Genomic DNA, 109898 nt, shown 5'->3' on the forward strand with positions numbered 1-109898 from the left:
ATGCTGCTTCAGGCCATTTTCTCTAAAAGAGAGTTGTAAGTACAGAGGTCATTGAAGTTTCATGAACTTCTTTATCCTTTTTGATCAAGTAGCAGATTACCTCTAACTAGTCCACAGCTTCCACATGGAAGATGGACAAACATATAGAAATGGGGAAGAAAGAAGAACCAACACACTTGTCAGCAAATTCAACCTAAGTCAGCCTCTTTTCAATGGGCTCATGGGAAATGAAGCATTTCCTGGGACACAGAGGAGGGAGAGAAAAATCTCCCATTATTGGGGATTGAACCATAAGAAAATGTTGTTTCGTGGCCCCAAAGGGCCAAATACCAACATATTATGTGATCCAACTAAATCACAATGGTATAATCAAACAAGTTATTCTGATTATTACCAATAGAGACACTAAAATTTTGGCTGTGTATTAAACCCTCTTGCTTTTCACATCTTCTCAATGTATTTATTTTATAGCACGTCTGGAACAATCCTTTTATTTATTAATGAAGATCGTCTCAATTGCCAAAGTCTATATTTTTCTTCCACTTAATGAAAAATATCCAAAGTTGCTGGTTATGGCCCCATCAGAGATTATTTTCTCTTAATCATATTTCATTTAAAAAAAAACTAGTCAGTTCATTTTTCTAAAAAAAAAAAATGCATGTTCAGAAAAAAATACAATCACTGAAAGCCCAAATTTCCAGTACAATTTAATAACAAAAAAGGAGGGAGTGGAGTAGGATAGTCACATGGTTCCTGTTATCCACCCCCAAGCTTAAGAAACAGGGAGGTCTAAAATGTAGTGTGGAAGAGTAAAAACAGCATGACCTGCTTTCAGTTCCAAGTTCTTCCTTCTACTGATTGTGCAGTCTTGGGCATGCTGATGAATCAAATCAACCTCTCTGGCTGCACATGGAAATTGAGGAATGAAAATACTTCTGAGGTAGGGTTGATGTGCGCATTGGTTGAGACAATGCCTTCATTTGTTGAGCTTCTGTTATGTGCCAGCACTTTACTACAACAGAGATGCAATAGTGAAGGAAAAGAGAAACACAAGCCCTTTAAGACTTCTTGGCATTTCTGATCTAACAGGTGGACACAGACAATAATCAAAGGATTATATGAATAAATCCCAATTATGGTAAATTCTCTGAAAGAGAATAGTGTCCTGAGAATGAGGGGTGGGAGGGAGAGGGGCAAGTAAACAGAACAGATTGTATGGCCAGAAAGCATATGATTGGACCAAGGAGAACACAAAAGACCTGTGTAGCTAAATGAGAAGCCAGATGTGAAATGGGGCGTAGAAATTAGGGTCCAGAAATTAAAACTTTATCGTAGATTTTCTGGGACAATAATTTTTGAACTTTACTCAATAAAATGACAAACAATTCAATATTTTTAAAGAGTAATGATACGATGAGGCTTGAAATTCAAAATGCCAGCCTTGCTACAGTGCAGATAAGAAATTAGAAAAGGGTCAAAAGGATGCAGGAAGCTAATCTATTGATCCAGATGAGGGACATGGCAACCTTGAATCATGTACTGGAAAAATGATGTCTTACTCTCTAGATTCCTCCTCTCTGAGCAGGGCGTCTCCGAAAGAAAGGCAGCAGCCCCAGTCAGTGGCTTACTGATAAAACTTCCATCTCCTTGGGACAGAGCACCTGGGGGAAGAGGCAGCTATGGGGGCAGCCTCAGCAGACTTAAATGTTTCTGCCTGCCAGCTCCAAAGAGAGCAGCGGATCTCCCAGCACAGCACTCAAGCTCTGCTAAGGGACAGACTGCCTCCTCAAGTGGGTCCCTGACCCTCGTGCCTCCTGACTGGGAGACACCTCCCAGCAGGGGTCAACAGACATGTCATACAGCAGAGCTCTGGCTGGCATCCGGTGGGTGCCCTTCTGGGAGGAAGCTTCCAGAGGAAGGAACAGGCAGCAATCTAGGCTGTTCTGCAGCCTCTGCAGGAGATACCCAGGCAAACAGGGTCTGGAATAGACCTCCAGCAAACTCCAGCAGACCTGCAGTAGAGGGGCCTGACTGTTAAAAGGAAAACTAACAAACAGAAAGGAAGAGCATCAACATCAACAAAAAAGATGTCCAAATGAAACCCCATCCGAAGGTCACCAACATCAAAGAACAAAGGTAGATGAATCCATGAAGATGAGGAAAAACCAGGCCAAAAAGGCTGAAAATTCCAAAAACCAGAACACCTGTTTTCCTCCAAACGATCACAACTCTTCGCCAGCAAGAGAACAAAACTGGACGGAGAATGAGTTTGATGAATTGACAGAAGTAGGCTTCAGAAGGTAGGTAATAACAAACTCTACTGAGCTAAAGGAGCATGTTCTAACCCAATGCAAGGAAGCTAAGAACCTTGAAAAATGGTTACAGGAATTGCTAACTAGAATAACCAGTTTAGAGAAGAACATAAATGACCTGATGGAGCTGCAAAACACAGCACGAGAACTTCGTGAAGCATACACAAGTATCAATACCTGAATCAATCAAGCAGAAGAAAGGATATCAAAGATTGAAGATCAACTTAATGAAATAAAGCGTGAAGACAAGATTAGAGAAAAAAGAATGAAAAGGAAACAACAAAGCCTCCAAGAAATATGGAACTATGTGAAAAGACCAAACCTGTGTTTGATTGGTGTACCTGAAAGTGACTAGGAGAATGGAACCGAGTTGGAAAACACTCTTCAGTATATGATCCAGGAGAACTTCCCCAACCTTGCGAGACAGGCTGACATTCAAATTCAGGAAATACAGAGAACACCACAAAGATAAGTCTTGAAAGAGCAACCCCAAGACAAATAATCATCAGATTCACCAAGGTTGAAATGAAGGAAAAAATGTTAAGGGCAGCCAGAGAGAAAGGTCGGGTTACACACAAAAAGAAGCCCATCAGACTAACAGCGAATCTCTTGGCAGAAACCCTACAAGCCAGAAGAGAGTGGGGACCAATAGTCACCATTCTTAAAGAAAAGAATTTTCAACCCAGAATAGCAGATCCAGCCAAACTAAGCTTCATAAGTGAAGGAGAAATAAAATTCTTTACACACAAGCAAATGCTGAGAGATTTTGTCACCACCAGGCCTGCCTTACAATAGCTCCTGAAAAAAGCACTAAATATGGAAAAGAAAAACCACTACCAGCCCCTGTAAAAACATACCAAATTGTAAAAACCATCGACACTATAAAGAAACTGCATCAACTAATGGGCAAAATAACCAGCTAGCATCATAATGATAGGATCAAATTCACACATAAAAATATTAACCTTAAATGCAAATGGGCAGAATGCTCCAATTAAAAGACACAGTCTGGCAAATCTGATACGGAGTCAAGCCCATCAGTGTGCTGTATTCAGGAGACCCATCTCATGTGCAAAGACATACATAGGCTCAAAATAAAGGGAGGGAGGAATATTTACCAAGCAAATGGAAAGCAAAAAACAAAACAAAACAAAACAAACAGGGTTTGCAATCCTAGTCTCTAATAAAATAGACTTTAAACCAACAAAGATCAAAAAAGACAAAGAAGGGCATTACATAATAGTAAAGAGATGAATGCAACAAGAAGAGCTATCTATCCTAAATATATAGACGCCCAATACAGGAGCACCCAGATTCATAAAGCAAGTTCTTAGAGACCTATAAAGAGACCTAGACTCCCACACAATAATAGTGGAAGACTTTAACACTCCACTGTCAATATTAGACAGATCAATGAGACAGAAAATTAACAAGGATATCCAAGACTTGAACTCGGCTCTGGACCAAGTGGACCTAATAGACGTCTATAGAACTCTCCACCCCAAAGCAACAAAATATACATTCTTCTCAGCACTACATCGCACTTATTCTAAAAGTGACCACATAATTGGAAGTAAAACACTCTTCAGCTAATGCAAAAGAACAGAAATCATAACAAACAGTCTCTCAGACCACAGTGCAATCAAATTAGAACTCAGGATAAAGAAACTCACTCAAAACCTCACAACTACATGGAAACTAAACAATCTGCTCCTGAATGACTACTGGGTACATAACAAAATTAAGGCAGAAATAAATAAGTTCTTTGAAACCAATGAGAACAAAGATACAATGTACCAGAATCTCTGGAACACAGCTAAAGCAGTGTTTACAGGGAAATTTATAGCACTAAATGCCCACAGGAGAAAGTGGGAAAGATCTAAAATTGACACCCTAACATCACAATTAAAAGAACTAGAGAAACAAGAGCAAACCAATTTAAAAGCTAGCAGAAGACAAGAAATAACTGAGATCAGAGCAGAACTGAAGGAGATAGAGACACGAAAAACCCTTCAAAAAATCAATGAATCCAGGAGCCAGTTTTTTGAAAACATTAACAAAATAGATAGACCTCTAGCCAGATTAATAAAGAAAAGAGGAACAATCAAATAGACACAACAAAAAATGATAAAGGGAAGATCACCACTGATCCCAGAGAAATACAAACTAACATCAGAGAATACCATAAACACCTCTATGCAAATAAATTAGAAAATCTAGAAGAAATGGATAAATTCCTGGACATATACACCCTCCCAAGATGAAACCAGGAAGAAGTCAAATCCCTAATAGACCAATAACAAGTTCTGAAATTGAGGCAGTGATTAATAGCCTAACAACCAGAAAAAGGCCCAGGACCAGATGGATTCACAGCCAAATTCTACCAGAGGTACAAAGAGGAGCTGGTACCATTCCTTCTAAAACTATTCCAAACAACAGAAAAACAGAGAATCCTCCCTAACTCATTTTATGAGGCCAGCATCATCCTGATTCAAAAAACCTGGCAGAGACACAACAAAAAAAGGAAAATTTCAGGCCAATATACCTAATGAACATCGATGCAAAAATCCTCAATAAAATACTACCAAACTGAATCCAGCAGCACACCAAAAAGCTTATCCACCATGATCAAGTGGGCTTCATCCCTGGGATGCAAGTCTGGTTCAACATCTGCAAATCAATAAACATAATCCATTACATAAACAGAACCAATGACAAAAACCACATGATAATCTCAACAGATGCAGAAAAGGCCTTCAATAAAATTCAATACCTCTTCATGATAAAACTCTCAGTAAACTAGGTATTGATGAAACATATCTCAAAATAATAAGAGTTATTTATGACAAACCCACAGACAATGTCATCCCGAATGGGCAAAAGCTGAAAGCGTTCCCTTTGAAAACCAGCACAAGACAAGGATGCCCTCTCACCACTCTTATTCAACGCAGTATTGGAAGTTCTGGCCAGGGCAATCAGGCAAGAGAATGAAATAAAGGGTATTCAAATAGGAAAAGAGGAAGTCAGATTGTCTCTGTTTGCAGATGACATGATTGTATGTTTAGAAAACCCTATCATCTCAGCCCCAAATCTCCTTAAGCTAACAAACAAGCAACTTCAGCAAAGTCTCAGAATACAAAATCAACGTGCAAAAATCACAAGCATTCCTATACACCAATAATAGAGAGCCAAATCATGAGTGAACTCCTATTCACAATTGCTACAAAGAATAAAATACCTAGGAATACAACTTAAAAGGGATGTGAAGGACCTCTTCAAGGAGAACTACAAACCACTGCTCAAGGAAATAAGAGAGTACACAAACAAATGGAAGAACATTCCATGCTCATGGATAGGAAGAATCAATATTGTAAAAATGGCCATACTGCCCAAAGTAATTTATAGATTCAATGCTATCCCCATCAAACTACCATTGACTTTGCTCATAGAATTAGAAAAAAAAACTTTAAATATCATATGGAACCAAGAAAGAGCTGGTATAGCCAAGACAATCCTAAGCAAAATGAACAAAGCTGGAGGGATCATGCTACCTGACTTCAAATTATACTACGAGGCTACAGTAACCAAAACAACATGGTACTGTACCAAAACAGATATTTAGACCAACAAAACAGAACAGAGGCCTCAGAAATGACACCACACGTCTACAACCATCTGATCTTTGAAAAACCTGACAAAAAGAAGCAATGGGGAAATGATTCCCTATTTAATAAATGCTGTTGGGAAAACTGGCTAGCCATATGCAGAAAAGTGAAACTGAACCCCTTACTTACAACTTATACAAAAATTAACTCAAGGTGGATTAAGGACTTAAACGTAAGGCCTAAAACCATAAAAACCCTAGAAGAAAATCTAGGCAATACCATTCAGGACAAAGGCATGGGCAAAGTCTTCATGACTAAAACACCAAAAGCAATGGCAACAAAAGCCAAAATTGACAAACGGTATCTAATTAAACTAAAGAGCTTCTGCACAGCAAAAGAAACTATCATCAGAGTGAACAGACAACTTGCAGAATGAGAGAGAATTTTTGCAATCTATCCATCTGACAAAAGGCTAATATCCAGAATCTACAAGGAACTTAGGCAAATTTGCGAGAGAAAAAAAAAACAACCCCATCAAAAAGTGGGCAAAGGATATGAACAGACACTTCTCAAAAGAAGACATTTATGTGGCCAACAAACATAAGAAAAAAACTCATCATCACTGGTCATTAGAGAAAGGCAAATCAAAACCACAATGAGATACTATCTCATGCCACTTAGAATGGCGATAATTAAAAAGTCAGGAAACAACAGATGCTGGAAAGGATGTGGAGAAATAGGAGCGCTTTCACACTGTTGGTGGGAATGTAAATTAGTTCAACCATTGTGGAAGACAGTGTGGCGATTCCTCAAGGATCTAGAACTAGAAATACCATTTCACCCAGCAATCCCATTACTAGGTATATATCCAAAGGATTATAAATCATTCTACTATAAAAACACATGCACATGTATGTTTATTGCAGCACTGTTCACAATAGCAAAGTCTTGGAACCAACCCAAATGCCCATCAATGATAGACTGGATAAAGAAAATGTGGCACATATACACCATGGAATACTAAGCAGCCATAAAAAAGGATCAGTTCATATCCTTTGCAGGGACATGGATGAAGCTGGAAACCACCATTCTCAGGAAACTAACACAAGAACAGAAAACCAAACACTCATGTTCTCACTCATAAGTGGGAGTTGAACAATTAGAACACATGGACATAGGGAGGGGAACATTACACACTGGGGCCTGTCGGGGGTTGGGGGCCTAGGTGAGGGATAGCATTAGGAGAAATACCTAATGTCGATGATGGGTTGATAGGTGCAGCAAACCACCATGGCATGTGTATACCTAGGTAACAAACCTGCACATTCTGCACATGTATCCCAGAACTTAAAGTATAAAAAAAAGGCCCGGCGTAGTGGCTCACACCTGTAATCCCAGCACTTTGGGAGGCTGAGGCGGGTGGATCATGTGGTCAGGAGATTGAGACCATCCTGGCCAACATGGTGAAACCTTGTCTGTACTAAAAAAAAGAAAAAAGAAAAAAGAAAAATTAGCCAGGCTTGGTGGCATGCACCTGTAGTCCCAGCTACTCAGGAGGCTGAGGCAGGAGAATCGCTTGAACCCAGGAGGCAGAGGTTGCAGTGAGCTGAGATCATGCCACTGTACTCCAACCTGGGCAACAGAGTGAGACTCTGTCTCAAAAAAAAAAAAAATCCTCAATATATTACTCATCTTTTAACATCTTTTACTCTTCCTTTTTTAAAAAAAAATCTCTATCTCTCTATGTATGCTATAGAGAAAACATTTTTGTATTTCCTTCAAATTCCCTAATTCTCTTTTTAATTATGCCCAGTCAAGTTATTATCCTGTTGAATTTATTAGATCAACTATAAGAAAAAAAAACTAATGTATTGATGTGTTGGGTTGAATGTGGAGAATAAAGGGAAGGGATAAGAGCTAACTCAAAGGTTTCAGGCTTTGGAACTAGATACAAGTTTGAAACACTGAAAAAGAACAAGATGTGTGATAGGAGGCCTTGGAGATTGTGATATTTTGGGGGACATGTTGAAAATGGGATGTTTCTGAGACATACAAGTGGAAGAATCAACCAGGCACCTAATTATTCATGTCTGGAGCTCAGTAGGAAAGCCAGTACTACAAAGACAAATTGTGAATTCTATGAAGTCTTTGTATTAACTCAGGCTTTACATGAAAGTGTAAAGAGATTTCCTAGCAGCGAGAGCATAGAGTGTGAAGAGGAGAGACAAAGATTGAGCTCGACCCAGGAAAGGACGGAATGTGCAAAGGAGTCAGAGACAGAGCATCTCGGGCAGTAAGAGCAAACCAAAAAACAATCATGATAAAAATTCATTATTTTAAAAAGGAGACTGTGGCTACAACCACCACTAACATTTCTTCCTCTGCTGTCTCCACATTGTAAAAGGAACATAAACTCAGATTGCCCCAGAGCCGTGGTGGGCAGTTCAGGAGTGCCAAGCTGGGCTCTACAGCCAGCACTCAAGTGGGAGAGGAGCCTACACTCAGAGTATTGAGAGGGGCATGGCTGCAACTGTGAGAAAATATAAGGAAGCCACATGACTGAGCAAGAGCCCACCAACTGATCAATACACCTAAGTACCACCTACTCGATCACACCTCAAGGCTTCAATACCAAAAATACCTCGTTAACAGACTCCTTTGAGAAACCAAAGACAAAAAGTCAGCTACAAATAAAGACCCTGCACAAAGGCTCAGCTCCATGAAAACACACAGAAAAGAAGTCTATTGACTGTATCAATCTACACTACAGTTAAAGGAACACCCACATGCAGAGATGAGAAAGAACCAATGCAAGAATACTGGTAACCGGTAACTCAAATGGTCAGAGTGTCGTATGTCCTCCAGATGATTGCACCTGTTCTCCAGCAAGGGTTCTTAACCCTGTTGAGCTGGCTGGAATGACAGTATTCAGAACATAAATAGAAATGAAGATCATCGAGATTCAGGAGAGTGGCAAAGCCCAATCCGAGGAAACTAAAAACCACAATAAAATGATACAGAAGATGAAAGATGAAATAGCCAGTATGTATAAGAACCTGAGAGAGCTGACAGAGCTGAGAAACACACTAAAAGAATTTCACAACACAATTACAAGTATTAATAGCAGAACAGACCAAGCTGAAGAAAGAAAATTAGAACTTGAAGCTGGTTCTCTGAAATAAGACAGTCAGACAAAAATAAAGAAAAAACAATGAAAAGGAATGCACGAAACCTCCAAGAAATATGGAATCATGTAAAGAGGCCAAATATATGAATCACTGGCATCCCTAAAAGGGACGAGGGGAAAGCAAACAACTTAAAAAACATATTTTAGGATATCGTCTATGCAAACTACCTCACCTTGCTAGAGAGGCCAACGGTCAAACTCAGGAAATACAGAGAACGCCTGCCAGATTCTCCCCAACACACATAATCATCAGAATTTTCCAAGGTTGAAATGAAAGGCAGAATGATAAAGACAGCTAGAGAGAAAGGGCAGGTCACCTGCAAAAAGAGAACACCATCAGGATAACAGCAAATCTCTCAGCTGTAACCCTACAAGCAAGAAGAGATTGGGAGCCTATATTCAACATTTTTAAGGAAAAAATCTTCAACCAAGAATTTCACATCAAGCCAAACTAAGCTCCCTAAGCATAGGAGAAGTAAGATCCTTTTCAGATAAGCAAATGATGAGAGAGTTTATTACCACCAGACCTGCCTTACAAGAGATCTTGAAAGCACTAAATATAGAAAGAAAAGACCGCTACCGGCCAATACAAAAACACTTAAATACACAGACCAGTAACACTATAAAGCACAATACAAACAAACCAGCATAGTAACCAGCTAACAACACAATGAAAAGATCAAAACCACACATGTCAATACTAACCCTGAATATAAACAGGCTAAATGGCTCCATTTAAACGGTACAGAATGGCAAGCTGGATAAAAAGGCAAAACTCAATGGTATGCTGCAAGAGACCAATCTCACACATAATGACACCCATAGGCTCAAAATAAAAACAAAGAAATGGAGGCAAATCTACCAAGCAAGTGGAAATCAGAAAAAATCAGGGGTTGAAATCCTAATCTTAGACAAAACAGACTTTAAATCAATAAGGCTTTAAAAAAAAAGACAAAGAAGGGCATTACATAATGTAAAGAGTTCAATTCAACAAGAGTTCAATTCAACAATTTAACTGTCCTAAATACATGTGCACCCAACATAGGGGCATCCAGATTAATAAAGCAAGTTCTTAGAGTCATACAAAGAGACTTAGACTCCCACACAATAATAGAGACTTCAACATTCCACTGAAAGTATTAGACAAATCATTGAGGCAGAAAATTAACAAAGATATTCATGACCTGAACTCAACATTGGACCAAATGGATCTGCTAGACCTGTACAGAACTTTCCACCCAAAAACAACAGAATATACATTCTTCTCATCGCCACATGGCACATACTCTAAAATTGACCACATAATTGGACATAAAACAATCCTCAGCAAATGCAAAAAAAATTATACCAAACACACTCTTGGACCACAGTGCAATAAATATAGAAGTCAAGACTAAAAAAAAAATTGCCCCAAACCATGTAATTACATGGAAATTAAACAACATGTTCCTGAATGACTTTTGGGTACATAATGAAATTAAGTCAGATGTCAAGAAATTATTTGAAACTAATGAGAACAAAGTTACAACATACCGGAATATCTGGGATACAGCTAAGGCAGTGTAAAGAGGGAAGTTTATAGCACTAAACACCCATGTAAAAAAGTTAGAAAGATTTCAAATTAACAAGCTAACATCACAGATGAAAGAATTAGAGAAGCAAGAGCAAATCAATCCCAAAGTTAGCAGAAGACAAGAAATAACAAAAATCAGACCTAAACTAAAGGAAATCGAAACCAAAAAAACCTTAAAAGATCAATGAATCCAGGAACTGGAATTTTGAAAAAATTACTAACATAGAGCACTAGCTAGACTAATAAAGAAAAAAAGAGAATAAATCCAAATAAACACAATTAGAAATGATGGAAAGGATACACCACTGGCCCCACAGAAATAAAGATAACCATCAGAAACTACTGCAAACACCTCTACACACACACACTAGAAAACCTAGAAGATATGGATAAATCCCTGGAAACATGCTTTCCCAAGGCTGAGCCAGAAAGAAATCGATTCCCTGCACAAACCAATAATGAGCTCTGAAACTGAATGAATAATAAATAGCCTACCAAGAAAAATAAAAAGGACAAGATGGATTCACAGTAGAATTCTACCAGATGTACAGAGAGAGCTGGTACCATTCCTACTGAAACTATCACCAAAAATTGAGGAAAGGGGACTCCTCCCCAACTCATTCCATGAGGCTAGCATTATCCTGATACCAAAACCTGGCAGAGACACAACGAAAAAAGAAAACTTCAGGCCAATATCCTTGATGAACATTGATGCAAAACCAACATCCTTGATGAACACTGATGCAAAAATCCTCAACAAAATGCTTGTAAACAAAACGCAGCAGCACATCAAAAAGCTAGTCTACCACAGTCAAGTAAACTTCATCCTTGGGATGCAAAGTTGGTTCAATGTACACAAACCAATAAATCTAATTCATCACATAAACAGAACTAAAGGAAACAAACATGATTATCTCCATAGATGCAGTAAAAATTTTTGATAAAATTCAACATCTCTTCGTGTTAAAAACTCTCAATTCACTAAATATTGAAGGAATATATCTCAAAATAATAAGAGCCACCTACAACAAACCCACAAACAACAGCATATTGAACAGGGAAAAGCTGAAAGCATTCCCCTGGAAAACTGGCACAACACAAGAATGCCCTCCCTCACCACTCCTGTTCAACATAGTATTGGAAGGTCTGGCCAGAACAATCAGGCAAGAGAAAGAAATAAAGCATATTTAAATAGGAAGAGAAGAATTAAAAGTATCCGTTTTTGCAAATGACATGTTTTTATATCTAGAAAACCCCATAGTCTCAGCCTAAAATCTCCTTCAAATGATAAACAACTTCAGCAATGTTGCAGGATACAAAATCAATGTACAAAAATCACTAGCATTTCTATACACCAACAACAGCCTAGCTGAGAGCCAAATCAGGAATTGAATCCCATTCACAATTACCACAAAAAGAATAAAATATCTAGGAATACAGCAAACCACGGAGGTGAAAGATCTCTACAATGGGAATTCCAAAGTGCTGCTCAAAGAAATCAGTGATGACACACACAAAAAATATGAAAACATCCCATGGTCATGGACAGGAAGAATCAATATCATTAAAATGGCCATACTGCCCAAAGCAATTTACAGATTCAACGCCATTCCTGTCAAACTACCAGTGACATTCTTCACAGAACTAAGAAAAAGAAACTATTTTAAAATTTATATGGAACCAAAAGAGGGCCCAAATGGCCAAGGCAATCCTAAGTGAAAAGAACAAAACTGGAGGCATCATGTTACCCAACTCCAAACTATACTATGGGGCTACAATAACCAAAACAGTATGGTACTGGTACAAAAACAGACACATAGACCAATGGAACAGAATAGAGAGCCCAGAAACAAGCCCACACACCTATGACTGTCTTTGACAAAGCTGACAAAAACAAGCAATGGGGAAAGGACTCCCTATTAAATAAATGGTGCTGGGATAACAGGCTAGTCATAAGCAGAAGATTGAAACTGGACTCCTTTTTTACATCATATACAAAAATCAACTCAAGATAAATTAAAGATTTAAATGTAGAACCCAAAAACTATAAAAACCCTAGACAACTTAGGCAATACCATCCTGGACACAGGAATGGGCAAAGATTTTATGACAAAGACAGTAAAAGCAATCATAACAAAAGCAAAAATTAACAAATGGGATCTAATTAAACTTAAGAGCTTCTGTACAGCAAAAGAAACTATCAACAGAGTAAACAGACAACCTACAGAATGGGAGAAAATATTTGCAAACTATGCATCTGGCAAAGGTCTAATATCCAACATCTGTAAGGAACTTAAACAAATTTACAGAAAAAAGCAAACAATCCCATTGAAAAGGGGACAAAAGACATAAACAGGTATTTTTCTAGAAAAGACATACATGCAGCCAAAAAGCATATTTTAAAAAGCTCAGTATTGCTGATCATTAGAGAAATGCAAATTAAAACCACAATGAGATATTGTCTCACACCAGTCAGAATGGTTATTATAAAAAAGTCAAAAACTTACAGATGCTGGCAAGGATGTGAAGAAAAAGGAACACTTATACACTATTGGTGGTAACGTAAATTAGCGCAACCATTGTGGAAAGCAATACGGTGGTTTCTCAAAGAGCTAAAAGCAGAACCACTGTTGGACACAGCAATTCCATTACTGGGTATATACCCAGAGGAATATAAATCATTCTACCATAAAGACACACGCATGTAAATGTTCATTGCAGCACTATTCACAATAGCAAAGATATGGAATCAACCTAAATGCCCAACAGTGACAGATTGGATCAAGAAGATGTAGTACGCATACACCATGGAATACTATGCAGCTATAAAAGAGAATGAGATAATGTCTCTTGCAGAACATAGATGGAGCTGGAGGATATTATCCTAGGCAAACTAATGCAGGAACAGAAAACCAAATACCACATGCTCTCACTTATAAGTGGGAGCTAAATGAGGAGAACTCATGAACATAAAGAAGGGAACAACAGACATTAGGGCCTACTTCAGGGTAGAGGGTGGGAAGAAGGAGAGGAGGAGAAAAAAATAGCTATTGGGTACTAGGCCTAGTACCTAGGTGATAAAATTATCTGTACAATAAACCCCCATGACACGAGAGCTTACCTATAAAACAAACCTGCACATGTACCCTCGAATCTAAATTAAAAGTTTAAATAGTAGAAAAATCACAAAATTTAAAAAAAGAAAATAGCCATACTTACCATGCTTATGGATTTGCTGGTGTTCATACTTCTTAAGGGTAGAATATTTTAAACAATTGGGAGAGGAATGGGACAAGGTAGGAGTTTCCCTTTGGCATAGCTTCCATTCCATAGAAAAAGAAGAATCAAACAAGAAGGACAAAACACCTAATGAAGCGATCCATTGATGTGCTTCGTGTAAACGCAATTGAAAGCTTAGAATCCAAATATTTTATGAGCACAAAGTGTAAGATAATCACCAAACATGGACTAAGCCTTTGAACTTTGGATAAATATTTTTTAATCTTTGATAGATTTCCATCTACTGGCAGAAATAAAAACAAAAATCAATTTGGTATTGATCAATTGCTAAGTTTTCACTGGAAATTTCAACTAAAGGTAACTCACTTTTATAAAAATATGAACAAATTAAAACCAAAATTAGTAGAAAGAGTGAAGTAATAAAGCTCAGAACAGAAATAAATGAAATAAAGATTTTTAAATAATTTATAAGATCAACAAAACAGAGTTATTTTTTGAAAAGATGAACAAAATTGACTAACATTTATCTAGAATAACTAAGATAAAATTGAAAAGACTCAAATAAATAAAATCAGAGGTGAAAAAGAAGACATTTTGACCAACACTAAAGAAATACAAAGGATCATAAGAAGGTATCATGAGTGGCTATATGTAAACAAAACTGAAAACATAGAAGAAATGAATAAATTTTGTTACACATACAACCTACTAAGGTTAAATTATCCTTTCTGATCCAAAAAAATAGAATATTAAGAGCAAAAATTTTGTAGAATGTCTGGGACATTTTTCATTTGGATTAATTCACTTTGAATTAAAATAACAGCAACTAAAAGTCATCTGAGGATTCAGTGATAATTCAAATTGCATTTTAGTTCTAAAGCAATTAACTTTCAAAACTGTCAGTTTTAGAAGGAAACACTATCAAATGGACATGCTGCCTAGGATGGTGCCTTTAGAAGAAGGGGCTGAGTAAACATTCGATGAATTAATACATGCATTTTGAAATTGATAGTTGCACAGACTATGTTTTGTAAACTGGAGTGTTATAATATGGGAGCTCAATGTATTCAGTTGAAATTCCTAACTTAGCTACGTACTGTTTGTATAAACTTGAACATTTACTTAATTTTGTTAAGCTGCAGGTCCTACTGTAAAAATATGGGTAAACATTTAAGTACCTCTCAGGATTTTTTGAGAAGTAAGTAGGTGGCCCACAATAAATAATTTGCATTGTTTTTGGTCAGCAGTAGGCTTTAAAAATCAAGTACTATTATTAAATAGTAAAATTATGTAAATCTGTATGCTAAATATTAATTTCATGCTTCAGTTCATTTTATTTTGTAATATTTGGATTTTAATGTCTCAACTAGTCCCCAAAGGAGTGGAATGCAAAATTTGAAGTCTTCTTTGAGTAAATGAACTGTATAAATCTCAATGTCAAGTTTGTTTAAAAAATTGAATTGCTGTGTGACAGACAAATGTCTTGCAAATATCTTTTAGTCTTTCATTTTCCCATTTTCAGTGTTTTCACTCCTTCCTCTCTCCTCTCTGGCTCCATTTACACACATTTTAAGAAATAAAAGCAATATATTAAAAAATGAGGCTGTGTCCTGCAGGGATGGGTGCTGCTGAGATCAGGTAAAATGAGTAAAAGGGATGCCAAGCACTTTGCCAGACACATGTTGGTCATTCACCAACTGATGCAAAACTCAATGCCAAGTGGTTGAACGCTTAGCCACAGAACATACTGAGACTCTACTGCTGATCTTCCTGTGGTAAGACAGAAAGGGAAGCCCAAAGAAGAGAGTTACATGTTCCCTCCCTGTGAAATTCATCCCTTTTCAATAATCCCTCGGGGAACTGCCCAGCCCCTCATCTGTCCAGTTTTTGGTCAGGCATGACCTTCTTTAACATTTATAGAGACTTACTGTCTCAGATACTATTCTAAATGCTTAAGTGTATGAAATCATTTAACCTTTACCACAATCCCATGCAGAAGATCTAATTACTACCCCATTTTACAGATGAAGAAAATGAGGCACAGAGAGGTTAAGTTTCTTGCCCTGCATCACAGTGAAGTGGCAGAGCAGAGATTCAAACCTAGGCATTCTGATGCAAGGATTTGTGCTTTCATCATCTTACCATCTCTGCAAAGCCTTCACCAATTGCCTCAAGCATATTTTACTGTAATTCCTCCATACTCACTTGGAATACATTTGTTTTCATAAATGTCTAGAGCATCACTGTCCAATAGAAATAAAATGTGAGTGATGTGAGCCACATACATAATTTTGAATGTTCTAGTAGCCACATTTTAAAAAATTAAATGGAACAGGTGAAAATAATTTTAAAGCTATACTTTATTGAACCCAATTGTGATGTTTAGTTTTATGTGCCAACCTGGCTACCCTATTGTGTCCAGTTGCTTGGTTGAACAAAAGCCTAGATGGCACAATAAAATATTTTTCAGATGTGATTAACAATTAAATCTGTATAGTAGATTACACTCCATATTGTGCGTGGGCCACATCCAATCAGTTGAAGGCCTTAAGAGCTAAGACTGTAACATAGAGGCTGGTGTGGTGGCTCATGCCTGTAATCCCAACACTTTGAGAAGATGAAGCAGGAGGATCACTTATGCCCAGAAGTTCAAGACCAGTCTGGGCAACACAGTGAGACCCTCCCATCTCTAAAAAAAAATGTTTTAAATTAGCCAGGCATGGTGTCATGTGCCGGTTGTCCCAGCTATTCAGGAGGCTGAGGTGGCAGGATCACTTGAGCCTGGTAGGTTGAGGCTGTAGTGAGACATGATTGTGCCACTGCACTCAGCCTGGGCAAAAGAGTGAGATCCCATTTCAAAAAAAAAAAGACTGTAACATAAAAAATTTACCTGTATTATCTTTGCTAGGACTTTGTATTAGTCCATTTTCACACTGCTATAAACAACTGCCTAAGACTGGGTTATTTATAAAGGAAAGAAGTTTAATTGACTCACAGTTCCACCTGGCTGGGGAGGCCTCAGGAAACTTACAATCATAGCAGAAGGTGAAGGGGAAGCAAGCACCTTCTTCACAAGGTAGCAGGGAACAGGTGTAGGGGACTGCCAAACACTTTTAAACCATCAGATCTAGTGAGAATTCATTCACTATCATGAAAATAGCATGGGGAAACTGCTCTTTGATTCAATCACCTCCCTCAACACAGAGGAATTACAATTTAAGATGAGATTTGGGTGGGGACACAGAGGAAATCCATATTATTCCACCACTGGCCCCTCCAAAATCTCATGTCCTTTTCAATTTCAAAACCAATCATGCCTTCCCAACAGTTTCCCAAAGTCTTAACTCATTCCAGCATTAACCCAAAAGTCCAAGTCCAAAGTCTCATCTGAGACAAGGCAAGTCCCTTCCACACAGGAGCCTGTAAAATCAAAAGCAAGTTAGTTACTTCCAAGATGCAATGGGGGTACACTCATTCCTGTTCCAAATGCCAAAACAAAGGAGACATAGGCCCCATGCATGTCCAAAACTCAGCAGGGCATTCATTAAATCTTGAAGCTTCAAAATAATTTCCTTTGACTCCATGTCTCACATCCAGGGCATGCTGATACAAGAAGTGGGCTCCCAGAAACTTGGGTAGCTCCACCCCTGTGGCTCTGCAGGATACAACCCCCACAGCTGCTTTCACGGGCTGGTGTTGAGTGCCTGTGGCTTTTCCAGGAGCATGGAGCAAGCTGTCAGTGGATCTACCTTTCTGGGGTCTGGAGGATGGTGGCCCTCTTGTTATAGCTCCACAAGGCAGTGCCCCAGTGAGAACTCTGTATGGGGGCTCCAACCCCACATTTCCCCTCTACATTGCCCTAGTATAAGTTCTCCATGAGGGCTCTGCCTCTGCAGCAAACTTCTATCTGGACATCCAGGTGTTTCCACACATCCTCTGAAATCTAGGCAGAGGTTCCCAAAGCTCAACCCTTGTCTTCTGTGCACCTGCAGGCCCAACACCACACGGAAGCTGCCAAGGCTTGGGGCTTGCACTCTGAAGCCACAGCCTGAGCTGTACCTTGGCCCCTTTTAGGCATGGCTGGAGCTGGAGAAGCTGGAATGCCGGTCACCATGTCCCAAGACTACACAGAGCAGCAGGGCCCTGGGCCTGGCCCATGCAATCATTTTTCCCTCCTCTCCTCTGGGCCTGTAATGGGAGAAGCTGCTGTGAAGATCTCTGACTTGCCCTGGAGACATTTTCCCCATTGTCCTGGCTCTTAACACTCAGCCTCTTGCTACTTATGGAAAATCCTGCAGCTGGATTGAATTTCTCCCCAGAAAGTGGGTTTTTCTTTTCTACCACATGGATAGGCTGCAAATTTGCCAAGCTTTTATGATCTGCTTCCCTTTTAAGCATAAATTCTTATTTCAGATCATCTCTACATGAACACATATGACTGTACGCATTCAGAAAAAGCCAGAATAAGCATCTTCAATGCTTTGCTGCTTAGAAATTTCTTCTGCCAGACACCCTAAATTACCTCTCTCAAGTTCAAAGTCCTACAGAACTCTAGGGCAGGGATAAAATGCTGCCAGTCTCTTTGCTAAAGCATAGCAAGAGTGACCTTTATTCCAGCTTCTAACAACTTCCTCATCTCCATCTGAGACCTCCTCAGCCTGAATTTTATTGTCCATATCACTATAATTTTGGTTAAAATCATTCAACAAGTATCTAGGAAGTTTCAACCTTTCCCACATCTTCCTGTCTTCTTCTGAGCCTTCCAAACTCTTCCAACCTCTGCCCATTACCCAATTCCAAAGTCTCTTCTACATTTTCAAGTATCTTTATAGCAGTGCCTCAACTCCCAGCACCAATTTCCTATATTAGTCCATTTTCACACTGCTATAAAGAACTACCTGAAACTGGGAAATTTATGAAGGAAAGAGGCTTAACTGACTCACAGTTCTGCATGGTTAGGGAGGTCTCAGGAAACTTACAATCATGGTGGAAGGCAAAAGGGAAGCAAGCACCTTCTTCACAAGGCAACAGGAGAGAGTGGTGGGGGGAGCTGCCAAACACTTTTAAACCATCAGATCTAGTGAGGACTCACTCACTAACATGAGAATCGCATGGGGAAAACTGCCACCATGATCCAATCACCTCCCACCGGGTCCCTCCCTCAACATGTGGGGATTACAATTCAAGATGAGATTTGAATGAAGATACAGAGCCAAACCATGTCAGGCTCCCATAACAAAACAGCACAGACTGAGTGGTTTAAACAAGAGAAATGTATTTTCTCACAGCTTTGGAAACTGGAAGTTCAAGATCAAGGTATTGGCAGGTTTGGTTTCTCCTGTGGCTTTTTTTTTTTTTTTTTTTTTTGGCTTGCGGACAAGGCCTTTTCTCTGTTCAAGAACATCCCTGGTGTCCTATCATATTAGCCCCCCACCCTTACAGTCCCATTTAATCTTAATTGCCTCTTTAAAGGCTCTGTCTCCAAATACAATTCCACTGGGGGTTAGAACTTCAACATATGAATGTGGGGAAGAGACACAATTCAGTTCATAACATTGCCTGAGTTACCAGCCTGACTCGTCTGCCCTGTGGATTTCTGACTCAAAACTGCAACATCAACTCTTACCTTAATCTCCAGGCTGCTGACACAGTCTACAAATATCAGAGTTGGCAGCCTCCATAATTACATGAGCCAATTCCTTAAAATAAATTCCTTTCTCCTCTCTCTCTCTCTGTCTCTCATTCTTTGTGTGTGTGTGTGTGTGTGTGTGTGTGTGTGTGTGTGTGTAGTATATATGTAACAGGATATTATGTATATACAGATGTATATACACCTACATATATACACACATATATTATGTGTATATACACATATGTATGTCTATGTATACATATGTATATATACATATACATGTGTTTACATATACATAAGTATATGGCACATACATGTGTGTTTACATATACAGAACATGTGTGCATTTACATATATGTATAATACACATGTGTTTGTGTGTATACATAAATGTATATACATGTTTGTATGTGTATATATCCTATTACATATATAAATTAAATATATAACATTTAATTATAATCTATTAGCTCCACTTCTCTGGAGAGCCCTGATACACCAGTATATCTTAAGTGTTATTATTCCTACATGTAATCAATATAAAAATTATTGAGATATTTTATGTTTTATGCATGCTATGTTTCTGAAATCTTGTTAGTATTTTGTGCTTATAGCACTTATCAGTTTGGACTGGCCACATCTCAAGTGCTGGATAATCACATGTGGCTAGTGGCCATCATATTGGGCAGTGAAGGTCTAGAGCAGACAGGCAAGGTGAAGCGGAAAGAAGAACAAAAATGAAGACAGACCAGGGTTTAAACTCCACCGTGTCCCTGAAGCTCAGTGAATGCTAGCTATAATTTCTATGCTCCTAACTGGAGAACTTTCCTGAGCCTTGGTTTTCTCATACATAAATGAGGGATAATAGTACCTCCCTTAAAGAGCTGTTACAAAGATTCATTGGAAAGCCCCTCACAGAGTGCTTGGTAAAGTGTAGATGCTCAATAAATATCAGACACTTTTCTTTTCCTCTTAGTCTTCATATCTGTTTTCCTACCTTCCCTCTTCAAGGAAAAAGTCTGCTTATTTTACCTTTGTTTCCCCAGCCTGGCCCACTGGTAGGTGCTCAGAAAGTCGTTGTAGAATTAATGAGTGGTCTTAAGTTCCTATAGTGGAATATATCCGATTGCTAATTTAGATTTTCCTTTAATAAATCATCCTTTAAAACACTTTGGCAAGACTTGCAAGTTGTGGAGCTGTTGACATTGTAGCTGGTGGTCCAGTGGAGAGATGGTCCAAGGTTTAGTTTGGGGATTGGAGGGAAGAGCCTGTTAAGGGAAAGGAAATGTGGCAGCATCACAAACAAAACAAACCAGATGAGATGAACCACAGGCATCTGTGACATAAGATTACAACAAAATTTTTTAATTCAGTTACTGAAGATAAATTTGAAAACTGTTAATGAGATGTATCCTTATGAAAGGAAAAAAATAGGAAACACATTCACCCTGGGTCACAAAAATCTAGTTTAGATGAAAAGAATTTGCCCTGCCAGTGAGTACATTAAAGATGTGATTCATTTGCAAAAGTAAAATTTCCTGGTAATATGACATATTAAGAAGGCATCTGATGTATTAGTCTGGGTTCTCTAGAGAAATAGAACCAATAGGAGATATGGAAATATGATATATTATATGGAAATGGCTCACAAGAGTATAAAGCTAACAAATCCCAAGATCTGAAGTCAGCAAGTTGGAAACCTAGGAGAGCTAATGGTTCCAGTGCTCAGGCTGGCAGGCTTGAGATTCAGGGCAAACCAATGTTTCAGTTAGGGTCCAAAAGCAGGGAAAAAAAAATGTCCCCTCTCAAAGGCACTCAGGCAGAAAGAGCTTCCTTTAACTCATGGGAAGATGAGCCTTTGTCCGCTTCAGGTCTTCAACGAACCAAACCATGTGGGCCCACCCACATCATGGAGGGCAATCTGCTTTATTCAGTCTATCAGTTTAAATATTAATCTCATGCATCCAAAAACACCCTCACTGATATACCCAGAATAATGTTTGATCAAATGCCTGGGCACCCCATGGCCCAGTTAAGTTGACGCCTAAAATTAACCATTACACCTGATATATACTCATGACAGATTTCTTTCAGAGCTTCCCATGTCAGTAAAATGTGCTTGCAACCAATAGGTCTCCTTTTTCTCCCTACTTTGCTTCTTCTCAAGTGCATTATTTTCTTTCCCTCATCCTCATATAAGCTATTGGAGAAACACTTTGGAATGGGAACTAACATCTACAGCACACCACCACCCCATGCTATGCTTATTACCAGGTACTCATCACACTGTGTCCCCGCCAGAAGCTAGAGAACAGGAGAAGTCATCCAAGTGGCAACAACCTTGGGAAGCCATTGCAGCCCTAACTCTCTTGCTCAGCCTTGTCATTTCAAAAACTCAATCTCGTCAGGGTGTCAAATTCGGTCAAACTTGGGAATTATAATTCACAGAAACTCGATTCAAGATACTTCTGTACAAACAAACAAAAAGCCATCTAATTAATTACAACAAGAAATACAACTGCCAAGGGGATCTCTAGCTAAAGCATCCCTTCCTTGTAAAATTATATCGGAAGTCAAATTAGAATTGAAATATTAGGTTAGGGCAAAAGTAATTGCAAGTAATTGCATTTTTTGCCTTTCAAAGTAATGGCAAAAACTGCCATTACTTTTGTACCAACCTAATGTTGATTACTTGAACTGAATCTAGAGTAAGTGGAAGGTTGATTTAAACAAGATGCTCAATTACACCAAGCGAAGAATGGCTGATGCTACAATTTCTACAATCATCAGACAGGAAAAAACTTGGAACCCAATTTTGCTAGATTTTTCTGCCATAATGTACCTCATAGATTCTTTGTTTTATTTTTTCATATGCCAGGTGAACCAACTCCCTATCTGTGTAACACATTATTTGTTTCAAAAATATTTAACAAGTTACAAGTCAAGTCTTACTGGCCCATAAACTATTTTATCTCATTAAGATGACCCATCTTGCTGCACTCAATTTCCATAAGCTTTCAAAGAAAATCTCACTGTTTGACTTTCTTTTCATTCATATCCATTTAATTCTTACAACAATTCTGTTCTGGTAATCAATTGCTGATTAATAAGTGATCGCAAAATGTCATTACTCAAAATAATAAGCATTTTTATTAATATCATTATTATTCTCAGCATATTCTCAACATCATTTTCAGATCAGGTTACTGATATAACTGACATTGGAATATTATAACATTTTTAAGTGATGTTTTGAAGTCCTCTTGACCATTCTTGGAAGAAATAACTTTTCTATTCTCTACTAAACATTCTTCACATTTCATATTGGCTACTGCAGATATGCAGACATTCTTTTTATTCCTCATACACCTCTTCTGTTCTTAGAAATGCAGGGAGTAACTGCTTCATTGGTCTGTTGGACTATTCCATCTTAAAATGTTAATGAATGTTAAAACAGGTGATATCCTCTCTTAGACAAACCATTCTTCAATGCCTTAACCTAAAGGAGTTGGTATATTTGAAATATAATCATCAAAGCAAGGTTGGTAGAGAAAAAAGTTGGTCTGGGAAGAGGAGATTTGAAGGTGAAGAGTTAATTTATTCATTTAAAAAACACATATTGCCAGGCATGGTGGCTCACCCCTGTAATCTCTGCACTTTGGAGGATGAGGCAGGGTGGAATGCTTGAGCTCAGGAGTTCGAGACCAAGTTTGAGCAACATAGCCAGACTCTGTCTCTACAAAAAAAAAAAAAAAGAAAGAAAAGAAAGAAGGAAAGAAAGAAAGAACGAAAGAACAAAAGAAAGAACGAACGAAAGAACGAAAGAACGAAAGAAAGAAAGAAAAGAAAAGAAAAAAAAAATCAGCCCGGCATGGTGGCACATGCCTATACAACTCAGAAGGCTGAGTGGGGAGGATCATCTGAACCCAGGGAGGTTGAGGCAGCAGTGAGCTATGATTGTGTCACTGCACTCCAACCTGAGTAACAGTAGTGACACCCTCAAAACATAAATACATAAAATAAAATTTAAAAACGCATATTGACCCACAAGACGTAATTATTTGTTAAGAATGGCCATTTGGTGACAAGCAGCCCAAGGAGGCAAATTTACTCTTAATAAGTTTTTTTAACTTGTTTTTGAGACAAGGCCTTGCTATATGCCCCCCAGACCACAGTGCAGTGGCGCAATCACAGCTCACTGCAGCCTCCACCTCCCGGGCCCAAGCAATCCTCTCACCTCTCAGCCTCCCAAGTACCTGAGACTACAGGCATGCACCATCACACCCAGCTAATTTTTGTATTTTTTGCAGGGATGGGGTTTCGCCATGTTACCCAAGCTTGTCTCGAACTCCTGGGCTCAAGGGATCTGCCCACCTCAGCCTCCCAAAGTGCTGGGATTACAGTGTGAACCACCTTACCTGGCCTAAGCTAACAATTTTTAAAATCACATTAATCTTTATAAAGGTGTTATAATCCCTGGCAAAGTTCCCATGCTACAAGTCCAGCTTAATAAAAAATGAGACGCCATTTAGGCATCTAGCCTTAGACCTCATACCTCATGATACTAATACTTTAAGCCTCTCATAAGGGGAACTCATACAAGTCTTAATACTCCACAGTTACTAGAATGCTGAGACCTCAGATGAAATTTTTTTCTTGTGGCTTTCTACAGAAAACCATGAAGTACAAAAATTTGCTTTTAAGCTACTGTACTCATTTATTCAACAAATATTTGTCAGGCGTTGCTATGTGCCAGGAACTGAGGTGCAGGGAACACAGCCAGAGCAAGCGTGACCCCTGCCCTAAGAAAATTTGCAGTTTGAATAAATGTTCTCAGACCTGCAGTCATTCTGGGACTTTCCACACCTTCCTTCCTTTCTTTTCTTCTTTCTTTCTTTCTTTAGTGTTACCATCAAATTGCTACTACAGTGTAATACTTAAGAGAACAAATTCTAGAATTAAAATGCTAGGGTTCATAACCTAGTTCCACCAAGAAAAACAATTTTTTAAAGAGTCATAAATAATAAATAAATAAATAAATGCCAGAAGAAATCAATACTTAATAATTGAATAATTATAAGTATAATAATTATTACTTCATCAATGCTCTTATGTGAAGCAAAACTCTGACAGTAGACACTCTAAAGTTCCAGAGAAACTCTCAAAGAGCATTTTTTTTGTTTTGATCCCAACTACATTGCTTTTCCTTAAGAAATGGTTTTTATAATATTCTCAGACCACAATCCTTCAATATTTTAAAAATCATTCCATTAAACTCTGCTTCTCTATCTCCCTTGTGAACTCTTGGCCAGTGAGACATAGTTTCATTTTCACTTTTTCAAAATGATAGTATGAAAAAACAGAAGTGAAAGTATGAATCATAATATAATCAGGAGTTCATACTGAGATACCCATTTATAACTCAGAAAACCACGGGGTATTTCCAAACTGATGTCATTCATAGAAAGAATACCATGTGTTGTGGAAGAATAAGAAAAATTACCTAAACCAACTGGGGGATTTAGAATACATGTGGGATATTCCCAGCTAATTATTTTCATTAAAAAAAATTTTTACAAAGATCAACTGTGTTTCAAATACTTACAGTGATAGTCATCTTGGAAATTACAAACTGGATTCTGGGTTATACTTTTTAATTATGATCAGTGAGACAATGGACATTGAGATTTTACTTTAGAGCACATAATGCCATTATAACTGTATATAACTCAAAGTTATTTATATAACTCAAGGTTTTATATATATAACTAAAGTTTTATTTTCCTTAAAGAGTTCTATAAATACCAAAATAGCCATGAAATCCCATGTAGTTGTTTTACTTATAAGGAAGAATTTTTATAGGAAAAACTGTGAGCCCTGCTCAAATTATTAAAATTGGGCCGGACACAGTGGCTCATGCTATAATCCCAGCACTTTGGGTGGTCGAGGCAGGCAAATCACTTCAGGCCAGGAATTCGAGACCAGCCTGGCCAGCATGGTGAAACCCCATCTCTACTAAAAACACAAAAATTACCCAGACATGTTGGCTTGCGCCTGTAATCCCAGCTCTGAGATCACGCCACTGCACTTTAGCCTGGGTGACAGGGTGAGACTATGTCTCACAAAAAAATTATTAAAATTTATTACTTTTATTGTATTATGTTTTGGGGGGGAAATACATATGAATCTCATTTTTCCAACCAAACAATTAAAAATGATTTTTCCCTCTCTCTACTACATCCCACTACGTTAAAATGTTTTTAAGAACTTAAAAATGTTACAGTGTACATGGCATAAATTAATGATCTTACAGGGATGAAACCTTTCCCAGGAAATATTCTCCTTTAGGTTGTGTACACTGGCTTGGAAAACACTTTGGCTGTGTTAGTTCTGCCATATTTACTCCTATGGTGGCAGCTTTGTCCGTTGTTTTGACAGATCCTAATATCCAGTTGTAAGGACAGGCCAGCTATATCTCTTTTCAATCTGAATGCCCCTGTTGCCTAATCAGCCAACATCCCTGACATGGAAAAGTCATGCCACTCACTAATCTTGGTAATACCCTGGCCTGTTCTTTGGTTTCTGAGGCCTATCCAAGAGTCCAGTGATAGACCCACAATCTCCTGTCCTAACACCTGTTATGAACTGCTTTGTTATCCTGAATCTTTCAGCGAGGACACAGGTGAATCTGCTAGTAGGATGGTCTGGCCCCATGTAATTTAGAAGTAGATTTTAAAATGTATCAGAAAATCAAGTTTCTCCTCATTCTATATACCAACAGGAAGTCCACATGGATTAAAGACTAAAAGCAAACCTTAAAAATTTTAGGAGAAAATGTAGGAGGCTCTCTCATAATACTAAAGTTAAAAAAGATTTATCAAAATATAAAAAGGTTTATCAGTTGTAACAAATGTACCATTCTGGTGCAGGATATTGAAAATGAAGGAAATTATGCCTATGCAGGGGTGGAGGTAGGTATAAGGGAAATCTATGTATCGTCTACTCTATTTTACTATGAGCCTAAAACTGCTCTTAAAAAATTGAGTCTATTGAAATAAAGAAATAACAGAGCAAACCATTAAGTACAAAATAAAAAAGAATAAATTTAATGACATTACCATTTTAAATTTCTATATATTCAACACTATAAACCAAGTTAAAAGGCAAGCAAGTGACAGAAGATATTTACAAGACATTTGAAAAATATTTGCAATCTAGAATATTTTAAAAATCCTATAAATGAGGAAACTGCAAAAAGTCCAGTAGATAGAGAAATATAAACCTTCAGTTCACAGAAGAGAAGCTCTATATGGCCAACAAAGATATGTGGAAAAAAGCTGTCACTTGCTGGTAATAGAAACATGCAAATTAAGACAAGATACTCTTTCATGTCCATCAGACTGGAAAATTTTCAAAAGGCTGACAATGACAAGTAATGGTAAGGAAGTAGGGGAGATAGGAAACTTACAAATTCTTAATGACTGGTAATTAATGAACATTGACATTTCACTAAGGCAGTGTAGCATACATTTGAGAAGAAAAATATAAGAGGTTGAAAGAGTACACTGGTATGATTTAGAAAACATTTTTGCACTATCTAGTAAACTTGGAAATTCAGGACTCAGCAAGTCAACTTCTAAAGCATAAAATCCAGAAACACTTTTGCACAGGGACACAAGAATGCTCCCTGCAGCACCATTTTTTTTTTTTTTTTTTTTTTTGTAATTCCAAAATGTCTGCCACTGGGAGAATGGCTCCTCTTAGTTTCATCTGCCTCAACACTAAGCATCCACTTTCTCTTTAGGCTCTTTCCATCCCTTTCTTCATGTAGTTGGAAGCAGGGCACTGACCCTATCCACTCGCTCCCACTGACATTCCTCTCTCCTCCTCCCTACACTCCCCTATTCCCACAGGGATCTCTTTCTACCTTGGAAAATTCACCTTCCATCCTGCCTCTAGCCAAGACATGTCATCTAGGCCCACAAATCCTCCTTAATGTTTCCTGTTCTGGAAATGTTGCCTGACTTCTTCAGATTTAAGGAACTGAAAATTAACAGCCAGAACATTACCTGTCTTACAATTCCCAGGGCCAGTTACCTTCCTGAATGAGGAGGAACAGGCAGAGAAAAATATGTATAGAGAGAATAAAAAGCATAGATTAATAACTTCAAATATTATCTTACCATATTCTTCTCCTAGCAAATCTTTGGACAGTGACACCCCCACACGCAAACTGGTGCTTGTTTCTGTGGGGAGAGGAAGAAAGGGAAGCCTGGACATCTGGTGAATTTCTTGGCTCACCTGAAAGTTTCTGCTTATACCTGGAGTATATGCACCCTCTTTCAACAATATCCCTTTACTGCTCTTATCCTCCCCACCTTGGGAACTTGGCACAAGTATGGGCAGAACTTCCCCTGAACATAATTAGGGAGAGAGGTGTCCTGCCAATATAAAAGACAACTGTACAGGGGAGGGCCCTGTCAATAACTGCAGGTGACTTGGGTTCCAGCCATGTTTTCTTCCTCCTCAGTCACCATCCTCCTCTGAATCTCTGTGCTCAAAAAGTCAGAGACAGCCACTCGTTTCCATTTAGGGGAGTGGAGTGAATCTGGCTGTCATATTGGTGTCCAGCCCTTCTCTCACCCACCATCCATCAACAGGATGGTGTTCCTCTTCTTTTCTTCTCTGCCCCTTTCCATTTCTGATATAATAAGTGAATATACAAATGAAGGAAAAGTCAAAAATCCTCCCATACCTCCCTTAGTTTACATATGTGAAGAACTGGGTATGTACTTGACCCCATTTTCTCTTTGGCCAGCACATAAGCTGTTTTTAGGTGTTTTTTGTTTGTTTATTTGTTTTTTGTTTTGAGATGGAGTCTCACTCTGTCTCCCAGGCTGGAGTGCAGTGGCACGATCTCTGCTCACTGCAACCTCTGCCTCCCGAGTAGCTGGGACTACAGGCATGCGCCACCACACCCAGTTAATTTTCGTATTTTTAGTAGAGATGAGTTTTCACCATGTTAGCCAGGGTGTTCTCAAACTCCTGACCTCAAGTGGTCTGCTCGCTTCGGCCTCCCAAAGTGCTGGGATTACAGGTGTGAGCCACCGTGCCCGGCCCCATGTTTTTAGATTTTGATTTTTTTAATTTATTGGTATTATTCGTTTCACTCTGATTTTGCTTTTCTAAATCTCACTGTGTATTGTGAACATCCCTCCCATTTGGGACATTTATATGTCCCAATACAACTAAATATGATTCTCTTTAAGAGCTGCCTCATTTTCCATTGCGTGTGTGTGTGCAAGAACATGCACAAGTGCCATGATTTAATCAGTTACCCATTGATGGACATTCAGACAGCTTATGATTTATTGTTACTACAATGATACAAATGGTATTATGTCTATACATGTTCTATATCAAGTGTGATTTTAATATGTAAGAATTCAATAATTTGAATTCCTGTGTAACGTATAGATGTTTTAATTCAAATAGTTGCTGCTAGATTTATTTTCCAAAACAAATGGAGGAATTCACGTGTCTCTCATAAAAGTGAGGGAATGCTCATATCCTTGACTATTTGCCAGCATTGGTTGTTATTGCTGGTTTGAACATTTGCCAGTCAGACAAGTTAAAAAAAATATATTGTAATTCCAATTCAGTATGAGAATAGAGTAAGGGTAATGATGTCAGTCCCAAACAAAGCAAACAGTGCCCAAGAGCCTGAAATATTTGGTTGTACACTGGTATCTCTTTCTCTGCTTGACCCTGGCTCAAAACCTACATTCCTCCATACAGAGGTCTGAGAAAGTTGGAAATATCCTGTGTTTTCCTTAGTAGTGTTTTCTTTCAGTTCAACAGGATTATGTCAACTGTTATTACAAGGAAAGGCCATCGACACACCAGTGTAAAAAGGAAAAGGTGGGTCCACTGACTAAAATTAATAAAAGGGCAAACACACACAGAAACAGCTTTAAAACCTAACAGTCACAATAATACCAAGGAAACTGGCAGGACAGGGCTAGCCTCAATGCTTATATACTCAGGGTATCTCCTGAACTTTTACCACCTAAGTTAAGAAATTAACCACAAGATAGCCTTGCAAAGGTCTAACAGGGGTATTGATATCAGAGTGGGTTTTAAAAGTGTATTAACTATAATCTTACTTTTAGCCTATTTGATTCTACTTATTTCAGAACTATTAATGACGTTTGTGGATATATATATATATATACAATCTGGACTATCGGACTATGAGCTTAAAATCAGGAGACTCTTTTATATATTTTTATAATGCCTCAAATCTAGCATAGTATCAGGTACAGAGTATATGCCCCGAGTCTAGCAAAGTGTCAGTACAGTTCTGTAAATGTTGATTGCAGAAACTGAAAGACCATCAGCATGATAAACCACTGGAAATACTGACACAGATCTGTTGACAGATCAGTGCAATGGACTGTATTGTGTTCCAATTCATACGTTGAATTCATATGTTGAAGCCCAAAGTTCATATGTTGAAGCCCTAATGCCTTATGTGACTATCTGGAGATAGGGTCTTTAGGAGGTAATTAAGGTTAAATAAGGTCATAAGGGTGGGGCCCTAATCTGATAGTACAGTGGCTTATATGAAGAGGAAGAGAGAGAGAGACCTCTCTCCTTCTCTCCAGGCACGTGCACCTGAAGAGAGGCGATGTGAGCACACAAAGAGAAGGCAGCCATCTGCAAGTGAGGAAGCAGGCTTTCACCAGGAACCCAACTGGCTGGCATCTTGATCTTGGACTTCTCAGCCTCCAAACTGTGAGAAAGTAAATTTCTCTTGTTCAAGTCAACCAGTCTATGGTACTTTGTTATGACTGCCCAATCAGACTAAAACAATCAGAAACCCCATGACAAGTCTAATGCTTTTGATTGGTTTAATGACAATGAATGAAAAAACGAATAATTACTTTTTTCAAATCATTCTGTAATATAGTCATCATCCAAGAATGAATTATAGCACAATACATGGCATGTATGAATTTAAGAATAAGGACTAACCCAAAGGCTTGAGAATAGAATGTAACAAAGTAGGGAAGTGAGAAAAAAATATTAAAATGTGCCATAAGTCACATTCAACAACAAAAAAAAATATTTTGTTCTATGTGGAAACTTTTACTCAGCCTACATATTATTTGACTCTAAGTTTGATTAGCTGTGATAAAGTTCGAGAAACATTTTAGCCCCATTTTCCTAGAGTTCATCAAAGATTGCTAAAAAATCACCTAAGTGTTGCTTTTAAGCTATAGCCCCAATATGTTTTTCTAAACTGGAATACGGAAACTCATCCAGTGTTTCTTATGAAGCACAGGATCCCACCAAGAAAAAGAAATGTCATTTATTTCTCATATTTGTCTCATATTACATTTTTTATAGAAAGTTGGTTAGAAATTTGCAACCCAAAATTAGCAAGAAAAGTCTATGATAACCTCACCCTCACTATATATTCCTTGAATAAAGGTTGCCTTTATAGAGGAATTAACTGAAAAATTTGAAACATGCTTTACATATTTACCATTATGATGCCTAAAATAAACATACCAGTGTAGATTCAGAAATCTAGATCAAAGACACCTTTTCACATTTTACTCATTTTTTAAGTAGTAAATAGAAGGATGTTCTAAGCAATTAGCCCAGAGATGCTTGACATTCACAGCAATCCAATCAACTTAACAGGGACATATTTGCAATGGCTTGGTTCTTCTGAAGGTAACAACATTTTCTCTTCTTTTCTTTTTCTTTTTTTTTTTTCTGTTCAAAATTCAGAATTACTTCTCTCAGTTGTTAAAGTGATACCCTTAATTTCTAGGTCATTCTGACATATTTGTCAGCACCATCTCTCCAACAACCTTAAAAATTGTCACAGGGATAAATGAATTTTTGAAAGCTAAAACTCAAAACTTTATTCTGTTATCCTTTATATACTTTTTTATTGATAATCATGAGCCTTATTAATTGGATTCGTCACCTTTCCCTGTGGCCAAAACTTTGAAAGTAGAATTTTGAGTTTTATTCTTTATTATATCATTTTACTCTAAAATATGTTCAAATAGATTTTTCCACACTGTGTAGTACTGTACTGTGTAAAGAACATTTGTAACTAGGTCAACATACACTGTTTCTAGGCACCACTAAGGAAATAACTGTGTTATACCCATAATAGAAAATTACCAGAGTAACAGGATTAAAATGACTCATTAGGCCTTTGATTGGGGTGCTCTGTGCTACAGGTAGTGCCAAATCGAGGGCTCTGAAGACTCATGTTGTGAAAGTTTCCTTGAGAGGTCAGAAGTCACTCTTTCAAAATACAAAGACTCTTTCAAAAAACAGATGAGTGAGTGCATTGGATCTTGAGAAAATGGAATATGGCCCCTCTTTCTCTCTGAGAATGAACATGCAGTTTGAGTAGTCTGAATCTTGGAGGAAACAGAGGAAGCTGGTCTACACAACACCTTTCTCTGCATAATCTAGAAAGGTAAAGAATAACCAACCACTGCCCTGCAGGGTGACAGCCACCAGAGTGAGACTGACAGGAGGATATTTGGAAGAAGCAACTGGATCCGAAAAGGAAGAATCCATACATCTTCCATCCCTGTGCCTGAGAAAAGGGACTTTCAGAAAGATCAAGAATTTGGTAGCCTAGAAAAGAGGGATCTCTGCTTTATATACAAATTCTGATACAGTGTCCTACATGAATGTTTTATTCATTCATTCAGTACTTCTTATTGCTGTCTGTGAACTAGATACTAGAAAAGGATAAAATACTAAACAATCATATATGACTCCTGTCCTCATACAGCTCATATCTAACTAGGACATGTAAATTTGGGCACCATTCTGTATGTCTTTCCTTATCTACACAAAATTTGTCAATGCGCCCTGCTTTCTCTATCTTCAAAATAGATCCAGAATTTGGCTGTTTATCACAAAACATCAACTTGGTGCACAACACAATAATTTTTGCCTGTATTATTGCAACTGCCTCCTACCTGACCTACTGTTTTATAATAAGTTTGTCCAGCTTCAGCATATTCTCCAAAGAACAGACATAGAGATTCCATGAAAACATAATCTCACTCCTCTATTCACAACCTTTCAATGGCTTTCCATCTCACTCAGAATAAACACTAAGAGTCCTTACCATGGAATACCAGGACCTACATGAGCTGGCCCCATTACTTCTCTGACTACATCTCCTCCTCCTCCTCCCTTATTCATTTCACCTTAACTAAACTGGGCTCATCACTCGTCACTGTTCTTTGAACAGAGCAGGCAAGCTCCTTGCTCAGAGTATTGCACTTCATACACCCTCTGCCTGTAATGTCCTTTCCTCTGCTATCCAAATGATCTCAGGGAGCAATGGAGTGAACATGTAAAAGCTTAAAATTTGCATGTCTTTTTAAATGTTTTTCAACTCAAACCGTTCATTATTTGGTACTGACCTCATGCCCAATTTGGTTATATTAGCAAAATTCTTTATTATACAAATGCTATACAAGTGCTTTAATCCTGGCTTAAAGTCTTTTTCTCCACCTAGAGGGCATATATTCTGACTCTAATTCTATCAACACTGTATACTTAATAAATATTCACTTTTGTGAGACCTTAATTTTAACATAAATCATAATTAATACAGCCTCACTGGTGGCATCAATTAAATCCACAAATGCCAAAGTTGAGCAAATTTTCTTTAAAATTCTATCAATTCTAGATGCAATTTTGCACACATATTTGTCTCCAATACCTCACAAAACCCTACTGATTAAAAAAGGGATACAAGTATAAAATAGAACAGTCATATAAAAAAGATAACGTGGCAGAGAAATGGAGGTGTGTGTGCATATTTTACCAACAAATAAGAAATGTCAACATATTTCTGCAAGATCAAAAATAAATGGAAATGGGTTGATAAAACAAGCAGGAAAAGTTACTGCAGTAAACTGCTAAGTATCTGCAAAGCTAAAAGCCAATCACATAGATGAAACATCTTGTATCGTGATTTTCTAGGGCAGTCTTTAACTTATTTTCCTAGAATAATTAATAGAAGCCCCCACTTTTCTCAAAATATGCCTGTTTAGAAGACAATTAAATGACCATTATCCCTATGGAAATTCAGTTTTAGTTTCATAAGAAGCAAGAAAAATGTACACTGATTACAGTACAGGTGTTCTAGGAAGAATACTAACCCACCTGGCAAACTTCATCAGCTTCTTCTACCCCATTCAGAGTCACGTGCTTTTGTCTCCTGGGTAAAAATAAAACAAAAGCCTTTTCTTTATAAACTGAATGTCTAGGTAAGCGAATGTTTTGAAGGTGAATATTGATGCCCACAGTAAATCTCTCCTCATCTGGAATTTTGAGACCCACAGTCTAGCAGCCTATTCCTTTTCATCCTGAAGTGAAGAATGCCACTTCCCACTCAACTCTGTCACACACAGAGAGAGCTTGCCATCACATCACCACTGCACCAGGAAGCGGGAGCTGCACTAGCAAGCCAGTCCTCTTCTCTTAAATATGAGTGGCCAACCAATGATCACCAGGCACATAAAGTACACCAGCTGCCTGAGGAGAAAGATCAAAATACCAAACAAAATGACTGGTCGCACAGGAAACTCCACTAATTAGACAGTATTTTTATTATTTTACACAGATAGTTTTTGTTTGGATTTGCCTACATGTTCTTTCTAAGCTACCCAGTATAGGGTATTTTGTTAGAGCAGCTCAAACAAAGAAAGGCAGTAATATGGTTTAGCTATGTCCCCACCCGAAATACCATCTTGAATTGTCATCCAACTTGTAATCCCCATGGGTTGTGAGAGGGACCTCGTGGGAGGTGATTAGATCATGGAGGCGGTTCCCCCGTGCTGTTCTCGTGATAGTGACTGAGTTCTCATGAGATCTGATGGTTTTATAAGGAGCTTTTCCCCCATTCACTCTGCATGTCTCTCTCCTGCCACCATGTGAAGAAGGATGTGTTTGCTTCCCCTTCTGCCATGATTTTAAGTTTCCTGAGGCCTACCCAGACATGCTAAACTGTGAGTCAACTAAACCTCTTACCTTTATAAATTACCCAATCTCAGGTATTTCTTCATAGCAGCACGAGAACAAACTAATACAGGAAGCTAATACTGATATTTCAGATTTACTACAGAAAAACACACTTGTCATGTATTGGTAGAACTCAGTGTATTAAGTATTTACTTTGTGTATATTGGATGCTAACTTTTAAGACGATTATATATTAGAATTTAACTTTTCATTGTTATCATTCATTGGTTCATTCAACAATATTCAGTAGTTGTCCATTATATACAAAGCCATGGCATAGGCACACAATGTAACCTTAAAAAATGTATAGATTACCCTGAAATGTTCCGGGAGGAATTTTAAAAGGGTGCAACCAGTTTAAAAAATAGTTTGGCAGTTCTTGAAAAGGTTAATCATATAAGTTACTATAGGACCCAATAATTCTACTCCCAGGAATATGTCAAGAGAAACAAACCCATATGTATATTCAAAAATTTTTATGTTTATGCCAGCATTATTCATAATAGCAAAAAAGTGGAAAAATTTCAAATGTCCATCAACTGATGAATGGATAAATAAAATGTGGTGTATTCACACAATGGATACTTACTTGGTGACAGAAAGAAGTGAAGTACTAATACCTGCTACAACATGGATGAACCTTGAAAATATTTTTCTAAGTTAAACAACATATTGTATGATTCTATTCATATGAAATATCCAGAACAGGTAAAATATAGACACAGAAAATAGATTAGTATGTGCCAGGGCTGAGTCAAGGAGTCCATTCCCTTACCTTCAACTTTCCCTTGAGATCAGCACAAGAATGAAATTAAGAAATTCTATGTTGTGAGATCATTAATGCAAGATGTCAATGAATCATAATGTTGATTGTGTAAGTCGGGCAAGATTTTAATGCCCCTAAAGTTATTTTCCATCCATTAAATAAAAGGAAAGCACTAGTATTCTTTTTGCTTTGTTAAATTATTATCCTTTTGTTCTTGTATTTGTATTATATGAAACTTCAATAAATTAGTAGAATAAAATACATTACTCAAAAAAAAATAGGTGTGGAATTTTAGGTTAAAAGTCAAGTACATTATCCTGACTTCTGAAATGTATCACCAATTACTCCCCCAAAACTTTGGACCAATTTATATGCCCACCAGGGGCTCATGAATGCTTTCATTTTTCTGAAGGCTTACCTACTCTAGATATTATTTTTGCTTATCTAAACCAAGATTTTAAAAACCAGATTCTTTAAACAGAGGTTGTAATGACAGAGAAAGTAAATAACAACAAATTATAATGACAAATCATCTGAGCTACTTTAGAGTATCTATACCTTCATTCAAATCCAATTCTCACTATATGTGGTTAAATCAAGCCAGGATCTGATTATATTTATGATTTTGTCAGATTGTAGCATTTAGAAAAATGGTTAGCTTGTTCTTTTGAAATATCACGGTGAATACCATGAAGCAATGAATTTTGCTACCACAACTTCTTTTTATATATTTCCCAATGTGACAGGTAAAATATTAGAGTATAATAATTTCTCATTGTCCTGCCTTCTGAGTTAGGAATAAATGTTTTTAAACATTGTTCAGCCAATTGGGTCTTTTGATGTAAAGTATGACGTATTTATGACCTATTGCTACCTTATAATAACCACAAACTTGGCTACTTAAACCAATCAAATTTATTATCTCACAGTTCTGTAGCTCAGAAGTCTGGTGAGCTCAGCTGTTTTCTCTGGCCTGGGTTTTATAGGCTGAAATCAAGTTGTTGGCAAGCTGGACTAGTATTCAGAGGTTCTGAGGGAGAATCTTCTTCCAAGCTCATTCAGGTTGGCTGTCAGAATCCAGGTATTTGGGCTTCAGAGGTGAAGTCTTTGCTTCCTTGTAGGCTGTGAACCAAGAGCCTCTCTCAGGGACGTAAGGTGGCCTGAATTCCTCCATCTCCAGATAAGCTAGTGTGCTTTGAGTCATTATTACACTTGGAATCTCCTTCACTTCTCCTTCTACTGCACCTCTTCTGCCTGCAGCTAGAGAAAGTTATCTGCTTTTAAGGGATTACGTGATTAGAATGTGTCCATCTTACATCAAGTATTTTTCATCAGATTAAAAATACGGAGATCAATAAGATAGTAATCCTGCCCCCAAGGAACTCACACATAGTTTAATGGAGATATTACTTTTTAAAATTGTACTTTAAATTCTGGGATACATGGGTAGAGCGTGCATGTTTGTTACATAGGTATAGCTGTGCCATGGTGGTTTGCCGCACCCATCAACCCATCATCTACATTAGGTATTTCTTCTAATGCTATCCGTCCCCTAGCATCCCACCCCAAGACAGGCCCCAGTGTGTGATGTTCCCCTCCCTGTGTACATGTGTTCTCATTGTTCAACTCCCACTTATGAGTGAGAACATGTGGTGTTTGGTTTTCTGTTCCTGTGTTAGTTGGCTGAGAATGATGGTTTCCAGTTTCATCCATGTCCCTGCAAAGGAGACGAACTCATCCTTTTTTATGACTGCATAGTATTCCATGGTCTACATCTATTTTTTAAGGAAATAATTCTAGTAGTGTTCTTTGACCCAGTAACTCTATGTTAACATACTAAGGAAATGTTAGATGTAGCTTATATAAAAATAAATATTAAAATGTAAAAAATAGGCTATAAAAATTGTCATTATAGCAGAGTATACAACAGCAAAATTGCTAACAACCTAAATGTTCAGCAAAAGTGATAAGTTAAGGTACACCCACATAATGAAGTGCTGTAAAGTCAATTAAAAGTATGTTGTAGATAGGTACTGATTAACATGTAAAAGGTTTTATTTTTTTCCACATCGTATGGGTAATGTGCCAACGTTTGAGTGAAGTGCATCTCACACATGAATGGGAAGACCCAAGCATCACACTTATGAACTACAAAAGGATCAACATATAAAAGTAAAACAAATCAACAACAAAATAATATTACAGTGAAGCGTCTGAAAGCACATGCTCCAAAATGTAGGTCTTTTTCTGTCAGTCTGCATCCTTTGACATTTCCATTATGATCATAAGCTTAGTAATAATAAACTAACAAAAATGTTATTTTTAACAAGTGAAGCTTATATTTCTGTGCTTTTATATAAATTTCCAGAAAGTTGTTTATCCAATTAGAACAAAAATGATTGTTTATATTTTAGGAAAAATGATAAAATAGCTTTTTATTGGGAGCAAAAAATTAAGACAAAAATATTCTCCTTGTCCTCAGATGTTTATATCTCTTGTATTAAAAAAATCATCAGTTTTATTACTTACCAAAAACATAACTAATATCCCCTCCCACCATTATATCATAATTTTGTTTAAATTATGCACCAAATTTCATTAGTCAGACTCATTCATTTGAAAATGTTGCACAGTTCCACCTCTTCCTTTACCACTACAGAAACTTTATCTGAAGGTTTTATGTCCAAACATTGGCTAGAGAAACAAACATGATTCTATGGGCTCTGAACATATCAAAGATTACAAAACAATTTGACTTCAAGGGAGAAAGAAAGTGAAAACTTAGCTTTTGGAGATAAGCATCTATCTGAGACAAATCTGAAATGTACATTTTATCAGATTTTTCTCAATTTCAACTTTCATTGCTTGTATTGACTGGCATAGGATGATGTTTTTCATGAAAAATCAAAGGAGGTCTTAGTGATCCAAAGGATTGCAGCATTTGAAATACGTTGTGGATTTACTTGTTGCTAAGTCCTTAATTGCTCCTCAAGCATAAGGAGTAAAAAAAAGTTGGGACACCACCTTCATGATCTCATCTAAACCTAATTGCCTCCCAAAGTCTCCACCTCCTAATAGCATCCCATTGGGGGTTAGTGCTTCAACATATGAATTGAGGATTCAGTCCATAATACCTAGTTGGTAAGATTGCTTGAGAATTAAACTGAGTTCTGCATATAACCCACAGCCTGATATAATAAGGGCCCACACTGGATAGCAATGATTACCGGTATGGGAAGTTAGTGGGTGAGGGTATGTCAAGAAAACAGTATGAGCTGTATGAGCAGAGGTGGGAATGGATCATTTGTGTTCAGGCAATGGCAAGCAGGTAAGACCAGCTGGGATGTAATATTCATGTTAGACAGAGGAAGGAAATATCAGAAGATCTGAAAGTGCATTGGGAAGAACCCTGGATTTCTTTGGACACCTTTTTCTTCCTAATTGTCTAATGTTTCTGGCAAATATTGGCCTCTACTTTCTCTCAAAATGCCCATTACTTCCAGAAGAGCAACAGGAGTATTCAAACAACTAGCCAGCAATCATAAAAGTGGAAATTACTTTAGCTGCTCATTCAGAGCATGTCCTAAATATAATTGAACTAAGGAAAGCTGAATATTCCCAAGGCAGATGTGCAGTGAAAACCCTAGCCCCAAGAACTCTATTACTGTCTCAAGAGGATGTGCACAATGAGGCTATGCAGAGAACAACATTACAGAGAGGAACTTAAGCTTCCTTTTCATTAATTTCGGAATGCGAGCTGCCTATCATTATGCTTTGAAATTGGCCTTGATGGATTTGCAGTTCGTGTTGGAAACATCCTTATTTTAGTAGATAGATCTATTCTTTCAACTCTTTTTGCTTTGTGTTTTTACGATTAAATATGATAGAATGATGCAGTAAACAAAGCAGGTAAGCTTCAAGTAGCTGAGGTACAAGAAAATAGGGTACATTTACAATCAGGAAATTGATAACATTCGTTGGTTCAACTGGCAGGATAGTGGTGTTCTAGATCCTTGCTGCTACTCAAAGTGGGTTCAGAAACCAGCAGCAAGAGTATCACATGAGAATTGTTAGAAATGCAGTGTCTCAGACATCATTCCACACCTACTGAATCAGAATTTGTATTTTAACAAGGTCCCCTGGTAATTTGTATGTACACTAATGATTGAGAGGTACTATTAGTTAATAATTGAGAGGCACTCACAATTGTGTTGTTGCTTTAGAAAGGCCCTCCCAACGCTTCCCTGCCCTCCCAACTCCCGTCAGTTAGAAATGAAATTCAGCTACTAGTCACACATTTGGGGTTTTATTTTTCTGATGTAGGAAAAGTCAGTAGTTAGTGCAGAGCTGAAAGAGAAGCCCCATAATGTCATCAGAAACTCAAGTTCATGCCATCTTTATGATCAGTGATCCTAATATATGTTTGTCACCTAAGGTCACAAGAAGAAAGCTCCAAATCTTGTCTGAGTTCCAAACAAAATGAAAGAAGTGTAAAATCAAAGTGCCTGATACAGTTTGGCTCTGGGTACCCACCCATATCTCATCTTGAATTATGATCCACATTTGTTGACAGAGGAACCTGGTGGGAGGTGATTGGATCATGGGGGAAGTCTCCCCCCATATTGTTCACGTGATAGTGAGGGAATTCTCATGAGAGCTGATGCTTTAAAAGTGTTTGGCATTTCCCTCCTCACCCTCTCTGTCTCCTGTCACCTTGTGAAGAAGGTGCTTTCTTCCCCTTCACCTTCTGCCATGATTGTAAGTTTCCTGAAGCCTCCCCAGCCATGAGGAACTATACATCAGTTAAACCTCTTTTGTTTATAAATTACCCAGTCTCAGGTAGTACCTTTATAGCAGTGTAAAAATGAACTAATACACAGAATTGGGGCAGTGCTATAAAGACACTTGAACATGGGGAAGTAACTTTGGAACCAGTAATGGGCAGAGGTTGGAATAGTTTGGAGGGCTCAGAAGAAAACAGAAAAATGTGGGAAAGTTTGGAATTCTCTAGTGGCTTGTTGAACGGTTTTGACCAAAATGCTGATAGTAATAGGGACAAGGAAATCCAGGTTGAGGTGGTCTCAAATGGAGATGAGGAATTCATTGGGAACTGGAGCAAAGGTCCCTCTTGCTATGCTTTAGTGAAGAGACTGGCAGCATTTTGCCCCTGCCCTAGAGATCTGTGAAAATTTGAACTTGAGAGAGATGATTTAAAGTATCTGGCAGAAGAACTTTCAAGCAGCAAAGCATTCAAGAGGTCAATTCTGGCTTATTCTGAAAGCATTCAGTTATATATGTTCACAAAGACATGGTTTGAAATTGAAACTTATGTTTAAAAGGGAAGCAGAGCATAAAGGTTTAGAAAATTTGCAGCCTGTTCATGTGGTGAAAAAGAAAACCCCATTTTCTGAGGAGGAATTCAAGCCAACGAGCTGAATATTAACAGCCAAGACAATGGGGAAAATGTCTCCAGGGCATGTCAGAGACCTTCAAGACAGCCCCTCCCATCACAGGCCCAGAGGCCTAGGAGAGCACAATGGCTTCTTGGGCCAGCCCAGGGCCCTACTGCTCTTTGCAGCCTCCAGACATGGTGCCCTGCAAGGCAGCTGCTCCAGCTCCAGCCATGGCTAAAAGGGGCCAAAGTACAGCTTCAGCTGTTGCTTCAGAGGATGCAAGCCCCAAGCCTTGGCAGCTTCCAAGTGGTGTTGGACCTGTGGGTGCATAGAAGACAAGAATCGAGCTTAGGGAACCTCTGCCTAGATTTCAGAGGATGTATGAAAACCCCTAAATGTCCAGGCAGAAGTCTGTTGCAGGGGCAAAGCCCTCATAGAGAATCTCTTCTATGGCAATGCAGAGGGGAAATGTGGGGTTGGAGCCCACACACAGAATCCCCTCTTGGGCACTTCCTAGTGGAGCTGTGAAAAGAGGGCCACCATCCTACAGACCCCAGAAGGGTAGATCTACTGACAGCTTGCACCATGCACCTGGAAAAGCCACAGGCACTCAATGTCATCCTGTGAAAGCAGCCATGGTGGCTATACCCTGCAGACCCACAGGGATGGAGCTGCCCAATGCTGTCGGAGCCCACTTTTTACATCAGTGTGACCTACATGTGAGACATGTAGTCAAAGGAGATCATTCCAGAGCTTTAAGATATAATGACTTCCCTGTTGGGTTTCGTACTTACATGGAGCCTATGGCCCCTTTGTTTTGGCCAATTTCTCCCATTTGGAATGGAAACATTTACCCAATGCCTGCAACCCCATTGTATCTAGGAAGTAATTAACTTGCTTTTGATTTTAAAGGCTTATAGGTGGAAGTGACTTGCCTTGTCTCAGATGAGACTTTGGACTGGACTTTTGGGTTAATACTGAAATAAGACTTTGGGAGACTGTTGGGAAGGCATGATTGTGTTTTGAAATGTGAAAAGGACATGAGATTTGGGAATGGCCAGAGTAGAATGATATGGTTTGGCTCTGTGTCCCCAACCAAATCTGATCTCAAACTGTAATCCCCATGTGTTGAGGCAGGGACCTGGTATGAGGTGATTGGATTATGGGGGCAGTGCCCCCCATGCTGTTCTCATGATAGTGAGTGAGCATTCATGAGATCTGATAGTTTTATAAGGGGCTCTTCACCCTTCGCTCTTTGTCTCTCTTCTGCTGCCTTGTGAAGAAGGCCCTTGCTTTCCCTTCACCCTCTGCCATAATTGCAAGTTTCCTGAGCCATGTGGAACTGTGAGTCAATTAAGTCTCCTTTGTAAATTACCCATTCTCAGGTAGTATCTTTATAGCAGTGTAAAAATGGACTAATGCACCCACAATTACTAGAGATCCTATAATCGACCCCTTATCTCATGATGATCTTCGTGACCGTTTTCCCTGACTGAGCTCTGACAAATATAATCCCAACAGTGAGGTCTTTCCAAGCCCATTGTAAAACTGAATCAACTCAAATACAAGTTAGATAAACATACAAAAATGTTTATGTATTCAAGTATTAAAAAACGTGGGTACTGAATATTTAGTTCTCATATAATTTCAGTGAGACGAACTATCCCTTGATATTTATATACAGTAATTTTCATTGTTTGGTTGTACACCATATATTTTGATCTTCCACTGGTCTCTCTCCACTCAAATATATCTTCCCCACAATGGCCAGAGTAACTTTATAAAACAGAGATTTAATAATGTCTGTTCATTGGTTAAAATCCACTGGTGACTGACTGTACACTGCCTGCTGGATAGAATTCAACTTATTACACCACAAACAAACGTCTTTCCTGAAAGTCCCAATATTTCTTTAGACCAACAACTCTCATGGCTGTCCCCCCAAGTACTCTAATCTCCTTTAACACCAAGCTCATTCCTCTTTTTCACACATCTTACCTTTTCCCACGACCATGCCTCTGCATATAATATAACATACCATCTGTCTAGTCCTTCCTCCCTTCCCTGACTGGTGAACTCTTACTAATCCTTCAAGGTCCAACCCAAATACTAACTCCTCAGCAAAGTCTTTTCAGCCCTGCTGGGTTAACAGGTGTCTCCAGTGTATGTGTGTGACATTGTTTCAAAATTTATTTTGCATAAGTATCTACGGACTTCACTCTGTTTTGAGAAGTAGTACCACCGGCTAGCACCGTAGCTGACACATCACAGGAATACATTAAAAGCTGACTTAATTAACTAATCTGCTCAGACATTCTTAGAAAATGTTCCTCTTCCTCAGCAGTGTTAGTTTTGCTCTTTTCAGGTCATTCAGACACATAATGGAAGCTGGGTTCAAATATACATGTGAGGTTTCAAATACTACATGATACAATTTAGATCAGTGTCCCCACCCAAATCTCATGTTGAAATGTAATCCCCAAAGCTGGAAGTGGGGCCTGGTGGGAGGTGATTGGATCATGGGGATGGTTTCTCATGGTTTAACACCACCCCCACTTGGTGCTGTTGTCATCATAGTGAGTTCTCATGAAATCTGGTTGTTTAAAAGTTTGTAGCACCTCCCACCTCTCTCTCTTCCTCCTACTCTAGCCATGTGAAGTACCAGCTCTCCCTTCACCTTCTGCCATGATTATACATTTCCCAAGGCCTCCCTAGAAACCAAGCAGATGCCAGCATCATGCTGCCTATACAGCCTGTGGGATCAGGGGCAAATTAAACATCTTATCTTTCTTTTATAAATTATCCAGTCTCAGGTATTTCTTCTTTTTTTTTTTTTTTTGACGGAGTCTCACTCTGTCACCCAGGCTGGAGTGCAGTGGCATGATCTCAGCTCACTGTAACCTCCGCCTCTTGGGTTCAAGTGATTCTCGTGCCTCAGCCTCCTGAGCAGCTGGGATTATAGGTGCATGTCACCACACCTGGCTAATTTTTGTATTTTTAGTAGAGACGGGGTTTTGCCATGTTAGCCAGGCTGGTCTCAAACTCCTGACCTCAGGTTATCTGCCTGCCTTGGCCTCCCAAAGTTCTGGGACTATAGGCATCAGCCACCATGCCCAGCCTCAGGCATTTCTTTATAGCAGTGTGAGAATGGACTAAACCAGTGCAGTAAATTTTTTTTTTTAATTTGTGAAAGTGAAAATATATGCTGTGTGACCATAAAAGAGGGGTGTTCAAAAAAACTGATCATGTTGACTTTGAGTAGATTTAATCCATCATTTAAAACTTTTCCCCAAAGCTAGCTGGTCACAGTGGCTTATGCCTGTAATCCTGGAACCTTGGGAGGTGGAGGCAGGAGGATCACTTGGGCCCAGGAGTTCAAGAAAAGCCTGGGCAGGATAAGGAGACCCCATCTCTACAAAATTTTAAAAATTAGCCTCGTGTAGTGGCATGTGCATGTAGTCTCAGCTACTTGGCAGGCTGAGGTGGGAGGAATGCGTGAGCATGGGAGGTCAAGGCTGCAATGATCATGCCACTGCACTCCAGCCTGGGCAACAGAGTGAGACCCTGTCTCAACAACAACAATGACAAAAATCTATCCCACAAAGAAAACTCCAGACCCAAGAGAACTCTTATCAACATTAAAGAAAGAAATGATATCAAACCCACACACTCAGAGATTAGGAAAAGAAGGGACACTTCTCAACTCATTTTACGAAGCTAACATAATGATGATACATGCAAGAAAAGTAAAGATCAATATACCTCATGAATGTAGATACAGAAATCCTAAAAAAAGAATAGCAAGTAGAGTCAAATAATATATAAAAAAGATAATACAGCAAGAGAAAGTGGAATTTATCTCAGCAACACAAGATTGTTTTAACATTTGAACACTGATCAATATAAATTAACATATTGACAGAATAAGGTGGGAGGGAAATGAATATATCAAAGGACGCAGAAAAGGCATTTGACAAAAAGTGACACTTGGTCATGATAAAAACTGACAGCAAAAAAAAAAAAAGAAAAGGAATTAAATGAAAAATTCCTAATCAGGTAAATAAAAGTCCCTTAATCTGATAATCTGATAAAACCACATCTACACATTACCTACATTACTATTATATTAATGGTGAAATAGTGAATGCTTTCCTAGTGAGATACGATATGGTAGGGAAACATAACAAAGATGTCTACTTATTACCACCTCCATTTAATATTTAAATTCGAATACATGCAATAAAGCAAGGGTGGGAAAGTGTATAAAGATTAGAATGAAAGAAGTAAAATGGTCATTATTTGCAGATGACATGGTTGTATACACAGAAAATTTTTTAAACTATTACAAACCATTAGAATTATTAAGTAAACTTAATAAAACATCTAGCTACAAGAATAATATATGAAAATCAATCATGTTTCTCCTATATTAACAACAATTAGAAAATAAAATTTTTTAAAATTCACAATGGCACCATAAATAAAATGCTTAGGAATAGAAATAAACCTAAGAAAAGTTAAACAAAACCTCTAAAATAAAAATTATGAAACATTGCTGACAACATTTAACTTCATGTTCTAAAAAAAAGCTAAAACATTTTTAATTGTACTTGTAATTGACAGATAATTACATACATTAATAGGGTAAAATGGGATGTTATAATAAATATATACATTATGGAATGATCAAATCAGGCTAATTAGCATAGCCATCACCTCATATATTTATTATTTCTTTGTAATGAGAATATGTAAAATCGACTTTTTAGGCAATTTTGAAATATACAATGCATTATTATTAACTGTGGTCCCCAGACCATGCAATAGATCACTAGAACTTATTAATCCTGTCTGATTGAAACTTTGCACCCTTTGATTAACATCTCCCCTTTCCCCATCCATCCAGCCCTCCAGGCTTTGTAACCACTATTCTACTCTCTATTTCCCAGTTCAACTTTTTTAGATTCCACTTATAAGTGAGATCATGCAGTATTTTTCTTTCTGTGCCTGGCTTATTCAATTAGCATAATGTCCTCCAGGTTCAACCACATCATCACAAGTGACGGAGTTTCCTTCATTTTTAAGACTGAATAATAATCCTTTGTGTATATATACCACATTTTATTTATCCATTTATCCATTGACGGGCACTTAGGTTGTTTTCATATCTTGGCTATTGTGAATAATGCTGCAATTAACATGGGGATGCAAATATTTCCTTGACATATTGTTTTTAATTCCTTTGGATATATATCCAGCAGTGGAATTGCTGAATCATATGGTAATTCTGTTTTTAGTTTTTTGAGGAGCCTCCACACTGTTTTTCATAATGGCTGTACTAATCTGCATTCTCGCTAACAGTGTACACAGGTTCTTTTTTCTCCATATCCTCTCCAGCATTTGTTATCTTTCACCTTTTTGATACTAGCCATTCCAATAGGTGTAAGGTGATATCTCACTGTGGTTTTAAGTGGAATTTCCCTGATTAGAAATGTTGAGCTTTTTTGTTTTTCACTTTTTTTTTTTTGGCCACTTGCATGTCTTCTTTTATGAAATGCCTATTCAGGCAGGTCTTTTACCCATTTTAAATCAGGTTTTTTGTTTTCATGCTGTTAAGTTTCTTATATATTGTGGCTATTAGCCTATCAGGTGTATGATATGCAAATACTTTCTTACAATCTATAGGTTGTCTCTTCCTCTCTGTTGTTTCCTTTGCTGTTCAGAAAGAAACTTTTTAGTTTAGCACAATCCCATTTGTCTATTTTTACTTTCGTTGCCTGTGCTTTTGAAGTCATAGCCAAGAAATGATTGCCCAGACCAATGTCATAGAGCTTTTCTTTATGTTTTCTTCCAGAAGTTTTACAATTTTAAGTCATACGTTTAAGTCTTTAATCCACTTTGAGTATATGGGGTGATATAAGAATTCTATTTTATTCTTCTGCATGTAGACATCCAGTTTTCTCTTTACCATTTCTCGAAGACACTGTCCTCTCCCCAGTGTATTCTTGACACCTTTGTCAAACATCAATTGATCATAAATGCCTGGATTTATTTTGGGGCTCTCTATCCTGTTCCATTGGTCAGTGTGTCTGTTTTATGCCATTACCATGCTGTTTTGATTACTATAGCTTTGCAATGCATTTTTCAATAAGGTAATGTCATGCCTTTTGGCTTTTTTCTTTTTGCTCAAAATTGCCTTGGTTATTTGGGGTCTTTTGTGGCTCTATAAAAAAAATGTAGGATTGCTTTTTCTATTTCTGTAAAAAGTGATATTTAAAGTTTGATAGAGATTGCATTGAATCTGTAGATCACCTTAAGTAGTGTGGGCATTTTAACAATATTCATTCTTTCAATTCATGAACACAGTATAGCTCTCCATTTGTTTGTTTTGTCTTCAGTTTATTTCAATGTTTTATAGTTTTCCTTGTAGAGATCTTTTACCTTGTTGGTTAAATTTACTCCTAAGTATTTTTATGCTATTGTAAATGAAATTACCTTCTTAATTTCTTTTTCAGATAATTTGTTATTAGAGTATGGAAATGCTACTAAATTTTGTATGTTGATTTTTTATTCTGCAACATTACAGGATTTGTTTTTCAGTTCTAACAGTTTTTTTAGTGGAGTCTTTATTGTTTCTATATATAAGATCATGTCATCCGCAAACAGACAATTTCACTGCATTCTCGCCTATTTGGATGCCTTTTATTTCTTTTTCCTTCCTAATTGCTCTGACTAGGACTTCCAGTACTATGTTGAATAGAAGTGGTGAGAGTGGGCATTCTTGTCCTTGACTGGCATGTCCCCAGGCTAACACAGCAGGCTTGTACATACCTCCCAGGCCTGTAGCCCTACCATCTGCCTCTAGCAGACATGCTCCCATGTTAGCCAAGCTGACATGCACCTGTGTCCCAGGCCTGAGAAACATGGCCAGGGGCCACCCAGGATAGTCAAACAGCTATGTAAAGCATCCAGGCCCCAATCCATAGGCCACCCCTGGCAGGTATGCCCCCAGGCCAGCCAAGCCACTACACAACCATGCTCTTCCTGGCCAAAGTAACAGCCCCATGACCCCAACCCAAGTGAGCCAATGCCAAGTTGGCCAACCACTGTGTGCATTAATGCTTCTCTGGCCTGAGAAACAGTTCAGTAAACCCACCCCCAGCAAAGCTGCACCACCACTACCATAAATTCTCTTAGCCTAGGCTACTGGGACACTTGCAAACATCACTAGCCTAGTTTACAACCGAAAAAACTTAATGGAGACTACACTACTGTACCCACCTTAAACTAAAGTCAATTCACCCCCACTGAACTGACACACTAAGACTCATGAAATACATTTTTCCCTATGAAAACCCTGTAAAATTGGAAGAGGTGACTGACTATTCCACCAGATGCACAGAAATCAACATAGAGACATATCAAACATTAAAAACAAAAAAATGACACCTCCAAATGAACACAATAATTTTTCAGTAACAGACCCCAATCATAAGAAAATAAAATGTCAGAAGGGGAATTCAACATAGTGATCTTAAGGAAACTCATTGAAATATAAAAGAATACAGACAATTCAACAAAATCAGGAAAACAATTCATACTTTGAATGAGAAATTCAACAATGGGATAGATATTTAAAAAAATAGAAATCCTAGAGCTGAAGAATCAATAAATAAAATGCCTAAATACAATCAAGAGTTTCAACAACAGACTAAACCATGCAAAGGAAAGAATTTCTGAACTTGGGGACAGTCTTTTGAAACAACAAAAGCAGACAAAAAAAGAAAAAAAGTTAAAAAGGAAAAAAGAAAATGTACAGGATTTACGAGACATCAGTAAGTAAACAAATATTCACATTATGGGTGTTACAGAAGGAGAAAAGTATGAAGAAGTGTAAAAACTTATTTACTAAATTAGTATAACAGCTGAAGACTTCCTAAGTTGTGGGAGAGAGAAGGACATCTAGATCAAGGAAGCTCGAAGAACCTCAAATAGATTCAGATCAAACAGGGCCCCTCCAAGGCAGATTATAGTCAAATTGTCAAAAGACAAACACAAAGAAAGAATTCTAAAAACAGCAAGAAAAAAAGCATCAAGTCACATATAAGAGAATATGCATTAGGCTAACAATAGATTTCTCAGCAGAAATTACAGGCTGGGAGAGAGTGGGATGCTACAGTCCAAGTACTGAAAGAAAAAAACAGATAGCTAAAAATTATATACCCAGCAAAGCTATCTTTCAAAAATGAAGGAGGAATCGAATCATTCCCAGATAAGTAAAAACTAAGGGAATTTTTTACCACTAGACTGGCCCTACAATAAATGCTCAAAGGAGTCTTACATCTGGAAGTAAAACCATTATGAAGTAACCACCATTATGAAACATGCAAAACTATAAAACTCACCAGGAAGGCCAATACACAAAAGAGAAAGAGAAAGGAATCAAAACTTATCACTACCAAAATACCACCCAACCATAAAAATAAACAATAATAGAGGAAGAAAGAAAGAATATATTAAACAATCAGAAAAAGAAACAGTAAAATGACACAAATAAGTTCTTACCTATCAATAATAACCTTGAATGTAAATGAATTAAATTTCCCATTTAAAAGATATAGATGAGCTGAACAGATTTCTTTTAAAAAATACCCAACTACATGCTGCCTATAAGAAATTCATCTCAGCTGTAAAGACACACATAGATTGAGAGTGAAGGGATGGAAAAAGATATTCCACACAAATAAAAACCAAAAGTGAGTAGGAGTAGCTATACATATATCAGACAAAACAGTTCAAGTCAAAAAACCTGTGAAAAAGAGGCAAACAGCGGCAATATATGATAATAAAAGGACCAATTCAGCAAGAAAATATAGCAAATGTAAATATATATGCACCCAACACTGGAGCACTCAGACATATAAAGCAAATATTATTAGATTGAAACAGACAGATAGACCCCAATACAATAATATTAATAGTTAAGGACTTCAATACTCCACTGTCAGCATTGGACAGATCATCTAGACAGATAATCAAAAAAAGAAATATTGGATTTAAAATGCACCATAGAGCAAATGGACCTAATAGTCATTTACAGATCATTTTACCCAATAGCTGCAGAACACATATTCTTCTTAGTGCAAGGAACAATCTCCAGGATTGACCACATGTTAGGATATGAAACAAGTCTCAATTTTTTTATTGAAATCATATCAACTATCTTATCTAACCACAACAGAATAAAACTAGAAATCAATAATGAGGATCATTCAAAACTATACAAATACATGGCAATTAAACAACAGGCTCCTGCATGAATAATGGGTGAATGAGGAAATTAAGGATGAAATTCTAAAATTCCTTGAAACAAATGCAAATAGAACCCAAACATACCAACACCTATGGGAGATAGCAAAACTTGCCTTAAGAGGCAAGTTTAGGCTGAGCACGGTGGCTCATGCTTGTAACCCCAGCACTTTGGGGAGCCGAAGCTGGTGGATCACATGAGGTTGGGAGTTCAAGACCAGCCTGGCCAACATGGTGAAACCCCATCTCTACCAAAAAAAATACAAATATTAGCCCAGCCTAGGTGACAGAGCAAGACTCTGTCTAAAGAAGAAAAAAAAATACCAGAGACTGGGTAATTTATAAAGGAAAGAGGTTTAGTTGACTCACAGTTCCACATGGCTGGGGAGGCCTCACAATCATGGCAGAAGGTGAATGAGGAGCAAAGTCACATCTTACATGGTGGCCTGGCCAATATGTGAAACCTCGTTTCTACTATATGAAAATTAGCCGGACATGGTGGCATGTGCCTATAATCTCAGCTACTTAGGAGTCTGGTATGAGAATTGCTTGAACCCAAGAGGCAGAGGTTGCAGTGAGCCAAGATCATGCCACTACAATCCAGCCTGGGCAACAGAAAAAAAAATAAAAAGAAAAAAAAGAGGCAGTAATAGTGATAAATGTCTACACTAAAAAAACTAGAAAGATTTCAAATAAACAACTTAATGTTACATCTCGAAGAACTATAAAAGCAAGAATAAACCAAACCCACAATTAGTCGAAGGAAAAAAAAATAAAGATCAAAGCAGAAATGAAATTGAGATAAAAATACAAAAGATTAACAAAACAAAAAGTTGGCTTTGTGAAAAGATAGACAAAAGTGACAAACCATTAGCTAGACCTAAGAAAAAAGAAAGAATATCTAAATTTTAAAAAAATCAGAAACAGGAAAGATGTCACAACAGATACCACAGAAATACAATGGATTATTAAAACTATTATGAACAACTATACACCTGTAAATTTAAAAATTGAGATAAAATGAATAAATTCCTCAACACATACAACATACCAACATTAAAGCAAGAATAAATGGAAAACCTGAATAGACCAACAACAAGCAATGAGATTGAATCCATAATAAAAAGTCTTCCAGTAAAGAAATATCCAAGACCAGATGAGTTCACTGCTAAATTCTACCAAAATTTTAAAGAATTAATATCAATTCTTCTCAAATTGTTTCAAAAAATTTGAAGTGGAAGAAACTCTTCGTAACTCATTTAATGAAGCCAGCATAACCCTGATACCAAAACCAGAGAAGGACACAACATAAAAAGAAAACTATAGGCCAATATTCCTGATCAACACAGACACAAAAAATACCTCAACAAAATACCAGCAAACCAAATCCAACAATACACCAAGAAAATAATACGTCATTATCACTGGGATTTATCCCAGGAATGCAAGGATGGTTGAACATATGCAAATCAATACACATGATACATCAATAAACATGATACACCACATTAACAGAATGAAGGATAAAAACCATATGATCATCCCAATAGATGCAGAAAAAGCATTTGATAAAATTCAACATCCCTTCTTTATAAAAACTCCTAATAAATTAGGGATGGAAGGAGAGTACCTCAACACAATAAAGGCAATAGATTACAAACCTACAGCTAACATCATACTAAATGGGAAAGGGCTGAAAACATTTTTCCTAAGAACTAGAATAAGACAAGGATGCCCAGGGTCACCATTCCTATCTAACATTGTACTAGAAGTCCTTGCCAGAACAATTAAACAAGAGAAGGAACTAAAGCACACTAAATTGAAAAGGGGGAAATCAAATAGTCTGTTTTCAGATGACATGATCTTATACATAGAAAAACCTAAAAGCTCTACCTAAAAACTCTTAGAACTAATAAATTCAGTAAAGCTGCAAGATGCAAAATTCACATAGAAAAATCAGTAGCATTTCTATGCACAAACAACAAATTAGCTGAAAAAGCAACCAAGAAGGCAATCTCATTTACAATAGCTACACACACAAAAATACCTAGGAATAAATTTAACCAAGGATGTGAAAGAACTCTACAAGGAAAACAAAACGCTGATGAAAGTAAGTGAATAGTATACAAATAGAAAGACATCCCATGCTCACAGATCAGAAGAATTAATAGTGTTAAGATGACCACACTAAGCAATCTACATATACAATGCAATCCTTATTAAAATATTAATGACAGTCTTCACAGAAATAGGAAAAAAATCTTGAAATTTGTATGGAACCACAAAAAGATTCCTAATAGCCAAAGCAATCCTGAGCAAAAAGAACAAAGCTGGAGGCATCACACTAACTGACTTCAAAATATGCTACAAAGCTGTAGTAACCAAAATAGAATGGTATTGGAATAAAAACAGACACCTAGACCAACAGAACAGGATAGAGAACCCAGAAATTCATCCATGTATCTATAGCCAACTGATTTTTTACAAAGGTGCCAAAAACACTCAGTGGGGAAAGGGCAGTCTCCTCAATACATGGTTCTGGGGAAAATGGATATTCATATACAGAAGGATTTAACTAGACCCCAATATCTCACCCTATACAAAAATCAACTCAAAATGGATCAAAGACATAAATGTGCAATCTAGAACTATAAAACTGTTAGAAGAAAACACAGGGAAAATATTTTATGAATAAGACCTCCAAAGCACATGCAACAAAAGCAAAAATAAACAAATGGGATTATATCAAACTAAAAAGCTTCTGCACAGCAAAGGAAACAAGCAGCAGAGTTAAAAGACAACCCAAAGAATGGGAGAAAATATTTGCAAACCATTCAACTGGCAAGGAATTCATATTCAAGATACACAAGAAACTCAAACATCTTAACCATGACAAAAAAAAAATTTTAATGGGCAAATGATCTGAAAAGACATTACTCAGAAGAAGACATGCATACAAATGGTCAAAAAAATACATGAAAAAATGCTCTAAACATCAGAGAAATGCAAATCAAAACCATAATGAGTTATCATCTCACCCCAACTAGGATGGCTATTATCAAAAAGACAAAAAATTACAAATAACTAGAATAGCTTTATTTTTTAAAAAATCGATATGATGAAATAGCCAAAAAAAAAGAAGAAGAAGAAAATAAGATAAAGAAGAGAAAATATCAACCACATGCACTTGGAGAATCTACAATGGTACAGAATTCAGGGACATCCCCTCAATGCCCTCGTTTTAATGTCTGTATATGACAGTTTCCCACTAAACTGCAAACTCTATTAAGAGCAGGGAGTCTCTCTTCCTATCACAGTATGACCAATATAACTTAAACACAGTGGGAGCACATAGTAAGTGTTCAAAGGAGAAAGAGTAGGGAAGAAAGGAGAGAGGAGGGAGAGAGGAAGTGAATGTAGGTAATTATTTTGCCCTCCTTCTATATTGAAAGCAATCTATTCCTTTTGAGTAACAACCCCAATCTACCCTACAGCAAGAGATAGTCTTAGAGAACCACTTTAGAGGTGCATAAATATCTTTTTCATACCATAAATCTTATATTGATTTTAACCAACTTCAATACAGTTTCCTTCTCGTTACATTTCATATCTTCCCTCAGATAATCTTTATTTCCTTGAACATTTCTAAGGAAATTCTTCATATTATTTCTAAGATTGCTTTACTATATTGTAAAGTCTTCTCACTGAAGCATTGTAAGGAAAAGGTTAAAGAATGTTCACAAATTCTTCCAAGATGTGTAGACTCTTATTTGGAGGCTCTTGGACTTAACAGAAAAACTCAGTTTTCATTATCTCTTGAATGTCTGCTATTATGTATGGGGAATGTGCATTTTAGAATTTGCAACCTAAAAGTCCGCTAAATTTTAAAATTCTTCTTTGAGACAAAAAATTACATCAATCATCTGAAATATAATTAGTACTGCTAAAATTGTTATTACTATCTACTCTCATTAGAGCAAAAAAAAAAAAACCCTTTCTGTTTGTAATTTTTTTTTCATGCCATTCTCCTGCCTCAGCCTCCCGAGTAGCTGGGACTACAGCTGCCTGCCACCACGCCCGGCTAATTTTTTGTGTTTTTAGTAGAGACAGGGTTTCACCGTGTTAGACAGGATGGTCTCAATCTCCTGATCTCGTGATCCGCCAGCCTCAGCCTCCCAAAGTACTGGGATTACAGACATGAGCCACTGCGCCCGGCCTCTGTTTGTAATTTTAAATTTAGTAAATACCAAGAATAAACACCTTTAAATGTATTGACTTAATGCAATGTACAAATAAAGGTTAAAACCACTTGAAGAAAAAGAGGTGTGGAACTCAGCGAGACAATCTAATTGAAACAATCTAAAACTTTAATGTCAGTGTTTCACAGCTTGACTATGTAAATTCATAAATTTGTTTTTGATACAGTCCTGAATCAGCACAGTAAGATTTTGACTAACAACATGGACCAAGACTTATCTTGAAGCACATAAACCATTTTTGACACATATGTTCACAACAACAGCCTTCAGAAGAAAAGGGAACAGTGAAAGTTCTAAGAAACTGGGCAGGAATACTTCCTAACGTTCAGTGGTTTAGATGAGTTGCTAAATCCTAAGTTGCAAAAGTGTATGTAGTTCGCATTAAAAAAAAATTACTTATTCACTATGCAGACAAAAAGTCCCTTTGAACATGTTCTATTTGGGGGTAATTTTATGACTCAAAGAGTTTGCCACATTTCCCCAGGGATGCTTTAATCATTTCTCCCTTTTACCCTTGAAAGACCTCAAAAAATCCAGTTATGTGTCATGAATACACATATGTGCCAGATACATTCAGAACATAGATTTCCTGCTAAATAATTAAGAGTGGAAGAGCATGTCTTCGTGAGCTGAATGATAGCTTTCTCATATAGTTGACAATTCTCTTAAAACGCAATATTATTTCACAATAATTCCTAAATATTCATTAAGGGATCAGTGTCCCAAACCAAAGTATTACGGTTCTGAGAGATTTTCTCCATTGCACTGGTCAGCCAAAGGGCACTTTTGGGAGCAATGTCTGAGATCTAGAAAAGTTTTAGGGAAAAAAATTAGATAGATAGATAGATAATAGGTAGGTAGGTAGATAGATAGATAGATAGATAGATAGATAGATAGATAGATACTGAAAAATAACTAAACCCAAATCTTCACAACTAAGCTAAGCCAGAAATGTCTGGATTTAGACACAGTTATTATAATTCAAAAGCGTATTTATTGGAGAGTATAGGTAATTTCTGTGTGTGCTTAAACCAAAATCAGCTTAACAATAGCCTACCTAAATGGAGCAACAACCTTTTTCTTCTATACTTGCCCTTACTTCTTCTGATACTCTCTTCTCTCATTTTCCATACATCAAACACACGAACAAGTCTCTCCACTAGCAAATCATTCCATTATTTTATTAATTCTAATGTATTTTTAGTCTGGACACATAAATTCATAGAAAATGGAATTCATCTACCTAGATCTTCATTCCCTGCACTTGCTGCTGCCTGTAACCTTTCCAATCTGAAATTTATTTCACTGAATGGAAAAGCTAGAAATAAAATGATAGAGAATAAGGTTTGCCTTCTTTCTCTCAACTACTATATTATGCTAACTTCTGTTAAGTAAAGGGGTTGCCTCTTCCATGAGGGATTATATTGCTTTTTCCAACTGAGGGTCTGAAAGTCATTTTTAGCTATTACATTTTTCTAAGCCACCATTTCTTCTGGTCTCACATAATCCTTAAGGTTCATCTCCCTTATTCTGCTTCTCCAAAAGCATGGTCTCCTCTGTGTATATTCTGTTTATTTATCTACCTAAAATCTAAATATATCCAACAGCCTCTTAGATCCTCCTCCTTTCTTGTTGGTAATTTGTAGTTATTATTAAGGAGGATTCTTCTAATTCCTCTTGAACCATGTCATCTATGAGCTAGGATCCCTGACATGGAATCATACTATGTTTTTTTCTGTTATTTTTTAAATTTGCTTCATGAAAGACCAGAATGACATTTCTGAGTACCTGGAGTCTGCTCTCTCTTCATTGTTTCGATGTCCAAGAATAAGCTATTCATATACTGTTACCTCTACCTAGAATGTCCTTCCACCTCTTCTTTTTCTAGCCAACTCTCCATCATACCCCAAGAAGACCTACTGTGTAATCACTTTTTCTCATAGAATTACTTTCTCATATAAAAAGTGATTACACTGGAGCCTTCCTTCCAGTTCTCCATCTCTATTCTTGCAACACACTTTACATGTGCCTTTACTATAGCACTTAATACATTTCACTTAAGTTAATTAACTAGACTGTGAGTTCTTGAAATAATCTCTATTGGTCTGGAAGTCCCCAGAGCCTTATAAGCTATATTCATTCATCCATTTGTTTACTTATTTAATCATTCTTTTAACAATATTTTTCAAGAGCCCACTATATACCAGCACTCTTTGGGCCTCCAAAGATCATCAGTGAATGACAGAGCAAGATCCCTGCTCTCTCGAAGCTTTTAATTGTAGCAGAATAAGGCCTGACAATGAGCAAGAAACAAATAAATGAGCAAGACTGTTTCAGATGTAAATTGCAATCAATACAACATATAAGACAGGCCATGTATTAGTGTGATGGGAAGGGTACTAGAGATAGGGTGGTGAGACAAAGCCTCTATACATGGCAATATTTGAGCTGCAACTGAATGACATAAAAAACCAACATTAAGATCTGGACCCTGAGTCTATAGACCCTATAGCAGTTGGAACAAGCTTGGCATGACCAAGGAACAGAAAGAGGCTATGTGGATGGATCTTAGCAAGTAAGGAACAAAGAGTTGGAACTGATCAGATAAAGTCTTGAATGTCATAGTAAGGAGTTTGGATTGGATTCTACTGCAATTGCAAATCACTAGAGGGCCTTAAAAATAGTGATGCAATCTAGCTGATATTTAAAAACAAACTTGTTCTTCGGTTAATAGGGTTGAAAAAGGAAAAAAAAATTGTTCCACATTTATTAAATGAATGAATAAATTATGCTCTCTTTATTTCTATATCATCAGCAAGTTCTTTGTGTTAATTTTAAAATCTGGAATTGCTGTGTCAGCATTGAGACAAGTTGGAGAAGGAAAGCTGATTCCCTACTCCTGATTTGCTGGCATTCCTCCTCCAGGAGTCTGCACTCACTTCATGGTTTTGATATTCAAGTACAGCCTATTCATACACTATTCCCTCTGCAGAGAGGATCCTTTCTCTCCTTTTTCTGCCCAACTTTTGGTCATCCCCCAAAGAGGTCTACTAAGTAATCTACCTCGTAAAGTAGACTACATCACCTAGTTGGTGGGTGATAGCTACTAGTGCATATTTATTGACTGAGTAAAGCTAATATTTCACATCTTCTACACAAGAAGGATTTGGGATCTGATATGGTAGACTACATCACCTAGTTGGTGGATGACAGCCATTAGTGCATATTTATCAACTGAGTAGAGCTAACATAGCTCACAACTTCTACACAAGAGGGATCTAGGATCTTTCTGCCCTTTCTTCTCCTCTCTCATACCCCTTCCTCCCTTTACCCCCTAAAGCAAGACAGCACTCTTAGCTGCAGATAAACTTTCCTTTGGCATAGATTGTGGCAAGAGAGTGGGCAGGTGAATTGAGATTCCCAGGGGAATCCTTGCCCCAATCTATACCAACGGAAAGTTTATCTAGCTGTCCTCGATCTAAGTCATAACCTTTAATCCAGCTTTTATGAGTGAAAAACAATATGATATTTTGGTCCCATCTCCCTGACTCGCATGTCTACACCAAAACTGGTTCTGAATTCAGAGCAAAGAAAAGGGATTTCTGAAATCCCTGTAAGACACAATGTGATACGTTTGGAAGACATTAAATTGGAAGTTTGAGGGCCTGGTAAACTTGAGATCTAGTTGCAACTCCATTGTTAACTAGCTGTAAAACTTTAGGGCAGTCACTCAAAATCAATAACTAACACGTATTACATATCAGGCACTTGTTCAGCACTATCTACATTATTTCATTTAACCTTCAAAACAATTCTGATTTAGATACAATTATTACCTCAATTTGCAAAAGAAAAACAGGGCAAAGAGAGTCAGTCTGAGCACCAGGATTTAAACCCAGAGAGCCTGACTCAAGAGCCTGACTCATCTTTCACCAGTTTTCTATTTTACTCATCTATAAAACATACAGGTTGGACAGACATCTTCCAACACTGAATTTCCCTGACATTTACTGCCATTATCTTTTCTGTCTTTTCAAAGATGAAATGCTCATCTTCAGTGCTCTGATTTTGACAAAATTATCTCCATTTCTCTGTTATTCCTCTGTGGAAGATGAAGCACCTCCTCTACACTATTTACTTTTGCGAATCATTCATGGATAGCACACTGTTTAGCTTGATGATTATCATTGAGTGTTTGCCACCCTCTTAAAATGAATGTAAAGTTAATTTAATCCACAAGTCTGAGCTACAATATTTTCCTCAATATTCATCACTTCAAATTCATCTCTTGTCAGAAACTGATGACTCTTAAATCAAATCCTACATTTTTGAAATACTGAAGCTTCAACTATTCTCTCTCCAGCTCCTCTTTCTCTTCCAAGTACAACCTTCAATTAGAAGAATCTATTAACACCCTACATTTAGTTTCCCACCCCAGACTTCAGCGTGACCAGATGCACATTGCACTTTACTTCCTGTTACTGTCATTTGTTTTCAGGTGAGATACATGCTGACTTTGTCCAACTATAATTATTTAGAACCCTAGTCACATACTCCTAACCAATTGTTTTGTTCAATATTATTCAAGTTCTTCGCTCAACTTTTTGTTATATGACGAAGTGGGTTGATGAGTTTTAGCAGACTCTTCATCCCAGTTTATACATGACCATGAAAAATCAGCACATCTCATGAATGGCCACCTTGAGTTGGCTATGGGCCATCCATAACCCTCACCTTCAGAGCCGCCATCGCAATTCTTGACCTCCTGGAAACTGTAGCATACTCCTCTTCCAGTCCAATATCCATTGGTCCTTCTTTTTATTTGTGAGTTAGAAAGTGTACCTTATTTTTTGAAGGTACAGATTCACACACATGAGATGAACCAGGGAACTGATGGATAGCGCTACTGAGTTCTGATTGGTTTTTTAATCTAATAATAACTTTCTTTAATTGACAAATCATAGTTGTATACATTTACGGGGTATAATGTAATGTTTTGATATGTGTATAGCATGTGTAATAATTAACTCAAGCTAATTACCATATCCATCACTTCACCTACGTATCATTTTTCATGATAAGATATTTGAAACTTATGCTCTCATTTTCTAATATGTAAGACATTCTTATTGACTTATTGACACCTTGGTGTGCCACAAATTTCAAAATCATGTTTTCTTTTGTTTTGCAATATTTTCTCAATCGACATTAATTTTTAATACACTAATAACAGGATCTTCTTGGTTTTTATTTCCTTCTGACTAAACCATCATGCTGAATTTTCTCTAACGTACATAATGGTCAGTAAAAATAGCTAATACATGTTTACCAAAGGCATGTACTATAACATAGCACTACTCATAAGTGCTCCAAACTGGAAACTACTCAAATGCCCGTCAACAGTGCAACGGTATAAGTAGATTGTGGTATATTCACACAATGTAATATAATAAGAATGAACAAGCTTAAGTACATGCAACAATAAGGATGAATCTCACAGACATTGAGACAATAAGGATGACTCTCACAGACTTTGAGACATTGGAATGAAAGAGGCCTGACACAAAAGAATAAAACTCCCTGCTTCCATTTCTATAAAAGATAAAACAAGAGGCTAGACGCGGTGGCTCACACCTGTAATCCCAGCAGTTTGGGAGGCTAAGGCGGGTGGATCACCTGAGGTCAGGAGTTCAAGACCAGCCTGACCAACATGGAGAAACCCTGTCTCTACTAAAAATACAAAATTAGTCAGGCGTGGTGGTGCATGCCTGTAATCCCAGCTACTTGGGAGGCTGAGGCAGGAGAATCACTTGAACCCAGTAGGTGGAGATTGCAGTGAGCCAAGATTGTGCCATTGCACTCCAGCCTGGGCAAAAAGAGTGAAACTCTGTGCCCCACCACCTCCCCCCCGCAAAAAAGTGAAGGCAAATCAATGCTGTTGGGAGTCAGGATGGTGGTTACTCCTGAGGTTTTGGGATAGTGCCCAGAAGGAACAAAAGTGGTCTCTAGGTACTGGACATGTTCTGTTCTTCATCTGAATGCCAATTACATGACAGTAATCAGTTTGCAAAAACTCAGTGAATTCTACACTTTAGGAAATGTACATTTTCTGTATACATTTTAGGCTTTAATTTTAACAGTTTAATAAACTAAATAAAAACAAAATAAGACAAAAGTTCCCATCATCACTAATCATCAGAGAAATGCAAATCAAAACCACAATGAGATACCATCTCACACCAGTCAGAATGGCTATTATTAAAAAGTCAAGGGCCAGGTGCAGTGGCTAATCCCAGCACTTTGGGAGGCCGAGGCGGGCAGATCACCTGAGGTCAGGAGTTCGAGACCAGCCTGACCAACATGGAGAAACCCTGACTCTACTAAAAATACAAAATTAGCCGGGTGTGGTGGTGCATACCTGTAATACCAGCTACTTGGGAGGCTGAGGCAGAAGAACTACTTGAACCCGGGAGGTGGAGGTTGCGGTGAGCCGAAATCGCATCACTGCACTCCAGCCTGGGCAACAAGAGTGAAACTCCATCTGAAAAAAAAAAAAAAAAAAGTCAAAAAACAACAGATGTTGGCGAGGCTGTGGAGAAAAGGGAATGCTTATATACTGTTTGTGGGAATGTAAGTTAGTTCAGCCACTGTAGAAAGCTGTTTGGAGATTTTTCAAATAACTTAAAACAGAACCACCATTCAAGCCAAAAATCCTATTACTGGGTATATATCCAATGGAAAACATCATTCTTCCAAAAAGACACATGCATTCATATGTTCATCACAGCACAATTCACAATAACAAAGACATGGAATCAACTTAGGTGCCCACCAACGGTGGCTTGGATGAAGAAAATGTGGTACATATACACCATGGAATACTATGCACCCATAAAAAAGAAAAATAATGTCCTTTGCAGCAACACAGATGCAGCTAGAGGCCATTATCCTAAGCAAATTAACGCAGGAACAAAAAGCCAAATACCACATGTTCTCACTTGTAAGTGGGAGCCGAACTTTGGGCACTCATGGACATAAAGATGGTAACAATAGACACCAGGAATTACATGATGTGGGAAGGAGGGAAGAAAAAATTGAAAATCTGTTGAGTACTATTCTAAGTACCTCAGTGATGGGATCATTTATACCCCAAACCTCAGCATCATACAATATACTCAGGTAACAAACTAATAGTTAACCTTTATTAAGTACTTGCTTTTTACCAGGTGGTATTTATCTATGTAATTTTTATGTGCTAACTCATTTAATCTATAGTAATGGAACCCAGAATTCTAGTACAGACAATCTGATGCTGTTCTCTGGAGCAGAGTATTGGTTTAAATGTTGGCTCAGTTCATTTCTAGGTATTTTGTTTTATTTCTTCTGGGTTTTGTTCTTTTGTTTTCACTTTGTTATTTCTGTTTACTTTTTATAAAATGAAGGCGATAATAGTAGCTACTTCATAGGTTAGTGGCAAGGATTAAACACGAAAATACTTATAAAGTACTTACCATAATGCCTAAAACATAGTAAGTGCTCAATAAATCTTTACTAAATTATAGTTTCTGTCTTATCTTGCCTACAAATAGGCATCTTTTGTAAACAGAAGCATTGCAAAATAGTCCACGAGCTCTTTCACATCCATATATTAGAAACTAAATCAAAGAGAGCAGCATATCATGTTCCACAAAGGAATGAATGAATTAATTTTGCACTAGAGAAGAATATCATCCTAACAAGTGAAGATGGTGATTAGATAATGGTAAGAATGCATACAGACAAATTTAAAACAACCAAAATATACATCTTGGTTATCAGCATAAGGCTTTCTGGAAAAAAAAAAAATCAAGAGAAAGGGATAAGTGCAATGATGCTCCTCTCTGAATCCTGACATTTGTGACAGCTGTGTATTTTCACATGCATCACAGAAGTATGTGTGTAGTGTTGACTGCTGACTTAGAGGCAGAATGCCTAGATGTAAATCATGGCTACTTATAGCACCTGGGAAGATCACTTCCTCCTTCCTCAGTTTTCTCACTGGCATGATAAGGATGATTTTAATAGTACCCACCTTGTAATTGAGGGTTTTAAGCAGTTAATATTTGTAAATGACTTTGAATGCTTAGCATATAGAAAGCATTAATAGCTAGCAATAAAATATAATAAGTTAAATATCCAGCCAGGCATGGTGGCTCATGCCTGTAGTCCCAGCACTTTGGGAGGCTGAGGTGGGTGCATCACCTGAGGTCAGGAGTTCGAGACCAGACTGACCAATACGGTGAAACCCTTTCTCTACTAAAAATACAAAAATTAGCTGGGAGTGGTGGCACGCTCCTGTAGTCCCAGCTACTCAGGAGGCTGAGGCAGAAGAATCGCTTGAACCCGGGAGGCAGAGGTTGCAGTGAGCCGAGATCGTGCCACTGCACTCCAGCCTGAGTGACAGAGCGAGACTCCTTCTCAAAAAAAAAAAAAAAAATCCAAGGTTTACTCTGGACAAAATTATCAATTCAAAATTCTGCTCAATTTTTCCTCAATTTTCTTCAAAGTACATCCACCTCTTTCTCTCCAGGACTCAAATGCACACAACCTAGCCCCTGGTAATTCAAAGCCCTCCTTGAAAAATACTCCATCTAGACCAAGCTTCTCCCCATCATAGATCCTCTCCTTTGAATCTTTACAAAATTTACTTGTGCTATGTTTCATTTCACTTAATGTAAAAAAAATGTAATCCTTTCTAATAGGTAATAATGAGTGAACTTTTTCAGATAACATTTCTGATTTTAACAGAGCCTTCTGAATTCTGCTTTAAGCCTAGTGAAGTGACACAGTGGTATAAACTTCCAGCACTATATTTGCCAACTGAGAGATGTTTTCAATCAGAAAAATATTGTCATTCTCAATCACAGCAATTATATGACTGTCCACTCTACTCTGAATATTTAGGAGCTGTAAATTGCAAAATAGAAAATAATTCTCTTTTCTACTCTTTCATCTCCAAATAAAGGGAAAAAATGGAGAACTAAAAGAAGGAATATGTTTTGATTCTTCTGTTGGATTTTAATTTCCCCTGGGAATGGTCAGGAAGCTGCTATGTGCAAGCCATCCTCCTCTATTTCCCAATACTCTGTAAGTCAATGAGATAGTTCCCTCCCCAACCCCCACCTTGAATTTCCCTTATTGACTCCAGGGGCAACCACATGGTACACATGCATATATGTACACAAGTGTGCACACTCCAATGAACACATATGCATACGCTGCATTGCCATCCCTATGCCAGCATATAGCATATTTCCTCAAATTAAAAAAAAAAACTAGTTCTGATGCCCCAAAATGCAGAATCTGAACCTCAGTGGTAGCCTTGGAATTACAAAAAAAGAAATTAATTAAAAACAGAGACCAGTCTCAGTTATAGAATCTCAAGTTTTATTGATAACACAATGTATAGGCATCACAGAAGTAAATAAAGTGGGCCGTTTCTGGTGACTCATGCCTATAATTCCAGAATTTTGGGAGGCCAAGGCAAGAGAATTGCTTGAGGCCAGAAGTTCAAGACCAACTTGGGAAACACAGTGAGATCCTGTCTCTACAAAAAAAAAAAAAATTAAAAATTAGCCAGGCTGGTGGCTCACCTGTAGTCCCAGCTACTCAGGAGGCCAAGGCAGGAAGATTGCTTGAGCCCAAGAGGTCAAGGCTGCAGTGAACTGTGATTGTACCACCGCACTGCAGCCTAGGTGACAGAGTGAGACCCTGTTTCAAAAAAAAAAAATGTAAGTAAAGTAATATCCCAAGCTCTGTTTAGAAGACCAGCTACCCCTGTAGTGGTATGCTGTTGCAACCAACTGAATAACTCACTTAATCTGCACTTGTACTTTAGTGCAAAATGGTAGTGGGAGTGTCATCAGTAGACAGAAGTGAGGCTTTGACTGTAGGAAATTATTGAGTGGTGGTTAACCCCAAAGGTCCAAACCCCTGACCTTCTCCCTCCAAAGGCATCTGGCCTGCTGAACATTGACAATGGCATAGACCCATTAGGGTTTAACACCCTCCCACTGGATCAGGGTGTTCCAGGCATTTTCTGGCACTGGATATTCCCCCAAAACAGCAGCATCAATACATCCAGATAGAACCAATGCCAACTTTTCCTAGAACACACATACCAGTCATGGGACGGGGAAGGAATGTAAATTCTTGCCATCATAAAATCACAAAAAGATGACTGGGAAACATTCTAAAGATTGGTTTCAAGCTGTATCTGATGATGCAAACCCGCACTAATCAATGACTCAGAAAGTCTCAGATACAAGTGATTGCTCATGCACAAAAAAGCATTTCCAAGGGAGCTGAATCCATTGAGACTGAAGAATAGATCAGGATATCCAATATAGATCTTTCAGCTGCCTTTGATCTCTGGGCAGAAAGGACTGTTTAACACACTTTTTAAGCTTCTTCAATATTTGGGAATTCTTATGGATAACCTATACGTGGGTACCCTCTAGTCACTAGATTCTTCAATTCCCCAGTGTGGCCAGGTGGGGTCATTAGACAAGAACCAAATGTTATCAGTCTCACATAGCACAGTTCAATGCCTCCACACTGACCAGGCGGTCTGTCTTGCTCAGCCTCCTAATTCCTCCTGGCAGAAGTGCAGAAGTTCTCCTTGGCCCCACTCACCACATTTACACACAAACCTTGGTGCCTTCCACACATTTGCTCTTCAATTCAACCGAAAACAGTCTCACTCTTTTGTGGATGTCTGCAACGTGAAGAGAAGTACAGGATAGGACTCTGGCTGCTGAACCTGTGCAGAAAAGAAAAAATCAAGTTGAATTTCTGCACACCCACAGCTCAAGGCAGTACTGCCCATGACCTGGACAAGAGGTCCCCCGTTCTGCACCCTGTGCTCACTCTAGCCCCCTTCTTGCCACACGCCACACCAGAAAGCAAGAAGCTTATGGAGCCAAACTTGTCATGTGGAAGCTGTGCCTCCTTTTGTAGACCCTGCACTGGGAATCTGGACCCTGGATTTTCCTGCCCAGACATCCTTGAACCCGCTTCCAAGGCTGGAATGGAACGTTTCACCAGGTGTGCCTCCTAAAAGTGGATGGCACTGGTCATTTGCTCATCCCAGGCCAGAGGAGTGGCTAAGGAGCTGCTGTATTTAAGGACTATGGACACAGCTCTGGAGTATGACCTGGAGTGTCCATACACATAGAGGGAGATCTCTCTCAGTACAAGAGGAGCCTAGTGGTGGGGAGAAAAGGGGAGCAGGCAGGGTCCAGGCTCAGTTTTCCCAAAGCTGCCACATTTTATCAAAGAACTCTGAGAAGCTTGACAGTCAAAAATTTGCACATAGCCTCCCAGGTCAATATAAAGGTATATTTGTCAAGATAAGAGAACAGAACAGATTTTATTTAACAGATTACTAGTTTGAGTTATAATTTTAAAATATTTAAATATATGGTTTGTGGGCTTCAACATGTACTCTTGTTCTAAAGACAATATTGGGCCAGAACTGCTGAAATGTATTTTTGCTTAATGTTGTTTTCTTCAGAAACCAACTTCTGCAGGGGATCTATTTCTAAGAAGTGTCAAGTTCACAATAAAACTCTTTAAGCCTAGGGCCAACAACATTGCTCTTCAAAATAGCATGATGGACACTTCTCAAAAGAAGACACATATGCAGTCAACAAACATATGAAGAAAAGCTCAATATCACTGATCATTAGAGAAATGCAAATCAAAACCACAATGAGATACCATCTCACACCAATCAGAATGGCTATCATTAAAAGTCAAAAACAACAGATGCTGGCGAGGTTGTGGAGAAAAAATGAATGCTTTTACACTGTTGGTGGGAGTGTAAATTAGTACAACCATTGTGGAAGACAGTGTGGCAATTCCTCAAAGACCTAGAGAGAGAAATACCATGTGACCCAACAATCCCATTACTGGATATATACCCAAAGGAATATAAATCATTCATATAAAGACTAGTGCACATGTTATGTTCACTGCAGCGCTATTCACAATAGCAAAGACATGGAATCAACCTAAATGTCAATCAGTGATAGACTAGATAAAGAAAACGTGGTATATACACGCCATGGAATACTATGCAGCCATAAAAAGGAATGACATCATGTCCTTTGCAGGAACATTGATGGAGCTGGAGGCCATTATCCTTAGCAAATTAATGCAGGAATAGAAAACCAAATACTGCATGTTCTCGCTTATAAGTGGGAGCTAAATAATGAGAACAAATGGACACGTGGAAGGGAACAACACACACTGGGGCCTGTCAGAAGGTGGAGGGGTGAGAGGAGGGAGGGCATCAAGGAGAATAGCTAATGGGTGCTGGGCTTAATACCTAGGGGATGGAATGATCTGTGCAGCAAACCACCATGGCACACATTTACCTATGTAACAAACCTGCACATCCTGCACATGTACCCCTGAACTTAAATTTTTAAAAAATAAAATATAAATATAAAAGTAACGGGATTAAAAAAAAATAGCATGATGCCCAATAAGCACCATTTCCCTCAATCCTGATACGTGATGTGCCTCAGGCAATCTCCAGTACTCAATCCTGAATCGGCCACATTCTCTGCTAACCCAACCCTTGTGTCACATTCTAAGACTCCACTGATATCAAATGCAATTGAATAAAATAAATTCCCATTGTGCTGTGCATCACACAAACATAGATTGACAGGAATAAAATGAATAATCATGTCCACTTTCCACTCCTGCTTACTCCCATTGAGGAGCATTATGCTATTTAAAATCCTAAGGAAGTCCCAGTTTATTATGAAGCTCAAGGTAACAAGTAAGAAAGAAATACTAAAAAGGCTAGCTGAGTGGATTTACACTAGAAAGAGCAGAGATATGCTAGAGACATGAAATGATGAATTGGAAAGGAAGCAGGGGAATATGAGAAAAACAACTTGAGAGACAGAATTTGGGGATGGGGTCTGGGCAGAGTTGGGAGTGAGAGAGGAGGGAGATTTGGGAGCAGCTGCCATGTGTATGAACTATTGAGAAAGACATGCCGTAGTGGATTAAAGATGGCCATAAACATTGCTACTACATCTACCAAGAGGGAGAGTGTAAGTCCATTCCTGCTGCTATAACAAAGTACTTTAGACTGAGTATTTATACACAACAGAAATTTATTTCTCACAGTTCTAGAAGCTAGAAAGTCCAAGATCAAGATGCTGGCAGATTGAATGTTTGGCAAAGGCCCATTCCTTATAGACAGTGTCTTCTTTCATGGGAAGGAAGGGACAAATGCTGTGTCCTTACATGAGGGAAGGTGGAAAAAAGGGAACATGGCTTTTCCTTCAACCTCTTTTATAAGAGAACTAACCCCACAAAGTGCCACCTTCATAACGATCATTTTCCAGAAGGGCCTACCTCTTAATATTGTCACATTGGGTCTCAGATTCCCACATGAATTTTGGAGGGACACATTCAGACCATAGCAGAGAGTATCCCTCAACTCCTTTAACTCTGAGATAGCTTGCATATTTGCTTTGGCCAATAGAACGTGAGGGAAGTGATGTTATGTAACTTCTGAAAGTGGGCCTAAAGAGATCTGAAGGTGCCTTTTTCATGTACTTGGAGGACTCCCTCTTAGAACTGAGCTCCCATGCTGTGAGAAGCCCAAGCCTCGTTGAGTAGCCATAGTAAGGAAAACTGAGACATTCTGATGGACAATCTCAGTTGTGCTCCTGGCTGCCAACTGCCAACCATGGGAATGAGCCATCTTGGGTGTTCCAGCCCAAATGAGCCTCCAAAAGACTGAGCCCCAGCCAACTGCACAAGAACTGAAATCACCCAATTGATCTCATCAACCCACAGAATTGCACTAGATAATAGCCAGTGATCGATATTTTCAGTCACTGATTTGAGGGTGGTTTGCTACACAGCAATAGATAATGAAAAGATGAGGAAAGAGGATTTTAAGACATTTCACTGGGCATTATGGATATATTCTCTTTATTGTGTGTTCTCAAGAGATTATAAGAAAATTAATTTCCTTTTCAATTATTTCTGCACATCAGCTTAGCATTGAGATGAAGTGGATAAAGACACATAGGTTTCTTATGGAATATACGTGTAATGCCAACCAGAAGTTCTGAAATAATTAGCACAGAAATCATGCTTTTCATACACATGCAGTAAAATCTAGATTTTCATGCTAACATTCAAAAGAATTTTTTTAAAAATACAGCAAATTTAAAAAGAAAATATACCTTGGAGAAAAATCTCCAATGACTCATAAAATTTGAAATAACTAAAAATTGTCAAAATTCCGTGGCTAGCTCCATATTTCTCTCCAAAAACCACTACCCACCAACCGTTTAACTGTAAACCATGTAGAAACTAAGGATCTCCAAATGGTGTACTATCCTTAACAGAACACCCAGGTTCAGCATCTAGACCTACTATAAATATCTGTTAACAAAACCTGGGCTCCTCAGCATGTCAGTCTCTCAAAGAACCACATGTTAACATATTTGAGAGAGGTTTAAAGCACTCAGACAGCCATCCCATTCTAGTTGAGGTGACCATCGTACACTGTGGGATTCCTTCCTCTCTAACCAATCATTTTGGCTTGGAAACACCCACAGCTGCTGTGAGTCCGTTCTCTTTAACAACAATATGCAATGCTGCCAAGTTTGGATTGAGTGGGGTTGTTACTTTCTATATGCAATTCAGATCTCTGGCATATTTGCATCCTAGACTATCCCACCTACATGGTTTAAAGATATTTAACTTTAGTCATAGCAGAGCCAGATAAGCATTTAGCCACTGTGTTAGTTCATTTTTATGAACACTGTATTAGTTCATTTTCATGCTGCCAATAAAGACATACCCAAGACTGGGTAATTTATAAAGGAAAGAGGTTTAATTGATTCACAGTTCCTCATGGCTGAAGAGTCCTCAGGAAACTTACATCATGGCAGAAAGGGAAGGAAACATGTCCTTCTTTACATGGCAACAGAAAGGAGAAGTGCAGAGTGAAGTTGGGGAAGCCCTTTATAAAACCATCAGATCTTGTGAGAACTCACTATCATGAGAACAGCATGGAGATTTCAGTTGGAACACAGCCAAACCACATCCTTCCACCCCTGGCCCATCCCAAATCTCATGTCCTCACATTTCAAAACCAATCATGCCTTCCCAATAGTCCCCAAAGTCTTAACTCATTTCAGCATTAACTCAAAAGACCACAGTCCAATGTCTCATCTAAAAAAATGAAAAGACATACCAGAGACTGGGTAAGACTAAGTAACTTATAAAGGAAAGAGGTTTAATTGACTCACAGTTCCACATCACTGAGGAGGCCTCACAATCATGGTGGAAGGTAATGAGTGAGCAAAGCCACACCTTACATGGCAGCAGGCAATGGAGCTTGTGCAGGGGAACTCCCTTTTATAAAACCATCAGATCTAGTGAGAATTATTCACTACCATGAGAACAGTATATGGGAAACATGCCCATGATTCAGTTGTCTCCACCTGGCCCCCACCCTTGACACATGGGAATTATTACAATTTAAGGTGAGATTTGGGTGGGGACACAGCCAAACAATATCACACATCTTCTTTCAAGCAGAAATTGTGGGTTTAAGGCTGAATCAATGTATTTGTCCACCCATCAGATAAACTACTTGATGGTATTATAGAAAACCTAGTCTCTCTTCTCCATGAGCAGAATGGCTGCATCTCCAACTCCAGAGGTTCTAGATCCTGACCCAAACTTCATGGTCCACAGGAATCAACTGGAGTTTAGAAGATCCAGACACTGCCTCATATACTGATTTCTGCAAAAATGAACTAATCATTTCCTCAGTCACCTCCAGGAAAGCACCATCAATAACTGGATTGTATGTAATCCAACCACAAACTGAACTATCTCTTTGAATGGTAGAAACACCTCAATGCATAATGTAGGCTTTAACTAGAACCTTAGACACGGTATCAGAATAAGGCTACTAACTTGGTTCCTCCTCAAATCAATTTTATTTAAATATTTGTTCAACATTCCCTTAGCAGGAATATGATGATATTAAATTTCCATTCTCAAAAATTATATAAAACATATATATATAGTGTTTTATTTAAATGAGAAAATTTATTTAAAACATATATGAAACCATTTGCTATGTAAATAAAGTAAACCACATGTTCCTGGTAAACTGCACTACAGTGTGCCTTAATTGGGCAACATGTATAAAGCCATCATTCATATTAGAGTTTCAATCAAGGAATTAAGTCCAACAACTTCAATAACTCAAGTTTGTCACCTGCTGTATCAGTTAGGATTGCATTTGATTGAGTGGCTTAATTATACTATACTGGCTTTTTTAAAATTACAAAGAGACTATGTACAGAGTGGTTTAAATTATTAAAGTATTGTGGTTAATCCCAGTCTCCCCACTGACTTGTACAAAATCTCTGCCCTGCTCTGTTTCCCAAGAGGCTGACCTTCATGGGCAGCCATACTCAAGATCTTCTGCCCTCTGGCTTAGGTGATGAAATGGTTAGGCTTTGTGTCCCTACCCAAATCTCATCGTGAATTGTAATCCCCAGGTATTCAGGGAGAGACCTGGTGGGAAATGATGGGATTATGGGGGTGGTTTCCCCCATGCTGTTCTCATGATAGTCAGTGAATTCTCATGAGATATGGATGGCTATAGTGTTTGGCAAGTTCCTCCTTCGCTCACTGTTCTCTCTCCTGCCACCCTGTGAAGAAGGTCCTTGCTTTCCCTTTGCCTTCAGCCATAATTGTAAGTTTCCTGAGGCCTCCCCAGCCATGTGGAACTGTGAGTCAATTAAACCTCCTTCCTTTATAAATTACCCAGTCTCATGTAGTATCTTTATAGCAGTGTAAGAATGGGCTAATAGAGGTGGGAAGAGAAAGGATCACATATTGATCTCCCATAGTGTCTTCCCCACCACTCCCATGCCTCCTGCCCTTATTGGCACAGCTGTAATTCTGGCAATTACTTTCTTCTATAGCCACAAGTTTTATGAGGCAGCTCCTCTTCTCTGACTCAAGTTCTTGCTGGCTCCAGTGAACACTGTTTCCTTCCTTAATCCTTCTCACTTACCAGCATTTCTAGTCCTTGGGTGTTGTATCATCTCTTATTAATTCCTATAATGGTTAATTTTATGCATATATTTGGTTGCGCCATGGGATGCCCAGGTATTTGGTCAAACTTCATTACAGGTTTTCTGTGAAGGTGTTTCTGGATGAGATTAATGTTTAAATCAGTAAACTGTGTAAAGTGGATGATCCTCCATAATGTGGGTGGCTCTCATCCAATCATTTGAAGTCCTGCACAGAACAAAAGACTGACCCTTCCCAAGGAACAGAGAATTCTCCTTCCTGACAGCCTTCAAACTGAAACATCAGCCTTTTGTGGCTCTACGGTAGCCATCCAGCCTTTGGACTGGAACTAGGACATTGGCTCTGCAAACTTTGGACTTGCCAGCTTCCACAATCGTGTGAGCAATTCCTTATAATAAACCTCTTTTTAAAAATCTTCTATTGGTTCCATTTCTCTGGAGAACCCTGAAATACAGTTCCCTTATTCTTGTTACTATCTCTATAAATAGTCTCTTCATTGAATTATTTTTTGAAGTGTTTTGGTCCTTCACCTGTGTCTGCCAGAACACTACATGATACGTAAGGTTTTTCTTTCGTCTTCACAATGTTCAAAGGTAGGCAATCAGGTTCAATGCAGAAGTCCACAGTGTTGCTCCTTCTGTCTCCCTATTTTGCCATCCTTGGCAAGTGACTTTCATTAACATACTTCCAGGATACTCCATGTTCTAGAGGAATAAAATGTGAAGGGACTGAGAGCTTTCTCTTACAAGGTGTTACTCAGAAATGTAATTTTATGCCAGCACCTTGGGTGGCTGAGGTGGGAGGATCACTTGAGCTCAGAAGTGCAAGACCAGCCTGGGCAACACAGTGAGACCCTTCTCTACTAAAAAAAAAAAAAAAATCAGCTGGGTGTGGTGGCATGCACCTGCAGTCCCAGGTACTCAGGAGGCTAAGGCAGGAAGATCATTTGAGCCCAGGAGATTGAGGCTGCAGTGACTTATAATAGCACTACTGCACTCCAGCCTGGACAACAGAGTGAGACCCTGTCTCTACAAACAGCAACAACAACAAAATGTAATTTTAACCACTGCCGCCTTCCCCCCAGTATACTTTAGCCCATACTTTACTGTCCAAAATCATGCCCATGGGCACTCCTACCTGCAAGGGAGCTGGAGATATTGAGCGTTTTGTTTTCTAGTCTTAAGATAGAGAAAGGCAAGGAATGAAGGAGCTAGTCAGGGGGTCAGAAGGCTCACCCTCAACACCTGCCACATTTGCTCTTCTTGAACCTTATATCCATTTTCCTCCTATGCCACCACTGCTCTCATATGTCTTTTAACACATTTTCTTAAAAGAGAGAAAAAAGCCTTTTCCCCTGACCCAATTGCAAAATTATTTTCCTTTCTGCCATCATCCTTGACTTCTGGTTCTGCATCACAAAAGCCAAAACACAAATTCTTCTGTCACAGCAGCCCCCTTCAAAGGATGCAGAGAGAACATGATGGACCAGAGAAACCAGAATCTTCTTAGCAGGTAGAAGGAAATGAAAGTCTAGGAACACACAGACATTAATACTTTGCATGCCATTTTATCTGGTTTCAGAATTTTGGCTGCTGACAACCGCCAGCTCCAGACAACTATCAAGTGTCTGGTCTTAGAGCTGGTGACACCAACTGTAGTTACATTATGTAATTTGCACTTACACATCACCAAAATTCTAAACAGAAATTAAAAAATACATAATATATGTACATTTATATAATTTTTATCTCAAAATTTCTAACATCATATGGTCACACACGGCTGCCTCACCCCCCTGAGCATCATATCCATGTTCCAGACAGGCTTTGTTAAATAGAGGAAGCTCTCCCCCAGTTCCCGGGAAGAGACACGAATTTATACATTACCAATTATTACATACTACTAACTGCTTAGGGTGTGGTCTGCAGACATCTGAGTTAACTGGCACCAAAATTCCAACAGCAATTCAATGACCCTATAATCAGCTCTCTAGGCAGTTGCTTCCTAGCACTTAAGGAGTAAAAGACTATCGAAGAACAACAACAACAACAACAAAATCAGTATTCAGAGAGAAATGTAAGACAACCAGGGGAGAAAGATAGACCTTCGCTGTTGAATCATCTCGAACTTGTGATACACTTCCCAGACATCTCAGCCTTCCTTCAGTATTTCCCTCCTAGGAGCAGCCTCAATACTTAGATACTAAGATGGACAGTTCAGTGACACTGACCTGAAATATTCTGAGGTCAGCACTGAAAAAAGACTTCCTCTATTTTCAAAGATCATTGCATTGCTTTTAATATAATGACCTAAAAGATATTTGGAAATTAGTTTAGAGGATCAGAAGCCCTTTAGAAAAGGTGATGCTCTATTTTGTAAGTAAATATATTTTGATCTTCCCATTATAAATCTTTATATCACGTTGTCTTAGTGTTTCTTAGAATGGTTGTTCTATCGAATACCAGAACATATCAAATAAGCATTCAACCTAAATAAATACTTTTGGGTCATTTCTGTCAGTATTTTACATTTTCAGTCATACTTCATAAGCCTAATCACAACCTTTGAGTTCAAATAATAATATTATGAATCAATTTAACATAATGCTTAATACTTATTAAATTTAATAAACAATTGTTAACATTGTAAGCCAGATAACTTCACTTTATAAACAGGAAAGAAGCCATGCTATTGGAATCCATACATATTCCTTCAAATCTGTACCTCAATTTATTGTTTTTATGCCTACACACTTCAATCATTACTAAAAACCAGCTGCTTTCCATGTATATACCATGCCGCTCCTCCTTAAATCAATTGCAGCTTCTCTTGATTAACCAATGGTAGAATGATTCACTATGTCAATAAATATTCTGAATCATAGAACAATGTAGTGGACGTGGCAGACAGCTGCTGAACATATTTAAACCTCATATTTCAGTTTAAAAAGGCACGTATCCTAAAGTGCATGTCAGTCTCTGGATAGCAAAATTACAGCGATGTAGTTTTCCTCACTTGAAATTTACATTTTAATGAAAGCACTTTCATGTATTAATAGGTAAATCTTTTCAGGCCACTGCCAAGACTCATTGCTTTGCAATCTCATACTGTTTTAGAGATCCTAGTCCACTACATTAAAATTGTGCTTATAAATGTTAAGCCTCCATAGTATATTTTAAAGGCTAGGGAAGTATTTTCTCTTTAATAGAACTAGTTTCAACATTGATACATCATTTTTAATTTACAGGAGAAAAGGTATTATCAGAGAGCTTTCTCTCAGTTTATACAGAGGTAAGACCATTCTTAGCCTCAAATTCAAGACTACTACCTTTCTGAACTCCAGTAGGAACTATAGTCCTACTGTAGGACTATTGACTATAGTCTTAGTTCCACCACAAGATTGATGAGAACATTGCAAACAGAGCACTAATAAGTTCCTATTTCTTTGAAAAGGTAGCTGTAAACCTTCAGCACACATGCTAGATGCCAAATACTCCCTACTGGCCAAGTCATCAATTGCAACATTGAGTGCCCCCAGTGCAAAAAACAACATGGTATCATCCAAGATCAGTAAAAGCATACATTGTTAATGTAGCTAGCACTTATATAGCACTTTCTTTGTGCCAGGTATTGTTATAAATGCTTTACATAAACTGACTCACCTAATCCCCACAAATAACCCTGTATGGTAAGAACTACTATTGTCCCTATTTTATAGATGAGGAAACCAGGTAAAGAGAAGTTAAGTAACTCTGCTCAGGGTCAACAGCTAGAAATTAGCAGTATGTCCTCAGAATCTGTGATATTACATAATATGCTGACCTAAAGGAATATGTTCAACTATCAAGAAACTTAAAAATTCCACTGAACAAAACCTTTCAGATGAAAGAGATGTGGGAATATTAGCAAGGTAATAGATTAGATTAAGGAAAAGTAAAGAACTGCTAAGCGACACACTGTATTAATAAGCAAAGCATTGTGATCAGAGAATACCCCACTTCTGTTTGCATTAGAGATAAAGGATGCAAATAATGCCTTTGATTAATATTCTCTTTAATTAATAGGAATCCTGGGCTGTGATAAAATGTTTCAAACATTGTATCTGAGAGTTCTGAAGTTGCATGAAAGACTGGGATTGATTGATAAATAACAGGCTCAATTCTCCCTGTGTGATGTGCTGGCCAGCACAGCTATTCAGCTATTCCAGGAGGCAGCTCTCTGAGTTTGACCCAACTGATTTGAGCATTATCTCGCTGTGCAGATAATGTCACAGGAATAGGAAGCTTCTGAAAGAGCAGCATGGCCTTGCTGACTCTGCAGTAGCCACAGAGATAAATGCCTACAGATAAAATGACCACCTCATCTAGGTTTGCCGGAGACTTTCTCAGGCTTAGCACTGAAGTCCCACATTCCAGGAACCTCTCTTTCCTGGGAAAACTGGAACAGTTTGTCATCCTAGAGCCAGTGTTTTCTTGGCTGTGGGCGAAGTAGCTGGGGGTTGAGGCAAAGAACAGAGGCCTCAGAAAGACAGATTTATATCCCAATTCTGCCTCTGCCACTCACAATACAATCTGGGACAAGTCACTTACCCTCTCTGAGATCTCATTTTCGCTATCTGGAATATAAGTATAATTGCCCCCATTACTTTGTCTGAAAAATAAATGAGAAACCATGAAAAGTTTCTGAAAAAGTGTCTGACATAAAATAGCTGCCCAGCAAATAGTAGGTGTTCGTACTATATTCCAGGAATTATAAAATCAAACCGTAACTATATAAGCAACTCTGTCTAGACAGGGTTTTTTTTTAATTTTCTTGAAGTGGGAAGGGGGTGCATTTATGATAATGATTATTTCAGCTTTTAGAAAGTCAATTCATTTAATGGGATTTATTTATCAAAAAGCCGTGTTGACTCATGCCCAATGGTTGTAAGATCACGTTCTTTCAAAACTCCATTTATGAGTAAAATTCAAATAGTCTTTTCTAAAGTTAATATTTAAGAATGCATTTACATTTGAAAAAATTGAAAAAATGAAGACAGCACTTTCATTTCAGTAAAATTTTAGGAAGATAAAGGTCTGTGGAAACAAAATTATTCAAAATGTCCAATTACCTCAGTTACACTATAAGGTTCTTAAACTAACCTGGGTTTTTATCTAACAAAACTCTGGTTTATACTAAGTATGTTTTAAAATTTTACTTAGAAGAGAATCAGCACATAATCCATATTCTTTAATATGGCCAGCTATGATAGGTTTCCCAGAATAGAGCCCTTAAATTCTATAATTTTTATTTTTGCATAGATTTTTAAAATTCATTTTTAAACAAATTATTATTTTTGTGTCCTATGTTTTTCTCTAAATACCTACTAAAGTAAATGCAATTTGCTATACTTGAATTTTTAATTACATAAAAAGAAGGTATTTTGATTACTTAATTTCAAAATTCAATCTCTGATTATCTACCTTCTACTATAGAAAGGCTTTAATACACACTCCCAAATACGGAAGAAAAAGTGATGCATTCCATGCTGGAATCTGTTTTACCTACCTAGAAAGTCTTTTGCTAAAGTACAATATTAAATAAGAATTTTCAAATCTTACTAAAAATTTTCCTTCCTAAAATAATATTTCTACTGTATTTTAGGAAGCGTTTTATATTTCAGCCCATAAAATTGTCAGTTTATGACATGATACAATTTAGGCTGAACAGTTAAAAGATTCTGAGAAGGAAACTTGAATTGCTCAGAGAAAGTGTAAAATCCCATGTGTTACTAAAATCAAGGGACTGTCATGATAAAAATTTTCTGAATGCCTTGCAAGTTGGATACTTCATTTAAAAACTCCCCACCCACAATGTTCTCTGAAGCATATCTTAAAGCCCCAACCAACCCTTCCATTCCTTAGCATAGAATACATGTTGGTTTCTTTTTTGCAACATGTGCTTTCTTTAAAGTCAAATATATGACACTGAATCTTGAAACATTACAGGAAAGTGATTTAGATTCTTCTGGTTACTGCAACATAGCAAAAAAAAAAAAAAAAAAAATTAAAAATCCCCTGTCTCTACTGCTCATGTTCCCTCTTAAATAACAACTCTTTAAATAGAGATCCTGTTAATATTTTGTGAAATAATGAATTGTCTTTTCCATTCATATTTCTTTATATTTCACATCGTGTCTTATTTTTTCTCTGCTCCCAGATTTCTGATAATTCTAGAATCCGTGAGATGAGTCCAAGCAATACATTCAGTAACTAATCTAAGCATTTGCAGCCACTGAATGTATCACCTGGACTCATCTTTTGAGCATATTTTAAATTGGGTAGAGAAGACTCTAAATAAAAGTCTTTCTCTTTCTAATATAATGCATTTGTAAAGAAGCATATTAGATCTGTTAAATAAATAAATATTTACTAATTAAGTTTGCTGTCAATGTTATAAGCAAATTACTTTACAAATGGCTGATCTGGAATTTCAGGAGCTCAATTGCTGAAGTAACTTATTTATTCAAATATTCTTAAACTGTTGTTGTATTACCACAGTGCAGTTCTATCCATGAAACTGAACAAGAAAATCAAATTCACCTGAATGCCTAAGAGAGCTCCTCATAAATACGTAGTTCAGTTTTGATTTGTAGGAGAAAAAAGAAAAATAATGCAGATTGTTCCAACTATTCTCTACTCCCTAAATCTCAAGATTTCAAATTTTCACTAATATCAAATGCCACCTCACCACCACCAAACAGAATCTGTTTATTGAAGGAACAAGGCCAAGTGGGTGGGTTTCAAAGAGATCATGTTCCAACAATTATTTTCATTTTCAAAGTTTAACTCTTTCCTGAATACTGTTTAACTGGCAAAATGAACTGAAAGCCCATTGAAGATTTTATACCTTTCTACTTCCTGGCCATGAAATGTGGCCTTGGAGTCTTAGAGGTAGATAGTTATATTTTAGAGTACCTTGAAGCTGGTTTGTTGTAGTAAGAGAATTTACATATTTCTAGATGTTTAATTTTTGTCTACAACAAAAATTAAAGTTTAAAAATGTAACTAATAGGAATGAACATTGCTTTGACTATTGAATTAAAGAGTAAAGAAAAATGGGTATTATATCATTAAAATAGAATAGAATCAAATGGTTCATTTTAGCACTTCAGAAAGGTTGTATCATCAGTGTATTTTTGGGCCACTTTTTCCATTTATTATAAATTCATGATTGCTAATGGAATTCAATAAAGTACTTAAATTGCACAATAAAATATTCCCATGCCACTGAAACTCCTTAGCTATTAATTCAATAATTTTTTGTAACTTTTGTGAAACATTTTACCTAATATTTTATGTATGTAAGTGTAAGCTAAAAGTTTCTTCACTGTTTTCACATGATCAATGGCTTATTTGACATGCATTTTCTCTTTAAAAAAAAAAAAAGAAAAAAAGATATTTCCCCTAGGCTGATGCAGTGGCTCAAACCTGTAATCCCAGCACTTTGGGAGACCAAGGCGGGTGGATCGCTGAGCCCAAGAGTTCAAGACCAGCCTGGGCAACATAGGCAGACCTTGTCTCTACAGATAATTTAAAAATTAGTCAGGCGTGGTGGTGCACATCTGTAGTCCCAGCTACTTGGGAGGATGAGGTGGGAGAATCACTTGAGCCTGCAGTGAGACATGATCATGCCACTGCACTCCAGCCTGGGTGACAGAGTGAGACCCTGTCTCAAAAAAAAAAAATATATATATATATATATAGATAGATAGATGTATATATATACAGTAAACTTGCAAACACAAATGGCCTCCTTGATTCTAGTTACTTTGCACACTTTGTAAAAATTTAAAGTAATAACGAGCACAGCTTCTCACACTCCCTGCTCTATAACTCTTTCCTCATTACCCATCTCTAAATTCATCTAACTGTGGTACAGTTCATTGAAAAACAAAGCACTGAGTGAGCTAACATTGAAATTGTAAGAACAGTGGCTATTACTGGATAACAACAAGCAGAAGAGCAACATCTATTCTTTCTCGCTGCTGGAAACCATAGAAGGGCTTAGTACAATCACTCACTATGATTAACTCTCTACATTTTAACCACATAATTCTCAACATGAGGAAGAAGCTAACCTGTTGACTTGCCTAGAGACAAAGAATAAGAGAAACCAGAATTCAAAACTGCAGTTGATAACAGACCATGGCGAAGACAGACCAGAAAATATCAGGCCTGGGAGTCAGGACTGTGCAGAAGTCCCCTGTGCAGGCCTGGGAGTCAGGATGTGCAGAAGAAACATGTGGGGCAGTTCACAGGCAAGAGATCAAGTCCTCTTGAGAGACGACTCCCTAGAGAAAAAAAAAAAGAAAGAAAGAAATCAGAATTTAATGTCACCCAATTAAAAAAAAACAAGAAGCAGATTCATAGAGATCATGTGATTGGCAGAATAAAGGCCCCTGCTAAAGACGTCCTGAGAACCTGTCAATATGTTATGCTACGTAATGAAGGGAATTAGGGTTGCAGGTGGAATTAAGGTTGCTATTCAGCTGGCCTTTTTATAGGGAGATTTCCTGGATTATCTGGGTGGGCCCAGTGTCATCACAAGGGTTCTTAAAAGTGGAAGAGGGAAACAGAAGAAGGGAGCCCAAGAAAGAGAAGTGAAAAGGGACCAGGGCCAGGGAGATTCTATGTTGTTGGCCTTGAAGATGAGGAAGGGGATCATGAGCCAAAGCATGTGTGCAGCCTCTAGAAGCTGGAAAAGTCAAGGAAATGGTTTATCTCCTAGAACCTCAAGAAAAATATGCAGCCTGTCAACACCCTGATTTTATTCAATGAGACCTGTATCGGCCTTCTGACCTACAGAAGTGCAAAATAATAATAAATTCGTGTTGTTTTAAGCTACTAAGTGTGTGGCAATTTCAGTTGGCAGCAGTAGAAAGCATAGATAAGTGCTCAGGAACTGAGAACAAACAGAGAGGGACAAACAGGGCATCTGATAAACATGGAAATAATGAAAAAATGAGTGAATGAAGAAATACAAGGAAGTCAGCAACTACATTTTGGGATGCATTAAAGATAAAGTCTTTATCAGCCACACAACGTAATGATGACAAGTGATCTAGAGACTCATCTTAGCAGCCATCTGCCCTGAACTATCCCATTCTAATGAATGTCGACAAACCATGTCTAGTGAAGTATGAGCAATAATTAATAAGAAAAAATGTAATATTTAAATATTAATTTTAAAATAATGAATAAAAATCAGGCTTATTTCCCAATCCCCCAAGTTATAATGGCAGTTAGTCAAGACTGAGAAAATGGTTATACCTTAAAGCTGCTGACCTTTCATCCAGCAATTAATGCAATCTCATTCCACTCTGTTTCTCCCACCATACAAAACGTCAGTCACCCCACTGCACCATGCTCTTCATGTCTCCTAGGTCTTCAAACCTACTACCGCCTCCCTTGTCTCCTGGTTAGCTCCTAAGTATCATTTATTTTACAGCTTTCCTCAAAGAAACCTGCATTTGGCTACTGATTGAGTTCAGTCCCTGTATTAGTCCGTTCTCACACTGCTATAAAGAAATACCTGAGACCGGATAATTTATAAAGAAAAGAAATCTAATAGGCTCCTGGTTCCACAGGCTGTACAGGAAGCATGGCTGAGGAGACCTCAGGGAGGTTTTACTCATGGCAGAAGGCAAACCCAGAGCAGGCATCTTCACATGGCCAGAGCAAGAGAAACAGAGAGAGGGAGGAGGTGTTATACACTTTTAAACAATCAACTCTCATGAGAACTCACCCACTAACACGAAAACACACCTGGGGGATGGTGTTAAACCATTAGAAACCACCCCCATGAACCAATCACCTCCCACTAGGCCCACCTCCAACATTGGAGATTACAATTCGACATGAGATTTGGCTGGTGACACAGATCAAAATCATATCAATCCCCTATTGCATATTCCTATCGATGCTTGTATACTCCACTTTAGGGCATTTGTTTCACAACTGGGATTTGCCAGTAAACCCTAAAGCGGGAATGCTGGTACAGCCCAACAGTACAGAGAAGCATCAAGACCATTTTGTATTCATATCAATACAAACCCACTCTTGCTGGTTTAACTGGACCAAGCCTGCTCTGCTGGGCTGTCACAAATGCACCCAAAAGGCAGGAATAATGTCTACCTTACTCAACATTAACTTCTCAATTCTAGTGCTTTGTCTGACACAAGATGAGTGTTCTGACAAATTTTTGTGGCATGAAAAAATTGAAAGGCCAAAACAATAAAATCTAGGTCTTTTCAAAAAATTTATTCTTGTATTCCAATTTTCATTTTCATCACAAAAATGAGTGTTTTGGGCTACCATGTATATTCTCCTTAAAAGTTAAGTTATACTGGCTCTTATACCTTTTTTCCCAGCAAAAAGATTACAAATATTTTCTGACCTATGTTTTTAGCTTAAAACATAGGTAAACTATACATTATGTCATATATGCATGTGCATATAAATATATACACACACTATGTCAGTCAAGGTCCTCCAAAGAAACAGAACCAATAGAATGGATGGATGGATGGATGGATGGATGGATGGATGGATGGATGGATGGAGACAGATAAAATATCACGAATTGGTTTACATGATTATGGAAGCTGAGAAGTCCCACAATTTGCCATCTATCAGATAGACACTCAGGAAAACCAGTGGTGTCGTTCCAGTCTAAGTCTGAAGGCTTGAGAACAGGGAGCACCAATGGTGTAAGTTTTCATCAAAGTTCAAAAGTCTGAAAACCAGAGAGACAACAGTGTAAGTTAAAGTTCAAGCACAAAAGCCTGGGAACCAGGAGCACCAAAGATGTAAGTCCCAGTTCAAGCGTGAGAAGACAGATGTCCCAACACAAACAGGCAGGCAGGAAAGGGATGAATCTTCCCTTCCTCCACTTTTTGTTCTATTCAGGCCCTCAACAGATTGAATCAGTCCACCCATATTGGAGAAAGCAATCTTCTTTACTCAGTCTACCTATTCAAATGCTAATCTCTTCTAGAGACACCCTCATAGACACACACAGAAATAATGTTTAACCAAATATCTGGGCACACTGTGGTCTAGTCAAGTTGACACATAAAAATAATCATCACACACATACATATTTATTTTTAGTGATCTTTATTTGTACTAATGTGTTTTGATTCTAGATTCATGGAATGCTCTCACTCTCATTTCTGAAGATTCAATGAGCAAGAGATTTCTGGATTCATCTGGCTGAGTGAAACTATACTACCAATTCTTTTAATGCCATGTGAATTAAAGCACATACACTTGAAAATAACAAAATTAATTAATCAGTGGTACTCAAAAAGGGCATAGACTATACTTATTTCACATACTTATTTTCCCAATAAAGATGGCCAAGAAGAAGAAGAATCTGAAGCAGACTCAGGCACTGTAGCATGGTGACACTTCATATCCAGATCACAAACTAGTTAGTCATCAAAATCATGACTATATCAATACCTCCATGTGTCAGTTTTCTATTGTTGCCATAACAAATTACTGCAAATTGAGCTCCTTTAAACAACTTCAATGTATTATCTCATAGTTCTGTTGGTCAGAAGTCTGGTGAATTCAGCTGGTTCCTCTGGTCCAGGTTTCACAGACTGAAATCAAATTGCTGGCAAACTGGACTCTTATCTGAAGGCTCTGAGGGATAACTCATTCAAGTTGTTGGAAGAATTCAGTTTTCATGACTGCAAGGCTAAGGATCATATTTCCTGGCTAGCTGTTAGCCAGGAGCCTCCCTCAGCCTCTTAAGGCTGTGCAAATTCCTCATCATGCTGCTCCCTCCAACATCAAACCAGAAACTTCCCATTGAGTCCCTGTACTTTGAATTGTTCTCGCTGCTGCTGCTGCTGCATCTCTTCTGCCTCCAGTTGGAGAAAGCTCTCTGCTTTGAAGGCTTTATGTAAGTAGACTGGGCCTACTTGGATAATCCAGAATAATCTCCTCATTGTATGGTCAGTAACTTTAATTACATCTGCAAAGTCCCCTTTGCCATCTAACATAACATATTCACAGGTTGCAGGGATTAGGGCATAGACAGCTCTCGGAGAGAAGTCTGGGGAGGGAACATGCTGCCTACCACATCCCACATCTAAAAGGAAATACATACAGGGGGTGGCAGTATCACCTTTCCTCTCTTCTGACTCAGGAATACCGCAAATGGTATCTAGAGAGAAACTGGTAAAAAATTGGAAATCAAGGATGGAACTCAATCTTTTTGAAAATACTTAGAAACTGTCTCAAGATAATTTTTAAAACATTTATTCTATCTTATGATAATTTAAAATAACAACTTAATAACAGTGAAGATAATAAAAATATTTATTGAGAACCAGATGGGCCAGATTGACTGTGCTAAATTCTGTTCAGTATATCATTTATCATAATTAATAAACACAACCACACACACACATCTATTTCTGTACCTCCTGCTCTGTTTTTTTTAGGCTGACTGCATATTACTAGATCAGAAATACATTGTTTTATTACTATTACTTTGAAATATATTTTAACACCAAGAAACGTAAGTCTTATTTCTAAACACCCTTCATTCCATACACACAAACACACATATTCCTCTTCTATTTAAATTTATATTAGCTATTCTCACTTATTAAATTTTTATAATGGAATTTAGGTACATATAATTGAATTAATCATAATCCTCAGTCAATAATTATTGGAATAGAACTATTTTACCTTATTTATTTAGCGTTAATGAATAAATAAAATTAAAACTATTTAAAAAGTAACTATGGAAGGTGATGGATATGTAAATTTGTTTGACTATAGTAATCATTTTAATACATATATGTATATCAAAATATGGTGTACACCTTAAATATATACTTTATAGTATTTATTTTAAAATAATTTAAAAATAATGATATTGAACAAATACCCATTAAATATAACACCCACCCAAGACTGAAAATATCAACACAAATTTACATATCCTCCCCACTTTTATTCTCCTGTCTCTCCTCACACACACACACCTAGAAGTAACCACTGTCTCAAATTTTGTGTTTATCATTTCCTTCCTTTGTAAAATAATTTTTTACATACCAGCATGTTTAATCAAATGTTTATTTTACTTGTTTTTATCTTTATAAAACATCACTTTTATAAATGACTTCAGAATCATTTTTGTCAAATCTGCTCCCCAACAAAATTTTACAACTTTAATTGAGATGCATTATATTTATAAGTGACTTGGGGAAGAATTATTATCTCTGAAATCATGAATTTTCATGTATTAGTGGTTACGACCATTCCCACTTATAATTTGTATCTCTCTTCATTGCTATTCTTTTTGTTGTTATTTGAGGTTTGTCTGGCAATTTTTTTTCAATAAGCTGTATTTTGGATGTATACACTAGAATTTGTTTTTAAACCTATAATTTCTGAATTGTCTTTATTTGCTCTATCCAACTGGTATTCTTAGATTACTTATATTGCCTTCTTTTAACTACTTATATTAACCTTCAGCCTGTTTCATATTTATTTTTTATTTAATAAAAAACATATTTAAAATTCTAAATTATACTCTTGAGTTACAAGTTACAATCTTACTATTCTGGTTGTCATACTATTCAAAATATTCCATAATCGCGATTTTGTTCTTTGTGTACATGTTAAAGTTACTTAGTATAATTGATTTTTTAATTTCCGAGTGATTGGTTTTTAAATCAAACTTACATTGTTAATTTCTATCTTTCCTACACTGTTCAGAGTTTTTGTCCTGTAAATCTTGTGCTTTTTATGTAACATGCAGAGTTTGTGTTCCAATATGTGATCATGTTTTAATATTATGTGAACATATTCTGTTTATAGTATATAAAAATTAATAGTAATAATGATATTATTAAGTGTTTATTAGTAAAAGAATAGTCTGGAATATGCTTCAAAACATAGCAGCAATAACTCACTAAATACACACACATACACAAGTGGTATAGATAGGTTTTTAAAGGATGGCAAAATACGAATTTTACCTCTTATCAATATAAATTGGCTATAAAGACAGAGCAAGTTGACCAAATAGAAGCCTTCACCAATCATTCTCCCTGCAGGAACACCAAATAGAACAATTATCAACACAAAAGAAGCACCTTCATAAGAACCAAAAATCAGGTGAGTGATCACAGTACCTGGTTTTAACTTCATATCACTGAAAGAGGTGCCGAAGAGGATAGAAAAGACAGTCTTGAATTGCCCACACCACGCCTGCCCCATCCCCCAGCAGCAGCCATGTGGTGGAGAAAGAATCTGTGTGCTTGGGGGAGGGGGAGCACAGTGACTGTGGAATTTTACATTGGAACTCAGTGCTGCCTGTCACAGCAGAAAGTAATAGTGGGCAGAACTCAGTCAGCACCCATAGAGGGAAAAGTTAGACCAGCCCCAGCCAGAGGGGAATTGCCCAACCCAGTGGTTGGAAACTGAGTTCCAGCAAGCCTCACCATTGTGGGTTAAAGTACTCTGAAGTCCTAAATAAACTTGAAAGGCAACAGGGACTGCAATTCCTGGGCAAGTCCTGGTGCTGTGTTGGATTCAAAGCCAGCAGATGTTGGTGGCATGCAACCTTGTGAGACACCAGCCGGGGTGGCCAAAGGAATGCTTGCATCACCCCTCCCCAACCCCCGGCAGTGCAGCTTGCAGCTCCAGGAGAGACTTCTTTCTGCTTAATGAGAGGAGAGGGAAGAGTAAAAAGAACTTTGTCTTGCAACTTGGATACCAGCTCCACCACAGTAGGATAGGGCACTGGGCAGAGTCGTGAGGCCTCCGTTCCAGAACCTAGCTTCTGTACAACATTTCTAGGCACACTCTGGCGCAGAAGGGAACCTGCTCTTTTGAAGGGAAGGATCCAGTCCTGGCAAGAATTATCCACAGCTGACTAAAAAAACCTTTGGGCCCTGAATAGTCAGCAGTGGTACCCAGATAGCACTCACCATAGGCTTTGAGTGAGACTCAGAGACATGCTGGATTCCCGTATGATCCAGCACATTCCGAGTTGTGGGAGATATGGGGAAAGCCTCCTTCTTCTTGAGAAACGGAGAGAGAAGAATAAAAGGGACTTTGTCTTGCAGCTTAGGTACCAGCTCAACCACAGTGGAGTAAAACACCAAGCGGGCCCTTAGGGTCCCTAATTCCAGGCCTTGGCTCTTGGACAGCATTTCTGAATCTGCCCTGGGCCAGAGAGAAACCCACTGCCATGAAGGGAGAGTCTCAGGCCAGGCAGCACTCACCTCAAGCTGACTGAAGAGCCCTTCAGCCTTGAGTGAACACTGGCAGTAGCCAGGCAGTACTCCCCCTGAGCCTTGGGTGGTGGTGGACACAAGGAAAACTCCTCTGCTTGTGGAAAGGGAAGGGAATAGTGAGAAGGACTTCATCCTGTGGCTTGGAGGCCAGCTCAGCCACAGAAGAATAGAGCACTGGGGAGATTCTTAAGGTTTTCCAGGCCCTGTCTCCTGGAAGCATCTCTGGACCCACTGGCACTTGGGGAACTCACCACCCTAAAGGGAAGAACACAAGTCTGGCTTGCTTTGCTACCTGCTGATTGTAGAGCCCTAGGACTTTGAGCAAATATAGGCAGTAGCCAGGCAGTGGTCACCACGGGCATTGGGCAAGACCCAGTACCATGCTGACTTCAGGTCAGACCCAGCACAGTCCCAGTGGTGGTGGCCACAGGAGTGCTTGCATAATCCCTCCCCCAACTCCAGGCAGTTCAGCATAGGGAAAGAGATTCCATTTATTTGGGAGAAAGTAAAGAAAGAGAACAAGAATCTCTGCCTGAAAATCCAGAGAATTCTTTCAGATCTTATCCAAGACCACCACCAAGGTGGTACCTCTACAAGTCTGCAAGAGCCACAGTGTTACTAGGCTTGAGGCATCTCCTAAGGCAGACACAACTGTCATGACCAAAACTCAGATTACAACACCTAAGTCCCTTAGAATACCTGGAAAGCCTTCCTAAGAAAGATGGGTACAAACAAGCTCAGACTGTGAAGATTACAATAAATACCTAACTCTTCAATGCCCAGACACTGATGAACACCCACAAACATTAAGACTATCCAGGAAAATATAACCTCACCAAATTAACTAAATAAGGCACCAGAGAACAATTCTGAAGAAACAAAGATATATGATCTTTCAGACAGAGAATTTAAAATAGCTGTTTTGAGGAAACTCAACAAAATTCAAGATAACACAGAGAAGGAATTTATAATCCTATCAAATAAACTTAACAAAAAGACTGAAACAATTAAAAAGAATCAAACAAAAATTCTGAAGTTGAAAAATGCCACTGAAGAATGCATCAGAGTCCCTTACCAGAAGAACTGATCAAGCAGAAGAAAGAATTAGTGAGCTTGAAGACAGGCTATTTGAAAATACACAGAGGAGACAAAAGAAAAATGAATTTAAAGGAAGAAAGCATGCCAAAAAGATCTAGAAAATAGCCTCAAAGGGGAAAATCTAAGAGTTATTGGCCTTAAAGGGGAAGGAGAGGGGGAGAAATAGGGGTAGAAAGTTTATTCAAAATGATAACAGAGAACTTCACAAACCTAGAGGAAAATATCAGTATTCAAGTATAAGAAAGTATAGAACACCAAGCAGATTTAACCCAAATAGGACCACCTAAAGACATTTAATAATCAAACCACTAAAGGTTAAGGATAAAGAATTTTAAAAACAGCAGGAGAAAAGAAACAACACACAATGGAGCTCCAATACATATGAGAGCAAACTATTCAGGGGAAGCTGTATAGCCCAGGAAAGAGCTGTACGACATATCTAAAGTGCTGAAGGAAAAAAACTTTTATCCTAGAATAGTATATCTGGAGGAAATAGCCTTCAAACATGAAGGAGAAATGAAGACTTTTCAAGACAAACAAAAGTGGAGGGAATTTATCAACACCAGACCTGTCCTACAAGAAATGCTAAAGAGAGTTATTCGAGCTAAAGGAAAAGAATATTAATGAGCAATAAGAAATCATCTAAAGATACAAATCTCATGGGTAATAGTAAGTACACAGAAAAAATGCAAAATATAATAACACTGTAATTGTGATGTGTAAACTACTCATATCTTGAGTAGGAAAACTAAAAAGTAAGCCAATCAAAAATAACACCTATAACTTTTCAAAACATAGACGGTACTATGTAGATATATATAAAAACAACAAAAAGTTAAAAAGTGGAAGACAAATTTAAAGTGTGCAGTTGTTATTAGCTTTGCTTGTTTTTTAGTTTGTTTATGGAATCAGTGTTCAGTTGTCAAATAGGTAATAAAATTTTATTTGCAAGCCTCATGATAACCTCAGAATCAAAAAACATACAACAGGTATGCAAAAAATATAAAGCAATAAATTAAAACATATCTCCAGAAAAAAATCACCTTCATTATAAGGAAGAAAAGAAGCAAGGGAAGACATCCAAACAACCAGAAAACAAATAACAAAATGGTAGAAATAAGTCCTTACTTATCAATAATAACATTGAGCCTAAATGGACTAAACTCTCTAAGCAAAAGACACAGAGTGGCTGAATGGATGAAAAAACAAGATCCAACAATCTGTTGCCTTCAAGAAACACACTTCACCTATAAAGACAGGCATAGACTGAAAATAAAGATATGGAAAAAAATATTCCATGCAAATGAAAACCAAAACAGTGCAAGAGTAGCTATACTTAAAATATACAAAATAGATTTAAGGACAAAAGCTATAAAAAGAGAAGAAGAAGGTCCTTATAACATGATAAAGGGGTCAATCAGCAAGAGGATGTAACAATTCTAAGCATACATGCACCCAATACTGGAACACCCAAATGTATAAAGCAAATATTATTAGACCTCGAGAGAGATAGAGCCCTATACAATAATAGCTAGATACTTCAACATCTCACTTTCAGCATTGGACAGATCATCCAGACAGAAAATCAAGAAAGAAATATCAGACTTAATCTGCACTATAGACCAAATGGACCTAATTGATATTTACAGAACATTTCATTCAACAGCTGCAGAATGCATATTCTTCTCCACAGGACATGGATCATTCTCAAGTATGGACTATGTTAGGACACAAAACAAGTCTTTAAATATATTTTTTAAAAAAAGAAATTACATAAAATATTTTATCTGACCACAATGGAATAAAACTAGAAATCAATAACAAAATGAATTTTGGAAACTACAAAAACACATGAAAATTAAACAATATGCTCCTGAATGGCAGTGGGCTAATGAAGAAATTAAGAAGACAATTTAAAAATTTCTTGAAATAAATGATAATGGAAACACAACACACCAAAACCTATGGGATCCAGTAAAAGCAGTCACAAGAGGAAAGTTTATAGCTATAAGTGCCTACATCAAAAAGGTATAAAAACTACCCAAAAACGCGTCTTTAAGAACTTAAAAAATCAGGAGTAAATCATACCCAAAATTAGTAGAAGAAGAAAAATAATGAAGACCAGAGAAGATATAAATGAAATTGAAATGAAGAAAACAATATAAAAGATCAATGAAATGAAAAGTTTGTTTTCTTGAAAAGATAAATAAAATTGAAAAACCTTTAGCCAGACTAAAAAAAGAAGAGAAAAAAATCCAAATAAATAAAATCAGAGATGAAAAAAGAGACATTACAACTGATGTCACAGAAATTCAATGGATCATCAGAGGCTACTATGAGAAACTATATGTCAATAAATTGGAAAACCTAGAAGAAATGGATAAATTCCTAGACACATACAACCAATCAAAATTGAGCCATGAAGAAATCCAATACCTGAATAGACCAAAAATGAGAAACAAGATTGAGCCACAATAAAAAGCCTCCCAGCAAAGAAAAGCCCTGGACCCAGTGGCTTCCCTGTTGAATTCTACCAAATTTTTAAAGAAAAACTAATACCAATCCTACTCAAACTATTCCAAAAAATAGAGGAGGGGAGAATATTTCCAAACTCATTCTATTAGGCTGGTACAAATGCAATTGCGATTTTTGCCATTGAAAGTAATGGCAAAACCCACAATGGCAAAAACCGCAATTGCCTTTGCACCAACCTAATATGAGACCAGTATTACACTGATACCAAAGCCAGAGAAAAGCACATCAGAAAAAGAAAACTACAGGCTAATATCGCAGATGAACATAGATGCAAAACTCCTCAACAAAATATCAGCAAACCAAATTCAACAACACATTAAAAAGGTCATTCATCATGACCAAGTAGGATTTATCCCTGGAATAAAAGGATGGTTCAACATATGCAAATCAAACAACGTGATACATCATATCAACAGAATAAAGGACAAAACCCATATGACCATTTCAATTGATGCTGAAAAAACATTTGATAAAATTAAACATCTCTTCATGATTTAAAAAAACAAAAAAACAAAAAAAAACAAAAACCCTGGGCATGATGGCTCACTCCTGTAGTCCCAGCACTTTGGGAGACTGAGGTGGGTGGATCACGAGGTCAGAAGTTCAAGACCAGCCTGGCCAAGATGGTGAAACTCCGTCCCTACTAAAAATATAAAAATTAGCCAGGCATGGTGGCAGGCGCCTGTAATCCCAGCTACTCGGGAGGCTGAGGCAGAGAATTGCTTGAACCTGGGAGGTGGAGGTTGCAGTGAGCTGAGATCACACCACTGCACTCCAGCCTGGGCAAAAGAGCAAGACTCTGTCAAAAAACAAAACAGCAACAACAAAAAATCTTGGTAAAGAAGGAATGTACCTCAGCATAATAAAAGCCAGATACAACAGACTCACAGTTAGTATCATACTAAATGGGGAAAAATTACAAGTCTTTCCTCTCAGATTTAGAACATAACAAAGATGCCCACTTTCACCACCATTATTCAACATAGTACTGGAAGTCCTAGCTGGAGTAATCAGACAAGAGAAAGAAATAAAGGTATCCAAATTGGAAAGGAAGAAGCCAAATTATCATGGTTTACTGATGATGTGATCTTATATTTGGAAAAACTTAAAGACTCCACAAGAAAACAATGAAAACTGATAAATTCAGTAAAGTTGAAGGATACAAAATCAGCATACATAAATCAGCAGTATTTCTATATGCCAACAGCCATCCGAAAAACATTCTGAAAAAAAAAATCAAGAAAGTAATACCATTTACCATAGCTATGAATAAAATTCAATACCTAGAAATTAACCAAAGAAGTGAAAAATCTCAACGATGAAAACCATAAAACACTGATGCAAGAAATTAGAGAGAATACCAAAAATAAAAGGAAAAATATCCCATGTTCATGTATTGAAGGAATCAATATTGTTAAAATGTTCATGCTACTACTCAAAGCAATCTACAGATTCAGTGCAATCCCTATCAAAATTTATATGGAGCCACAAAAGACCCAGAATAGCCAAAGCTATCCTGAGAAAAAAAAAAAAAAGGAGGACTCACATTACCTCACTTCAAATTGTACTACAGAGCTATAGTAACCAAAACAGCAGAAAACAGGTACTGGCATGAAAACAGACACAAGAACATACCACTGGAGAAAGGACCATCTCATCTCCTCAACAAACGGTTCTGGGAAAACTGAATATCCATATGCAGAAGAATTAAATTAGACCCCTATCTCTCACGATATACAAAAATCAAATCAAAATCGATTAAAGACTTAAATCTAAGACCTCAAAATATGAAACCACTAAAAGAAAACATTGGGAAAACTCTCCAGGACACTGGTCTGGGCAAAAATTTCTTGGGTAATACCCCACAAGCACAGGAAAGCAAAGCAAAAATGGACACATATGATCACATTAAGTTAGAAAGCTTCTGCACAGCAAGTAACAAATTTAACAAAGTAAAGAGGCAACCCACAGAATAGGAGAAAATATTTTCAAACTATCCATCTGACAAGGATTAATAACCAGTATATATAAAGAGCTCACACAACTCTGTAGGAAAAATCTAATAATCCAATTTTAAAATGGGCAAAAGATTCGAATACACATTTTTGAAAGAAGACATACAATTTGCAACCAGGTATATAAAAAGGTGCTCAACATCATTGATCACCAGAGAAATGCAAATCAAAACTACAATGAGATATCATCTCACCCCAGTTAAAATGATTTTATCCAAAGACAGGCAATAACAAATGTTGGCAAGGATGCGGAGAAAAGGGAAGCCTCATACATGATTGGTGACAATGTAAATTAGTACAAACACTATGGAGAACAGTTTGGAGTTTCCTGAAAAAACTAAAAATTGAGCTACCATATGATCCAGCAAAACCACTACTAGGTGTATACCCAAAAGAAAATAAATCAGTATATTGAAGAGATATCTGCATTCCCACATTTATTGCAGCACTATTCACAATAGCCAAGATTTGGAAACAACCTAAGTGTCCATCAACAGGCCTTCTTATTCTTTAGTTATTTTTTGCCTGAAAAAAGTTAATTAAATCTTTTTTTCTGAAATGTGAATCTAATTCTCCTCCCACATCATTAGAGATATTGCTAAATTATCTTTCTTGACTGTATCTCTACCTTTTTCTCTTTTTCCAGGTTTTTTCCTCCGACATACCAATATTCTTACCAGTTTTTCTTTTTAAATTCCTTCTCTTTTGACCTTCTTGTCTCTCGTAGCTACTATCCTACATCATTCTCTTTAATGTCAAACTACTTCCTACTTGCAAAAGTGGTCTACACTCTTAAGTCTCCAATTTCTAACCACTTCAAAACACTGCTGTAAAACAATTCTACTTCCATCTTTCTCGACTCTCAACATTACTTTTGTCAAGGTCATCAAAGTTTTTTTTGTTTGTTTTTTGTCTTTTTTTTTGAGACGGATTCTCACTCTGTTGCCCAGGCTGGAGTGCAGAGGCATGACCTCACCTCATTGCAACCTCTCTCTCCTGGGTTCAAGCGATTCTCGTGTCTCAGCCTCCCAAGGAGCTGGGACTACAGGCATGTGTCACCACGTCCAGCTAATTTTTTGTATTTTTAGTGGAGATGGGGTTTCACCATGTTGGCCAAACTGGTCTTGAACTCCTGACTTCAGGTGATCTGCCCACCTTGGCCTCCCAAAATGCTAGGATTACAGGCATGAGCCACCACGCCTGGCCAAAGACCATTTTGTTGCCGGATTCAAAGAAAATTTTAAAATGTTTATGTTACTTAACTTCCCTGCTGCACTTGACTTTGCAGAACATCTCCTGGCATCACAAAATTTCCTCCTCAGTTGGCTTTTGAGGCTTGACTCCCAATAAGTGAAGGGTGATTACATAAATGTTGCTACATTATATACTAAAGTATATAATACAACCATTAAAGATATGAACAAAAGCACCAACTGCATTTGTGACCCTTTCCATGGGATAGTCACCTTGAAGTACAACTCCTTGGCCAAAGAATATGAACATTTTGAGGGCTCTTAACCCATATTGCCAAAATGTTTTCCAGAAAAGTTTCACTGTCTCATTATTCCACACCTACTACTCCTAGCCTGTCTCCAGTATCCACATGAGTATTACAAGAATAAAATGTGAAATGCTTGGCATACAATTAAAGAAAAAAAAAAAGATTTGACTCCCTTGCGATTTTCCTCCTAACTTTCTTGCTCTTCCACTTTTTCCTCTTCAGTTGTCTCTTAAGTACTGGGGTTCTCTGCCAGGCTTGGTGGCTCACACCTGTAATCCCAGCACTTTGGGAGGCCAAGGCAGGTGGATCACTTAAGCCCAGAAGTTCAAGACCAGCCTGACACAGGGAACTCTATCTCTACTAAAAGTACACAGATTAGCTGGTGGCACACGCCTGTAATCCCAGCCACTCAGGAGGCTGAGGCAGGAGAATTGCTTAAACCCAGGAGGCGGAAGCTGCACTGAGCCAAGATCATGCCACTGCACTCCAGCCGGGGTGACAGAGCAAGTCTCAAAAAAAGAAAAAAAAAAGGTTTGGAGTTCTCAGACTTTTGCACAAGCCTCTCTTCTCACACTAATACTTATCCTAGCAGATATTACATAATCTCTATGGCATCAAGTAATGCCTATATGCCAGTGAGCTCCAAAATATATACCAAAAACTAAAATAAATGCTCTGAGCTCTAGATCATTTAAGCCAACTAGGGTCTTATATCTCCACTTGGATATGTGATAAGCATCTTAGATTCAAAACTAAATGAATGTGATCAAAACTAACTGCATAATTTCCTCCCAATACTTCCTTCATAGATTGTATTTTTGCCTTCTCCCAAACCAGAAACCTAAGAATCATTCTTATTTCATCCTTCTCCCTGACCCATACTGTCAGTTGTCAATTACTACAGTTTCTACCTTCTAAATTTATACCTGTTGTAACTCTCCGGCACTACCTTTATTCAGGTTCTTGTAACTGACCAGTTGGATCATTGTCAGTCTTCACTGTCTCCATTCTTGCTCCACTAAATACATTAATTAGATTTCTAATAGAATTATTTTCCTAAAATACAAATGTGATTATGCCACTCATATGCTATATCTTTCAATAACTCTCCACGGCCTTGAACATAAAATTCAAACCTCTTAACCTCATACACCAGTTTTTAATCCAGCCTCTCCCATTAATTGTAGTCTTATTACTGTCCAACTCATACCCAGTACCTCGGCCACACTCAACCATTTTTCCCTAACAAGGCATTCACTCCCTTTGCATATATGTTTCCCTCCAACTGACAAAAACTATTACCTTTCCTTGGTTACCTGAAAAATTCCTATTTATCCTTTCAGATATCTCATATACTATCACCTATTCTCTCCGCCAGAGGTTGTGTCTTACAATTCCACCTTCCAATTTGGGTTAGATTTTTTTCCAATTTTTTGTATTCTTCTTATAATCAATTATAACAAATATAATTTTAAAATTACTGTCTCTGATATTGAACTAGGAATTCAATGAGGACAGAAATCATGTCTTATAAATCTTTCTTTCTGAGGGCCTATCACCAATGCCTTGTGATCAAGATAGAGATACATAGTTTAAATGAATGAAGAGCAAGTAGTTCAACACAGACATATTAAGAATATGGATGCATTATAAGGACATACAAGGAAATGGCCAAATCATCAAAAGCCTTGTATGTCAGATCAGGATTTTGAAAGTCATCAGAAGATTTTAATAGGAAATGATATAATTAAATGAACACATTTAAAAGCTCATCTTCATGGTGAATAGACCATGGAAAGATAAAACTGGAGAAACCAAGAGGTTTTGAAATGGGATGAATAAACAATTATGAAAGCCAAGACAATGACTGTGAGGATAAAGAGTAGGAGGAAAATATAAAAGATACTTTGAGAGTGGATAGAACTAAATGGCCAATTTGATATTTGTTAATGAGGCATTGAAAACCAAAGTCATCTCCAAGACTTCTCCCTGAGTGACTAGGAAGATGAATTATTCATTTGTAAATCATTAAACCACATTAAGCATATGCTCTGAACAGGAAATATGCCAGATGCCAAGACCACGAGATAAACAAATAAAACACAGTCTCTGCCCTCCAAAATATAAAGGTGTAGTGGAAGAAATAAACATATGAACATGTAAAAGAATGTAATAAATTTTATTTAAAATCTATAGGCAACATCCCGTGGGAAAACAAAAATTAGCACTTAACTCTGTTTGGGAATTAGTAGTACATAAATGTACTCTTAGTGGAATCATCTCCAAAAACTGTGAGGTATAGTCAACTGAAATAGGAAATTCAGGAAGTGGAGCAGATTTTGAGGACAGAAGGGATACTATTTTCCATTTGAACCAGCTGAGACTGAGTGGTCTGTGGATAATGCAGGTGACATTCGTCACAGAGTCAGGATCCAGAGTTCATGGAGAAGAGCTGGCCTAGAGACTTCTCACACCAGGATTACTACAATGGTCTTGTATTAGTTTCCTGTGGTTGTGGCAAATCAACACAAACTAGATGGCTTAGAACAACCCAAACTTATTCCCTCAGTGTTCTGGAGGAATCTGAAATCAAGATGTTGTCAGGGCCATTCGCCTTCCAGAGGGTCTATAGGAGAATTCTTCCTTGCCTCTTTCAGCTTCTGGAGACTGTAGGCATTCCCTTACTTATGGCAGCACCACTCCAGTCTCTGCCTCGCTGGTTACATTCCTTCCTTCTCTTCTGTCTCAAATCTCCCTCTGTCTTTCTCTTACAAGGACAATTTTCATTGAATTTTGGACCTACCCAGATAATCCAGGATGATCTCCTCATCTGAAAATCCTTACCTTAATTGTATCTATGAAGGCTCTTTTTCCAAATAAAGTAAAATTCATAAGGTTCTAGAAATGTGGACATATCATGTGGGGGCCATCATTCAACCCACTGTGGGTATCCTAACTGATTTCCCTATTTCCACCGCAGGTTGCCTCCTTCAGTCAATTCTCAATACTATAGCTAGAGGAAACCTTTTAAAGCTTAGATCAAGTTGCTTCTCTGTTCAAAACCTCCTATTAGCACCCACTGCAATTAACAGCCAAATGGTTTACCAAGTTTGAGCATATGTGGCCCCCAGTTACCTCTCTGGCATCATCACCTCCTTCTGCCCCCATGTTCACTCCACTTCTGCCCCACCAACCTCCTTGGTGTTCCCTTAACATGACACTCCATCTAATTTACCATATTGTAATGGTTAATTTTATGCCAACTTGACTAAGCTACAAGGTGCCCAGACATTTAACCAAACATTTTTCTGGTGTGTTTGTGATGGGGATTGGGAGTGAAACTGACATTTAAATCAGTAGACTGAGTAAAGCAGATTGCCCCTCCCTAATGCAAGTGGGCACCATCCAATCAGTGGAAGGGCCGATTAGCACAAAAGGCTGACCCTCTCCTGAGTAACAGAGAATTCTTCCTGCCCAGTGACCTTCAAACTGGGACCTCAGCTTGTTACTGCATTTTTGGACTCAAACTGAAACATAGGCTCTTTCTGGGTCTAAAGCCTGTCAGCCTTTAGACTGGAACTACATCTTTGGCTGTTCTGGTTCTCAGGCCTTTGGACTCACACTGGAACTAAACCATGAGCTCTCCTGGGTCTTTAACATGCCCACTCACCCTGCAGATCTTAGGAGTTGTTAGCCTCCATAATTACATGAGCCAATTTCTTATAATAAACCTTATATATGAACATCCTGTTGGTTTTGTTTCTCTAGAGAATCCTAACACATGTATCTTTTATCTATTTATCTTATTTGTTGTCTGTATCCCACTAGAATGTAAACTTCGTGAAGACTGGGAACTTTTTTTTTTTTAAATTATACTTTCAGTTCTGGGATACATGTGCAGAACGAGCAGGTTTGTTACATAGGTATATATGTGCCATGGTGGTTTGCTGCACCTATCAACCCGTCATCTAGATTAGGCATTTCTCCTAATGCTATCCCTCCCCTACCCCCCCAACCCTGCAACAGGCCCTAGTGTGTGATGTTCCCCACCCTGTGTCCATGTGTTCTCATTGTTCAACTCCTACTTATGAGTGAGAACATGCCATGTTTGGTTTTCTGTTCCTGTGTTAGTTTGCTGAGAATGATGGTTTCCAGCTTCATCCATGTCCCTGCAAAGGACATGAACTCATCCTTTTTTATGGCTGCATAGTATTCCATGGTGTATATGTGCCACATTTTCTTTATCCAGCCTATCATAGATGGGCATTTGGGTTGGTTCCAAGTCTTTGCTATTGTGAATAGTGCTGCAATAAACATATGTGGGCATGTGTCTTTATAGTAGAATGACTTATAATCTTTGGGTATATACCCAGTAATGGGATTGCTGGGTCAAATGGAACTTCCAGTTCTAGATCCTTGAGGAATCACCACACTGTCTTCTACAATGGTTGAACTAATTTACACTCCCACCAAAAGTGTAAAAGTTTCCTATTTCTCCACATCCTCTCCAGCATCTGTTGTTTCCTGACTTTTTAATTATCGCCATTCTAACTGGTGTGAGATGATATCTCATTGTAGTTTTGATTTGCATTTCTCTAATGACCAGTGATGATGAGCTTTTTTTCATGTTTATTGGCTGCATAAATGTCTTCTTTTGAGGTGTCTTTTGAAGTATCTGTCCATATCCTTTGCCCACTTTTTGATGGGGTTGTTTTTTTCTTGTAAATTTGTTTAAGTTCCTTTTAGATTCTGGCTATTAGCCCTTTGTCAAATGGATACATTGCAAAAATTCTCTCCCATTCTGTAGGTTGCCTGTTCACTCTTGTAGGGTCCAGCCCTATGGGGCTTAGCGGGTGTTCTCCCCATATAGAGATTGTAATAAATAAAGACACAAGACAATGAGATAAAGAGAAAACAGTTGGGCCCGGGGACCACTACCATCAAGACACGGAGACTGGTAATGGCCCCAACGGCTGGGCGCGCTGATATTTACTGCATACAAGACAAGGGGGTAGGGTAAGGAGAGTGAATCTCCTAAGTGATTGACAAGGTGAAGCAAGCCACGTGATCACAGGACAGGGGGCCCTTCCCTCTTAAGTAGCCAAAGCAGAGAGAGAGAAGGCAGCATACGTCAGCATTTTCTTCTCTGCACTTATAAGAAAGATCAAAGACTTTAAGACTTTGACTATTTCTTCTACCGCTATCTACTACGAACTTCAAAGAAGAACCAGGAGTATGGGAGGAACATGAAAGCGGACAAGGAGTGTGACCATTGAAGCACAGCACCACAGGGAGGGGTTTGGGCCTCTGGATGACTGTGGGCAGGTCTGGATAATATCCAGCCTTTCACAAGAAGCTGGTGGAGCAGAGTGTTCCCTGACTCTTCCAAGGAAAGGAAACTTCCTTTCATGGTCTGCTAACTAATGGGTGTTTTTTCAGACACTGGCATTACCGCTTGACCAAGGAGACCTCAAGAGCCCTTATGCGGGCGTGACAGAAGACTCACCTCTTGCTTTTTAGGTCACTTCTCACAATGTCCCTTCAGCACCTGACCCTATACCTGTCAGTTATTCCTAGGTTATATTAGTAATGCAACAAAGCATAATATTAAAAGCTAATGATTAATAATGTTTATAATAATGATCAATAATTGTCTATGATCATCTCTATATTTAATTTGTATTATGACTATTCTTATTCTAACTATTTTTTTATTATACTAAAACAGTTTGTGCCTTCAGTCTCTTGTCTTGGCACTTAGGTAATCCTCTGCCCACAACTCTAATGATAGTTTCTTTTGCTGTGCAGAAGCTCTTTAGTTTAATTAGATCCCATTTGTCAATTTTGGCTTTTATTGCCATTGCTTTTGATGTTTTAGTGATGAAGTCTTTGCCCATGCCTATGTCCTGAAGAGGACAGGGAACTTTTGTCTGTCTTGGTCACTAGTGTATCTGTACTGCCTAAAAATATGTTTTCTGAATACATGGGATGTATTCAGAAAATCTCTTGTTGGATTAGTTCATGGAGGTGTACTCAACAAAACACTGTATTTTCCTTCCAATTTAAATAACAGAGTAAACATACTATTTCTTATTTCCAATGGATCCTGGTTCACCTAAGATATCAACGGTCTTTGGCAGAAGAGTCTTGCATGAAAACAAATTCAAAGTACAGTAAAATGTCAAAGAAAAAGGGTAAGGTTCTGAATCATGTAGATATCAAGGAGTTAAATATCCAATGAAAAAGATAAAAGGACAGATAAGAATGTCTTCTGAAAAGAAAATGTCAAAAATAGGATGTAATTGATAAGTTTTAGATTATGCCTTCGGGATCAAATATATCAGAAAAGAAGTTAATTCAAAGCTTCTATAAATGTGTGTGCATAATTATATTTCTGGGCTTCTTTGTTCTGAACGTTTTCTGATTTACAGGCTATGATGTTTTTATTAAAAGAGAAAAAGCCATTAAATTATATCATTAAAGAATTTGAGGCAGGGCATGGTGGCTCACACCTGTAATCCCAGCACTTTGGGAGGCCGAGGCGGGTGGATCACCTGAGGTCAGGAGTTCGAGACCAGCCTGACCAACATGGAGAAACCCCATCCCTACTAAAAATACAAAAATTAGCTGGGCATTGTGGCACATGCCTGTAATCCCAGCTACTCGGGAGGCTGAGGCAGGAGAATCGCTTGAACCCAAGCGGCAGAGGTTGCAGTGAGCCGAGATGGCGCCATTGCACTCCAGCTTGGGCAACAAGAGCAAAACTCCGTCTCAAAAAAAAAAGAATTTGAAAATTCTGGCTTCTGGTTGAAGACGATTGATTGACTAAGCACATGCATTTCCTTTTCTCCCCGACAAACTCCCTTTGAAATGACAGATTATAAAAACATGAATGTGGCAATGCAGGAAAACCAGGAAGGCTTGAACAGAAACATTGAAGAATTTTTTGAAGATATAAAGGGATAAGATGGATGCTGAACTTGAGAACTGAATGTCCTCAAAATAACAAATGTATAAGCAAAAAAAGTGAGTTTTTCCAGAAGAAATCCTGGACAACCTAAAAGCATAGACATCAAAATCGGAGCCATCTATTAAACTATGAATTTGTTGGTGAGGAATTTAAAGTATCACAGGGCTCTGAGTTTAAGATGCAGTTGAGTACACTTTTATCTCTTTTATCTTTTGAGGCTCTGTTATAGCCCAGTAAACCCACAACTGAGAGAATAGGAGGCAGCTATCAGTAAATATGGGATTTCAATGAATCTCTGGAAGACACAAAGCACAAGAAGAAATAGATATTGGTGATGCAAAACAGAGGAAGGAACAGCCTAAAATACACACAGAGGGGCTGTTCCAATGGAAAGAGCCTCCTGTCTGCTGGTAAAATTTAGAAATATTAGACTTGGTATGACAGATGGCAGAAGTGAAATACAGGGACAAAAAACAAGACACTAAAGAAGAAATAGTCGAACTTCTTCCAAAAGCCAGATTTATCTTCCTAAAGAAGAAAGAATGAGGGAGTTCTTCTCTTAAAAAAAAAAAATTGAGTGATTCTGATCAGTGGTGAATGAAAAACAATTGAGTGAACTGTCAGTTTTTGAGAACTGAAGCAGCACCTTACAGACTCCCTCTCTAGATCCTCTAAATCAAAGCATGTCTGTTGACAAGTCCCAACTGGATGGTTACTTTTGTGCATCAAGGTGACTGGGCTAAGGGATGACCAGATAACCAGCAAAATACTATTTCTGGGTGTCCCTTTGGGGGTGTTTCCAGAAGAGATTAGTGTTTGAATTGGTAGACTAAGTAAAGAAGATGCACCCTCACCAATGTGGGTAGGCATTATCCAATCCATTAAGAGTGCAGATGGAACAAAAATGCCAGAGAAAAGGCAAGTTTGCTCTTTCTCTTCTAGAGCTGGGACATTCATTTTCTCCTGCCCTCAGAAATCGGAGCTCCAGGGTCTCAGGCTTTTAGACTCTGGGATTTCACCAGAAACCCCCCAGTTTCTTAGGCCTTCAGACCCAAACTAAATTATAGTACTGACATTTCTGCCTCTCCTGCTTGCAGACAGCAGACAGTGGGATTTCTTTGGCTTCATAATCACCTGAGCCAATTCTTCTAATGTATGAATGAATGAATGAATGAATGAATACACACACACACACACACACACACACACACACACATATATATATTATCTTATTGGTTCTGTTTTTTTGAGGAACTTTGACTAATACACCACCCATGTTCACAGACCTCATAGCCAGCTTTTCTATTTTCTCACTTTTAAATATGAATGGAATACCAAGGATCACCAGATATTTGTGGGGCAAAAATGATATGCTAATCCAAAACAAAAAACCTCAAGGAAACAGATAAAACACAAAAAAAACAAAAAAGAACTTAGAAAAATGCTAATTAGTCCTGTCACAGAAAATAAAATAAAATGACAATTTACATTTTGAATGGTTCAAGGCTTAGTCAGTACTGGGGCCCTTTGAAAAATATAAAATTAGAAATATACAATTAGGTGCAAAAATAATATATTAAAAAGTCACAATTTAATTTACTGGAATCTTAGAGATTCCAGTCCCTTTTTTCTGAGATTTATTTAGCTAGAAAAGCTTTCATAGAAATGCTTCTTGATTTTAAGCTATTATTTACCTTTCTACTTAGAAGTTCTACAATTTCCAGCAACTTTTGGTACTAGAGTATGGGGCCACCTGCCTCATGGTAAATCTACTATGCCAAAAAAAAAAAAAAAGAAAGGATTTAGAAAACAAGAATGAGATCTTTAAAAATGTAACTGCCAAAAACCATCTATCAATAAAAGTTTTAAAAGATAAAATTCGGGAAACATCTCAAAAATTCGAAGATGAAGATATCTGTCCCCCCAAAATGAGAGAGATTAGATACAAATGCCAAAAATGAGAGAGAAAATTAGATAGAAATGGAATTAATTCAAGTAGCCATTGTCAGACCAATCAAGGTTCCAGGAGAAAAGTGTCAGAGACAACAGAGTGGAAATAATTATAAATTAAATGGAAATAATTACAAATTAAAAGATGAGGCTTTCCCTGAGCAGAAGGACTCAAATTTTCAGACTAAAATATCCCTCTATGAGCCAAATAGATTGATGAGTAAAGACCTACAGCTGTATTCCATGATTTTAGAATGAAAAAGTTAAAAAGAAAATTCTAAATATTCCCAGTTAGAAAAAAAAAAATACAAGGTCACATGCAATGGAACAAGGATCAGTCTAGCATCAGACTTTCATTGGCAACACCAGACACGAGACTACAATGAATCATGTCTTCAAAGTTCTAAAGGAGGAATTGGCAAATTATAGCCCATGGACCAAATCCAGCCTGTGGCCTCTTTTGAAAACGAAGATTTACTAGAATACAGCCACACTCATTCATTTACCTATTGTTTGAAGCTTCTTTTATGCTACAAAGGCTACACAGTTGAGTAGTTGCGGCAGAGATCATATGACAGGCAAAGCCTGTAACATTTACTATCTGGCTCTCTATAGAAGTCTCCTGATCCCTTCCCTGAAGGAAAATTATTCCCAACCTTTCAAATCATCCTGCAACCTTGAGGGTAAGATATATTTACAAGTTTTTAAGAACTAATAAATTAACCTATCATGTACTCTTAGAAAGTTATTAGAGAATGGAATACACAAAGTGAAGGCATAAAACTGAAAAGGAAAGGACATGCAATCCACCAAACAATGGCTCTAACCTTAAAAAGTGAGAAAAGTGACTGGGTGGCAACCAGACAGGGGCAACTGGTCCTTAACAGATTGGAAAGATAGAGGAGAGGTTTCCATTAAACATAAAACTTGACAGAATAGACATTGTGATGAAGAGCTAGGGGCAGGGAAGAAACACGGCTATGGTAAAGGCAATACTGTTCAAAGACGGAACTCTATTATCCCTAATAATTTACATTAATAATGTAAATACTTACTATTGAGTTTCAACTCATCCTATAAGCAAACACGAAAGATTTAATATAGTTAAAAAACAGAAAGTAAATGTGATCAATCATTATAGTGTAAAAGTAAACATGCAGATAAAAGAAATCAAAAGGTGAAGAGGGGAGGAGACCTAAAGGAAAGTTCTTTTTTCTTTGTAATATATTCATCTCACAAAGTGAGTATGACTTTGAGGTCAAAAGTAATAAAGAGATACAATGGTAACCAATACAGAAATCAAAAGTGATGATAGAACCATATTGAGCAGAGGGAAAAGAGGAAGTGTGGGGTACAAGTGAGCTAAAAAGTCTAAATCTGATAACATGACAGTGACATAAACATGTTATTTATAAATATGATTGAAATGACCTGGAAAAAAGTTTAATGTGTTTTAAATGACTGTTTTTTAAGTAACTTAAGAGGAAAAAATACATACACAGTCTCTTATATATACCTATATAGTTAACATTTCCCATGGTCTTCATCTTTCCTGTGAATCTGAGTTACCACCTGATGTCACTTTCTCTCTTTCTGAAGGTCTTCCTTTAACACTTCTTGTAGTGAAAGGCAGCTAGCAATGAATTAGCTCAGCTTTTGTTTATCTTGGAATGTCTCTATTTTACCTTCACTTTTGAGGAATAGTTTGGTTGGCTGTAGAATTCAGTGGGCAGGTAAGCTCCCTGCCTCACCCACCACATTTCACTGTATTTCAGCCTCCATTGCTTCTGATGAGAAATCAGCTGTCTACCATATATGGCTAATCCTCTGTATGTGATGAGATGCTTTTCTTTTGCTGCTTTCAAGATTTATTTCTTTTTTATGGTTATGATATGTTTATCTGTGGTGCTTTTTTTTTTTTTTGAGATGGAGTCTTACTCTGTCACCCAAGCTGGAGTGCAGTGGCACAATCTCCCACGAATTTTTTTATATTTTTAGTAGAGATGGGGTTTTGACACGTTGGCCAGGCTGGTCTTAAACTCCTGGCCTCAAGTGATCCACCTGCCTCAGCCTCCCAAAGTGCTGGGATTACAGGTGTGAGCCACCATGCCCACCTATCTGTGATGCTCTTTATGTTTATACTACTTAGGATTTATTGAGATTCTTAGAAAATGCTTTTCATCAAATTTGGGACATTTGAGGGCCATTATTTTTTCAAACTTTTTTCTGTTCTTTCTCCCCTCTCTCCTTCTGGAACTCCCATTATTGGTACATTTTATGTTGCCCTAAGGTTTCCTTTTTCTTTAATCTTTTTTCTCCACATTTTTCAGATTGAATTATTTCTGCTGCTCTTTCTTCAAGTTCTCTTAATTTTTCCTCTGCTATCTTAAATTGGCTGTTGAAGCTGTCAAGTAAATTTTTATTTCAGTTATTTTATTTTTCAACTCTGGAATTTACTTTTTTTTATATGTTCTGGTTCCCTTTCTATATTTCCTATATGTTAATTCATCATCATCATATTTTCCTTTCATTATTTGAACATAATTTCCTTTTAAGTCTTTGGACATATATACAAAACTTCCAAGTTTTATATATAACTTGCTTGGAAGTCTTTGTCTATAACCCAAATCATCTGGGTTCACTCAGAGCAGTTTCTATTGTTGACTGCTTGCTTTTTAAGTAACTGAGTATAGAATATATTTTTCTGTTTCTTTGCATATCTTGAAAATTTTGTTTTAAAAGGTAAACATTTTTAAATATTATATTGTAGCAACTCTGGATTCTGTTTTATTTTTCTTAGGATTGTATTTTTAATAACTCTTTTTAATTACTTACCTAAACAATCTGTGAAATCACTAATGTCTCTGCTGTTTTTTAATTATTTTTGTTTTTTAGGCTATTTTCCTAAAGGTTTCCTCCCTTATGTACATAACTTAGTGGTAAGCCAATGCTGTGGGCAGAGGTTGAACTCAAATACCTCATTTCTATAAGGCTCTCACCTCTGTCCATTGATTTTTATGTTGTTGCAAAATGTATTCAATATTCTCAAGTCTCTCTTGGCTTTCACATTTCACCAGGCTCTCTCAGGCCTCTTCCAAGTATGTATAGATTTCTAGTCAACTGAGACTGTATGAAGAGATTATCTCAGCTTTTCTATGGATTTTTCATTTCCAGGATCTCCCCATTAAATTTCTGGCTGGTCCACAATTCACCCCCCGTCACCATCACTGTCAGGCTTACAAAGATATAGCTTTTCCCCATTTGGTACAAACCATGTCTACCCCTTTTAAACAAAGCAAAGCATTTTTGACAGAGGCAGGAGGCAGACAAAGCCCTAGGCAGACAGGGGCAGGTCCCCAGTGAAACCCAGCCTTCAAACCGAAGACAGTTTAAATTCTAGCTACAAGTTCTGGATAAATCCATAGACTGGATTGAGAACTTGTCTTCCTGTTTGGCATGCTTTCCTCTGATTGATCCCTACCCTTCACCTGTTTGCATATAACTACCCTTCCCTAATTGGTTTTTTACACTGTCTTGCCCACCTTTGAGTGGTGCCTTTGTTTAACTTTTTTTGCATACTCACAAACCACTCAGCATGCACTCCCAATTCTAAGCCCATAAAAGCCCTAGACCCAGCCATACAGAGATAGACCACCCTACTTTGGATGGGGGACCACCCTCACATCCCCTCTCCACTGAGAGCTGTTTCATCACTCAACAAAATTCTTCTCTGCCCTCCTCACCCTTTGATTGTCAGTGTAACTTCATTCTTATTGGATGCAGGAAAAAGAACTTGGGACCCCTCTTATTGGATGCAGGTACAAAGAAGGCTGTAATGCTATGGCCCTCTGCCCTCCACAAGCAGTGATGGGGCACGATGGGAAGCAGTGGTGGGGCCAAGCCAGCCCTGGAACCCTGGGCCAGAGCAGGGTGACAGCCTGACAGAGCTGTTAACATGCTGCAGCCATCCAACAGGCTATGGACAGCAGGACTAAAAGAGCTAGTTAGCATGCTGTAACACCCGCTCTGGGGATTTGGGGTCATGAGTACCCCTGCCAGGGTGCCACTGCATTCCCCTCATCTGGACAACAGAGTCCACCATAGGAATCACTTGTGACATACCTGATCCAGCCACAAGCCCCACACAGAGTCTGCTCCTGTGCTGGTACTTGGAATGGCCAGCTGGATCCCACACTGACTCACTCACACACACCCTCCCACCAGGGGCTGAGGGTACAGTCACGGCAGCCATGGGATCTGCACCAGAGTGCAAGCCAGGTGTGGTCCAGTGGTCTGAGTAGACGGGGTGTCTCCTGAGGCAAACCCAGGCCCAGGAAAGGCCTGGGCAGAGGTGTCACCAGCCAGAAAATCCTGTATCACTTTCACCTTATGACCAAATTAAATTCACTCCCTCTGGCAGCAAGCTGTTTGTTTTCAACATCATTCTAATGCTGGTAAAACTCTTATTCTTGCCAACTAACTTGGGGAAGAGGGAGTAGGCATGGTACCACTCAAAAAAATAATAATAATAATAAAATTTAAAAAAACACACTCCTACTGTTCTCTTTGAAGTTCTAGCAGTTTTTTAAGTGTTTCTCAATTTGTTTGCCTTTAGTTGATTTCCAGTGCCCAAACTCTTCACAGCTCCATAACTGGAAGTTCTTTATCCCAGAGAGATTTGAGAAAAAAATTACACCTAAAAACGCAAGAACAGATTGTTATAAAACAAACCATGCACAAAAAGCCACTTAGTAGTATTAGAAGTTATTTTTAAGTGCTTGAATAAGAAGAAATGTAAGCTTTAATTATGAGCTAATTAGAAATTAATAACACCAGGACAACACACATAAAAACTAATGAAATTGAGACAAAATAGTACTCAAAGAAGTATTTTAGCTTTAAGTTTATTTATAAGAAATAGAGAAAGAAATTAGAAACTCAAGAAATTAGAAAAAAGACAATAAAATAAACTAAAATAAAATAGAAGGAAGCAAAGCATAAAGCTAAAAAAGGGAAGTAATGAAATATGGAAGAGAGAATGAATCTTAGTAAATAAATCCAAGAACTATTTATTTAGAAAAGACCAGTGAAACACACAAACTTCAAGCAAGTCCAATGAATGAAAATATCACTAGAATTTAAGCTCTATCAGTGCAGAGATTTTGCTTTGTTTGCCAATGTATTCCTAGCACCAAGAAAATTGTCTGGCACATATGAGTACTCTATAGATATTTGTTAAATGAAAGAATGAATGAACACACATTTAAAAAAATTTTAAGGCTATGAAAACAAATATGTAAGAGAATTCTTTAAATATTGTATATGATACTATAAATCTTATAAAGTAATACACTCCTCAGAGACTCAAAAGCAGACTTAAACAAATAAAAGCATACTAATCAGTCATGGCTGCAATAGTTCTGTGTAACAAATAACCCCAGTTCTTTAAAATAATAACCATATGTTTCATACTTGTAGGTCTGCAGGTTGGCTACAAATAAACTGTAATATGTTTGGCCACCCTATAACCAAATTAAGTTCAACACCTCAGAGTTCCCTGACTCTGGGTTTTGGGCTCTAAGCCCCAGGCTACACGCTAAAGGTTAGGTTCAGCTCTAGTTCATGTAGCTCCATGTTCACTTTGGATCAGAGACTACTCATTGCATGCTCTTCTCATGGCCAACCACAGAAGCAAAAGAGGCCAAGTCAAATCATGCAAGCACATGACTTGTACTTTAAATGCCTTCATCTATTAACATTCCATTGTGCAAAGGAAGACACTGGGGCAGGAAAATATGCTATACCCACTCTAGGGCACTGTACAGTCATGGCAGAAAGAAGAAGTGTTAGACTGAAAATAATCCAACCAGCAACAAAATCCAGCTTGACACATAATTAAAGATATGCAAAATAAGACCACATTGAGGTAACATCTTACTCAACCAGTTGAAAAAAATTCTAAATATATTTTCTTTTTGAGGTTGTGGGGAAACAGCCATTCTCATACATTGATAGTTGGAATGCAAACTGATACAATCCTTCTGGAAAGGAATTTGGTAATCCCATGAAAAGTTATATGTGCATTTATCCTTTGACCCAGCAATTCCACATCTAAATATCTATCCAAAAAATATATCAGTGTGATAGTCAGTTTTATGTATCAACTTGGCTAGGCTATAGTTCCCAGTTATTCAATCAAATGCTAATCTTGGTGTTGCTGTGAATATACTTTGTAGTATGATAAGTCTATCATCAGCTTACTTTTAGTAATAAAGATAATCCTAGATAATCTGGGTGGGTCTGATTTATTCAGTTCAAAGGCCCTAAAAGCAGAACTGAAGTTTCTCTGAAGAAGAAGAAATTCTACCTGTAGACTACAGCTTCAGCTTGTGCCTGGGAGTTCTAGCCTACCCTTTCCCACGGCCAGCCCTACATGTTTCAGACCTGTCTAGCCATCCCTAACAATCACACAAACCCACTCCTTACAATAAATAGCCTGCTGCTTCTCCTTCTTGGGAGGAACCCTGACTGATACAATTGGTAAAAATACAAAAGACATATTAGGTTGGCACAAAAAGTTGGCACATTGAAAGTAATGGGAGAAACCACAGTTACTTTTGTGCCAACCTAATAAACAAAAGTAGTCATTATAGCACTACTTGTAATGATAAAAAATTTTAAAACCACACAAATGTCCATCAATTTGGGGTCTATGATGGAAGAGTATGCAACTTTATTGAGAAATTATGACTATCTCTATCTTCTGCTAGGGGATGATATCCAAGATATACTGTAAAGTAAGAAACAAAGATGGAGAAAAGTGTGGACAGCACACTGCCATTTATCTAAGAGAAAGAAGCAGATATATAGAGACATAGATATATACATATTTATATGCACACATACATATATGCACATATTTTTTAATTGAGGGATATAGTATAAAAATATTTTAAGGAAAACAAAGAAGAAAAAGGAGAAGACAGGAAAAGAAGGTAAAAATACCTTATT

General features: G+C 37.8%; 1 long non-coding RNA gene and 1 pseudogene across 2 annotated transcripts; both read right to left on the reverse strand.

Annotated features, from left to right (window-relative positions):
* Positions 1–14155: 14155 nt before the first annotated feature.
* On the reverse strand, positions 14156–82281 carry LOC134806981 (uncharacterized). 2 transcript variants are annotated; one of them, XR_010154488.1, is made up of 8 exons: positions 82138–82281; positions 79707–79837; positions 65052–65161; positions 63993–64110; positions 60779–60901; positions 33776–33830; positions 20582–20817; positions 14156–18105 (listed from the first exon to the last, which is right to left on the reverse strand). It is a non-coding gene; the product is annotated as an uncharacterized LOC134806981 (long non-coding RNA). The 2 variants fall into 2 exon arrangements; XR_010154487.1 differs by lacking the exons at positions 14156–18105; positions 20582–20817; positions 33776–33830 and adding an exon at positions 35097–36659.
* Positions 37467–37559, reverse strand: LOC112206703 (small nucleolar RNA U13; annotated as a pseudogene).
* Positions 82282–109898: the final 27617 nt, after the last annotated feature.

This window comes from Pan troglodytes, chromosome 22 (genome assembly GCF_028858775.2).
Source record: "Pan troglodytes isolate AG18354 chromosome 22, NHGRI_mPanTro3-v2.0_pri, whole genome shotgun sequence".
NCBI classification, from domain to species: Eukaryota; Metazoa; Chordata; class Mammalia; order Primates; family Hominidae; genus Pan; species Pan troglodytes.